We start from the raw sequence: 144,179 nt of genomic DNA on the forward strand, positions 1-144,179 counted from the left end.
GCGAGAGAAGGTCTTAGATCTGAGACTGGCTTTTTAAAAATATATATATAAACTACAAAATTCACTTATTCTGAGAATCATTGATATTGGAACAGCTGTGTTGTCACATAAAAATGGTATTTTGTTATTTGGATCACAGAGTTAGAACTGGAAAGCACCATTCCCTAAACTTAACCTTTTCACTTTATACATGACAAGAATGAAGCCAGAGGAGATGACTTATCAAAGTGCACACAGAAAGTAGATATCAGAACTGGATTTGAAACTAATTTTTGAAGGTAAGCACAGTCAATGTACTTTCTATTATAGCATGCTGTTTCTAATGGAGTTTTCCCCAAATGACAAATAGACCAATAAACTTTTTCAGAGATACTCAAGACTAAGTTTCTTTTTAGGACAAAATTTTCTTTTTTAAGTTTTTTTTTTTTTTCTTTTGTGGGAAGTGGCAAGGAGGAAAGAATGTAACAATTTATTTTCTCCTAAGAAAATCCCCACATAAACAGAAACAACCCATTCTTTTTACACAATTCCTTATGGTTAATTCTATTCTGAATAATTTTGTTGCTTTAAACATATTTTTGTCATCAACATGGTTTTCTGCTTTTCTTTATAATGTATCAAATTAATTCACAGTACTGCACACTAGTTATGGTCTAAACACCATTGATCCCTCCTCCAAAAAGCTTAAGACAAAGGGGGAAGTGACTTTGTTTGTCTCTGCTATATCCTGTACTGTACATCTTGTCTCCTCTCTACAAATTGGAAGGACCATCATGATGAGAATGTAGTCATTGTATTCGTACTTAGAATAAGGAAATTAGAATTGTTGGAGTTGGAAAGGATTGTAGAGAACTCAAAGCTTAACCACCTCTCCCCATTCCTGCATAAGTAATTGTTCCAATGGCATGCAGCAGTATAATAGGGAAGTTGAGATCTGAACTCAAAAATCTCCTAACATTACAAACACATGCCCCTTCTGTAATATACTTCTGCCTCATTATCAGCTATTGTTCAGGGGTGTGGTTTATTTTCCATGTTGTAGAACAGCATCATTTTTAGGGATTTTTGTTCCTTTCTCTTGGATCAATAAAGAGAGGACACAGGAAATTCTGAGCACCATACCCCAGTACTACAAAGAGCCATTTTACAAATCAGCCTTCCTGCACCTTTCCTTGACTTGCAATAGAATGCCATCCTTCCTAAATCTTCTTGGGACAAAACCACTTCTGGAAGGACTTCCCCATAATGTGCAACAGACAATCCTTCAGTGAAAAGGAGCTGTCCCCAAACCTGTTTAAGCCTGTGGTAACATCTAGTTGCATTTGTAGATGGTGACAATCCTCTCCATCACACAATGATGTATCATTGTATCCCTCTAGTTGCCATAAGGCAAGATGGCAAGGCATCATGTCACTCTATCACATCACAAGGATGAAATCTCATTTAGAGGATAAGCAGTTTAAAGATGACCACTTAACTTAGAAAATCAAAAGCTTTAAGATGGAAGGAGGCTCTCTAGTTCAACATTCCCCACTCCCAAATCCTTCTTCTATAGCTGAAAAAAGCAAAGCCTGGAGAATTGTGATTTGCTCCAGAACAGAGGGAGTTACAGAGGAGAATTAGAGAACAATTCCTATGTGCACAGTCTTTCCTCTGTAATGAGATGCTTTTAAAAGTCAGCTGTCTAATCCAACCCCTCAATTTAGAGTATTGATTAGTTCCTAGGCGTTCTCCCTATTTTCCTAAATAGGGACAGCTTTATATGACTTTAGACTACGCCAATGCCATAGCAGTATTTAATGATTTTTTTTTCCCTTGTGTCTGTACATTTCTCAGACTTGAAAAGCACAAGCAGCATGAGTTCATCCCCTTGACTAAAACAGAGTCCCAACCATTCTGCAATTTGGTTTTAGAGAGTTGCCTGGGGCACTGAGAGTCTGCAAATTTTGCTTAGGAACATTTTTTACTAGAGATAACACTTAAACCCCTTCCCTGATTTCAAGGCTAGTTTCCTGTCCCCTAAACTAGATTATCCCTAATGCTTAGTCAACATAGCTATAAAACTTTAATTAATCAGAACTGAACCAATAGGAACCTTCAAGGGAAGAATTTCTTATTCATTCTGTTTTTAGCAGAGAAAAGCAAGGGGAAGAGATCTCTGCACTAACTGAGGCCCAGAAGGATTGTAAACTCAAAGAAGGTAGGGAATAATGTCTTATTTAATCTTGAATTTCACTCAGTGATTTTGTATCCTTTGATTTCTCATTTTGCCTAATCCCAGAGTTAAATCCTACACATAAAAATGACTTAATAGAGGTTTGTTGAATTGAAATGTTAGCATACCCCCTAATTTTGAAGATAATCAAATTATTCTGTTATAACCGAAAGTGTATATTGCTTACCATAACAAAAAAATTAAGTTAAAATCTTTTAGACAGATTTAAAACAAGAGTTGAAACAAAAAAAGGACTTCCAGATTTACCTCATCTAACAAGAAAGTTTTCTTATCAAGAAAATGCCCTTGTTAGATTTTTCCAGTTAATCCAGGCTTTGCTGTTCTGTTGAAAGAGCATTGCACCATTACAGGGTAAGAGAATAAATTAAATGCTTCTTCTTTTCCAGTGTTCTTGGATAACATATACACTGATAACATAGAAACACAAGAAGGATGTTCTATTGGCAGACTTTCCTGACCAGCCCAGTTGATGATCCCAAGAATGAATGAATGAATGATTCATTAAACACTTTTTATGTGCAAAACACTGTACTAATTGCTGGAGATAGAAATAGAAAAGTTGAACAGTTCCAGCTTTCAAGGAGCTCACATTCTAATGGGAGAGACAATACATATGGAAGGTTTCAGCTGCAAGTCAGACAGGAAAGTCCCACGGTCCTTGAGATGTAGTGACAAAGCAGATAATAATGCTTCTTCTTTAAAATAATTTCCACTAGAAAAATTATATTAACTTATGATGTTGAGTCAGTTGATACTGCCAAACAAGAATTTTCTTTCCTGGGTCTTTAGTAGATGTGCCCATAACACCTACTTACCTACTTGGGTAGTTGCCAGACTGCATCTTGTTAAGGGTAACTTCCCACAGTGATAGCTGCCAGCACTAAACTGAAAATATTGATATTCCTAAGGTTTTTGAGTTCAGAGTTCAATGTCTAAGATGGTCTCCATCAGAGTATGAGAGGAGATAATAGTGGCCTGACACAAATTGCTTCCTCTCCCTCCCATGGGGTGCCCTGCTATTTCACTTAAGTTGATTTTTCTGCTTCAAGAGTAGCAGTTAGTTGGCAACTGATTGGGATGGCTGGCCCCTTCTCAACAGAAGTTGCCTCTCATTGATGACTATGAGGGGAAAAGAGCCAGTGATCTGGAGGATGCAACAGCCCTTGGGGTTCTCATGACTGTCTGTGGCACTTGGCCAAAAAATGATGCTGATGGTCTTAAGGAAGGTGAGCCTCCTCCCTGCAATGCTTCTTCTTTCAAAGCTGTTTGTGAGAAACAGGCTAGATGGTTTTGATGGTTAGGAGCCCAGTCTCTCCCACAGTGTTCTTTTCTGCTTCAGGCAGAGTGATTTGCCAGGTAAAAGAGGCTGCCCATCTTTCATTTCAGGAGAGTCATAGATTTTTAGAACTGAAGATCTTCTACACCAGAAGTTCTTGGTTTATTTTTATTTTTCATGAACTTATTTTTATAATATCTTGATAACTGCATTTCAACATAACTAATTTCTTCTGCAATCCTATATATTTTTTGCCATTAAATACATTATTATGAAAAAATATCCATATGCTTTGCTAGATTCTCAAAGGGGTCTATGATATAAAAAAAGACTAACTTCTGTTCTAGAATCTAGAGTCTCTAATAGAATTTCAAGGAACATCTAAATATTGCAGTGTCACAGCTTTTTAGTGCTTTGAAGATACTTAAATAGTGAATTCATTTTCAGCCTAAATGTTAAACACCATAACTATTTAATTCTTTAAAAATATTAAAAAAAATAAAAATATATTCTATTTTTAAATCACCCACATTTCCTATGTATCCTTCACCTATTCCTTTCCATAGTCATTTTTTATGAGAATTTTTTTTTCTTTTGGGTTTTTAAATTTTTTTTTAATTTGAAACTTAAAATATTAGAAAAAGAAAAAAAAAACAGAAAAAGGGGAAAAAAAAACATTCTGTGTGCATAGAAGAACATGAGTAAGGACTCAAAATATGTACCAATAAATTTCCATTTCAAGAAAGCATATATAATACTAGAAGATGCTATATTCAAAACTATCCATATTTTCTTTGCTTCCTTGTAAGTTTTTTTTTAATTCTGTGTTGTGTATTTTTTACTTTATCCTTTTTCCCTCTTTCTTCCTTCTCCCCTCCCATCTTGCTATTACCCAATGTCTCTCTTCCACTTCCTGGAATATCTCACCCCAGCCTTTTCCTTCATTTTTATCTCTTTTCCCTTAAGATATACCTTATTCTATTATCTCCCCTTTTAATTTCTGTATAGATTTTGGAGAGTGCTTCACTCTTTTACATGTGTGTGTATGTGTAAAATAGACATGTGTGTATGTGTATATGTGTGTATTGATATATGTGTGTATTTTATATCCATTCCCATGATGTAGGATTTTACATCTCCTCTCTCATCTAATTCCTGTGTCAGTGTTTACTCTCATAACTCATTTGTATGGCAGAATTACTGTTTTTACCTTTTCCTACATGGTTTTGCTTTTTTAGAATCACATCATACTCAATTCTACCCCAATCTTTCTTTTGGACTACCTAATTACTAATGACAATCTTAGACATAGTTTACAGTTTCATGTGTAAAACATCAGAATCAGTTAGTCCTTATTAAGTCCCTTGGAATTAAATCTTTGGTATTGGCTTTTATATGTACAATTTTCTATTGAGTTAAGGTTTGTTTGCAAAAAAAAAAAAAAATCCTAAAAATCATATAGGTCATTGAATATCCTTTTTTTCCCCCATCCAGTATTATACTTAATTTTGCTGACTAAATTTTTTTTTTTTTTTTGGCTACAATTTAGCAATTATGTTCCTATAAAATAAAGAAAATTGTTCTGAAGTGATAGAACAGGAAGGGAAAGTAGAATTTTTTTTTAAATTCACTAATTACTATCTGAAAGAGATACTACAAGGAAAACTTACAGGAACATAATTGCTAAATTAAAAAAAGCCTGGGATGCTGATGCTTCTGGCCAGCTTCAGGTTCCTTCAGTTTTCCCCGCTGGCCAGAAACCGCAAACCAAGAACTTCACCATCCTGTTAAGTATCCAGAGCCAGAAATTCATAGAATTCACCTGCATGTGCTAGTTCCTTTTTGCCCAAGGCCACATCTCTGGAGCACGGGTAGGTCTAGCATTCCTTATCAGTAGAGGTTTCCTCATTCTTCATTGGACTTAGACCTCTGATTCTCTGCACTGTCAGTGAAGTGAAAGTTCCTGTGGTTGGGGCTAAGCTACCCCAGAATCCAGCTAGTATGTAGGTGTTTAGACTTTACATGGGTGGAAACTCCACGCTAGGGTCTTTCTTCAGATCTTCTCTGGTTGTCCAAGAAGGACCACTGTTCTTCCTTAAGTCTTATTTGTTTTTCACAGGTTTATGTTTGCCCTAGGGAGCAATTTTGTTTTGCTTGTGAGGAAAATCTGGAGATCTTGGAATTTTCTGATCTATTTCATCATTTTTTCAGAATCCTTTCCTAAGAATTTTTTTAAAAGAGAAAAAATGTTCCACAAAATAAACACACACACACACACACACACACACACACACACACACTCACATGTTTGATACTATATGTAATCTCTCATGCCTATTCTCCCCTATCTCTGCAAAGGAGAGGCATTATCTTCTTATGTCTCTTCATTGGGACCAAACTTGATTATTATAACTCAAAACTATTTGCTTTTTCTGATTTGTCATTAGGTATATTTTTTTCCTGGTTCTGCTTACTTCATTTTGTACCCATTAATTGAAATCTTCCCATGTTTCTCTGTATTCAGCACATTCATTATTTCCTGTAGAATAGTAATATTATATTCCATTTATATACCACAATTTGTTCAGCCATTCCCCAATAAAGAGATACCTTTATTGTTTCCAGTTCTTTGCTACCACAAAAAGTGGCAGTATAAATATTTTGTTGTATATGGACTTTTTTTTTGTATGAGTCAGGGCTTCTTAATATTTTTGGTGTTATGGACCCCTCTAGCAGTCTGAAGTCTTTGGACTCTTTCTCAGAACAATATTTTTGAGTCCATTTAATAAAATATATAAGATTACAAAGGAAACCAATTATATATAAATACATGTCCAAATATTTTAAAACAAATTCATGGACTCCAAGTTAAAAGCTCCTAGTAAGAGGTTTCCCATTTTAAACTTTGGCAATTTTGCTGACTGAAAGAGATAAAGGTAGAGGTAAATGTAACCCTTACTTTCAATGCCTATCTTAAAGAAATTATTAAGTTTGTTAGTGTCTCTTTAAGATCCTAATATCTCAGAAATTGCTTCTGTGACATTAGGAGGTAGATAAAGTCACAGTTTGTGTTAGCAATTAGGGCTAATGGTTGAATATGATTTGATGAAAAGCATCTCTCCTTATGGAGGAAAGGAAGTGTATTTATCATTTACATCACCATCAATTACAAGGATGCAAGAAGAGTATTTCCTTTTTTAGACTTCTCATAAGGGCCTCACCACCTTTCTCTTTATTCAGGTACACAGTTGGAGTAATCCTTGACTCTTCTCTTTCATTCACTGCCTCTGTTTCATCTTCCTTAATGCCCAATCAGTTACTAAAATCAGTCTATGCAATCTCCTTAATGTCTCTTACTTTGGTCTATTCACTCCACGCAGGGAGGTGGCCCCCATTCTAGTTCAGGTCCTCATCTGTTCTGACCTAAACTATTGCAGTACCAATCCCCTAATTGCTGTTCTTCCCTTCGGTCTATTGTTGCCAATCTTTTCTTCACAAATTTTCTACCAAATTGACATTCTAAAATATAGTTCTGACCAAGCTCCTCTACTACTCAAGAAGCTCCAGTGGCTCCTAATTTCTCTATTTGGCATTTAAAGTCCCTTATAATTAGTACTAACCTAGCTTGCCAGTTTCATACACTATCCCTCTTCCTGCTATTTTTAGTTCAGTCTGAGTAGTCCCCTTTTTATTCTCTGAACAGGACATTCCATGACCTTCTCCAAAGGCTTTGGGAGAGACAGCCCAAGAATCTTCACCTCATACTCTTAAAAGGCCCAGCCTACTTCGAGATTCAATCTCAGTGTAACCCCTTACACATGCCCTATCCTGATGTCCCTAGCTACTAGTGCTTTTGCTCCAACCAATTGGAACTTGCCTTATATTTATTTTGTGCTTATTTTTCTGTGAACATATTGTCTCCCCCTATAGAATGCAAGCTCCTAGAGGACAGGGATTAATTTGCTTTTTTCTTTTTATTATCTCTATCTAACACAGAGTTTGACACCTGATACCTGTTGATAGAGGACACAGACCCACAGAGAAGTCTAAAGTTACATTTAATAAGCAGCAGAGCCATATTTGGATTGGAACTCCAAATCCAGTGCTCTTTGAACATATTTTGTCTCTCATTGTATTCACGGGTACTGAATTCTAACTTCAGAATCTTACTCCCATTCCAAAATGTGAATCCTATATCCCCTTGCAGACTGTGAACTCCCAGAAGGAAAGGACTATGATATTGATAAGATGGAATCAATAGGACTTTGCAACTGGAAAAAAGAAATGAGAGGGAAAGAAGAATTTCACATGACAATAGGAAGTCATCTATGTGTGAATGTTGGTGCTAGTGACAGAAATTGTGGAATAAGGAGAAGCAAACAGGTTTTGAGGGAGACCATTTGCAAATAACTTCAAACAAATAAAAAACACAAAAAAATATTTTAAGAATAGGTCAATCTTGAAAAGAATGTCCCCAAATCTTTTCACTGTTGATATATTGATCTTTCGTGACTTGTAAACTTCATTAGGAAAGCAGATGATTAAAACTAACTAGGAGTCTCTGTTGCTCTCCTGATATTGTTTACCTATGGGCTTCATTTTATTTCTATAGGGCAAATTTTGGGCAGAATTCCTTTTTAATGATGCTGTAAGAGTACAACGGGATTCCCTAACTTTTTTCCTTTTATTTTACCCTATGCAGAGGCAAATATTTTTGCTATTACTTCTTTAACAGAGAAAGAAAAAAATCTCATTCTACAAGACCTACAGAATTCTACTTGACTAGTAAAACGCAGATATTACTTTTGTAGGTACATGAAATCAGAAAGGGAAGATGAGTTGAAAGCATATTCCAGGCATGAGGGGTAGTTAAAGATAATGCTTCGAGTCAGGAGAAGGAGCAGCTTATTTGAGGATCAGCAAGGAAGTCAAATTGTGGAGAAGGAAAATGGGGTAAGGTGTAAGAAAACCGGGAAGGTAGTAGAGGATCAGGTTGTAAAGGTCTCTGAATGCAGCAGAGAGTTTTATATTAGTTCTTAGAGACAATAGGGAGCCCTGAAGTTGATTGAACAGATAGTGATGTGATGTGATCAGCTTGGTTCTTTAGTTGAGTGAAGAATGGATTTAGGAATAAAGAGAAACATGAGGCAGCAAGACCAAGCACCAGACTTGTGATATAGTGAGAGGTGATAAGGGTCTGCACTAGGCTGATGTCAGTGTCGGACAAGAAAAAAAGATGCAAAGGAGAGATGTTATGAAAGTAAAGTGGACAGGACTCGGCAACAGATTATTTGAGGAATGAGGAAACAAGGATGACACACCTAGGTTGCATGCCTGGATGACTGGAAGGATGGTGGTGCCCTCAAATAGTAATAGGGAAGCTCAGAAGTGCATTGGGGAGGGGGGGAGAAGATAGATGACTGAGTTTGATTTTGGACGTGTTGAATGTAGGCTAATTGGACAATATGCAATTGGAGATGTGAGACTGGATGTCAGCAAAGAAATTAGAGTAACTGGAGAGAACAGCTGCAGTTGAATGATGAGATTGGAAGTCAGATTGTAGAGAGTTAAGAAGAGAATGAAAGGAGAAGAAATATAGACATCTATTGCAGATAGCTTTCTCAACGAGTTTAGCCAAAAAGAGGAGAGATATGAGATGATAGCTAGTAGAGAGGATGGATCAAGCAAGAGTTTTTTGAGGATGGGGACAGAGATAGGAATGTTTATATGCAGTAGGGACACTGCCAGTAGAAAGGAAGACAATGAAGATAGGTGAGAGATTATTGAAGGGCGATTTCCTGGATAGAATGGAATGGCTTGTGCATATAGAAGGGTTAGTCCTGGTAATAAGGGTCCCCTCTTCATCTGAGCCACAGGTAAAGAAGGAGAAATTAGCAGAGCATGTGAGTAATATGAGATGAAGAAGAGAGAAGAAGAATTCTCAGTTGGCTCTGATTTTTCAGTGAAACATGAGGCAAGATTCTCACTTAAAAGGATATCAAGAGATCATAAGATCACAGCTTTGTAGATTGAATGCCCTTCAAGGGCCATTCATTTTATGAATGAGAAAACCGAGGAACAGATCAGTGATTTACCCAGGTCATACAGCCCGAGTGATTAAAGAAGAATTAGAACTCAGATCTGTTATTTTATAGCTTCTAGAGTCTGAAATCCTGAGAGAGAAAACTTACAACTTTTACTACAAAGATCAAGATAACCATACTGAATTCGTATGGGATTTCTGATTTTGTAAGAACTCCCTGGTACTCCTGGGGTTCAGGAAATCCATAGTATAAAACAAAGTATAGCAATACTTAATTGCCCTAGGAAAACATTTAATATGCATGTACATGTTTCTTTGATAATCCAAGTCTCACAAGTCTTCTAAGTAATGGTAGAGAGATCTGAAAGGATGTTGATAAATATATTCATCACAACATTAGCATGTCCAAAGTAGAACATCAGATATATTCATTTGCATTCACATAATGCTTTGTAAATGTTCTTAATTCCTTTTTATGACTGTAATGTTGTGTATTCCTATCTAGATTGTAAAATCCTTGAGGATTAGAAATAAATATCCCAGAGTGGTGGAACTTGAGAATTAGTTATAAGCTACACTTTCCCCCTAAACCTAGGCCCCACCCTGCTTTACAGTGGTCTGGACACAGCAGGCACTCAGTGGATTGGTAGTGAGGGACACCCTCTCTTCTTTAGAACTTGATTATTCTAATGAGAAACTTCTGCTATTGGGTGACTACCAGTAGGATGTTTCTTCTAAGAATTGTCAGTCTGAGAGTCAATAAACATTTATTAATCACCTACTAAGTGCCCAGGCAGGGTGGTAAAGACAGAGGTTACAAAACAGCCCCCGCCCTCCAGAAGCTCACAATTTAATGGGGGGGGGAAGACAACAATTATGTACAAACTAGCTGTATGATAATAAGAAAATAATTAACAGAGAGAAGGCACTAGAATTAAAAGAGCTTGAGAAAGGCTTCCTGTAAAGATAGGATTTTAGTTGAATTACTACAATGAGTTTCTGTCTAGCCCTAATGCTTTAATATTTAAACTCTGAACTAAGAATTGGAATGAATGGCATTCATCTGCCAAATCTCAAACTGCATCTAAATATTATTTTTTTTAACTGAACCAAAGTTTTTTGTTTATTTATTTTTAGTAAACATGATTTAGTGAACCAACCCTAACCAATCTAAATCATTATATTTTCTAAAACAAAACAGTATTTCAGAGGTTAACAGTTAAGTGCAAGTAACTGGTCCTTATATTGCTCTTGCAAACTGTGCAAATTATCATCCAAAACAAGACATTCTAAATGACCAGCAGTTAGTGAATATACGTGGATAAATGTGTTTACAGATGCATCTATATTTTCCAGAAAATTCTGAAAGATAAATATGTACCAATTTTATGGTTTACTTTATTCTACCCACATGTGTATTATATGTGTATGTACATATATATGTACATGTGGGTATGTGAATACTGAAGAAATATACGCACACATATAAATGCAAATATATACATGCATACATAATATATATATACTGTGGTTTAGAATTTGAATTTTAAGTGAATTTTTTGGTAATAACAGACTGAACATCTATGTATTTGCTTATCTATTTTTAAAAGTTCATACATATATAATTAAAATTTTATTTGCTATTTTTATCACTGTCATTATTTATGACTATAATCTCCAATCCCTATCCTGACTTAGCACCTGGCAAAATCTTTTTCACTTAGCGAACTGAATTGAATTGAAGGGAAGGGAAGCAGGATGTGTCCGAACTTGTAGACAAGAAAACTCTTTAGTTGAATGAGAACTTTAGCTGTCTGTAGATTCAGGCTTTCAGACAAAAGGAACACAATTGCCTTTTGGTGTGCCTATCAGCTTCAGGAAAATAGCTGAGTTTAAAGATGATTATAATGCAATCTACACATGAATACCCACAACTCTAATGCAAATGAACTACTTGAGCTGTGGTCCTCAGCTTGCTGGGAAAGTGCTCACCAAAGGTAATACCAAGGTTATTCTCTGGAAGAATTGCAAAGAAGTCAAGTTTTCTCTACAACTCTTGGCTCTTTGTGGAGTTTCTCCTAAGCCTCTTATATGTACCTCTACTATACTGGTTTTCATTTGAATGTCAATTAATGCCAAATTACATGTTAGGAGATAATTAAGATTTCCCCCATTAACAAGCTAAATTTATGATTGCCATCTGCCTAATTTGCTTTGTAAAAAGACTGGAAGGAGCATCATCCCAAACTTTCCCTTCCTTTTTTTGACTTTAATATGGTAATCTACTCTCTTTCCTTAAGGATTCCCTAGCTTTTGTAGGTTCTAGTCATAAGTGACTTCTAGGATACACTATGCATTTTAACTCTTTTGTGATCTGAAGAAGTTGGTCTTTTCTACCTTTATGCCTAGCAGAATGTAGGCTGCCTGAGGGAATTGTCTCCTCCCCATTACCTAGTACTGGTACCTGGTAGGCACTTAACACCCACTGGTTAACAACCCCTCTCCCTGACCAACCTTTTTTCCCCATATGCACTTTCCCCAACAAACTCAAATTTATTTAGTATTAGGAGTCACTGTAGCTTAATAAAGGAAGGGCAATAGCATTGGGAGGTGGAGGACCTGGATTTGAAGATTGAGTAAACATCTTTCATACTGTAAATCCTCTCCTCCACCCCCCCCCCATTTTTTTTTTTTAATGAGAAAGTTGGATGATTTCAGCTTCCAGTTACTTATCTTGTGACCCCTCTCAGAGGCTGAAAATGCCTGAGGCTAGGGGGCTGCTTTTTAAGGAACTACTCCTTGTGAAGTTTTTCAGGGAAGATTTCCTGAAAGATGTGAGTTTTGAACAGTGAGAAACAAGCAGAAAGTAGACTTGGGAAAAGTATGAGGGAAAATGGGTGGAGAAAGAAAAAGCGCATTTTAGGTTTGGGGAATGGTTTCAAGTAATCAATCAATAAATATTTATTATATTTACCAACTACAATGTGACAGACACTGAGGGTAGCATGTCTAGGGCTTTGTATGGTGCTCTGATACATAGATAATACTTAATAAATGCTTTTTTGATTTGATTAAACAAATCAAAAGGCTTTAAGTCCTAATTTAGGTATTGGTTAGCTATGGGACTCTGGACAACTCACTTTCCAGTTTTGTGATAACAATATTTGTTCCTCATTGAGTTATTAGCTTTACACATTAAGGTATAGCTGATGTCTGGAGCATCTCTAGACCCAATGAACATAGTGTTTCTCCACTTGAAGAAAATGAGGAAGCTGCTTTTTGGAGAACCAGGATGACATGATAAGGAAATGACTAGAGACAGACTGTATAACCCACATAGACATTTTGTAACTAGTTCTGTTATACTAACCACTTGTTAAAAGTGGGCTCTTTGCCTATAAGATATTCAAAAAGTCCATTCGGCTTTAATTATGATCTCTTGGCCCCAGTGTTTTGGGTGGAGCATATTGCAGTGAGTACTAAAGGATCCAGTGGATTTCCGGGCATCCAAGTTTCTCAGCCTGAGCATTATCTATGCCCTGAGGTACCAACAGAGACAAGCAGGAGTATCCTTCCAGAACCCAGCCCAAAGGTAGCTTAGGGGCAGGCACTAGTCATGACATATAAGATATAGATACAGAAGGGACAGTACAATGTTAGAATTGAATCTCCTTCTCCCCATCACTTTAGGTGTGTGTGAGAGTGAGAGGAGTGATTATGTTCTCAGGTATTGGAAGAAGTATTTTTGCTTGTTCTTTCTGTATCTTTGGACTTAGTATCTATATAAAAGTCAATCTTATTTTAAAAATTTGGGAGTTGTGTTGCTGGATCTCTAACAAAGGAAGGGGAATAGCAATGGCAGGGCTTGAATCAATGGTAATAGAGAAGAATCCAGAGAGAGTGAAGCTAGAATCAACCATATTACAAAAGAAAATTATTTTTATTGGCCTTGTTTCACCATTCAAATACTCTTTCATTTGGCAAACTTTTATTTTCATCCATTTTGGGGACAAGGTCTCTCTTTTAGTGCATGCATCTGGTGTAATTACTCATCAGGTAAAGAGTATTGTGTAGCAGACGGAATAAGAGTAGACTAATAGCATACGTGTTCAGCATGAATTCAGCTTAATGACTTTTTCTCTTAAAATAGAGTAAAGAAAGGATGCGAGTCTGGAATAAATTAGCGATTAAAAAAGTCTGATACAAAAAAAGACATCATCTAAGACATATCAGTAATTAGGCCTTTTAGAGTGTGTTTTGGACTAATACCTGAATATAAAAAATACTTGTTAAATTCTGAGAACACATACTCTATAGGTAATTTACATATTAAAGTACAAGATACCAACTCTCAGTTTAAAAAAAAAATACTTTCAGAATACATTTTTATTTAATTTTTAACAATTTCCTTAGCTAGATTTTGGGAAGTCTACATCATATTAGCAAAATAAGAGAAGAAAATGTGCTTTCATTATTCTAGGAATCTGCATGAATACTCTGAGTTAGATATACTGACAGCTTTGTACCCACTCTAACCAAGAGAACAAAGGCTAGGATTTAATTTTTGAAAGATCCATTTACACATTTTGCTTATCTAATACAGATTTCATGATCAGGGTTATCTACTGCACTGGTATGTCTCTGTTCTTAGTTGGCAGTGCTGGGTCTATGTCATCCAAACCCACTTAGTCACTTAGCTGTCATGACACTAAGGTCATAGTTACTGGCAGATATGCCATTGCAGATTTAATTCACTAGCATTAAAACCTCCCAGGGGTATGATTTTTGTCTTATTTTCCCCTGCTTTTTCTTCTCATTTCTTTTGCTGCTTAAGTTTATTTACAGAATGTGATTGTTCCTAGAAATTCAGGATGTTTCAGATTTGCTTCCTTGCTAAAACTGACAATTCCCTAAATGACTTTAGGATAGTCACATATACCAGATGCACATTCCACTACAAAGAGTCTGTGTTTTGCTCTTTGGCCCTCTCTGCACTTATAGTCAGCAATTTCTGAGTAAATCAGCATGCTGTAGTAGAGAAAGTGCTGGGTATGAAGACCAGAAAGAGGCCTGGGATTAAAAAAAAAATCCAGTTCACTGGCTAGCTAGAGGTGTGAATCTGGGAGTCACCTAATCTCTTGATGCCTCAGGCAATACTCTAAAACATATTCACTAAGGTTGGGATGGTGCTTGGAGGTGAGACTTCCCTATGAAATCAAATACTTTAGTTATTTCTTAGTAATCACACATATACATATATATAAAACAATACATATAGCTACCTATACATGTAACATACACTATTATTTAAATCTATGTTCACTAGGTAACCAGAGTAATACATATATATATATACACACACACATATATATATATATATATATATATACACACACACACACATATATATATATATATATATGATTATATACATTTACATATATGTGTATATGTGTAGGGGGGTATATATGTGTATACACACACACACACACACACACACACTGTGAAAGAGAGAGAGAAAGAGTGGGGGGGAGGGCACCAAGGGACTTGCCAAGGGAATCAAAAGGCCAGGATAGAACAAAGGTGATAAGGGATACCAATTTTCCTGACTCCCAGATCAAAATACATATTATACATATGAAACATATTTATATACACATGAAACATGTTATTACAGATAATTTATAACATACATCTAATATACATAGATATGTATGTTTTGGCCTAGGAGTCAAGAAAACTGGTACTCAGTACTACTTTGGTAATAGCCTGACTGCGTGACATTGAGCAAGTCCCTTAATCTTTCCCTCTCTCATACAATCTTCTAAAACTCTTAAGTTGTGAATAGGATGCTCTTCTACATTCATACAAAAGTTTCTCACTTCAATTTCCCCATACCAATAAAATTACAGAACAGCCCATACCTCCAATATATATTCACATGTATATATAGATAAATTCCATATTGTGGTTTTTAAAACCATCAGAATTGCTTCTCATATTGAGAAAAACTTGGCTAAAACCACTGAGGTGTCCAACATTCCATTTCATACTGGTTGATTTCTCCACAGGTTTACAGGCAATTGAGACACTGAGTATGTTCAGTTTCAGGAGATCTAGGGAAGAAAATATAGCAGTATTAACAGAGAAACCTAAACAAATTGTTTTATGGAACTACATTTCAGCAATGTCTGACTTCATTAGAGTTGAAAAAGAAAGAGCTGCTCCACTAGGCTGGGAGACATTTGACTAATAAGATTCACAGTACTGTTTCCTTCTAGAATTCTTGTGTCTATAAGCATTTTAAATAAGTGCTTTTAAAAAGTTTCCATATTAAATTTTATACATTTTATTTTTGTTGTTAGAAGAGGAACAATGTCATTGAGAGGAGATGTCTTGATTCATGTGTGGATTAGATTTAGGGGATGTAGGGATACATAGTTATCAGCATCACTTTCTCTTCCAGTGACAGGACACATGTCCAGTGACAGGACAACAATCAGAATGACTGGTGATGGATGGACTCAGCATCTTGACATTTTTTTAACCAGGGTATGATCACTGTGCATGCCATAGTTTCTTGGAGACAAAAGTGAGATTTGGAGGAAGACAGACCCCCAAAGGGGGATGAGCAGTTTTAAAAAGAGTTTGGTAAGCTCCAGACCTTCCTGGACATCCTATACACCTATGCAAACTTTTATTAAAAACCCATTAGATGCATCTAGGAGGCACAATAGATGGAGTACTGGGCTTGGAGTCAGGAAGATTTGAGTTCAAATCCAGACTCAAACTCTTAGCTATGTCTGGGCAAGTCATTTAATCTATCTGCCTCAGGTTCCTCAATTATAAAAAGGAGGTAGTAATAATATCAACTAATTATTGTCAAGATCAAATGAGATAATATTGTAAAGTTCTTAACACCGTGCCTGACATACAGAGACTGACAAAAAGCATCCAAGTTCTCCAAGAAGAAATATAGATACAAATAAACAGAATGGAAGTTCTAACCATAGACTTAGACTAGAAGGACTTTAAAGCTCTAGTTTAGATGGGATAGGTAGATAGTGCAGTCAATAAAGCAGTATAGACTTATATTCCTGAGTTCAAATCCAGTCCCACACTTACTAGCTTTGTGATCATGGGCAAGTCACTTAATCCTGTTTTCATTAGTTTCTCCATTTGTAAAATGAGCTAGAAAAGGAAATGGCAAACCACTTTAATATCTCTACCCCCCCCCCAAAAAAAAAAAAAAAACTAAAACCCAAAAAAGATTATAAAGTAGATTCATAAATGTTTGTTCATAAGATCAAATCTCTAAGGCCTGGAAGGGACTCAAGATGTTATCTGGTCCAAATCAATCATTTTAAAGATGGGGAAAATAAGGCCCAGAGAGGGGAAAAGACCTTGCCTAAGTTATATAGGGAAGAAATGGCAAGACTAAAACTCTGACCCTATGACTCCAAAATGTGTTTTTTCCCACTGGCTTAGGCTGTCCTTCCCATGACAAAGGTGTCCACTGAGATCACTCAGAACTCAGTGTCTCTTCACATGCAAAAAGGACAAAAAACACTGAAGACTCCATGAACAAAATGGATTTTGTTTTAATATCAGAATGTCAATTATGCATTTGCAATGTTCCTATTTTCTAAGAATATTCAACATTTAGTATTTGAAAATATTCAAACTTTGAAAATAAGCAGTTTGGCATTATGGAAAGTGTGATAGGCTTAGTCAGGAAGCTGTTGTTCAGTCATTTCAGTCTTATGCAAGATCATGTGACATCTGGGATGTTTTCTTGGCAAAGATACTGGAATAGTTTGACATTTCCTTCTCCAGCTTTTTACAGATGAGATGGCTGAGGCAAGCAAGATTAAGTGACTTGCCCAGGATCACACAGCTAGTAAGTGTCTGAGGTCAGATTTAACTCAGGAACATATCTTTCTGTCTTCAGGCCCAGGGCTGCATTCACTGCCCCACTTAGCCCTAGTCTAGGAAATCCCGGATTAAAATTCTGCTTTAGACACTTGTTCTGGGAGGAAGGACAAATCATTGAATCTCTCTTAAGATTTATCTATAAAATTTATGTAGAAAGAATGGGAACATAAAATATCAGCAGCAAGGGCTTCTGATTTTCTTGATCATTCTAGTGTACTTCCTGAATTATTGGATGTTCATCCCTACCATCATGTTCATTCTAAGCCAGGGCAAATGAATGACTGAATTCAAGAAATACTGTACCTTTAGCTTGGATGTGCTTGGCAAGAATGCAAATAAAGCTTTGGGTTTGAAGTACTCAGCAGCATTCTCCCAAGGAAATGGAAAAGTTTAAACAAGGAAGCCTTCTAACTGCTTTCACCATCGTAACTGTTGGCCTTCTAGCTCAAGTAAATAGCTAGAAAACAACCTTTCACACTTTTTTTTTCAATGACACTGTTAGAAGGCATCCTTTCATACTTGATTTGTAGTTAAATAATTTTTTTATGCGCGCTTATGCAGAATTTGGGACCAAACTTTTATATTTATACCTCCCCATTCTTTTGAATAATTATGCTGCACATGCTGTTTATGGGTTTCAGAAAAGCCATGATCCTACAAGGAAAAGAAAAAGAAAAAAATTCCGAGAATCATGAGCCAGCATGAGCTCCTCCTTGCTCCTGAAAAAAGCCAATACCAGAATCACAGAACAGCAGGGTTATCTAGGAGATGAGACTCCAAACCCTCCTCATTTCACCACTGTGAAAATAGAGGTCCAGAAAGCTAAGTGACTATTGCAAAATTATCAGCTAGCAAGAGAACTGACAGTGACTCTTAAGCGGACTTCTCTTTCCCCCTCCTTGTAGTTCTTCCCCATTATTCCACGTTTCCAAATGTGCATCATTTTTCACAAAGCTATTGCCCCGAAAAGTGACCTAGCATTGTCTCATTCAAAAGAACTCACAATACTGATTAGTTCTGCCCACTAGTATTTTTAAAAAGTATTCTATGCCAGTCCATTCTATTTTGGCAGGAAATGCAGGGTCTTTAATTCAAGTTTTAGGGAAGGCCAAAAAAGAACTTTGTCCCGCAAAATTGCAGGAAGAAGGTTTTAGAGCTACTTGAAAAAGGGGGCGGGGTGAGGGAAATGCATGTTTTAATTGGCTAATATTTAATGGGAAACAAGATACTGGTTTTACATTTAAATGTAGGCCTCTTCCATTTGGGCTGTGGAAACCGACACCAACCTGATGCCAACCACAAAAATCAAGTGGGCTTTTGTTCCTCCTTCCCTCCCTACCCCGCTCCGTTCTTCCAACCACATCCCCGGGTGGGACTGGGGAACCCGGAGAGGAGACAATTAGCGATAACGGGGTCAATCTGCCTTACAGAGTGACCTACATTTGCTTCGATACCACAAGAGGGAATGGTTTTAATCAACGTGAGCCCAGACACTCACACATCTTTCCTCGCTCCGCTTTCTGCCCTCGTGAGAGGGATGCTCCCTCACACAGGCGCTCAGTCTCGGGGTCAGTGAGTTGGCTGCCAGCCCCGGGGATTCACGGCCGGGGCCTTAGCCTCTCAGCGCTTTTCTCACTGCCCCGAGGCGGGAAGCTGGGGAGCCCGGGCTGTGCGCGGACTCCGCGGCTGGCTTGCTAGGGGCACAAGCGCGGGCGCCCTACGCGGGGCAGCTCCGGCGCGGCTGAGACAAGGCGTGGGCGGTGATGGGGGGGGGGGGTTAGGTGGAGCGGGGGAAGGGACGCCCCTCCGAGGGACGCGCGCGAGCCGGCCGCACACCGCCCCTCCAAGTGCCCCGGGCTGCGGCCGGGGATTCGGCGCGCTCGCGGGCATCAGTCCAGAGGGGCCGGAGCGGAGCTTGCTCGCCCGGGAGCCGCCGCAGGTTGGCCGGCTGCAGGAGGAAGCGGGGGGAGAGGGAAGCACGGCCCGAGGCCCGGCCGGCGCGGGGGGCTGGGCGCGGCGCAGGAAGGGGCCGGCGGGCCGGATCTCCGCCACCCCCCGCGGGGGCTCATTGGCCGGCGGGCAGTGGGCAGCGCGGTGAATGGCGGCGGCGGCGGCGCCGGAGGGAGGCGGGGAAGGGGCGGGAGCCCGGGCCCTGGTTGGGAGACGGCGCGGGGGAGGGGAGAGCCGGGGGGCCGGGCTGGGGGCGGGGCCGGCGCGGGGCTACGGGCAGCTCCGGTGGAGAGCAGGCGCCGGCGGCTGCTAGAGCGGAGTTGGAGGAAGCTGGGAGCGGGCAGCGGGAGAGCAGAGTGCCGGCGGCGGCGGGGGAAGGAGGACGCCGACGCCGAGAGGAAGGGCAGCGAGGCGGCGGGGCCGAGGCCCGCGCATCCGTCCCGAGGTGTCTGCGGGAACGCGGAGGCCGCGCCGCCCGCGAAGCGAAGCTGCGGGGAAGGTAAGGGGTGCGGGGGCTGGGCTCGGGGCGGGAGCGCGGTGCCCCGTTCTCTTCCTGTCACCAGCCACCGCTTCCACCCAAGCCTGGCCCCGGCTGTAGCCCCGGCTGTAGCCCCGGCTGTAGCCCCGGCTGTAGCCCCGCAGCCTGCCCGAGCTGCCTCCTGACCGGCGGGGCGCGCGTGCCGCCCCTTGCTCCCGGGGCTGCGCTCCGCTTCCGTGCGCGGCGTCGGGGCCCGAGGGGTCTGCCTCGCCCCTGCCGCGGATCCCTCCTCTCCCTGGGGCGCCTTTCTGGGGCGGGGGGCGATGCCGGCGGGGGCCCTGCTTCAGCGCCCGAGCCCCCCGGTATTCTCCCTCATTTTCCCCGCGGGCGCGGCCGCCGCTGCCCCCGGATCGCCGGACTCTGAGAGGAAGGCGCCCTCCCCGGGGAGCCGGCCCTTCTCCCCGGGGGAGAGGAGGCCGGCGAGGGGTGCGCTAACCCGCAAGCCCCGCTGCGGCGTCTGACGCCCTCCTCTTCCGGGGTGGGGGGGGCCGAGCGGTGCCCCCAGTCCCGCCGGGCGCGCATTGTTTGCCCCCGGCCGGGCAGATGTTGAATGCGCCTTGAGAGACCGGCGCCGGGGTCGTTCTCTCCGCCGCCTCGATGGACCCCCTCCCGTTAGGTCCTCGATGCGAAACTGGAAGGCCTGCCCAGCAACATGGAGACAGGGTGGGGAGGGAAAGTGAGGATGTGCAAAGCGAACCGTCTGTTGTAGCGTCTTTGGGAAGCGTCCGTCACTTTCACCCGGGGCAGAAAATACACCTTCACCCTTTCCACATTCTCACCCCCCCCAACCCCCCAAAACAACCCACTTTTTAGAAAATCATTAATGCACTTTTGCAAGCCACGTTCAGGCTCGGTACAAGAGAGTCAATGGCCGTCAGTGTCGAAAGCAGAACTGTGAACTACATTTAGGCAAAATACTTGCCTCTCTGCGGGCTGTTGCTGTCTTGGACAGATCTGTCCACCGTTAGAGCCTCCTGTGCGCTTTGCAGCAGCGTTGGGGCTACTGATTTGGATTTTTTTTTTCCCGGGGTTTTAAAAGCGTTAGGGATTTTTCTGCTAGAACTGCAAATGGATCAAGAGATTTTGAATGAAGTGAGGTGGTCATTTCAGCGTGGATTGTTGGGGCTTTTAGCTTTCAATGAGAACTATGCATGGATAAGGAAAAGTCTTGGATTTTGTATCAGGTGGGAGAATGTTAATTCTATGTGGATTGTGTAAGCTTTTTAGCTGTTATCCTGCAAACAACAAAGACTTGCACTTTTTTCTCTGGAATATCTTTTTAGTAATTAGGTGCATTATGTTTCAGAAAGCTTTTAAAAACAATAGAAAAGTGATTCTGTTTTCATCAAACACAAGAGCTCATTCTCTAAGATAGGATTAGTGACTTTTTTCCCCACTCACTTTTGAAAACTAGAATCTTATTTCCATCAATCAACAGACATTTATATGGCACTTACTGTATGTGGCAATAATTTATTGACAGATTATAGTGTTATTGGGGAAAGGGTATTTGGCATTAGTGGTTATAACATGCAGATAGTACTTCATTTTGATGTGGTATTCCTAGAAGTCCAAGTTGGCTAACTTCTAGAAACAAGTATTTTACTCAGGAAAGAGCAAATATTTTAAACACAATCTTTCTCCCTAGAGGACTGTGATGGTATAGTACAGTGACCTTTTAGTCTTGGATAATTGAATCTAAAGTTTAGGATCTTAACTCCAAAGACAGGCTGGAGCAGACTTGTCTTGGAGAATGTTGAATAATTCCACTGCTGACTCTTAGTAGGAAGCTTTTATTTGCCAGACACTGGTAGATTCCACAGGGACACATTGCTTTTTCCATAGGGATTTGTTAATTCTTTCTCTTGATTACATGGACAAGGAGACTTGTGCTCCAGGGGGTGGATTAATACTGGTTTTTAAATGGCTACAGGTTTTAATTTTATTATCTTGACTTTGGGCCTGCTCTTGAGTTGCAAAATTTGTGGTCTGTGCAGACAAACATCTGTTGTTTCCCATATTGATATTATTGTATCTTTTCACATCTGTAATAAGTGGCAAAAGATTTAGTTGCTTATTGTTGGAATGGCTTGATTTTTGAAAAATATTGTCAATTATTATGTTTTCGGTTCAAACTAGGTTGGTGTAAAATATTCTAGAAGCATAAATTGTTGGTTTTGGGAAGCAGAAGTAGTGTAGTAGTCAGATAATGCATCTCGTGATTGCTGCTGGCAGGTTTTAGAATGTGTCTTTATCAAGAGAACATTTCATTTAGGGTCTTTAAAGCAGGGCACAATGCCTTTTGGGTGAAGAACAATAAAAACTAAGTTTCTCAGGTTTGTTTGTGGTCTCAGACTTAACTTGTAAAGCTCACTTTAATTATCAAAAGTCACTATTTTAAATATTTTTCCACTAAGAAACACCTATATCCATTTTTCACATTGGAATAGTACATCTATTTTTCACATTGGAATGATACAAATTTTCATTTTTCATGGGGTTTAGGAAATTTTTTAAAAGAATCTATGACATTAAATTATACACAGAGTCAGTAAAACAAATCCATTTTATCTGAGTTTTAGACTTTTATTAATTTTTTTTTCAGACACATAAATAATTTAAAGTGAAGGAGGTACTGAACAAATTAAAGTAGTTTGGTTTGGTGGAAATTAAGATAGATAAGAAGTTCCCATATATTATTATTATTATTGTTATTGTTATTATTAAGGTCATTATTAATAATCTCCAGTGTTTGAGATGTAGGAGAAAATGCCTGTTGAGATGATTGGATGCTTACTTGTATTCCTCATTTTCTCATCTCCCCAACCGATGTTTTGAGAGTATACAGAATTTTTCACTAGACAAAGAGAATAGAGGTAATGATAATGCAATACTCATTTAGTGGGTTCCACCCCTCCCCTCCACTTTACTGAAGATATAACAAGGAATTCTACAACCCCTCCAGCAAAACTTAAATTGTAATTCAGGTTTCATATTTGGGTCACTTGTCAGGTGGTTGTTATTTTTTAAAAAATTCTTCTCCCTACCTGTCATAGATACAGTTTTATAATGGTTCCTACTTAAAAGGAAGGAAATTACAGGCTGTTATCCATATTAAACCAAACAATATGAAGATAGCATATTCCAAGAAATGTTTTAATTTGTTTGACATGTGTTTGATTTTAAAGAAATATTAAATCTGTGTAGTGTCTTTCTTCCAAAAAAAAAAAAAAAGAAAAAAGAAAAAAAAAACCCAATAACATAATTCAATTGCCAATACCAACTTCAGATTGCCTTTTGTCACTTATATTCTCTAAGCATTATTTTTGTGAGAATCCATACCCATAGCTTGGACATAGTGAAGATGAGTTCCAATTAATGATGAACTCAAAAGGAATGTCTGTTGTCTTTTTTTTTTTTTTTTGGTCTCACAGGTCATAGTTGAAAGTGAGTGAAAATTCAATGGGAGTTGTAAATTAATAAAACTCAGGTGGATTGCCCCACCTTTTTTCTTCTTGCTTTCTTTCTTGAATTGCAGTGATAGAAAAGTGAGGTGATTGGCAAGAATTAGGGCTCTGAATAGGCAGGTAGCTGACTTTGCTCCCAGATTGAATAGTGGTGCCATCTTTGAGTATCTTTGGGTCACCATTGTGACCTCATGAGAGAAGGACAGATCTTTAAGGGGTGTGGATCTAATCTTTTGACCCTGGATTTCTCTTAAATTGAACCATTGCTTTGAGATTCAGTAGGAGAAAGTGGTTGTCATACTTGAGTTGGTGAAGGTCACTGAATAGAAAATATGGAAGCAACTTGTGTTCTAACTAGATGATTAAATCTAAAGTACTTTTCTGTTTCTTATAACTGTGATTATCAAGGGAATGTTGCATGGAAGAACTACATCTTTTCTTGGTGCTTTGGATTTAGGTGCTATAGTCATAAATCCTCAAAATTTAGACCCTAGGATATCTATTAGGAGTTTCTACTATTTCCTACAATAATCTTTCTAACACGGAGGGTTCTTATCAACTAGCTATTGAGTTAATTAGCAGACATTTATTAAACTGAATACACAGATTATTAACATATAATTGCCTATTGTGTTGATATATCATTCCCTAATCATTTTACTTGTATTAATCTTATTTGGCCAGCTAGATTGTATATTTCCTGAAGTTGTAGTTTCTTGTATACTCAATTAGTATTGTTTCTTGGCAGATATAGTCGAGTACTTTACCATTTCCTTCTCCAGTTCATTTTACAGATGAGAAAACTGAGGCAAATGGGATTAAGGGACTTGCCGTGGATCTCACAGCTAGTAAATATTTTGAGTCCTCCTGAGTCCGGGACTGTCACTCTACTGTGCCATCTCATCTTAATATATCACTTATTTATCTCTCATACCATAATAATTCAAATTATGCCCAGTGTGATGCATTTGGACTCAGTTTTTCCAAGCTCATTTTTTCTAAATTTAAGCTAATTCAGTAGGTTTCTCAGAATTGTGAATTTGACCTCTTTTAGTTAGATATCTTGATGTGGTGAGACAGGCAAAGGGCTGTAGTTGAGAGAGGATGTCTTGGTGTCAGGAGACCTGGGTGCAACTCATGATTTCAACTTTTTCACTAATTGTGGGACCTAAAATGAAAGCTTAATAATAATACTTCCCAAGATTATTGTGAGAAAAGCATTTTGTAATTAGTAGATTTGTATCTTGCAGAAGCTCTACTCAAAGTGAGAAATGTGTGTCCAGGTATACCCAGGTAAAGTTGTCTTAAACGGTGCCATAGGGAAGTAACATCAACAATATGCCATAATCAAACTATTGTGTCTGAGCCCTGATTTGAACTCGGGTCTTCTTGATTCCAAGCTCAGCACTCTATCCACTGCTACACGAAGGGCTAGAATGTCAGCTGTGTCAAAGAGATAATGAGTAAGAAGCCTGAGAAGTGATAGTAGTCTGCTGCCAGATTGTGAAGGACTTTCAGTATTTAAAAAGAGGTATTTATAGTTTTTTTTAGAGGAAATCGGGTACCACTGGAGATAATTAAGCAGGAGAACAATATGATCAGACTTATTATATTTTTGAGAAGTATCATTTTAGCAGCTTTTTGGAGGATAGATTTGGGTGAGGAGATCAGGAGAGGGTAGAAAGACCAGTGAAAAATCTTTGGCTAATAATCTAAAAAAGAGGTGATGAAGACATGAACTGAGGTTGTTGTAAGTGTAGAGAATGGAAGTGATGTGAGAGAATTTGCAAACATAGAATCTGAAAGACCTGGCAGGTGTTTGGATAATTGAGATTTGTCAGTTGTCAGTGAAGTGACTGGAAGAAATGTGGTGCCTTACAACAAGATTATGGAAGTTAAAAAGAAGAAATGGTTTGGGGTTAAAGATGATTTCTTTGGGACATGTTGAATTTGAGATGCCATCCCAGTTTTTGATTGAATTTTTAAAATTTTAATTATTCTAAATAAGTTATTTTAGGATATTATTAGTTATTATTAGGATCTTTTGATCCTAATTCAGTCTGAAATTCCCTTATCTATTTTATTGTCTTTATTGTCTCCTTCTGTCTTGTAGCCCTTAAACTCTATTCTTCATCTAGCCTGTAACTTCCAATCACTTGACCCCTTGGTTCTTTTACAGGTTGTTACCCCTGCACTTGCTATATTCTCATCCCTTTTCCATTTTGACCCTTTGGTGAACCAGTTCAACTCTATACTCCTCCTCTTTTGAGTTCCATGCCTCCTCATCTTATCTCTGATCTTGCCTTGTCAAGCCTCAGCCTTGGATCACTTCCACTTTCCTCCTACACACATTGCTGAATGAAGTTGGAAAAAAAAATCATGAAACCATGCTGACTTCAATACAAGAGATTTATGGTACATAACTCCAACCGGAGTCTCAGTGCTGCAAGACAATCCTTTTGTATTTTTTAATTTGATTCTTTCTCCACAGTAGCCTCCAAACCTTTTCATTCTTCCTCCCATCTCTCATGACTACCTTCTTCCCACCCTCCAACTGAGAACGTTGCCTCTTATTTTACCGGAAAAATTGAGTCCATTCAATAGGAGCTCTTTTTCCCTTTCTTTAGTCATCTCATGACCTGTCTGCCATTAATTTTTCCTTCACTTGTCTTACATGAAAAGGTAGTCTTTATTTCCAAGGTTAACTCCTTTCCGTATGCTCAAATGATTCCATTCCATCTTGTCTTCTCCCCCCAACACATTGCTCCATGTCTTACTTGTTCCCTACTTCTCAGTGACTTTCAATCTCTTCTTGTCTGCTGACTTTCCTCCACAGCATACAAACATGCCCAGGGTCTGCCCCATCCTCAAAAACCTTCACTTGATCCATCTCCACAAGCTCTCATCCCGCTTCTCTTTTACCTTTCATGGCTGAACTCTTGGAGAAGGCTACAATTGATGCATCTTCTTCTTTTCCTTTCTCATTAACTTTCTACTGTCTGGCTTCTGACTTCATCATTCAACTGAAATTGCTTTCTCCAAAGGCACCATAGTAATTAATTACTAAGTCTAATGGTCTTTTCCCCCAACTTCATCCTTGACCTCTCTCTGCAGTCTTTAACATTGTTGATCTTTGATACTCTCTTCTCTTTAGATTTCTATAACACTTCTCTATGCTGGTTTTCTTTCCTGTATGATTTTTCTTTCATCTCCTTTGCTGGATCTTCATCCCACTAAGGAAGAGGTGTTCCTCAGGAGTCTGCCCTGACCTCTCTTCTATGCTGTCTCATTCCATAATCTTATTGTCAGCTCTCGTGCAATCAGTTATCATCTCTATGCTTGTGATTCTCAGATCAATTTAACCAGCTTTAACTAAACTCTTTGCTAATCTGCCAATTAAACATTATCTACCCCTCTTCATCCCCAAACTGTCTGCCCTTCTGAATTTATTTACTGTTGAGGACTTTAGTATCCTCCCTGCCATCCAGGTACTTCATTCTATATCATGCCCCATATTCAATATTTTTCCAACTCCTATTGATTTTACCATTGGAACATCTATGTACCTCCTTCTCTCTTCTTCACACTGATATAGCCCTTTATCACCTCATGCCTGGATTATTACAATAGATTTCTGGTTTGTTTCCCTATATCCTAAATCTCTTCCCTTCTATCCATCCTACATCCAGCTGTCAAATTAATCTTCCTAAAGTGTAGGTCTGACCACATCACTTTTGTATTCAGTAAGCTCCAGTGCCTCCCATCACCTCTAAAGTCAGATATAAAATTCTCTTTGCCATCCAGAGCTTTTCACAAGGTAACCCATTCCTGTCTTTCAAGACTCCTTATACAATCCCCCTCTCCTCCCAACTCTGATCTGGTGACACTGGCCTTGTTATTCCTCAAATCAGACACTTTTGTCTATCTACTCTGGGCGTTTTCACTATCTGTTGCCCAGGCTTGGAATGCTCTCTCTCTATCCCTGCCCCCTGGCTTTCTTTAGTTTCATCTGAAATCTCATCCTTTGCAAGAAATCCCCACCAATCCCCCACCAATCCCCCTTAATGCTCTTGGGTTTTCTCTGTTGATTGTCTTAAGTTTATTTTAAGTATATTTTCTTTGTTCACAGTTGCATGTATATTGTCTCTTCTATTTAGATTGTAAACTGAGAACAGAGGCTGTCTTTTGCTTTTCTTTGTATCTCGAGCACTTAGCATAGTGCCTACAAAGGAGGAATACAAGAAATGCTTTTTGACTTTGTGTGTATAAACTTTTGGAATTTGCTAAGCATTTTAGAGAGGTTAATTTATAATTTGTGTTACTAAATTATTAAATTAAATTAAAGTAATGCTATAATTTATTACTAAAAGTCACTTGGTTGCATTTTGAAAGGCAGATTTTGAAAATGCTGGAAATTGATCTTTTTTTGTATTGGTTCACTTTTCATGTTGCAGATTTTTATCTTCCTTTCAATTTCAAATTCTGGCCACATATATATATATATATATATATATATATATATACATACAATTTTTAGGTCATTTTAGGCAGATTTCTAGTTAGTTAATCAATATACAAAGTTTGTATTGTGAGACTCGGAGTCAATGTTTCATCTTATTTCTTCACCTTCCTATTTTATTGGACATTCTCAATGATCAGATTTAAAAAAAAATATTAAACTTGACTTAATTTAGAAAGGCAAAAACTTGCATTAGTACTAATGTTATTTTTTTGTGTGTATAATTGCAATATTTTTAATAATTTTTATTTGTATTTTTTTCTCAATAGTATCTTATTTTTTCAAATATGTATTAAGATAGTGTTTCGTTCATTTATTTGTTTATTTATTTTGCCTGAGGGACTTGGGGTTAAGTGACTTGCCTAGACTCAAATGGCTAAGTAGAAGAAGTGGGAAGTGTCTGAGATCAAATTTGAACTCAAGTCCACCTGACTAAAGGGTTGATGCTCTATCCACTGTGCCACCTAGTGGGCCTCCAATTGCAACATTCTTAACAAAGTTTAGAGCTGCTTTTTCTTAATATTTTCTGCTCTTTAAACCTGTGGGAAGGAAAGCCTGGTACAGTGGATTGACTTTTGGACCTATCTCTAATCTTTGGCTTATCTTTTCTGCGTCTTAGTTTTATTGTCTATAAACAATGAGAAATAATAAGTAGAGTGCCTACTTCTACCTATGTAAAGTGTTGTTCAAAATTTCTTGTTATCCAAATGTCAGCTATTATTATTCCAATCATTTTTAAAAATTAAAATATTTTAAATTTTTAACATTAAAACATTTTAAAAAAATGTTTAAATTTGCCTTTGCCAATTATCTGTGAATAGGGCTATGCCGAACAATTCTTACAGCACTCATATAATTCTGTTTCTTTTTGAACATAAAAAGTTTTATAATCTAAAATTTCCCATTATTTTAGTAGTGAGATGATATATATTCTCGAGCTAAATGTATGGTATGTGCATTTTAGTGCTACCAAAGTTTAGTCTAGTCTAAAAGACTAAGGCAAAAGTGTACTAATAGGGACCAGGACTATTGTACCTAATAAAATTAATCCAGAATAAGGTCATTTTAGTGTATTGTGCTAATCTCTAGTCTTTGTGAGGTAATTTTTTAGTTATTAGAAAAAAATAAAAGGGCTAAAAGCCTTTGTCTTAAATTTTTGTACTTGTAATTTGGAAAGGTTTTACTATTAGTTAAATGATATCAACAAAATAGATCATCTATTGCAGAGTAGTTCAAACTACAACATCCCTAAGCCAGATAAACATAATTAGAAAATATTTAACAAAATAAATAAGAAGGCAAGAAAATATAGATAATATTATACTTTAAAACAAAGTCAGTATGTGGCCTTAGGGCTCCTTGTGTACAAATTAGGAGTCCCTATTTGAATTTGAGACTAGATGTATGATTCTGGGCAAGTGACTTAATTGGTCACTTGGTTTCAAATTTCTCATCTATAAAATGGGAGGTTTGGATTACATGATCTCTTTTCAGCTCTAAATCTTAAACCTCTGAAAAAGAATTTTGAATATTAAATTTGAATAGAAAGCTATGATAGTAGAAATGTAAAGCTCCATAGGCCTTTTTTCCTCAACCTCATAATAGGTATAAGATGGGAGGTCAGCCATTTATGCTCTCATCTCCTTAGTTCTCTCATTTATAAACATTGTATAAAACTATTTGCCATTTATGCCAAATGTTTGTAGTGAAGATCCAATGAGGTCATGAATATAAAGTTATATTATTGATACATTGATACCTAGTTGGGGAGGATGTTATCTTGGTGTCTTGGGAGACTAGGAATATTCTGCCAATATGTATACATTAGGTCCTGAACTCTTTTTAAGAGTCTTTGTTGAGCACTTTTTACTTTTTAAGGCTTTTGAACCAGCTAGAATATCCCCAGGAGCAATATGAGGGGTAAGAGGAATCCAGTGGTTTAGACAATGATAATGTTTTTGACTCTGGATTCCCAGAGTATTAAGGAGTATTAACTCCTTGTTTTATATGAAATTGGAGGGAGAAGTCTTTCTCCCTAGCTCATGTGGAAAAGCCTAATGTAACAGTAGGAAAACTGATGGCAGCAGGAAATAATAATTAAAACTTATATCTTTGTTGTGCTTTAAAGGTTGCAAGACACTTTACATACAGTATCTCATTTGAGCTTCACAGTATCTAGTACGTTGTACAGGGATAATAATCCTGATTCCTGAAGGGATTAATCTAGTGAGAGTTTCAGAGAGCCACCAGATTTTCAGGTATAAAAAGCTTACAAGGTTTACTTATTCCCTCTGATTTAAAGTTTTTTTTTTTTTTTTTTTTTTTTTTTTTTTTTTTACGTGGCAATAATAGATTTTAGCATTTAGCGCCTTAGAACTTACCCAAGTACCATTCCCTTTGCTACTTTCCCAAAGTAGATACAGCGGCTGGGATCTGTTAACTGAGACACTACACCCTGGGAGTCTGCAGACTGAAGCTGTTGAATAGTGTAGCACCACTCCTGTAGAACTGGCTTGGGTAGCTAAACTAGTCAAGTGTAGACCCCCAGGGACTCCATGGGAATAGGAATAACAATCAAGAGAAAAGGGAAGACTTAAGGGCAGACTCTCCCATAGTCTCCTTGTTCACTTCTTAGAATCATAGAGTGGGGCTTCTTAACTTTGATGTATGTGATAGACCTCTTGGGCAGTCTGGGGAAGTCAGTGGGGGGGGATCCTCTTAAGAATCATGTTTATTAATGCTTAAAATACATAGGATCATAAAGGAAACCAGTTATACAGAAATAAAGAGTAATATTTTCCCCTTCTGAATTCACTGACCCTCTGAAATTAAAGCATGGAACCCTTGGGGTGGGGTGAGGTGCCAAAAAAAAAAATCTCCTTTGCAAACCCTATAAAGTGTTATATAAATATGAACTGTTATTAGTATCGTCATCAGTGATTTGCAGGCAAACAATGCCATCAACTGGATCTGTGACTGGAAAAGGAAATAGGATACAAGAAGAGCAAGTGATAACAGATAGACCGCCCACATTCATCATTTGTGCTACTTATAATGCTGAGAGACTTGAAGGAAGATCCCCAGCATGGAGGCTAGACTCTCTAGGAAGGGAGGACACAAACAATGAGGGTAAAGTGGAATATTGGGTTTAGAGCAAGGAAGACCTGGGTTCAAACTCTGCCTTTCTTTACCCAATTGTGTGGGTTTGAACAAGTCACTTAATCCTCCAGGTGCCTCCAGTATCTGCCTAGGACTTTTGGTGGAGGGAGTTCCTTGTGTTGATAATGTTCATACACTAGATGTAAAAGAATAAATGATTTATTTTTCTTGATTAAAATAACAATGAACACATACTGTAAGTATTGTGTTGGATGCTGGAGAGAAAATAGAGCAAAGTGGTTCTTGTCTTAAAAAAATTATAATCTACGCACGGAAGACAGCATGTATTGAGGGTTGGGTAGGGGGGAATATTTTGATTTAGGAAATCGGGGATAGTGAGTAGGGGCATAGGGCATTTGATTGATGTACTTTACAGAAATGATAGTATTGAGAGATAGCATCAGAGCAACATGGGGGGATGTAGGGGAAACTAGAGATGGAGAATTCTGGCCAGTCAAGAGTTCAGGATGACAGGGTAGGATCTAGAGTTCCCAGTCTGGAGCTGAGGCACATGCATTTTGTGAAAATTGGATTCTCCTTTGTACATTGCACTTCTAATTTTGTTTTGATGCCTGTGGAAGTCTACAGTTGGGCAGGGACTCCCTCCAGTGGCTTTTGGCTTCCTGGTGGAAAAATTAGTTCTCCACCTCTGCCTTCAAACACTTGGAGATATGGATATTTTTATGAGTTCTATGCCTTCATTATAGGAGTACCTTGGAAGTTTAGTACTAAAAAAAAGTGTCTTTTGTTAGCTTAGACATGCAATGGATGTTCAGTTTGATTCTTGATCTATCAAAAACAAAGCTACTCTCTGAATATAGATATTGGACAAAAGAGTTTTCTCACATTTATATAATTTTTTAATTTCCTTTTTTTAATTGATGGAATTGAGATACAAAATAATATGATTCCAGATGAATGTTCTTGTTACAAATGATTTTCATATCTTTATTTATTTCACACATAATTATCCTTAGACTTCTATTGCCTTTGGAATAGGCTGGGCTGAAAGATTTTAACTATGGAAAGATGAATACACTTGGAAGTGTCGGGATGTAACCATTTAATTTATAATTAGCTCTTTTTAAAAAAAGATCAGAATTTTAAGCTGTTGTGGTACTGAAGTTTTAAAATGTAACTTCAGTTTGGTACACTTAAAAAGTTTTTTATAGGTCTACAGACTTGAAATGCATTCTTTCCTCACTTCTGCTTCCTAGAATTCCTAGGTTTCTTCAGAGCTCAGCTTACCTGATAACTTTTTCCATGAAATCTTTTCTGATATTTTCAACTGTTAGTGCCCCTACCCCACTACCATTTATTTTTAAAAAATTTTCTTAAGTCTGTACAAACCATTTCTCTCAAGGGCCAGGAATGTTTGTTTTTGTTTTCATATGCCCAGTACATAAATAGTTGCTTAAAAAAAATTTGTTGTTTCAATAGAATAGGATATTGAAATGATATTCAACAAAATATATAAAATTCAATATATAAAGCTGTATATTGAATAAGTCTGTATAATATATTCATAGTATATAATGTGAAACTTTAAAAAAAATTTTTTTGTAACTTTTTTGAACTGAAACTCTTAAGCCTTTACACTTTACATAAAAAGATACGGTATTCAAATTTTAAATGCACAAACGCAATGTTTGAAGTTAATGAGTATTCTGTTTCTTCTTTACTAGGTAAAAGAATGTGTGCAAGGTACAGCTGTAAGATCTTAAGACAGACGGACAGTCAGTGGCAAGAGCATCACAACGGATGGCATTTGACTGTGAAATTCCACTAAATGTTTGGAGCCCAGAGGATTGAGATAAGGAGCTCATCTGAAGAGAGGAAGTGGCTTATGTTCTCCTGCCACACCATTGATGGAGGACACATGGGCAGCAGAATGGCAGATCACCTCTCTTTCTAAATCTTTGAAGAATTCAATTTTAACTTTTTCTGGAATCACTTTAGGTGTTTTAGTACATTCTCCCCAGGCTCTTCTCATATAAACGAAACGCAATTGTTAACACTGGCAAAAATGAGTGCTGAAGGATACCAATATAGAGCCTTGTATGAGTACAAAAAAGAACGGGAAGAAGATATTGACTTGCATGTGGGGGATGTATTAACTGTGAATAAAGGGTCCTTAGTAGCACTTGGATTCAGTGAAGGGGAAGAAGCAAAGCCTGATGAAATTGGTTGGCTAAGTGGTTATAATGAAACAACAGGGGAAAGAGGGGACTTTCCAGGAACTTATGTAGAATATATTGGAAGGAAAAGAATTTCACCTCCTACACCAAAACCTCGTCCACCCCGGCCCCTTCCTGTAGCTCCGGGCTCTTCAAAACTGGAAACAGATAATGAGCAACAAGGTCAGTATTGACATGTACTTGCTGACTAACTCTCTGTTAAAGAGAGCTATTAAATTTGCATTTGGTCATTAAAGCATCATTTCATTCCCATAGTTATCTTCAGCTAAAAGCCTTGTGTGAGAACTATGTTTCATTATTATTACAAATCTAGGAATGGAATATTTTATGTTATGTTAGTAGAAGTGCTGCTTAGTATGTGGGGGTGTTTCAAATATTTTATATTTAAAATACTTTCTATCCTGTCACAGTGGGTAGCAATTCTTGTTACTCTCCAGAGGAAACATTAAATGCATTTTCAGTTATCAAGCTTTTATTAACTGCTTATTATGTGCTAGGCACTGTGCTAAGTACTGCAGATACAAAGAACAGTGAAACAATATTTCTGCCCTCAAGGAACTCATTTTCTAGTGGGAAACAAGATGTAAAAAATGGACATAATATAAAATGTAAATTAAAATCTCAGAGGGAAGGCAATTCTTATTGTAAAACTTATGATATTTGGCTAAACAGGAATCTTAGAGGTGGCAGCCTTTTTAAAGTTAGCCATATTTATTATTAGAGTATTTGTTTGGGAAAATGTAGAGAGTAATAAAATAACCACAGAATCCAGCACAGAAGAAACCATTGTTTTTCTAACCCTGTATCTACCTTTTGGTTTCCTGTCCAGGAATGCTGTGGCTGAAACACAATCCTGTAGTTAATATAAATATAGAGGCTTTATTTTCCTTAAATGCAGTTTTTTTTATGGTATTAACATATATTCTAGTTGGGTGACATGTGGAAAAAACTTTGCTTTGAAAAAAATTATGACCAAAGTCACTTGGACTCAGATTGTTTATCAGAGATTGATTGCTATTGGCATTTTTACTAAACCAAAGTAGAGTTACAGCTTCTGCCTTGCCAGCTTTGTGGTTTAAGGCTTAGATTTTTTTATTGCTGCTTCACATAGGAAAGAACCTCCCACTTGGGCAAACATTGTAAAAATTAATTTGTGCCATGCTAGGATATCTCAAGATAATTTTTGTGTGTTGTACTTTTTTTTTTTCCATTCTTTGATTAAAAAAAGGAAGTATATTTGCCCAAGTTGCATAATGAGTTACACCGTGTGTGATGTCGCAATAACACTTCTGGAAGAAGTTCTAATGTTGCTAATGTTGGACTATACTTCTACTAATAATAATTTATTCTGTCACTGACCAAATCGAGTGGATGAAAGTAGAAGTAAAGGAGGATAAAAACTACTTTTGAACCCAATTATCTTGGTAATCTGGAGTAGTTGGATAGGAAAATTAAAAAAAAAAAATTTAAGAGCCAGAAATTTGCTGAATCTTTAATAAAATCTACTAGGTCATGCCAGAAGTTGTTTTTCTTCTTCAAAGAAGATGCTGCTTCCTTAAACAGGGCAAATTTATACAATTAAATTTGTCTAATTTCTGTTTGCATGTAAGTAAAAAGTAATGAGTTAGCAGTAAATATTGAGTTTAGACTGCTATTCAGAAATGATTTTGCATAATTTCACTGTCTATCTAAAGATATTTATCTATGTGAATCTACTGTGCAAGCTATTTATTTAAATTCAGATTTTAAAAAGTTAAGCAGAATATATTTTTTTAAATTTTATTTTATTTTATTTTTTATTTAATAGCCTTTTATTTACAGGTTATATGCATGGGTAACTTTATAGTATTAACAATTGCCAAACCTCTTGTTCCAGTTTTTCACCTCTTACCCCCCCACCCCCTCCCCCAGATGGCAGGATGACCAGTAGATGTTAAAAATATTAAAATATAAATTAGATACACAATAAGTATACATGATCAAACCGTTATTTAAGCAGAATAGTTTTTAATAGGAGTATTTGAAGGAGGAAAAGGAGCTAGTGTTCCATAACATACACAACCTTATTTTGAAAAGGAGGGGTGAAGTGGGTTGGAGGTAGCTATTTGTGAAAAATCATATTTACATAGAAAGATTTGTCAAGAGTAATTCCAGTAAAGTCAAAAAAAATTTTACTGTCAACGGTAATTTTAATTGACAGTTCTGACTCCAAGTATTAATATAGGGTTTTTTGTTGTTCAGTTATATCCAACTCTTCGTAAACCCATTTGGGATTTTCTTGGCAAAAATATTGGAGAGTAGTTTGTTATTTCCTTCTCCAACTCTTTTTCCAGATGAGGAAACTGAGGCAAACAGTGAAGTGACTTGCCCAGAGTCACACTAGTGTCTAAAGCCAGATTTGAAATCATAAAAAGGAGTCTTTCTCACTTCTTTCTCACAGTTCTGGTGCTCCATCTGCTATGCCATATAGCTAACCATAAATATAGTTAACTTGATCTTAATGGAATAGAAATGTCTTTCCTGATTGGTTAATGAATTTTATTTCTCATTTAAAAATTATCCTTTATTATTTCACTTCATGTTTATAGTACTAATTGAAATCTTTTAAAATTTGACTCTTCAAGACAAAGGGAATTGATTTTCTTTGTCTTAAAAGAAGTCGCCAAAGAAAGATACAGATTGATGAATGTTATAGCCTAAGAGAGAAAATAAATATTAAAAAGACATTAGGAAGAAACACAAATAAAAGTTTGGGAAGAAAGTGGGAAGAGGTGCAATGATAATTCAATAGAATTAGTGACAAATCAGATTATTATGGAAAATAGGCCAACAGGAATGAATTTTATGCATGTTAGCAATTGCTAATAAACAAGTTGGATACCTTTGGGTTAAACATGTATTCTGCTTGAAAAAATATCAAAGTGACAAACTGAAAGTTAGGGAGGGTAAATATCTTTTTTTCTTCATTGTAACATGGTAATTATTATTTAGCATTCATGCCTTTTCTCTTCCCTTCCCTCTTTCCCCAAGTACTCATTTGTGACATATGTATTCAGTTTAATTGGTTACTACATTGAGTCAGCCAATCAGCCACATTTTGCACACATTTGCTAGTCAGGGAATGTAAGGAAAAACAAAGATAGTGCCTGTTCTAAAGGGGCTTACATTCTAATGGATGAAGACACTTAAAAAGTTAGCTGAAAGGAAAAGAGAGAGGAAGGTACCCAGTATCTTGTGAATGATTAAGAAAAAACTGCTTTGAGCCAGCCACTCTCTTTGATTGAAGGTCCTGGAAGAAGCTGAGGTGGAAGGTACTTTGGATATGTAAAGACATTGAGGTCAAAGACCAGGCATAGAACTACTCATTATTGATCAGAGTATCTTGGAAAATTCTGTCACATAAATAGTAATGGATCATTATAGTAAAAAAGATGAATCTATGATTTGAGCTGCATGTTAATTTTGTACGTGTTATATTCTGCAGAACATTGTTACTATTTTTTTTAAGTGTTAACTTTTGGCTAGAATCCTTTTCAATATGAAAGACCAGACATTGTTAGAATATAAAAGTCTGTTTCTGAAAATGCATGTAGCTAAGGGAGTATTATGTCTCAAAGCTGGGATGGCCATTTTGAGTTCTGAGTTAGCTTTCATAATTGGGTACACATTTAGTATGTGATGTGTGAAACTATAAGACTACAAAAGCTCATTTTGTTTCCTCTAATCCTTTCTTTTTCATTCCTAATATCATTCCCTTTCAGTAGTTACCATTGTTTTCCTTTTTTGAAGATCTGCAGACCTGAAACCCAGGTCTGAGCTATTATATATAGCTCCTCCCTAATAATAAGTGCTCAGGATATTATTTAAAATATTTATGTTGGTGAGAAATGGGCTTCATCTGATATTACTCTCACTGTACCATTTAAACATAGTGAATGGAATGTATGTCATGGTAAAAATCTACTGACTGAATAAAGATGGTTTTAGGCCAGAAATGATTAGGGAAGGGGTAAGGAAAGCACATCATCTTTTCTCCTCTTTTCCTTCCTTTTTATAGATGGTTGAGAACTTCACTTTTAACTTAAATCTTCCATCCCTCACTTTTAACTTAAATCTTCTATCCCTTCTTTTCCCTTTTGAGATAAGAGAAACTTTAGTTGATTTAGCATTTCTTTCCTTCTTTTATATTGAATACATGAATAAAAATTAGATACAACCCCTAAGAAGCTGCCCTGTTACCAATGATGTTAGTTGTCTTCTTATCAGTGATTGGTTGTAAGACTTTAGAACTAAACAGAAAAGGTATATTGTTTTTGAACTAAAAAAGAAATACTGAAGTGTGACCATTTCTTCTCCCTCCCTCCTTTCCTTCCTTCTGTCCATCCCAACAACTAGTAAGTGTTAAGTGTGTAAGGCCTGATTTGAACTTGTCTTCCTTGACTACCCCCTAAAGTGAGCATTTACATGTACAAAGTAGAACAGAAAAAATAATGTGCAGTTATTTCTTCCTTTTAAGTATAACATTAACCAATATTTAACTTTCAGAGCAATGTGTTTCCTTCTGTCCTCTTGTGCTATTGGGGGGAAGTTTCAATGACCTTTTTCTTTTTTTTCCTCTTTTGGACAACCCTATTATTAGCTTCCCTTCCCCCCCCCCCAATTGCCCCATTATGGGGGAACTCCTTGTAAAATGTTAAATTCCCCACATTGTCCATGTCCAAAATGTCTCATTTTGTATCTTGAATCTATCATTTCTGTGTCATATCATGATGAGCAGCATACTTTATCATGTGTCTTCTGGGATTTATGATTGCTTATTGCTTTGATTAGAGCTCTCACTTCACTTCCTTCTTATTTTGTCTTTTCTTAACTGTAGAGGTAAAATGGACCTCATCTTTGACTAGATGAATGGTTATCTGTTCTGTTACAAGTTATCTAGAAACGGAGACCTCATAACCTCTCTCATTACTTCTCCCTTGAGTCAGAAGTAGATCCTATAGCATCTGACTACAATATCAGATAGGGAGAAGGGAACTTAAAAGACATCTATTTTAGCCCTGTCATTTTACAAAGAGAAGGTTGTATTTTTTTTCCCCCTGATAACAGTGGGAGCAGAAAAGCTTCATTCATATAAATCACTCTCCTTATCACTCTCATTGTTATTCTATATTTGTATCTATATTTCATAGTTCTTTTGAAAATGGTGTTGGGGATGGGGGTAGTATTTATTATTTTCCTATACATGCATCTATATTTCATAGTTCTTTTGATGTTGGGGATGGGGTAGTATTTATTGTTTTCCTATGTATGCATCTGTATTTCATAATTCTTTTGAAAATGAGGTTGGGGATAGATATTTGACTGGAAGCTGAACATGAATCCCCAGCGGGATGTGGCAGCCCATATAGACTGGCTACTTTAAGAAGAAAACTTGTGTCCAGAGTATGAGAGGTAAAAGTTCTCTTCTCTGCCCTGGTCAGGCCATGTATTCACTGTATTCACTGAATATTGCATTCAGTTCTGGGTCTTCTTATGAGAAAGGAAATAATCAAGTTAGAGAGCGTCCAGAAGAGAATCATCAGGGTAGTGACTGGAGCACAAGACGTTGAAAGGATTTGTCGAAGGAACTGGGGAATAGGACCTTGGAGACCAGAAGACTCGGCTGTCATGTGGAAGAGAGATTAGCTTTGTTCTGCTTGGCTCCAGAGGGTAGAACTAGAAATAATAGTAGTAGATAGAAGTTGCAAAGGAGTAAATTTAAACCCCAGGAAAGAAAAGTCTTTACCACAATTAGGTCTAACCCTAAAGTCCATTGGCCTCCTTGAAGGGAGCGGATTTCTCCTCTTTGGCCATTAAGCAGAGTGTGGCTGGCAACTTGGATCTTGTAGAAGAAATTATGGGTCAGATTATGGGCTGGGCTGTGTGACCTCTGAGCTCATACTGCCTCTCATATTCTGCATATCTTTATATTCAGCATTTCATTCTATTATTTTTTTAGTGCTTTGTGGACAGATTCCAACCAGACCTTTGGCCAACCAGAGTCCTGCCTGTTTTAATTTAAGGCCATTTTCTCATTTCAGGTCTCCCCAAAGAGGTAGAAAATAAATGAACATCCTTCTCATTATGGCTTTTTATTTACATGAATGCTGTTGTTAGATCATCTCTTGAGCTAATAAATCATTTTGTTGTGACACCTTATCTCCTTTTTGTTTCTATTAAGTTTCTTTTTAGGATTTATAAGAACCGTCAGTTATCACAGCATGATTTTTAGAGGTGGCAGGGAGTAGAAAGTAAATAAAACACTGGACTTGGAATCAGGAAGACTTGAATTTGAATTCCATCTCAAAAACTAGCTCTGTGACTCTGATCGGGGGAATACACATAAATATATATATGTGTGTATGTACACACACATGCACATACACACATGTATCTGTATGTATGCATATATGTCTGTGTATATATGTATATAGAATTCTGTCAATTTCTTCATTTGTAAAATGTCATTGGCCTTTGTCTGTAAGATCTTTTCTAGACTTACATCTCTGATACTGTTGATTCCACCTTTTAAAAAAACATTCTGGAAAAAAAAACCACATATAAATGTTGCTGCCGAGTTTGGATAAATGGTTTTTAAATAAAAGTAGATCACTTCTGCTCATTAATGTCTCTAGTGATTATAGTGCTAAAGAGAGAAAACTTTTGCTTATATTTATTTTCACTGCATTGGACTTTGATAGTTATTCAAACACATTATATTTTGTCAATTAAAATAACTTATGGGTTTCTATCTCTTTTGACTATTTTCCTTCACTTTTTTATAGAGTTCTTTTTCTTTAGGGAGTTTAGACATTGAAAGGTCTTGGTTCTAGAAATTTTGTTTTGTTACACAATGGCATTCCATTCCCTTAACATATACACAAATCCACATTCTATAGATAATGGGTCTACATTTCCTCTTCTACACAAGGAAATGAGTTGATGGGGGGAAGTTGGGGAGAGATGAAAGTTTATTTCCCTGCTTATACATTTGAACTTTCAGTATTACTTTAAGAGGATATTGTGTGACAGTATTTTTGGAAGTGCTTTGAGATCTTTGGTTAAATTCATTATGGTAGACTGGGATATGTCTGTGGATGTGTGTGTAGTTTGCATTAATGAGGCAATATTGTAGTTGTAGATGTTAAAGCACCCACTATCTGTCACTTGAGAGGTGCAAGTTAAAAGGCACAAAGCACATTTTCTACACAGGTTCACAAACTCTTTTTCCCCCTTTTTTTCTTTCTCTTACTTTTGAAATGATTTTGATTAAGATGAACCTCATAGTAGCCTGTGAGGTACAAAGGGCCAGGATTGTCAGTTCTGTTTTCAGTTGTAATATTCCTTCTTGGTTGGAGGTTTCTTTGGGACTTGTGATTTCTGTTGGGCTCATTGTAATGCTTTCTTGGGCTTGGTTTTTTGAAGTACCTTGTGATTGGTTGTCAGCTCCCTGGCTAGAAGGGTGGGCTGTGATAAAGCGTATCTAATGGTAGCTTTAGTCTCTAGAGGTCATTGGAAAGAGTGTGACCTGACACCAAAATTACACATCTTTTGGTGACCCCTGATGCTCATCTCATTATTGTTCCTGGGGTTGACAGGAATATATCTTTTGAAAGTGATTTTTTTACCTTAGTCAAAAATGTCTGACTTTTTGAATTCTCTTCTTTCCCATGCAAATACAGCTCGATTTCTATAGCATTTGGGAGAACTGCAAGAAAGGTGTTCATTCACTTTTTAGATCTCTGCATTGGAACTGAAGTTTGTATTTGAACAAGTATCTCCTCTTAGAATGCTGTGAACTTCTGTCATAGAATTTTGATTGCCTGTTCTGTCACTGTGATTCATTTACTCATTTTTGTGGGAAAGTCTGTCTTGTTACTATAGTTGGCATTTGAAGACAAAGACCTTTGAAGAATATCTGGATTCAGGCTGACCAGAAGAGTACTAGCATTCCACACTTTGCCTCCCTGGGGGTAAAATGGAAATTTTGTCCTTTGTAGTCTAGTGGGAAATAAAATAAATGTCTCTCAGATGTACTCAGTATAAAGTGAAGCCATTGACATTTTGGGAAACAAAACCAAAAGACACAGAAATCATGATGATGAATCAGTTTTGGTATGTCAGATGAGCATTGCAAGCGCCACTATTAGAATCAAATACATTAATAAATTATTACATCTATACAAACACATTTATCAAAAGTTGAACTTTTTTTTTATTTTTATTTTTTTTACCCATGAGAGTTCTCACATATTTTTCTGGCTGATTAAATTCATAATTTTAACAGGTTTATACCAAAAAGCTAATTTAGCTATTTTATCTTTTGTATAATTTTGATGTTGATTTGGAAATATTGTTGCTGTTGTCTTTCCTTTTCAAAGAGGACCCAGTGACTGACTTCTCAGGGTGATGTCTTAACTTGCTTGTGAGTTGATTTAAGAGGGTAGAGTTGCACAGAGTTGGCAATCTCACACTTTCAAAGTCATTGGCAATAGTCCAGTGGCAAGACAAAAGTCAAGATGACCAGACATGGCCAGGTTGTAGTGAATGACCATGGCATCTTCACTGTCTGACCAAGTTATAAACCGTCCAGAGCACTTGTTTAAGTGTCTTCATGACCACTGGAACAAATTGTTCTTATCTACCCATTCCATCTGGGGAAAAGTCTTTTATGTGTTTGGTGTAGACATTTCCCTCACTAATCCTAACAGGATTCCCGTCAGTTACCCTCAACCTAGTTTAGCCAGTCTGCTGAGACTATAATGACAAAATAAGTACCTTAAATTTTTATTGAGGAAAGATAACACACATAAAACTTGTCTGCACACTTTAAAAGAAAGCATGTCTGTTTTCAAAAAATTTATCCTTGTATCTTCTGGGCCTACAATAATATCTTGCTTATAAATAACTTAACGTTTGTTGATAATTATTTGTTGAATTGAATTTGAATGAGTGATAATGGGCATCATTAACCTGCATGTTTGCATTTTGTTTTTACTCAGTGGTGGGAGGTGTTTGATTCAGGAGTTAATAACAGTGAAATGTCCCCTTTATTTTTAATATTCAGACATGGAGCTATGAACTATCACTCTTCAAAGAGACCCCTTTTAAATTTTTTCCATAGGAATCTTTCATCATTTTAGATGTTTGTTTTTTTTCAATTTTGATGGTACATCTTTGTCTAAAACATGTGAGTAGGTAGATTACTAGACTCTTCTCCACATGTATAAGCTTTAAAAAATTAAATGCTTGAACTTCAGCTGCTTGTGTTGATTTATGGCTGCTAGGTAGCAGCTAGAAAGAATTTTGTACTGCTGTTAGATAACCATACTAGGTGAAATCCTTGCATGGGCCCATATCCATATTTTGCTTAACCAAAGAAAACAGACGTTAGCAGTATAACTGTATAGTAAGCCACATAATACCACATAATAAATTTTTCCCTTCCAAACTTTCATGAGGAAAAACCACAGAATTGTTCTGCATGCTGAAATAGATCAAATTGTATTGACTTTAATAGTTAAAAATGAGTAGGACATTTGCATAATAGATTATCTTCTGTTATTTTGAAGTCCTTTGCAGCTTTTACTTTTGAAGTTTCTAAGAATATTATTAAAATAATTCTTTGACTTTTTTTTTGTTGTTGTTAAAACTAGCTTGGATTGAAAACAAACAAAACTATAACCATTATTCATTATATTAATCTGGCAGTTTCCCCAACATTTTAAACAACTGAAACAAATATTGAGGTTAATTAAAAAAAAAATTGTCCCTTTTTATTAAAACCATGAAGAAAGAAGCCAGTAGTTAGAATCTAACTTTTAGTCAACCAACATATTTTGCTTCTATCAGGATCATTTCATTTGTTGTTACCCTGTTAAATTGAGCTGGCTAGTCTTATGGACTATAGTGGTCAAAAACCAGGCTGGCAAGAGTTGAGAAGCTCAGCCCCAGATTAGTCACAGAGTAATGAACTATTTGGCCCCAGCTAGCTTGTCAGGAGCATCTGCTACCACTGGAGAGGAATTGGGGCCTCTGTCACTAGAGGCATCCCCCAATCTGCTGAGTAATAATTCTTTGCACTATTTAAGTTAAATAGATCTTTCTGGAATATCATCTTTTTTCTTTAAAATAAAACAAAAAAACCCCAATAATGTATTTTTCTGTTTTAATTTTATATATAGATCCTTTTGTCTTTGCTTGAGATTTTATAGCACCAAAAGTATTGTTTTAATTTTTAAGAATGTAAAATATTTGCTCATTTGAATGCTTCATACTTGCAACTGTTTGCAATGAGTTTGTTTTATTGAATAGCCATCTCTTCTAAATTGTAGCATGTATGATGAACCGCCTGTACCTTTTTCTGAGCAATCTGAGCTTGATGTGCATTACAGTTCCACCTATGAATTTGTTATGAAATATTGTAGGAGTTACTATGATTTGATCAGGTTTTGATATCAAGAGAAACTATAAAAACCCCATTAGTATAATAAATTAAATAGAAACATTCTTGGTGTATGGTTGAATCAAACTTCTGCTCTGATTCATTTCTTTGGAGTCCTTTAATTTATGTATGCTTAAGATTCCTCCAGTTTTCCAGAAAGAGAAATGTAGGAATGCTAACTTATTAATTAATTTACTCTTGTATTTTTTGCTTGATCAGAGTTGACTTAGAATTATTCAGAGGAGTCAGTGCAAATATGAAGCTAATAGTTTTTTTCCTTTAGTTCTTCTCTAATAAATCAAATCTTAAGATTAGGTTGACTATAGTCTATTTTGGGTTGTGTTTGGGAATCACAAATTTCATCAGGACTACATTTCAGTTTGTTTAACTTTAAGAAATTGATTTCACGAATTAAAAAACAATGGTAGTCCTCATTGGTATCTTCACACTCAGTTTGCTGGGCTTATCCAAGCTTATTTGCCATAAGGAGTTGTTCTGCTAATGTGAAGATTTATGCTCTGTTTAAAGTAGACATTCAGATGTTGGTGCCTAAATCGATGAGGCTCATCCAAGTTAAAGTCTTTCATGCAATTGATTAAGGAGAAAATAATTATTAAATGCCTATTACACACAAGACTGTGTTATTGATGGTATTAGGTACTTGGCTAGAGCATCTTTGATGACTGCAAAGTTTATTAATGGAGATCTTCATATTAGGAGATTGAGGGAATGCAATATTATATATTTTAGAGTTGGTTTTTAACTAAAGCAAGGGTTACATTAAGCATTAGTTCAGAAGAGAGCAGAATCAGAGCAGAAGTTTGATTCAACCATACACCAAGAATGTTTCTATTTAATTTATTATACTAATGGGGTTTTTATACTTTCTCTTGATATCAAAACCTGATCAAATCATAGTAACTCCTAAAATATTTCATAACAAATTCATAGGTGGAACTGTAATGCACATCAAGCTCAGATTGCTCAGAAAAAGGTACAAGCGGTTCATCATACATGCTACAATTTAGAAGAGATGGCTATTCAATAAAACAAAACTTTAAAACTTTCAAAAATGATTTGCTGCTTAGGTCATAGAAGGTTCAATGAGTCTTTCTTACTACTTATGTAACTTTGGACAAGTTACATAACTTATAGCTTATCTGTGAGAGAATCAGTTTGGGCTAGATGACCTAGGGTCCCGTCTAGCACTTCTGCATCTTTGATCCTCTGGACTTTATATTTCTCTCAATGTGCATAATGTTTGCAGTCCATAAGTGCAGTCATCTCATAGGAAAGTTTTTTCGTGTGCTGATTGTTGTGATTCAAACACTTTATGCAAATTATATCCAAATTTAGAGAAATTTCAATGTAGTGATGAAGATAGGGATACAGATTGAACCTTGAGGTCATTAGCATACCTGGGTGCTCTCCCTACTCGTCCAGGATGATACTTTCTCTGAAACTTTTGGTCTTTTAAGACAGAGATTATAAGTGACTTTCTTAGGATCATTCAGTTTATATGTGTCTCATAAATGCCCTGGGGGTGTATATTTTTCTAATATTAAAAGATATGCGTTTATAAAAATATTTTAAAATCTTTAAGCCCCTTCCCCCATTTTCCAGTATGGTTGACCCTAATATCCGTGATCTCTATTTCTGTATATATTTTAATTTTTATCATTCTGCTAGTGTTTTTCAATTTCCAAGGTGTTTTTTTTTTTGTTGTTGTTGTTATATAAGCATAGTTGTGATACCTATTTGATAGATAGGATAAGCTCCCTTTAAAATACTGGTGTAGATAAGTATGCTTTTGTAATCAAGTTCTGCATTTAGCCTGGTTTGAGGAATAAAAGTTTTGTCATTGGTTTCAAAATACTATTTCTTATATTCCTTATAAGATATTACTATTATAAGGAATATATTATTCCTTATAAGATATTATCAGGTTATTTTTTAAAAATAGTTTTGAGGAAGTTTAAGAAGATTTATTTTCTAAGATTTACTATTGTTTTTCTTGAACTCTTTCAGTTCAACTTATAGCCAATAACTATTTTAAGATTTTGCTAACCTTTGGTCCCCACTATAAAAATATATGTGTGTGTGTGTGTGTGTGTGTACACTCCTAGTAATTAATTGTAATCTGTAATATGTAGAGTATATGATATTCATTATACAGAATATATTAAAAGCACAAATATTTCTACAGAGGATAATATTAAAACCCTGTCTATAAGTAAATATCTGAAAGTAAAGATGTCTTGTTCATTTAAAAAATCATTAAAAGGGAACTTGGGACTAGTTCTGAATTCTCTGTTCTGTTGTCTTTGTAATTAATTTTCATCAGTTGACAGATGTTTGTACCCTTCTTAACTGCTTTATGTGAACTGCATGGATTCCGTACCATTTCTTTGCATCCCTTTAATGTTTTACTTGTGTAACGTGTATTTCTAAATTATAGAAGCCAAATGTTTGTTCTAATTTTGTTTATTTTAGATTTACCAGAACATAATCCAGTTAAACAAATATTTGTTAAAATACCTACCTGCTGCATGGGAATCATGATGCTCTAGCTTCTGGGGAAGATACAAAGTTTAGAGAAGACACAGTCCTGCCCTCATGAAACTTGACATGTGTGCCAAGCTTCTACTCTGACATTCCTAGGACATTATAAAGAATGGGATGAAACTCAAAATTTCAAAAAGGGAATATTAAAAAAAATGTTATTACAGATAATTGGGGGAAGGAGGTTAAGTCTTTTGAACAGTTAACTTGACCCCTATAGGAACCTTTAGGCTGCCAAATACTATTATGAGTTAGGTTCATGACTCAGTTTTTTGTAATTTTGTAACACAGCAAATATATGTATTTCCATATTAAATGGTCTTATGCTTTTATTTTCTGGTCGAGAAGGGAAATGGAGAAAGACTTGACACTTAATTATTACTGAGAACTTTATTTCTAATGTGAAAGAAGCTTATTTTTATAGCAGTGGAAGACCATTGCAGATAAATCCAATAAATTTTGATTCTAGAATTCATCGAGGCAATTGGAGTTAAGTGACTTACCTAGGGCCACCCAACTAGTAACTTTTAAGTATGGGGCTGAATTTGAATTCAGTTCCTTCTAACTCCAGGATTGGTGCTTTAGCCACTATGACATCTATCTATACTTGGGTTCATTCTGAAGAAACTATATGTATTTAGGTTTTACAAGGTGATAAAATGGTAGATCCTACTTTATTCTGTCAGCCTTTTCTGTGAATTTGAAATATTTTAAAAACAACATTAATTTGTAACTTAATGAAAATATTAATCTTTGAAAGGTGCATATTAGTTATTTGATTATTGCATTAATTACTGGTTAGGAGAGGGTTTTTTTTTTTTTTGAGATATTTGGAATAGTTTTAAGTATGTATACCTTTCTACTCATGTGATAGTTATATGAAAAGCAATCGGTTCTGTAAAATTTTATTCTGATTGTTAGCATTACATCAATGGATGTAATGGATCAAGATCCAGTTTTTTTGACTAGTTCTGTATGTAAGAAACATTAATCTTTTTTTAATTATAGATTTTTATAAGGGTCAATGTTGAAAAATTACTCATGCATACAAAATATATGCATGGGTAATTTTTCAACATTGACCCTTGCAAAACCTTCTGTTCCAACTTTTCCCCTCCTCCCACCCCTTCCCAGATGGCAGGTAGTCTAATACATGAAACATGAATCTTTCTTTTATTTCTTATACTTGTTTTTCCCAGATTGGTTTTAAGTATAAAGTTGAATATTTTCTCCCCAAGAACAAGAAGGGTTACATGTTTTTAAGCTACATGATTCTTTATTAGCATAAAAATGAAAAGTGAAAAAAATATTGATCTCTACCAATAATAGTTTTTCTATATGTTATGTCCTGTAAGTGAAGATGGTAAGCACAGTGTTGCAAAGTGGGATGCACTTGGAGCCAGGAAGATCAGGGTGTGAATCCTTTCTCAGCCTAACTAATTACATGGCCCTGACAAGTCTTTGAATCTCTCATAGTCTGTAAAATAGGGAATTATAATAGCACTTACCTTACACAGTTATTAGGATCAAATGAGAGAACTCTAATAAAGCATATTGCAAATCTTATAGCAGCATTAAAATTCTAACTAGTGTTTTATAATAATATTAAATGTTATATAGTAAATACTAAATTAGTGGTTTGGGAATTAGTTTGCTTCTTAGTAAAATCCAAACATTTCTTTCATCCATGTATGAGTTTTCATGGATAAACCAAGAAACAAAGCATAATTTTAATATTTTTATTGGCTACTTAATATTTTGTTTAAATACAGTGAACTTGAACCAACAAATTAAGCCCAAGTCTCATTCTTTATCCTTTGCTATCCAGCTTTGTTGCTGGAAAGGGGTGGAGAGGGTAGAGGGAAGATCTAGACCTTGTGTTTCCATTGGTGGGGAGCTGGTGAAATTTCCTGTACTCAGGCAGGTAAGCAGTTCTGTATGTTAGTTGTAGAGAATTGCCTGCCTGCGGGTTGGGACTGGTAGACCTTGACTTGCTTAGGGTTACCCACTACCAATGTGGGTTTAAGGCAAGACTTGAAATCTAGATAATCCAGACTTGGAGGTTTGGCCTCTAATCTTTATGTTGTATTGTCTCTTGCTTTACCAATGTGTAAAAATTTTCAGTCTTGCTTTGTAATTGTGGGACAAACAGCCTGATGCACACAAAAATATCAAGCAGCATTTGTTGAGACGGGAAACCTCATTTCATTTTGTCAGTAATGTTGAAATGAAAACAGCAGTTTTTTTTTTTTTGTCAACTTAAAAGGTAGTTTTGTTGTGACATAGGCTTTATTACATAAGGATTTTTACATTTAGCTTTTTGATTAGTTAAAAGTTATGCTTTTCTTTCCTTGGAAAGATTACTGATGATTTAGAGAAAATAAATAGAAGAATCACAGGAACTGTTGTTAGGGAGTTGTGATTTGAAGTGTGCATATAGTGTAAAATTGAATTCTGTGCACTGATCAGGGCTCTACATGCAGAATCTGGTTCAGGGGTTCACCGTGTCAGTGACCTAATTATATAACCCAAAGACCAGGACAGGTTCCAAACCGTCATATGGCTGGTATGCTACATCCAGTGAACCACAAGTGGGAAGACAGGGTGGCCTGCAGAAGGGAGGGGATTGGTAGAGACATGTGCCATTGTGTTGGAGGCTTTGTTCCAGCTCTGACTCAGCTCAGTTCTCACTTCTGTGCCAGGGACATAGTTAGCCCCAGGCTAGATCAACTCAATGCCTGAATCAGTGTGGCTTGTCAAATGAAGCAGTGGGAAGAGTCCCATCAGTACAGCGTCTCAGAAATGTACCCAAGACTTGCCAAACACTTAACTGCCAGCTCAGACTTGGTCTGTCGGCTTTTTGTCTCACCAAGCTACATTGCTTTCCATTTTTTGAAGTAAGCATCGAAGGTCTCACCACGGAGACTCTCAGACTCTCAGGGAAGAAGTTGGTTTTTTTGTGGGGCTAAAATGTTCTGACCCTTCTTTCTAACTTTTAAGTGGCTAGGGATAGTGGAATAATTCATTTTAAATTAGTGCTACTACTGATTGGAGAGAACCTTTCCTCTTTGCATTGTCTTCCAAAGTCGATTGGAATAATTATTATTATCCAATTGTAGGAATTGTTTACAGAGGTCCACAAAGGAAAAAAGAAATTTTATTTCTAGTCTTATGCCTTTTCTTTAAGTGGAAGACACTTGCCTGCCAGCTTTTATCTGTAAAATAGGGCTAACAATCACTATTTTTATATTATTACATGATTGTGGCCAGGTTTAAATGAGATAACGTATATAAAGTGATTGGCAAAACAAAAAACAAATTCATGTCTTTATACACTGGTGTACATATACATATATGTGCATGTATATATGTATATATAGACATGTATGGCCTTATGTATATGTGTGTGTATATATCTTTCTGTACACTCATACATAATATGAAAATGTCAGTTCAGTAGAATGTATCCCTAAGGTGGGCAGGTACCATTTTTCATTTTTGGTCTGTTTCCCTGGTGCCTTGTACATAGTAGGCACTTAAGTGTTTGTTAAATTGAACCACTGCCTTTTGAAATGATTTTCTTCCTTAAAGATTCACCTCTTTCATGAAACCATGTAATTCCTCTCCACCCACTTACCCCCAAATAATTTTTCTCCATTCACTTTTTCTGAGAGTACTTTGTATGGTTCACCCCTTTGCCTCTGTCTTAGTCAATCTTGTATTATCATATATTTACTTACACATCCCTCTTCCTCCCTTCTCCCTTTTCATCTTAAGTTTTCCAGAGAGGAAACTTTGTCAGGTGAAACTTGTTATTATCTCCTTTGCCTGGTGCATATTTGAATAAATGATTTTCTGTTTTGAGGAGCTGAAGTAAATTAAACTAATGCAGATGAAATCAGCCTCTGAGTATGTGAGGACCTGCCTTCAAACCAGAAGACTCCCTAATCTGAAACAACATAAATGGGGCCTTTAGGGGCCCTGGGCAAATGAGTAACTTTAGTTCCCTCTATTCTGCTCTTGCTCACTTCCTCCTATTCTACTGTCAACGGTAGGTTTTCTGCCCTTTTAACTCGAGAAGATAAAGCTACATTTCTAATGTAAATTAGTGTTAATTTTGAATGTACTCTATCAGTTTACCTAACTTGTTTACCTAAAAAAAGATGTTGGCAGTTTGAAAAAAAAAAACAGAAACATATGAAAATTACTGCAAAATATCGTCATTCTGTGCTTTTGACTTTTTTTTTTTTTTTTAAAGGCATTGAAATTGAGGTTTTCTTTCATTGAATTTTTTCATTGTGTATTGAAATCGTCTGTGTGTAGGGCCATATAGGTAATACTGTTCTATGGAAAAGTCTGAATTGTAATTTGGTTAAAATTTTAGACAGCATTGATAATGAACTGTCCTACAACAACTTGGGTCAAAATGAAAGTAAGATTTTGAACTCCTTTACATAGAGAGTTCTTGATCCCTTGTAGTGGTCTTAATATAATATAGGTTCTCATCCTTCCTTCTTTGCTTAATAATAGCATAGTCCTCATTGTACCGAATTCTGTCAGCAGATGCTCCATGTGTTTAATAATTAGACACAATAATTTCATTGGATGTGTTTGACTATAATGATTGTAACCAGAAAAACAGAGGAACATTTAGAAATAATCCATTTTTGGGGAGGGGGATGAATGAGGTTCCCCCCCCCCCATTTTTAGATAATTAGCAAGATGTAGGTAGAATGAATTGCTTTGTTAGCAAATGCATGTTTTTGTAGGTTATTAATAGATAGTTGTACTAGAAATTCAAGTAGAGGACATTTGATGAGCCAATTTTTAATCTTCCGGGCATTTATCTAGTACTTTTAGGGTTACAAATCTTATCATTTGATCTTTCAAACAATTGTGGTAGATGAGTGCTATTATTCCCATTTTATGGATGAACTAACTGAAGCTGAGAGAGGTTAAGAGTTGTGTCTAAGCTCACATGGCTAGTGAGTGATGCAGAATTTGAACTTGAGTCTTCCCAGGTCCACTGCGCCATCTAGCTGCCTATGACTGCTCTAAGCAAAGAGAAATATAAATTTCATCATTGATTTGTCCGGTGACAAAAGGAAAGTGACAAATTTTCTCAGATGATGTTTTAAAAAAAAAATATTTCACATCATTAAACAAGGTTGCAGGTTATAGTAAGTAAACTTAGTAACTAACCATCAATAAAACGGCCATTCAAATATATTAACAAGAATCTTTTTTTAAAATTGTATATGAAACTTGTAAACTTCCTTTATTGAGTTTGTTTTTAAAAATTAAATGGATTTGAACTTTAACAAAGTTGTTAAGTAACAAAGTTCTCCAATGTGGTTCTGTGCCCCCTTTTCTGAACTTCCTTCTCCCCTTGGAATTGAGATTTTTTAACCTCAGGAGAGAGTGGGGAACAATTTAAATCTAAATTTATATGAAGTTGTCATAAGAATGGTAATTAAGTGTTCTTTGTTCCCTGAGGACAGCAGAAAATGTCATGGCTAGGAAACAAGAATGAATATGGCACTGCAAAGCTTGCCTGCTAGTAGGTCCTTTGTGAGGTAGACTTTGGTATTTTTCCTTTCAATTTTAATGTGACAGTAGTTGTGCAAAAAATTAGATGTTTCCAATGAAATATTATGGTAATATTAAAGCAAAAGTTGAAGTAAAATTTACACTTCTTTTGTGGCGATTCTTCCCTGGCATAAGATTTTTAAACTAACCACCCTACTAATTTCTCTCGCTTTTCTTTACCAACAATATTTAGGGCCACGTCAAATGTTTTGAAAGTGCAGACCTGTATTGTACTTAACCTGCATTTATTGCATAATAGTGATATTGTCAACTATGCCAAGAAAAACAATTTTCCCTTCTCTAAAGTCTAATCTGAATTGCTAATTATTATGGTTAAGTTTTACCTTAAAAATCCCAAGTTGTAATCACTTGTCCCTCAAAATATGTTCCTTTCATAATTACTAATCAATTATAACTAATTGCTGCTGATAACTTGTGGTTTAAAAAGTTTCTCTCTCAGTCACTCTCCCTCTTTGCCCCACTTTTCTCTCTCCCTTTTCATCCCTGGTTATTTCTGTCTCTTTGTGCCTTCTTCTGTCTCTCTATCCCTTTCCCTCCCTTTTTGTTTTGACTTTTTCTGACTCTATTCTTTTTTCCCCCAGATTCTTAGGACAGTGATTATAGTAAAAACTGATGCCACCTGTTGGTACACATAGGTAACTAGAAAATCCTTAATAGTTTATTTAGTATTCTGAACTTTTGAAAACCAGTTGGGTTTTTTTTTTTGTTTGTTTGTTTAATTTTTGTTTTTAGTCTTGATTTTGACTTAGTTCATCCTATTAAATAAGAATGATAGAAACAAAAAAAACCATTGTATTGATTTTATTTTTAAAAGTTCCCTTTGAAGGATCAGAATTTTTTAAAGTGTAAATTTCATAAAGCTTATGTATGCTATTTTATTACCAATTCTATAACTAGTAAACTAGTATAACTAGTAAAATTATTCCTTTTTCAGCTTCTCTTCATTTGCAATTTTGAAGAAAATGATGTCCTCATAAATCAAAGTTTCTTTGGACATAGAAGAAGAATTTCATGGGATTCTTGACAGGTTTAAGGGGCTTTAAAGATCATTTAATATAGTTTAAGTGACTCTTTCGGGGTCATAAAGACAGTAAATAGAACTCAATCTTAAGAGCTCTAAGTCTTTAGATTTTTTTTTTCTGCTACAGGTTTTTGTTGACACATGGCATATTTTCCAAAGATGTGAACATGTCAGAAAAACATCCTCTCAAGGGTTGTTTCCTCAAAGTTACTCAAGTTCTTTAATATTTAATTTTATAACCACAGCCAAAAGATTGTTTTCCATGAACAGTTCATAGAAAGGAGAGATCTCAGATGTCATCTCTTTCAACTCCTGATCTCTTTTATTTTACAGATGAGTAAATTGAGACCCAGAGAAGGGAAAGTGTTACAAAGGTTATAAAGTTATCAAGGTTGTAAAGATACTAAGTGGAAGAACTAGGTATTAACATCACACTGAGCATCTTTCTCATTATATCCTGCTTTCCCACATAGTCCTAAAGTGGAAGAAACTTCAGAAGAACTGTGAACTAATTTTCACCATATTTTAATCAGAATTTTACACTCAGCTTCCCAGCACTCCCTGGGGTAAATATTATTTAAATCAAGGATTCTTACTCTTTATTTGTTATGAACATCTTTGTTAGTCTTGTGAAGCCTATGTATCCCTTCTAAGAATGTTTTAAATGCGTAAAACACAGAGGAAACTGGTTATATTGCAATACATCAAATTATAAAAAAACTCAGACTCCAAGTTAAGGACTCCTATATAAACAAAGCAAACTGATACTATGTCACTTCCTCATTTACAGCACTTGCCCTCTATTATAGCATGCTTGTAAGAATGTAGGAAAATTGAATTTAGATTGCAGCTTCTCCAAAGATGTATTATACTTATTGATAACATTGAAAATACGTCAAATGCTGGCCATGAAGAAGAGCTGACAAACTTACCTCCCCCTAATGTGAAGAGGTTGAAATCTATGAATATGGAATGTTATTTTTTTTTTCTGATCTGCTTTTCAGTTTAAAAATTTTTATATTTGTTACAAGATACAGAGATAAACATGATATAAAAATGATTTCAATAAAAATATTTTTAAAATTAGGACATTTTGAAGGATTAGTATTTCTCTTATTGATCCCTACATCATTTTATTTTAGTGTTGAAAATACCTCATTTTGGCCATTTAAAAATCATAGAATACTACATTTTGTTACATTTTATGCGTGAGTGGATGTGTTTGTATAATACTGTCACAAGTTTATGAAGCTCCCCACAGTTGTAGCTGTTGCTTTGTCATGTAGTGTATTATTCATACTACTGATCTTTATTTAATGGAAGGGCCATCAAAATAATTTTTATGCTTTCTCAGTATTGTCATTAAGTTGAAAGAAATAATTTATATAATAAATCTAACCAAATTTATTAGGTATCCATTGTGTGTTAAGTCCAGGGCGGAAGGGGGGAAAACATAAGCCCCTGTTTTTGTATCTAAAACAATTATAGAATGCTATCACCTCTTAAAAGTGGGGAACAGTGAATGGAAAAGCTCCAAGGAAGGACTAAGAAAAATTTGTTTTTGTTAAATCAGAAAATCCTTTTTGGAGGGGTGGGAAATATCTTTTCCAGGGAGCTAAGTGTCTGTAGTAATAGACCTTTAGTGTCTAGTGATGGTGAATACAATTCAGAAGAATGGTGAAAAGTCTGAGTTTAGGTCATATTTGGATATTGTTTTTCAATCATTTTTTCACTTGCATCTGACTCTTCATGACCACATTCTGGCAAAGATACTGGAGTGATCTGTCATTTCTTTCTTCTGCTCATTTTATATAGGAGAATTTGAGATATGTAGGGATGAGTGACTTGCCATGAGCCACCCATGTAGTAAGTTAGGGTCTGGGGCAAGATTTGAATTTAGAAAGATGAGTCTTTTGACCCCAGTTCTATCTACTGTGCCCCATAGCTAGCTACCCAGAGGGCTTCAGTGGTGGTTGTCTTCATATATGTGAGATTAGTCTTGTTCTGCATAACTCCATAAGGCGTTTTTATTTCAAAAGTGGCAGGGACAAATTTTGACTGGGCAAGAGAAAACAAACCAAAAAAAAAATATGTCTCCAATTGAAGGTGGGTTTGACCACTTGTCTAGAATGTCATAGAAAACAATAGGACATTTACATCACTTCTGGGATGCCTTAGACCTCAGAAATTCTGTGAAATTCCACAAAGGTAGCCCAGCTTTGTGAACATGGGCTAGAAACTATAAAACATGGACATTTTCTTTAAAGAAAAATAAAATCTCATTGTTGCAATGAGATCTTCTAATTTCTTTTCTGAAAGACCTGTCTGCTTACTAGTAATGATACCTTCCTGATCTTCTATTTCTGTCCCTTCCTTTAGGAAGAAGAATAGATGCTCAGTCATTATTTAAAATCCAAAGTCATTTTCCTGTTTGGGTGGCTTTTTGTCCTTGCCAAGATGACTAGGAATACATACATGCTGAAAGCTTTTCTGACCTTTTTTACTTTCTTTTATATCTAGTTTTTAGGTCTGAATAATAACTGATATTTTGGTTCTAGTATTTTTATTGTCTAGTGTTGCTATAAAACTTAAAAGGAGAATATACTTCTAAAATGTTACCTGGATCAATTTTCTACTTCAGGACAGGAAAACCTTGGCTTTCTGTTATAATGCATTATAACTATTCTCAACCTTATTCAGTTTTACTTATTTAAAGTAAGTTTTTGTGTTTTATCTTGTTTTTATATTGTTATTAAAATCATACTAGGTAGTTGAATTTAATAGCTAATTGTATAGTTTTCCTTTCAATTATAAATCTTGGCTAAACATTCAAAGAGTGACATTTTAAAAATTAAGTTTAGAAACGATTAGCTCTTCCATTTCTGAAAGTTTGTTATGCTAGGAATTCTTGTCATAATGTGATTTCTATCAGTAGATAACTTTTGCAGTGGTTTAATTTATATACTATCACTGTCACTTTACACTCTGGAATCCAGTCAAACTCTGAAGGGGAATTTTTAGGGTGAGATAACAAATCATGATAACATACAGTATTATTGCCCTGAGAAATGACTGACTTAATTAGTTCATCAATACTTGAGGAGGAAAGAAGTCAATTATATAAACCATGCTTGTCTGAACAGGAGGGGTTTTCAGGTAGTTTTTTAAAAGCATGTTTAAAAATAGCAATTGTTAAATATTTTTGTTTGACAAATAATCTTTAGCTGCCCCCAAAAAAACAAAAGGAAGAGCTATTACTTCTTCATGTACTACCTTTTTTTTTTAATTGAGTACTTCAAATCTTATTGCTTTTGTTTGTCCTCCAAATACAGAAATGTTATTTGTTTAAATATCAGCCTTTCTTCTACCTCCTCTCCCAAGAATTTTTCCCCCATAGGTTTTTTTTTTTCTTTCATCATTTCATCTTACAATTTCAAAAAGACTGTGTGTTTTAATGATATGTTTGTGAAATTTAAATTCTCTGTTGTGTTTCTTCAGGCCTCAAATTTAGTACAATATACCTAGCAGCAAAAAAACAAATTGACACTTATATTAATTCAGTCCTCATGTTAAGACATGAATTTTCTTTCTCAAGTGAACTTCATTTATGTGACTGCCAAACAGGACATTATTGTCTTTTCCTGAATTTTTCTAAGACAGAGTTAATGCTCGGTGATCTGGAAGAGAACATTACTAGAATTTAAAATGAGAGATTTAACTTCTATTTTCACCTCTCGTTTGCTTGTGTTTGTGCATTGGGAAAGTAATTTGATTGCCTATAAAGTAGATATTATGATAAGGCAGTGCTTACAAAGCATTCTGAAATCTTGGATGGGGAAAAAACCCTCCCTCCTGACCTACAAACTCTTTCCTTGTGAATGTTGTACATGAATACGGGGTGGGGTCTCTCTAGAGAGGAGAAAGTCTTGCTTGAGACACAGTGTTCTTTTCTTCTTGCTGGCTGGATGGTTATTGGGGAATTTGTAATTAAAAAGCAAGGTCATGTATTCTGCTGCTGTGGGGTGCTCCTTTCTCCAGCAGCTGCCATGGCAAGGATATTAAGGGAAAAAATTACTACCATGTTCCTTTCTGTGTGGAGAATAGCCCATGGTCAGGAGTCAGGTGAGTTAAGTAAGAATTTCCTGAAGGAAGGTGGAGGGATTCCTTAATTGATCCCTAATCTTCATGTGACTATTACATTTCACCTTTCTTTACCCCCTTCTGCTCCTTTCCTTACCTATCCTTCCTCACCATCTCAGTGGCTAAGATAGCGAAGGTTGCTAATATGGCCATCTTCCTTAACACTATAGAGCACCCTCACCTATATAAAACAGATTCAAAATGCTATGCAGTCTGAAACATAATAAATTGGCCATAGTGTGGCTAATATACTGCAAACTTATAATCAGTATTTATATATCATCCACATTATATATTAAACAAATTTTGATGGATTGGCTTGTGGGGAGAAAACATTCTAAACTTTAAAAGAAAATTCAGCTTTAAAAGAAAATTCAGCTTACAGAGTGACTTTTTGAAACATGCCTTCCTAGTAAGTAGTAAATTCTCTATAGTTAACCTATCCCAGGAGTTGGTTCCCTTCATTCCCATTATATTGGTGCTGGCTTAAACCAAAACCAGCAATTCAGTCAGTTTGAATTAGGATTCTTTAGGCTAATGATAGGATATTAATTTTGGCTTTTTCTCTGATAGATCAAGATCACCTTACACAAAATACAAGTAGTTCTTTCCCCTTACCCCCATCCTTTCCCCCATCCTTTACTCTTAAAGCTTAGATGGGAATCAAGATTTTAGGGGATTCATCCAGGCTCATTCTGAACCTAGTGTGTATATAGGGGGAGGGTCTAAGGCCTCAGTGTCTAAGTATCCTTTTTATTATTTTTAGCCAGTAGAGTTTGGTGGATAATAAGAAATATATCTGTTAATTATAGACCTTAGACATGGAAGTAATAAGAATCTGGTCTTTGTTACCTTGTGCCTGACACATGTAATCTGTGACCTCCCATTTTTACAGATAGGACAATTGAGACTCAAAGAAACTAAATGACTTATAGCTAGAAAGGACTGTAGTGCACAAGGAATTTGAATCCATGTTTCCTTCCTCTCAGTACTTTTGCATGCTATATTAGATTAGTAACCTCTAAGTTTAATAAAGAGGACTAGAACTCAGTTACTGAATTGTCAGTTCATTATTTAGACCAAACCTGGTATTACAAACCACCTCTCAGCTATACTACAGTGAACCAAAAATTACCGGAATATCAATTAAATTTGAGGAGTTTGCCTATGACTGGCTAATGTGATGAGCAAGTTCATACATGTGTGTTTTATTATGCAGTTGCCTTAACAGACTCTGCTATTTAAGTTGGCAGATCTACTTATTGAAAATAAAGCTTGTCTACTGGTGAGATTACTGATTCAAGAAGAAGGGGGGTATTGTGAAAGCACTAAATTCCAAAAGAGAGGGAGGGGAATATTGAGTACTAAAAGTATGGGGAAGCTATGAAATTAAAAAGGAAAAAGTAGAATTAAATGTGGTTTCAATTTGTTGTACTGGGATCCGGATGATCCCAATTGAGTAGAATAGTGGAATGATTTTTTTTCTTGCCTTGTCCTCCCTTAAAATTCAAAATCTCTTTATATTGAAAACCATATCATCAGTGTCTAAATTGCCCTCTGCGGTTGTTAATTAAAGACATTATTTGTTAAGGCACCTTATGATGGCAGTTCATATTCATTACTTAGCCATACTTAGAAGGATTAATAAAATAAGGTATTAAATTTAAATTAAAAAATTAAAATAAATTTAAATTTTATAAATAAAATAATTTTATCATTTTCATCCCGAAGTGCTACCATTTTGTGGAAATATAAAGAAACAGATTTAGGATCAGATGTCTTAATTTTCCACATAAATGGTGCTATTGAAGGTAGGCTAGATGAGAGGTGTCAAAACTTGAGGGTGTAAAATAAAATGTTTAACAAAACATATAAAATGATAATACAACATAGTTAAGAGTAACATGAAACTGCTAGGTATAGATTTCTATTTGAACTTGATGACACTGGACCAGATGGTGATTGAGGTTCCTTGTCGGATTAGCTTTTGTGACTGTGACTATTCTGTGTTATTTGAGCCCTAACTCTTAATTCAAATTGTCTTGAAATGGAAATAAGGCTTGTTATTCTTATACTTTAAAGTTGATTTTAAAAAATACTATGATTATATTTTGTTTCCTTAAAAGTTTGAGATTAGGGTATAGTTGGGGAGAAGTTAAAAGAAGAGGGGAGAACTCGTTTGTTGACAGTGAAGTCATATACTCTTAAATGATCCTCTGCTATTTCCAAGAACTATTTAATACAAGAAAATTCCAGGACAACAAGAATTTGGACAGCACCATGAAGTTCACTGTAGTGGTATTTGACCTGTATTGCTGCTTCCATGTACTAAATAATCCCTAGTGTCCTGTGCAAGTTAATAAATGCTTCCTCCTTAAATGATTAGGAGAAATTTGGACATTTCAAAATATAATAAAATTTCACTAGCCAAAACTAATTTGGACAAAGAACTAGTCTGAAATACAGAATCTTTTTAAAGTGATGTAATTATATTTGTTTTGTACATATGGTAACTGGAACTATACTAACAATAAGTACAGTAGTTATCCTTGGGGGACAGCATTCACTGAGAACATTGTGTAATTGGTACACCGTTTATATACATGAGTTGTTTCTAATGAGCTTGATAATAGAAATTAAACATGCCCCCTCTTATCTTTATGAAAGCAGGTCCAGGCCTGCTTTTTATTTCAGATTTGTTCAGTTCATCTTGTAGTGCCTGACAATTTTTTATTTAAATCCCACTTTTGTTCCTTTTCACTTATTTTTTCCAGGTTGTTCTTAGACTGATTATTTACTTGTAGCAGGATTTCTGAGTGTATTGTCTTGGAGAATCATGCTTTCATTTTAAGGCAATATTGCCACCTAAAGGTTGTCTAAATCAACTGTAGGCCATACAGTAGCTATACACTTCATAGGTGGGAAGATCCTTTTTCATTATATGGGCTTTTGGGTCTTTTCGGGAATTCATAGTATTTTTATTTTGAGATGAGCAAAACTGCTTTTTTTTTTTCTCCATGAGTATAAAGATCAACATTTTAATTTGGTCTGTGTCTTGCTTATGAAAAGTTTAAAAAGTAGAAATCCCCAACTTTTCTCCAGGAAACTTAGTTTACAAATGAAACATTATTTCCCTAATCCCAACTCCTCCAGGTCCCATTAGTATAGTAGAAACGAGCGTTGACTAGAACATATTCTTGCTTTCTTTCAGCTGTTATTTATTGTTTAAAAGTAGTACATTCCAAATTATATTTATTTAAATTCCCTCTTTAACTACTCTTTCCAAATTAGGTTTCTAGAGTCTTTTTAAAAAGTATTTCTTTTGCCCACCCTTACCTATAAAATATATCTGGCATTATTTCTGTATTGTCAGTATTTTGAAAATGCCTTTGCTTAAATATTTGAGTCAGTCCTTGAGATACGAGAGATCACTTTCCCAGTATGCTCCATGATTTTGACTTTAGAAATGGATTAATTTCTCCCATGGGATTCTCCACTGGTTTAAGAGGCAAAGCCAACTAACAAATGGAATTATCCAGCCTTGTGGCAGTAACTAGACTCTGAGAAATAGAAAACAAATATTCTTGGGAAGAAATTCATAGTCTATTAGAACTTGGCTAAATTTTTTTTTTTTTTTTTTTTTTTTGTAAAGAAAAGAACATTTCCTCTACCCTCAGGAACACATGCAGTTTGAAATACTACACTTTTTAAAAGCCAGGCTTAAATTTATTACGGGGTTATTTATTTGAGGCAGTCTAGGTATTTTAGTTTCAGAGTTGAATTTGAAGCACAAAATTAAAAAAAATGAATGTTAACAATTGACTATATCTTAAAAATGTTAACAAATGTATAAAAATAAGTTACTGTGTGCCTCAAAAAGTTTCAGAACTCCATTATTAAATAATAGTTTAGAAAATTATTCAAGATGTATATCACCTCAGCTAGCAGCGACAAACAGCTGTTACTTACAGACATGTTTGCAAATTTCTGTAATGATCTTGAGGATTGGCACCATATAATAAAAAGTCAGGTCCAGCTGTATGCATTTGCTTTATTAGCTTTCTTTATGGTAAATGAAATGCATCCTTCATATACATACTTTGGTATATTTGTAATATTCCCCCAGCAATAGACTAAGGAGGTGGAAAGTTCATTTCAACAGAAGAATCACTGGAAATAGTTGATAAGAATTGCCTCCATCTTTCTTAAGAAAGCCCAATTAAGTAATTGTTCCATGGATCCATGTTTTATTTTGTGTTTTACAAGATCTTTGTCTTAGAGCTAGAGGAGACCTCAGAGGTGATTTAGAGACCAATTTACTCATTTACAGATGGGGAAACTGAGGCACAGAGAGACTGATCAGATTTACCATAATTTAAAAAAATAACTATCTTATCATAACTATGGAATATGAATATGGGTTTTATATACTTCAGTTTTATAAACTTATATAAGTGAATTCTCAGTTTATAACTCTTATCCCAACCTATGACATGTTTTTTGTTCCACCACCCTATGATAAGAGCAGCTAAATGTTCCACTGGATAGAATAGGAATTAAGAAACCTCATCTTCCTGAGTCCAAATCTGGTCACACATAGTCCTAGCTGTTTGATTCTGAGTAAGTCTCTTAATCCTGTTTGCCTTAGTTTCCTTATCTATAAAAGAGTTGGAGAAGAAATGGCCAATTACTCCAGTGAATCTGTCAAGAAAACCCCAGATGAGTCAGGAACAGGGGATACAACTGAAGTGATCTAACAAAACCTGGTTGTTAAGTTTAGAGTGTCTACTGTATGCTTTTGAGGGAAATTGGACAGAGGGAATGCTGGGAAGTGAGCTGGCTACTGAGATTTTCAATTTTCATATTCAGTGATTCTATGATAAAACTCTGGGTTGCTTAATTTTTATTGCTAACTTAAATTTTCTAAATTTGTATTTGTATTAAATGTATTAAATAACTAATAGTTAAATAACATATTTATTAGATAATTAAATCAAACTTAACATCATTTAATCATATTTAGTTTAGGTCCATTAACTTGTATATTCTTTAACCAGTATATTAAATGCCTATTATAGGCACTGCATGGTGGTGGGTGCTGGAGAAGATGCAAAGACTAGATCCAGTTCTGCCTTAAAGGAATATTTCAAAGGAGTAGATTACCTAAATATAATTGTTCTATTTTTTTCCCCAAAAGGTAAACTATAAACAGTGTCTTAAATTAAATCAATCTTTCCTGAGGATCCAAAATTTTATTCCTAAATTTTCCATTGGATTACATCCAAATTTTAGTCTTGCCTTTATCCCTAGTTGGCATTAGTTAGGCCCTAGTTTAAACCACTCCTGGAATGGAAACTGTTTTAAAACTGGACACATAGGGAACTCATAACATGTACTGACAAACTTGTAAAAGAGAATCCTTAGTTCTGGGATGATTTAGAAACCATTTAGATTAGAAATTTATGAAATTTCAGAGCATATTATGAAATAAAGCAATATTCAGTTTTTGTAGTTAATACAGAAAAATTACTTTAATTGTTGATTTGAAACAGGCTTAATGATTAACTTAGCTCTTTTGAAAGAATTTAGCAGATAAACCGTTCTATCACATATATGAGATAGCAGTTAACACTGAAAGAGGGGTAGTCAGTAATGTACATCTTCAGTTCAAGGTTTTTTTCATTCTTTACCAAATTTAGTAAAAAAAAAAAAAAAATCAAAAGTATTTTTCTTGGGTTTCAAGTTGACATGGTCATTTATTTCAATATGACAACCAAAGATCAACTTTTTCTCCATATATTAATCTGTACTTTGGTGTATATAGCCTTATAATTTACTATCATCCTTCTCTCAATCTTTGGCCTAGCTTCAAATATTAATGTTAGAGGAGATGGCTGAAAATAGTTTACTCAGGCAGTAATTAACTTCTTTCATCACCCCATTCCATTTCTCTACCGCCTAAGTATTTTCAGTTTATCCCAATTTGAACTGCGTGGCCTTATGTCTCAAGTACAAATCAGAGAATGAAGTATAAATAACAGTGCTGATAGCTAACATTTATCTAGCCTGCTGTGTGCCAGGCTACTGTGCTAAGTACTTCACCAACATCTCATTTGATTCTTATGACAACCTTGAGAGGTAGGTGCTGTTATTATCTCCATTTTACAGATGTGAAAATTTGAGACAGAGACTTAAAGCTCTTGCCCAGGATCACACAAGTAGTAGGTATCTGAGGTCAAATTTTAACTCAGGTCCTGCAGTCCTGGTGCTCTACCTATTGAGCTACTTAGCTGTCCCATAATCATAACTAATGTTTATTTGTTTATTTTTTATTTATTATAATCACTTTTTTATTGACAGAACCCATGCCAGGGTAATTTTTTACATCATTATCTCTTGCACTCACTTCTGTTCCGATTTTTTCCCCCTCTCTCCCTCCACCCCCTCCCTTAGATGGCAAGCAGTCCTATATATGTTAAATATGTCGCAGTATATCCTAGATACAATATATGTGTGCAGAACCAAACAGTTCTCTTGAATAACTAATGTTTACATAGTTGCACAATCCTTTCCATATATTTTCTTCTGATCCTTCCCAGCCTCCCTCTAAGGTAGGCATTATAGCTGTTATCCCACATTTTTATAGCTTTGTAAATGTAAATTTAAGAAATTTTTAAAAGAAGCTCCAAACTTGCACCTACTTGGGAATTTAAGCAAATAATCAATGGCAAGGAAATCTCAACACTGGATTGGACGTTTAGTCATATTTGACAGAGACAGCCTGGCAAAATGAATGAGGAAACTGAGAATGAGTGAGGTTAAATCATTTACATAGAAAAACCAACTAGGACTGAGGTATAATGCAAATATGGGTCTGGACTCAAAATTCTTTTCCCATTTACTATAATTTGGTCCTTTTAGTTGTGTTCAGCTCTTTATGGTCCTGTTTGAGATTTTCTTGATAAAGATTCTAGAGTGGTCTGCTACTTCCTAGTTTAGTTCATTTTACAGATAAGGAAACTGAGGCAAACAGGGTTAAGTGATTTGCCCAAGGTCACACAGCTAACAAGTGTCTCAGGCTGGATTTGAACCCAGGAAGATGAGTCTTTCTGATTGCAGATGCTCTGTGCATTGTGGTGCCACCTAGTGCCCTTTACTATACACACTGCCTTTCATATTAAGTTCTTTTTCAGTCTTGAACTTCTCTTGCCTTTGACCACTTGGGTTGCTAATGTTGGAGTCATCCAATTTCTTTTAGGAATTAAAAAAACAAAACAAAACAAAAAACGTTAATAGCTTTTGAAATTCCCAGCCAGTAGCAGTTGTTTGGGGCATTTGTATCAATAAGAATTTTCACACCAAAATATAGATAAGATCTTCAAAACCACCAAAATGTGGGTTTTGTAGGCTTTCTAGCTCAGTGCCTTTGTGTTGTGGTTTTTGTTCTCTCTCATGCTTGGGGCTCCATGCCCTTAGACCCTGGGTGTGTGTATAGGTAATACAGTAGGACCTTGAAAAATCAGTTGTGGTTTGTGTTAAATAGCTTTTTATACAATTCAAAGAACCTGCTGTTCCCTGCCAATTTTATTGTTTTTTAATGAAAATAGCAGGACAACTAGGTGGTAGAGTTCCTGGCCTGAAGTTAAGAAGATTCCTCTTTCTTAAGTTCAAATTTGGCTTCCCACACTTAATAGTTGCGTGACTCTTGGCAAGTCACTTCCCCCGTTGCCTCAGTTTCCTCATCTGTAAAAAATGAGCTAGAAAAGGAAATGGCAAACCAATCCCAGTATCTTTGGCAGGAAAACCCCAAATGGGATCACGAAGAGTCAAAATGAACTGAAATGACTCAACAAAATGAAAATAATCATTCAAACTTATTAACTTAGACTTTTCTATTGTCTCCTTTCATGTTAACGGAGCCCCTTTTCCTCTGTCATATAGATAGGTTTGTGTGTGTGTGGTGTGTGTATGTGTGTTTTCAAGATGGAGATTTGTAGAAGGAACAATAGCCATTGGTTGTTAGTCTCAGCTGGGATGTAGGGAATTTTATGGTTTGGCCAGGTACCAGAAGCAATCACATTCTGCTTCTAGGTATAAAAAATCCAACTGTCAAATTTAAATGTTGATAAATTAGCAGTTTAGTGATTTGGTTGTATACCTCTAGAAGAGAGTCATTTTTGTATGTTCCTAAGCAAAGCCAATGGTTAAATAAGGCCAAATGTGTTCTGTTAGTAGACCAGGGAAGGGAGAAAATACCTCTACCACCTGCTTTTATACTAGAAACCTTAATTTCTTTGGCTTTTGGTTTATTTCATTAAAGTTGTTAATATATTTATAATAAAAATGATTTCAAAAATAAAGGGAGAAGACTGTTGTTTATAACACAATCATAGAAATATTATTGGAATGGTAGAGTGATGGATTTTTAAGTCAGGGAGACTTGAGTTTGAATCTTGTCTCAGACACTTACTAGACATTTGAGTTTGGGCAAACCAGTTGCTCTCTCAACTTTAATTTCCTTACCTGCAAAATGGGGGAAATAATGCCTTCTCCATATGGTTGTTATGATGATTAAATGAGAAAATACACAGTCAGTACTTTACAAATCTTAAAGCATTATACAGAATGCTAGCCATTGTTATCATTACTTTTATTTCTTCTCCTCTGAGCTGTACTATCTGGAATTCCAACCCCTGGTAACTATGGCCACTTCCAGTGGGAACCGCTTTGACATCTGAGGGAGTTTATTGTGCACTTCAGTTGGTACTGAAAGGAAGCTAGCTGCAGAATAAGTCAGGGTGTTCTGCATGTGGCAAGCAAAATGAATGCCAGCTGTGGAGTCTTGGATCATATAGCAGTTATTCCATTAATCCCTGATTTCTGCCTTCTTTGAGAAGGTTGTTGCCCTATGCCCGATAGAACATAAACTCATTAGAAACAGATGATTAGACTGTTTTGTAAAATTATTATTATTACTAATAATAATTTATTCATAGAATTTGAGAGATGGAAGGGCCTTTAGCAGCCATCTACTCCAGATGCATACGTTAAAAAAAAATCCCATAGAATTTTGTCCTACAAGTGATTATCTGTCTTCTGCTTGCAATCTTCTCATGAAGAAGAACCCATTGCTTCTTAAGACAAGCCAGTCTACTTTTGGACAGCTTTAATTTTGATATCAAGGAATCAAACCTAAATTTGGAACATCCCCATATGACTTCTGTTTCTGTCCTCTGGGACTGAATGGAACAAGGCTCATCCTTTATATAACAGTCTTGAAGACCACCATCAAACCTCTTCCAAATCTTCTTTTCTTTCATAAACATTCAGGATGCTTTAAGATTTGCAAAAGTGGTTTCTTTCCAGCAGTCCAGTTCTCTATCTTCCATATTCCCTTTTACCCTCTGAAGAAAGAAGTAGAAATAATACCATCATATATACATAGAAGTAGATGTACCATTATGACACTGTCAGTAAATTCCACCAAAGGTTGATTCCAGGTCTTCCAACTTCATTTAGTATATTTTGGTTTTTTTCCCCCCTCTTCTATACCAGTCTATTCAGTTGTTCATGCTTTGGTGTGCCAGGTTTCTTACTATGATCAAGTTTTGTTTGGTGACATGGGGAATAGACCTTTTTGCTGCTTTGTCAAATTTTCTGATTTCTAATAGGGTTTTGGAGGACCAGAGGAGGAATGGATAAGTAAAATCAAGAAAGTTTGGGGAGAGAAACTTATTTCACTGTTTTTTGGAAGATACTTGATTTTTCCCTTTTTACCAGGGAGGTAACTGGAGTATAATTTGCTACAGGAAAGGGGGAAAATAAACGTAGTTATCCCTTCCACATCATGGCTTTTCCTATCACAGTTGGATACATTCTGAGTTGGCATAATAAATAAGAATTATTTAGGAGTTTTACAGAAGCTACAGGCTTCTGTAGAAGCTTTTGTAATGAAGCTCTGTAGTCATCCAGCAGATGACACAGGATAAGTTTTAGAATTCAGAAATGCATAAAATATATATATGGTATTATATAATATCAATATATTTTAATTTTTAGTGCCATAGTAATTCTGAGCTCTTCTCTGGCCAAAAATTTTATGAGGATTGTCTAGATCGCTGGGGGCAGAGTAGTTGCTGCTCTCCTAACTGTTTCATTATGGAAGGGATAACTATACTATATATTTTGCCTACCTCATATCCTAGCACAGGCTCTAACAAATTATAGTCAGCTTTTTTTTATTTGTTTACTCACCAAAATTTTCTTGTGTCTCTTAGGAGAAACTACTTTTAACATCTCTAGGCCCTACCATACAGTTTGTTGCCAAGGATACCCTCATAAAACCTAGTAGTGTCTTGCCCATGGTAGGTATATGATCTGTAGCTTTGCTTGGATTTTTTTTGTTTTGGGACTAGGCATGGTACGGTACACTCCTATAAACTTCTCAGCTAAGTCAAGCTGATGATATTGGTGAATTAATCAAGCTGGAGAATCCTAAGCTGGGAAAAGGAAGGGGATAGGAATATTCAATTTATGAGTGACCATGTACCAGACATTGTGACCGGCACTTCTGCAAATATTATCTCAAATTTGATTTTTCACCCCTGTGGAGTGGGTGCTATTATTGTCCCTGCTTAATAGTTAAAGAAACTAAGACAATCTTAGATTTGTAGGTACATAATAAATCTCTTCACCTGAATAGAGTCCCAATGCACAGCAGAGTACACTCAGAAGTATACGTATTCCCGAGTCAGAGGAACTGGGTTCAGATCCCAGGACTGATAATACCTTTGTGACCTCAGGCAAATGATTTTGCTTCTTAGGCCACAGTTTCCTTATCTGTAAAAAGAGGGAGTTGGACTAGATTCCAAGGCATTTTCTAATCCTGGACTTCTGAGCCTCTGTTTATAGTTTTATTTCTTTTTTCTTTCGTATGGCAGTGAAATTCGCAGTAAAAGCAGTAACTTTGGGCCCCAACTTGTGTGTTTTAGCTGGAACTTTAGAAAAAGCCTCAGTGAGGAACTAAATCTCACTTTCATTTTTAAATGCTGCCACCTAAAATGGTTTTCCTTTTGAGGAAACTGTAGACTGAACTTTTAAGAGGAAATTATATCTTAAGTTGAGAAGTCTCATTTTAGAGTTGACTTAAATCTTCTAAATGAATGTGTTAAAGAAGAAAGTAAAGGCCATTTATTTATTTATTTTTTTAAAGATAGAGCAGCTAAGAAGGGAAGCATTTTTTAGGCAGGAGGGTGTGACTTTAATTGCTCTCCAAACATCATCTCTCCTTTTTTTGGCATCGGTGTATGGCCCTTTGAACACTTGCAGTTATAGTATAGGAAACTGTGGAATAGTTCCTATTTGTATAAAGAAAAAATGATTAATTAAAAGACATAGTCTAAAAGCAAGTTACCTCATCTGGATTTGAGAGAATTTTGCAGAGTCTTATCTGAGTCATTTGACTCATTGTATAAAAAAAAAAAAAAAAAAAAAAAAGCAGACAGTTCTTTAGGTATATGTCCTGAGGCTGATAATAGGGTATACAAAGGTTACTTTCCCTCATCTATCCTACAACTAATGTCTGTGTTAATGGTAACTAATTTCATAAAGGAAATTATTGAATCATACACTGTCAAAATAAACTTAAACAGATGCTGGTGTTTCTGACTTGTTAACTTAATGTTGGGAGCCTTTCCCTTATAAATTCAAGGCTTTGTTCTCTGTGATCACCAGGCAGTGAGTTTAAGAGGTACAAAGATACATTTAAAATCTATTTAAAGAAGTCCATGGCAGATGGTCATTGTTATTGCATGTGAGAATATTGTATATGCCCTAATAGTATATTTGACTATAGCAAATGTATATAGAAATGGCTTCTGTTCTAAAATGTTGCTTAGCTTAATTCTATGATAATTTGCTCACCAATAGCAAGTTTGATATTAAATAGATTAACTTACTCTGCCCTTGTGCCATTTTGCTTTGGACTAAAATGCTTTGGCATCCTGGGCTAGGATATTTCCTTAATTGCTTATGACTTAGATACTGAGGAGTAAGGGAAGCATTAGTCTCTTAATTCTTCTTGCATATATAGAACACCTTTCTGTAGTGCTTGGAATCCAGAAGCTACCTTAACTTTTATTTGAAGACTTCTTTCCCTTTTTCCCCAGTAAGTAGTCTCTTCCATCTTTGAATTCTGATAGTACTGTTTGCACCATTTTTTGACAGTTGTCAGTTTGCTGCCTTGTAGAGTTGTTATTTTTTTTATGTGTCTGCTTTGTCTCCTCAAAAAGATGGCCAGATTATCCAGAGCAAGGACCCTGTTCCAACCCTAGAGCAGAACAGGATACCTCTTATATAACAGACTCACTATAAATACTTAAATGGAATTCTCTCCTTTCCACATAATTATTCCATTTTGTAAAAGGGAAAAGCTAAAATAATTTTGCTGTGGAAATAAAGAATATTTTTCTCCCCTAAGTAACATGGCAAAGAGGTAGTAGGTAAGAACAATTTTGGTACCGGGTTACAAAAATATATGGCTGGTGAAAAGGCTGAATGAATGTATGGTTATATTTAGGTTTCTTAGATTGTTATTGGGTTTCATTCATCCACATGAAGTGTGGGAGTGGGATATATTTAAGCCCCATGCTTAACAGATGTGATATTTGACCAGATAGGTCTGTCTTCATTCTGATTGCAGTGTATATGACCCTTGGCAGGGCATAATGCTGCCTGGGTTAGTGCCACATACACTCAGCTGCTCAATAAGAGCTCTCTGATTTTGAGGAAGCCTTATAGGTCTCCTGTGTCTCAATCTTTTCTTATCCCTAATTTCTTATTAGGCTAGGTCTCTTCCTCATCTTCCTTCCTTACTTCCTCATCTTCCTTCCTTACCAGTTTCACAAATTGCTTTTTTTTTTTTTTAAATGCCATTTGAAGCCTTTTTTATACACAAAACACCTGGATCACAGAGAAATTAAATTAGGGATGCAACTTGGAATTCTAATACTTAGAACAAATTCAGTGGGAGGATTGTCAGTCCATCCTGGTCATAGAGTTCATCAAATAGAAATGGTTGATAAACTCTAAAGGAGAGAGTCAGCAACCACTAGGCATTGGGGCATTATTCCCCTTCCCCTTCTCCACCGCTAATATCTGACTGCTCTCGTAGGTCAGATCCTACTTAAAGCTCTAGTTTGTGATTTGCTCAATAATAGAGTTAATGTTGGATAACAGATTTGAATCTTAATCCCCTGACTCCAGATCTCATGCCCTTTTCAGTATATTACATTGCTTATTACACCATATTACATAGTCTTTACCAAATCATATTCTGAGAATTTCTAGGAAACCCTATGAATTAGACATTCTGAGAAATTTCACTGTGAGATTTTTCTTTCTGAAATATTAAGTGATAATATGTATTATGTATTATATGTATTATACCCATGTGTAATTTTAAGATATTAGAGTGGGTTCTATTTTATGCCAAGATTTCCCCAGCCACCTTTATTCCAAATATATTTCTATGTCCTTAATATTCCAAGGCTAATGTTTTTTTGGGAAGTCAGTTTATTTAAACATTCGAAATATTGTCTGGCCTAATTCTTTTGGGAAATGATACCTTAAAGTAGGGGTCCTCAAACTATGACCCGCGGCCAGATGCAGCGACTGAGGACAATTATCCCCCTCACCCAGGGCTAGGAAGTTTCTTTATTTAAAGGCCCACAAAACAAAGTTTTTGTTTTTACTATAGTCCTGGCCCTTCGACAGTCTGAGGGACAGTGAATTGGCCCCCTATTTAAATAAAGTTTGAGGACCCCTGCAAAGGAATGTCATATGGAAAAGGAAGAACATTTGTTAAAAAAAAAATTGAGAAGTAAGTACATATAATATCTATATAGGCTAGCTGGTTCATTGGAACAGAGTGCCAATGGAATTGAGACTTAGAGTTTGATAGCCTAGTTCTAAAGCTGTACATTTAATCTTCTTGCAAACACATGCCACAGATTTGGTAGAGAGGATGAGAAAGAGGTGAGGAAGTATAGAGGGAGCAATAGAAACCATTACTAGTACAGGCTGATGGGATAGTAGATTTAGAGAGATCTTAAGTAATATAGTTTAGCCCTTTCACCTTGACTGATTTGCAAAAAGATGAAAAAGACTCACTTGAGATCACACATTTAATAAGTAATAAAGGAGAGGATGTGAACCCTGATAAACTTATTCAAAGTCAATTATATTTCCCTTATCTCAAAAATGGGAAACCAACCAAAAGACATCTCTACTAATAATGGAGGGTCAGGAGCATTCTTTTCAATTTGTAGGACATTTATAAACATCTATGCTTTGGAAGTTAATTTTAAGTTCACTAGATAGACAATACTTAAAGAGTCAAAATTGACCAGCTAGTTAAATAGCCAATTTAATCTCTTCTTGACCTTAGGAGTCTTAGGTCCCTGAAACTTTGGAACACAGAAATGTTCCCTGAACACTTGGCTTGGGATAGATACCAATCACCCTTTACCTACTTTAGATGCTGTGTCATTTGCTTTGGTCTCTGGGAAGTTCAAAAGATCATGAAGCTTCAGTAAAATGGCTTATCAGCAAAATGAGCTAGGCAAGAAAATCGGTGGAGGTGAATTCTTTTGCTTTACTCATGCTCGTTAACACTGCTCTGTTCTTAAACTCCTTGTTCACAAATAATAAAGGAGAGAAAAGTAACTTAGTTCCAAGGTATCCCCAAAACTCAGGAGAAAGGCAGCAGAGATAATGACTCTGTGAGACTGTTCATTTAGCATGACTTGAGTATTGAGTCATATAAGTATGACTCTTTTTTTTTTTTTTTTTGCCTCTGGAGATAGATTCCTTTATTACCAGTTTTTTGTTAAAACCAAATAGTTATCTAGTTTGTGATATTTGGGGCAATTAAAAATTATATTTGCCTTCTGATCTAGATAAAGACATCTTGGGTCATTTTTGGTTATTTGAAACTGTTCCCTGGGCAGCTAGATGACACGTGGATAGAGCACCAGCCTTGGAGTCAGGAGGACCTAAGTTCAAACATGACCTCAGACACTTACTACCTGCGTGACCCTGGACACGACTTCACTTAACCCCAATTGCCTCTCAAAGAAAGAAGGAAAATAAATTGTTCTCATTGTGGTGAAGAAGTTTGAAGAAATCTTCATAAATTTTCTTTTTACTTTGCCATTAGCAACGTTTCCTTAGAAATCAGAATTAGGTTTTAATATGTTTCCATTAATGTGAATCCCTTCTATTTAATTTTCTCCTTCCTTCTCCCTCCCCACTTGGAGTAGCATGTGCACAAACGCACGTTTCCAAATGTTGCTGTTTATATATTAATATTTATTTGAGTGTGTAGCTATATTTAAACTGATTTGATAATTTAACATCAGTTTTGTAAAGAGCTTTCTTTAGCGATTGTAACCTTTACATGGCAAAAACTTATTCTTAGAATCATAAGATATTAGTTATGGATAAGACTTTAATGATAAAGGGTTACATCTTTTTTAGGAAATTGAACTGCCACAGAATTTAAGTGACTTATAAACCAAGGTCATCTATCTGGTTGATGAAAGAGCTGGAGTTAGAAGCTAGTTCAATATCTCCCTTTCCCCCCGCCCCACTTTCTCTACCTGATATTTCTCTTTTAAAATAACCTTAATTCCTTTCAGTTTTAATAGAGGTGACAGATACAGTTAAATTTTTTCCATAGGCTTGCTAGATACAGTAGATTCTTAAATCACATACAAATAGATCTTCAAAAGTTTGCAGTAAAATTACCAATAGGGGGTAGTCTAGCTTAGGCTCTACAGTGACTCAACTTCAAGACACTTTTAAAAAATCATCCAAGCTCTGATTGGAGCCAACAAAAAAACATCTGTTGTTTTATTTATAGCTGCTATTTCTAAGAAGCATATTCTTTAGCAGATGAAAAGAAGTGGTTGACAGGCCATAATTCATAAAGTTACTGAGGCCTAATCTGATAGAACAAAATGTACAAAACTCCCTTCCTTCATTCAGACACTCTAGCTTCCCTTTTAACTGAACATAGGAATGAGGTAATGAAAAAGATTCTAAGTTGCCTTGCTTTTTAAGAAAATGAAAATTCTTTAAATAATCAGAAAATCATATTTGCCGTGATCAATTTTTGCTTTCATGAATCAGTTTTTTTCCTTTATATTGCTGGTGATTCTCAGCATAAAACTAAAATTTTTCTATCATTCCTATAACTATTTTTGACTATTTGTCTACTTCACACATGCTTCTCAGGGCTCCCAGCTTGATACCATTTTCCAATATAAGTGGTATGCTCTTTTGTAAAGAGGTATAATATGTCAGTTATAAATGAGTAGATATGGATGAGGGCCAAGTATTTAATACTCTTTCCTCCCCATCCTACCCACACACACCCTAGCACCAATTCTGCTTTCTAGTTCCAGTTGATATTTATATAATAATTTCCACCAGACAACAAATAATTCATCCTAATAATATCAATATATCTTCTGCCATATATTTACAAATTCATTGATGAGACTGTAACTTGGATTATGTTCATAAGCTTTTCTGAACCCAGTTTATATTGTTTCTGTTGCTTCCCTCCATATATAAGACTCATCATTGTATTGAAGACAGCATTTGCATCTGCTTGACATTGCTCTCCATAAACTTGTGTTATTTGATACTCAGATGCCAACTGCCCTTTTAATGATTTTAATGATTTGTTCTAAGCATATTAAGGGTAAATGAATGATTTGTAATTATTACTTTTTTAAAGGTCTTCTCATGAATGAATATTGAGTTCAGAAAGATTAATATTTCCTTGTAGATTTCGCTGCTGATCATCTTATACTGTGAAATGTGAATGTGAAGCTATTAAAATTTGGTTCCATTTTTATTTTTTTGACTAATTCCCATATCATTAAGCTTCAGTGTTGATGGTCATTTGTACCCATAACATTACATTTGTCTTAAAATCACTTCAGCAACATTATTTTTGTTCTTTATGTGGTTAGCATGCTAAAGAAATCACAGATAACTCCAATTTTCTTGTCCCTGAAGAAAATTATAATAAATATGAAAGTTTTTATTCAATCACCTGCCCCTTCTCTTTGAGAGTCAATGGTACTTTTTTTGGATTTCCAATTGTCTTTTCTTTTTCCTCCATTTCATATTATATAATTATTGAGTGGAGATATTGTAGGAAAAAAATCATGCTTTGAATATGGATTAGATAAGATAACCCTCAAAGTCTCTTTTATAAGTCTAATATTATAGCAAAGGATATTCCCAATTTCTGCATGTTATCATTATCTCAGATCCTTTCATTAACACTAAAGCCTGAGGATTTCTAGATTTTATTTAGAGGAATAGTTAAATGTCATATGATAGCTTTTTGAAAGCTATTTATTATTCCTTTCTAACATGATTAAACAGAATCGTCCTCTTGCACCACTGAAAGTGATAAGTTGGCCAGCTATATTTAGCTGAAAAAAAAAAAAAGAAAAGAAAAACAAAAAACTATGGCATCTTTGGGAAGAATGTGCTTACTAGTGTAGCCTTATGAGAAAATGTTTAATAAATGTTATTCTGAAAATATTTAGCCTGGCCCATGTTCAGGCTTAGCTTTAGTCTTGATTTAAAAAAAAAAAAAAAAAAAAAAAAAAAAAAAAGCTGCCATAGAATGGAACAGGAATTACCTTACATTTCATGGACAAGAGGATTTTTGCCTTTGGCAACATATAGGGTACAGTGGGATAAAAGACAAACAAACAAACAAAAAACTGGATTTCCTCTGTCCCTTACTAAGATGACCTTAGGCAAAAGGATTAACCTGAACCTCTTTTCTTAAATGAAATGGTTTGAATTATGTGCTGGCCTATAGATCTCATCATAGATTAAGAATACTTTTTCCTTAGAATTTTTAACTTCTTTAAATATGGCCCCTGCTGCCTTCTTTCCATGTCTTGGTACTCCCACAGATATTCTTGTTGCCTAGTGTGTGTATGTTATACATAAGGTAGTAAAAAATATATCTATATTTATAGATATAGATATTTAGATGTGAAATAGTAACATATATATTATTACTTTATATGTATTTTACTACTTTGCATATACTTAAATATGTGTTTACAATAATAGGCCACTTCATATATACTTTCTACTATATATTATACATTATTATATACAGCACATACACAACTTAAACTTTGTGACATGTCCAATGAAGATGCTTTGACATTTGCTATTGATAACTTTTGCTGCTGCCATGGAATAGATCAAGGCTTTCTCCTCCTTAAACATTGACTTAGCCTTTTGTCCTTTGCCATTTTTTCTCCATGGCACCCCTTCCCTATTATCTTTTACTTGTACATTGTGTGTATTCAACCAATGAAATAGGAATTCTTAACCTTGTTTTGTTTCCTGATACCTTTGGCAGTCTGGTGAGTCCCATGGACACCTCAGAATAATGTTTTTAAATGCAAAAAATAAAATAGGTTTTATAACAAAGGAAATCAATTATATTGAAATAAAGTTAGCAAAATATTGTAAAAGTTTGTAGACCCCAGGTTGAGATCTCAGCACTTAAAGTATAAACAGCTTTCAGGTTACACATAGTATGCCCACAGGTAATTTACAGATAAATGGAATCAACAAATGAGTTAACTTATTAACTCAGACTTTTATAATGGTCTCTTTTAACTACAAATTTAGATACACATTGTCCTTCCTTGCCTGGCATCAGGTGTAAACTGGAGGCTGATAGTTTTATCTTCTGCATTCCAGTAGTCCTCTCTTAATATGTAGCTCCCATTTCTAAGCTCTCATTGCCTTCCCACATGAATTCTCTTCTGTGTCTTTTAGTCTTTTTTTTTTTTTTAATACAAATTTGTGGTCTCTTGCAGATATTATTATTATTCAATCTTATTGTTTTCATTTTACTTACTACTCTGTCTTGCAGTCTATCTTCCTTTATCCTGAATCATTTTTTTTTTATTTCCATTTTCTTTTCATAGCTTCCTTTTCTTTCCATCTCTTAACCCTCCCCTAGTCAGCACCAATTCTCAGGGGTGTCTTTCAAAGAAGTCATGACATTAGCATTTCTGAAGTGATATGTGGTAACTTTTCTCAGTTAAAATGCAATGACTAGGGAAGAGTGACTTTCTTTACAAGATTGTCCTTGAAGAAAACCAGAATCTTCAGGTATTGTAAGAAACATCAATTCTTCTCTGATTTACAAATGTAACTATTTATGTTTCTCCTTTCTTAGAGTAAAAATAATTACTTAATATTATTGTAAAATGGGCTGGCAAGAGAAGAAAATCAAGACTTTTTGGGAAATGCCATAAACTTTTCTCAGACCAATAGGGTTTTTTTTTTTTTTTTTTTGATCATCAAATTTAGCAACAATGAGTTCTAACCAGAAAATATTACTACAACCTGTGAAAATTGGCTAGTTTTGTCTCATTTTGCTCAGTAGAAGTGGTTCCCAAATTCCTGTCAGTTTAGACCAGATTTCTTGTGTTTATAGGTTTAAATTAGGAAGCCTTGAAAGGAAAATAAATTTCCTTTTGACACCCACAGTTTTAGCTTTGTTGCTGTTCTAGTTCAGCAAAACAACAAAAAAAAATTAGTTCTACTCGTAACATTCCAGGTTCTGAAATTCTCTACAATATGCATTTTCTTTCTCTAAAAAAAATTGCACATTTTCACATATATATGTGGCATGATGTGTTTTGTCTGTGTGTGTGTGTGTGTGTGTGAGAGAGAGAGAGAGAGATTAAACATCACATTAGAATCTTTGCAGTGCATGGTGTAGTGAATTGCTAAATTCAGATTTTACTTTAAGTGATTAGATAATAATTAGTTATTTTGTGAGATTAAATGTATTATTTCAACTGGATTTTAACTATTTTACTGCCTTGGTTAGTGACAATTGAAGCAAAGTTGGAATGTCTCATTTCATAAAAGGAATCTTTCAGTCCTTATTTCCTATAATGGTGTGTCTCTGGAGTGTAAAGTTAAATTTGGAACAAATGCCAGATACATTTTTTAAAGCTATGTGACTAAGAGGCTGGTGTCAGACAGGCAGTTCAATTAAAGGTGTCAAAGTATTTGAGTATCCAGAAATATATGAAAGGTTCTAGTTTTCTAAATGGTTAATCTCTTTAGGTCAAAATTCCCATGGTGCTAATTAAATGGCATAATTCTCTCTGTAAATCTGACAATTTCCATTAGGCCTCTTTCTCACTTTGAGGAAGGAGAGAAAGGAATCCTTTATGTTTTGAATTTCTTTCTTATTTCATATCAGTTCTAAATACTTTTTTTACCCTACAGAGTAATGTGTATTCTCTTTTAAAATATGAAACTCACAACCACCCAAAGTTGCAAATATTTTAAAATAAAAATCAGCATACAAGGAGAGAAAATTAACTGATGGTTATTTCACTTATGGTTTCAATGAAATCATGTCATTTTTATTTTAGATGATTGTGCAAAAAAAGTTGCCAGTGTTCTGAACTTAAGCTGGTCCATTTTTAAGTTCCTTAAATATATAGACTGTTTCTTCCTGAATGGAACTTGTTCCTTGAAATTTTCTAGATCATTAAGTATAAAATCAGTGTTTAGATAAAGTTAAAAAAATTGCTCCTTGACATTTTAAAATCAAGTTCTTGTGTTCTTCATAATTTTATTCACTATACTCTAGGTATTTGTGCAGTTCCAGATATTTTGAGGGATATTTGATACTATAAGGTGTTATTATTAAAGGTGCATCAGAAGTCTACAGGATGTATTTTTGCTCACAATGTTTCTCTTAATTGTGAATTCTATTCACAATGAATTTCTTAGGTGAACCCTGAGAGTTTTGTATTCCTAAAAAGCATTTTAAGGGAGGTATAGCAAAGTATCCAATCATTTTTTGATGGCAATGGAATTCGGTCTTAGCTACAGTTATTACATAAAGTAACATCTGACAGATATTTGTTCCTGCTTTGTATGTGAACCTCTTTTTGTATTATATCCTTTTACAGTTTAAAAAGCTTGCGCTAGTCTCAGCCCACTTTCATACTGCTTCCATCCATAATGAAAGATTTGGCTCTAACATTTCTGGAGTTAGTCAGTATTCCAACTTTAATTTTCCACTTGCCTTTGCCAGGCACTCTAAAATATCTCTTTTTACTGAGAACTCCTCCAAAAGGTACAGCTGTGTGCTGGTTTCATCTTGCACTTTGTAGCTATGTTGGCAACATCTAGTATAAGGTATGCTCCCGTCTCCCACACATTGCTGCTGCCCAAGTACTGTTCAGGCCTGTCAGTCTTAACCAGCTTGAGAAGTGCCCCAAGATTGCAGGGAAGTCTGGTCTCTCCTTCATGTGATTGGTTGTTGTTGGGGTAAAGGAAGAAAAAATAGAACTCATGGAAAATGTGCCATTCGACGTACCAAATCTTCCTACAGCTGGGGAGACTGAGGAGGTCATCTTTGTCCTTGCAAATGATGAAGAGAGAACATGGTAGACTCTTTACCTCCTGCTTTTTTTAATACTGTGGAGACAGATTCGTATCTTCTAATTCTACTGCTCTTTCTTTTCTTCAAGTGTGCTGATGGTTTTTCTTTATAAAATGATTCAGTGGAATGAAAAACTGTTGCTGAGGTATAGTTAAAGGAATTCACAAATTTGCACAGATTTCAGGGAGTGAACTTGATCTCCACAGTTCAGTCCCTTGCCTCCAACAAATGCTTTAGAATTTCAAAATGGTCTTCAGTCAAAATCTCACCAAAGTTTGTTGAGGATAATTTCAAATGCTTACAAAAGTTAACATTTGTAAACTTTGGAAAGACCAAACTTTGTTCATTGCTACTACTTTTCCTAGAGATTTTACTGAATAAAAATGGTTTTTCTGTCTTGGTTGCAATTTAAGGTCACTAGATTTTATGATTGTAGTGCTGTATCTCAGAGAGTTACTGTTTAAAAGGTCACTTGTCAAATTTGGTAATTTTCCTAGTGATTATTGTTTCTGGTCTTCATTTCTTAAAAGGAAGGGCTTTGAGTAGCTGTTTGCCTTTTTTGGATAAAATTAAAGACATACTTGTTTTTATTTTATTATACTTCTTGAGGGACTTCTATGCCTAAGATAGATGTTGTCATGCAATTCTGAGACTTCTCAAGGAAAATAGATTTAGTAACTAAAGTTAGCTGTAATGGTAAGAAGGTCCTTGAAATCTTGTGTCTTGTGTTTTTGTTAAATGGTATCTTTTAGAACTTCCCATTGCATATTCTCAGTAGGTAGCCTTGATGATTCAGACATTTGAACAATTGTGAATTACAATATGTACAGTAATTTATAGAAAAAATTGCTGTGATCTTTTAAACTTACAGATTTTCTGCAAGGATAATTTATGTGGATTTTAAGAAATGTTTCAGTATCTTGGGAGATAGAATAGGCATAGGAATTAGCTCTGTAATTTCACAAATTCTCAGAACTCCCTGGGGAGGAAACCTCATTTACTAATGCTGGGAGATATTCTTTCTGCAATTTAGAATCTTGGAGAATTGTCTAGAGCAATGAACAATTAAATGACATGCTCAGAGTTACCTATAGTCAGTATGTCAGAGCTAGGATTTGAACCCAGGTGTCTTGGCTTCTATATCAACTCTATCCACTTATATTGTGGCTTCCTTCCTTCCTCCCTTCCTTCCTTCCTCCCTCCCTTCCTCCTTCCCTTCCCCTTCTTCCTCTTCCCCTCCCCCTTCCCCTTCTCTAAAAGACCAGAATGTTACACATCAACTTAATTTTGCTTTTGACATTTGTGCTGGCTTGAAATGATGAATAGTATACTGGGGTTTAATTGAAGAAGACCTGGTTTCAAATTCCTTTTAGATATTTATTAAGTTTGTGGGCAAGTCATTTCTACTGTTTCAGGTCTTCCCTTTATTCCTTCCATAAAATATCAGCATTTTTTATTATTATTGGTTTAATCTTTCCACTTTGTTTTTTTTACATGAAAATAGAAAATTTTGAGATTTTAAAGGCATAATTTATTCTCCATTAACATTGTTTTACATATCTTTACATAACTTTTTTTTTTTTTTTTTACTTCCATTGAACCATGATGAACTCAGGAATTGGTTGTGGTGAGTAGTGTCTGTGAGCTGGTAATGTCATAATCTAGAGGCAGAGAGAAGTGGATTGTGTTGTGTTGTCAGAGAACGGAGTTCTTGGATATTTTGGCTTCAGTTTGTAGTATTTTTAAATAGTCTGCTTTTAAGGTATGTGTATGTGGAAGTAGGTGGAAGTTAGTGTATCCTTTCATTGATGGTTTTTCTTTATAAAATGATTCAGTGGAATGAAAAACTGTTGCTGAGGTATAGTTAAAGGAATTCACAAATTTGCACAGATTTCAGGGAGTGAACTTGATCTCCACAGTTCAGTCCCTTGCCTCCAACAAATGCTTCAGAATTTCAAAATGGTCTTCAGTCAAAATCTCACCAAAGTTTGAATTTGCTTAGCTCAGCACTTCATTTCAAACTGCTATCCTCAGATATACTTTCTTCTGTCAGCTATTTTCCCTTGTGTAGTGAGGATGTCTATCTCTAAATATCCCTGCTTTCTCAATATGAAAAAGAAAACATTTATTTTGTGCCTACAAACATTTATTTAGTGTCTATTATATACTACACTAGCAATCTTGATTTTACAATTTTATAGTTTTAGAAGGAAAAAAATGTGGGTTTGACTTGTGGATTAGATGAGTCCCAAAAAAATTGTCTATGGAGTTAATTTCTATACCACAAATCTCTTGTCTTTTACAGTAGAGATTTTCTTTCAGGATGAAGGCACAGAGAAAATGGTCTTGTTAACTTGGAGTACAAAAGAAAGTAAAGTGGTTAGTAGGTTCTGTAGATTGTAGTTGAGCCTCTACCTGGACAACGTCCTTTGACTATTTCTTAGATGATTGTGCAAAAAAAGTTGCTGTACAAACTGTACAAACAGCTCTGGAACTGTTTTTCATTTTTTGTTGTTTTTTTTTTTGGTTATTCTTTGTTCTTTTGTTTGGTTTTGTCCAATAGAGCTAGTCACCAGCCAATGCATGATAACAGTCTTGCTGAAAATTTCTTAAGTTTCTGAATATATAGATTTTATAAAGTGATGTCATACTTTTCTGAAAATAATTCCAAAAAAGCACATATTTAATGATATAATTTTGCATGGTGAAATACCATGGTGATTGAGCAAGTTTTAATTGAAGAAATTATTGTGTGTCATGTTAGTATGTATTGCTTCTCATAAAAAATACTTGACTAAGATCCAGTGAGCGTTTAACATGAAAAAGAAAAAAAAATTAGATTGTATAAAATTATTTGTTTCCAAATAAAAGAATATAGGGAGTCACCAAAAAAAAAAAGTCCCTCAAAACTCAGCTAAAAGTCTAAATGGAAATAAGAGTGAATTTTAGCAAAATATTGGCTGCACATGTAGAGATTTTCATAGTGAGTCTGTTTTTACAATCTATGGTTTGACAACTTTGTGGAGAGAGTATTTAGCTCCCTCCTCTGGCACATTGTGAGAAAAATTACTTTCACTGCCAAAAGATTTTCTTTCTTTCTTTCTTTCTTTTTTTTTTTTTTTTTGTCTACAGAATACCAAATGTGATATGCAGTGTCAAAGAAAAAAATATTTATGTGAATACATAAAGTTTAAAGTGTTTTTGTAGCATTGTAGTGTTTTTTTTTTAAGAATATAAGTGAACCCAAAAAGAACTGTTACATAAATATTTCAGAAACTACTCAAGGTACATGCAGATAGAGTATTCAACAAAAATGTCATGGAACCTTCATCTGAATACAGAACTAATATTATGCATTTGTTAAGCTGAAAGTATTTTAAAAAATGTAGTTCTTGTTTAAAAAAATTATTTTTTTGTCTTATCACATATAAATTTAACATTTTAAACTTGTCCTTCATTTTTTCTTCTAGGTTTTACGCTTCTAGAGCTCACAGAGCAGTTTTCTTCTCCTGCGATTGCTCCACCAGTCCTTATTAAATTAGTGGAAGCTATTGAAAAGAAAGGTATGTGCTAGAATTGTATGTGATTCTGATTGATAGGTCCTTGGGTCATTGGTCTTTATGCATTTCTTAGCCTTGAAGGAAATATTAGAAACTCAAGTATCAGAAAATAGTTTTCATCTGATGTTTAAAAATCAGATGAAATTTGTTCTCCAGTGCCTCATCAGTTAATCAGTGAGCACATAATAAGTACTTAATAGTGCCTGTGACTGAACTTAGCCCTGGCGATACAAAGACAAAAGTGGTGGTAACCCTGGCCTTTCAAAGGTTGTGCAGTGCAGTTCATATTTTGGTGGGCCCTAACAAATTGGGAAAATTACAAGATATGAGTCTTCTGGCATCCCTTGAAAGAGGCTCAGCCTAGCTAAGTATGGATAAATTCATTAGCAGAAAGTTGGCTAACCTGGTGATCAGTTTTTTTTTTGTTTTTTTTTTTTTGGACCACTGTGATTTGTAGAATTTTAATCATAGTTTAATCATAGTTTGAGATATAAAATAGTGGAGGAAGCTCCAACACTGTAGAAGTCATAGGTGTTTTGAAGTATTAGAAAATTATTAAATGATAACTGCACACACATAATACATTTTACACACACACACATATCAATAAAATAACTTGTACCTACACACTTGTTCACAGATTACTGCTCTTTGAAAGTCTTGTTGCAGGATTTCACCTTTACCTATTTTTTAAGACCTATAGAATAAAATAACTTTTTTAGAATTTAAAAATAGATGTTCATGGGAAATGGAAATGCCTTTCTCACTCAGTCAGCAAAGTATTTATTAAGCATTTGTTATGTGCCAGACACTGAATGTAGATATAAATAGAAAAATGTTTCTGCCCTCAAGGAGCTTACATTCTAATAGGGAGACAGTACATAAAGGGAAATTTACAAGATGAGGATTGAGATGTGGGAGCCTGGTAGAAGGAGTCCAGAATATAATCTAGGAAAGAAAGAGATATAGATGACTAGGTGCTTCTCCTTAAATGAGGATTCTAGGAAGAGCCATCCTATCAAAGAAAGAAACCAAGAAGATGTAAGAGGGGCAGAGAGGGTACTTTCAAGATGATTTTTAGGACTGGAGTGAAACTTTATGATGAAGAATTTGGAGAATGGTAGCCAGTTTTCCCAAGAACATGATGTTGTGTTTTTTGTTTGTTGTTTTTTTAGTAACCCCAGATTGGTTTTTTTGTGGTTTAGGCCTGGAATGTCCAACTTTGTACAGAACCCAGAGCTCAAGCAGCATAGCTGAACTCCGGCAGCTTCTTGATTGTGGTAAGTATTTCAGATATAAGAATATATAAAACACTAAAGACATTTCTTTTTTAAAAATAATTTATTTTCCACCCAAATTTATGTACAAATAATTTTAACATTAATTTTCCAAACATTTTGAATTCCATATTTCCTAATCCCCCTACCTAAGATGGCAAACAATTTGATATAGAGTATACATGTGCAATCATGTAAAACATTCTATTTTTTTTTTTTTTTTGGTGGAAGAAAACTGGAATGAGAGAAAGAATGAAAGAAAGAGGAAAAATAATATGCTTTCTTCTGCATTTAGATTCCATCAGTCCTTTCTTTGGCAGCAGATAGTTTATTTCGCCATGAGTCCTTTAGAGATCTTTGGATCATTGCAGTCTTAAGAATAGCTAAGTCATTCATAGTTATTCTACTATACAGTAATACTATTACTCTGTACAGTGATATTACTAGATCAAAGGGCATACACAATTTGATTGCCCTTTGGGCATGGTTCCAAATTGTTCTCCATAATGTTTGGTGCAGTTCACAGATCCACTAACAGTACATTAATGCTCTAATTTTCCTACAAACCTTTCAACATTTATCATTTTCCTTTTCTGTCATATTAACCAATCTAATAAGTATGAAGTGGTACCTCAAAGTTATTTTAATATGCATTTTTCCAATCAATAATGATTTAGAGCATTAAAAAAAGGACTAGATAGCTTTTATTTCTTCATCTGAAAACTGCCTGTTCATATCCTTTGATCATTTATCAATTGAGGAATGACTTGTATTCTTATAAATTTGAATTTTCTATGTATTTGAGAAATGTAAAGTCTTTGTCCCAAAAAAAAAAAAAACCTTGGTATAGATATTTTTTCCAGTTTTCTGCTTTTCTTCTAATTTTGGTTACATTGGTTTTGAGAACCAAACCCTTTTTGTGCAAACCCTTTTAAATTTAATATAATCAAAATTATATTTTGCATCTCATAATGCTCTTTATTTCTTGTTTGGTCCTGCATTCTTCTCTTATCCTTTTATGTGATAGGTAAACTATGCTGTGCTTTGAATTTGCTTATGGTCTCACCTTTTATGTATGTAATATATGTAATAGGAGATGTTGATCTAGAACCTGGTTTCTGCCATAAATTTTGTGCAAGATACTTCTGGATCTATTTTAGGTCATGCATAGCACAAAATGGAAACTGAATTTGGGGTAGACTTTACTCTTGGAGTATCCTTATTCATTCTAGAGGAGAGCTTAAATGTCATCCAGTCCAGCTCCTAACATCAAATATTGTTTTCGTGGAAATGTAAAATCTCAAACACCTGTCTTTAGTTCAGTGATTCTCTGCCATGAGCCTGCATTACTGCTCAAGAAAGGGAGTTGGTACCAAAGGACTTTCCCTCCTTCCACTCCACCAGTTAATCATTTTCCTCTAAATCAGATGGATACTTTGGCAGAGTGGTTTCAGAGGGTTGGGCTTAAAAATGAAGAGGACCTGTGTTCACATCTGCAATTTTACCCTGTATACACAACATCGGTTGAGTTACTGATGTCTGTGATTCTCATATTTAGGTGACCACATTAGCTCATATAGGACACAATGCGTCCTCAAAATGCTATTATAGAACCGTTAAACTTGTGTGTGCTCTAGTTTTCTTGTGAGCCACTGTCTTATTCTGTATTCTATTAATTAATTACATTAATTAAAACAGTAATATTTATTTTTACTCATTTATCTGGAATTTGAATTTTAGGGTTTGTTTTCACTTTTTTCTGGAAGCAGAAATATTAGTAGCTAATATAATAAAACTAACTCTTAGACTTCCCATCACATCAACTCAAAAAACCCCTTATTTATTCATTCATTAATCAGATGTTTACCAAGTGGTTACCTGTTCTGGGCCTTGGTGGGAGGAAGGGGAAGATACAATTTAGTTTTAGCCATGATGGTTGCCCTCCCAAAACTTATCCTTGGAGAGAGGCTGAGATGGAGGTAAGATGAAAACTCAGAAAACTAATCACATTATATTACATGGAGAGTGGTAAAATGAAGTACGGTTTGTAGTCTCAAGTTTTTCTGTCTTGGTGGAAATCTTCATGGAGGGAGATGGGGGTTGAATTGAATTTTAAGAGATGATTAAGCACAAAGCAGGAAGGAGAATATCCAAGCAGCATGAGCAAAGCACAGGGCCTGAATGGAGATGGGAAGTTGTCGAGTTTTTGTAGAGTTCTCAGAGGCTGAATAGAGTGAGGTGCTTTTCAGATAGGGAAGGACCCGAGTGATAGGTAAGGGAGTTTGAGCTTTATTTGGAAACAGTAGGGAATCATTGAAGATTTCTGAGCAGAAGGTTTATTCAAGTAGATTTGCTCACGAGGAAGATGGCACAGCCAAATGAAAAATGACTTCTAAGGAGGAACTTCATAAAGCTGCAGAAAAGACCAGCTAAACTATATGTGGTAGTGCAGGAAGAAGGTAATGAGACCCTATGAGAGTGAGAATAGGGAGAAGGGGACAATAGAGGAAATGGAACCAAGATAATTTGGAAGATGATTGGATGTAAGAGGTGAGAAATTTGTCAGAGTAATTATTATAACGTCATAAAAATAGCTTTAGTAAGTAATTGCTTTTTTTTATGCCTTTCTCTTGTCATCCATCTTCCAAACTTGCCAACTCTGCATTTCAGAATTGCCAAGGTAAAGATAACATTATAAGCAACATAACCAGTATTACAGTAGGGAGCATTTTATTTTTCCTTTAAGATTTAGTAATAAATGCTGCTTAGTTGTGCAATGTAGAAACACACACATACATCTCTTTGTGTATATTATGCTTTTCTATATCTTTTTTACTTATTCAACAAGCCACATATGTGCCAAGTACTTATCATAATATAATCAAGGTAAAAATATTTTTCTGAGTTTTTAAAAAAATTTTATTCCAAAAATATTTTTTCAGGCTAAAATTTAATACTTCAAATGAAAATGTCTGACATAACTATGTAATATTGGTTAATTTGAAATGTCATAAATATTAAAGGCATTTTCTGATGAATTTAAAGTATCATTAATGTTAGATAACTTTTTTCCCTGAGGCATTTGGGATTAAGTGATTTGCCCAGGGTCACACAGCTAGGAAGTATTAAAATAGTGCCTGAGACCACATTTGAACTCAGGTCCTCTTGACATTAGGGCTGGTGCTCTAGCCACTGTACCTCTTAGCTGCCCAATTAATGTTTATCTTAAGTATATTCATATGATTGTAGATTCATGTTTTCAGTAGGAAATTTGTTAAATTTGTTAAGGTCAGAGGAAATAAAGACATCAGAGCTTCAAGAGTTTGTGAACCCCTGTGAAATAGTGGTTAGATTTTAAGGTAGACCAAGTATAGAATTGAACCAGGTTAGCAGTAAATATCTTCATGCCATATTATTGACATGAGAACCAGTTTGTACAACTAAGATAACTGTGAGATTAAATTAGTGCCCTTCTTGAGCATCCTGAGGCAGCAATGGAAAAGAAGCAATAGATGAGCAATTTGTCTCCACTTTCTGCCTCCTATGAAATGAGGAGAATGGTGCAGAATCTCCAATACTCTTTTTATCTTTGATATTCTGGGTATTTTTTGTTGGGATGTTGAACCACAGCGATATATTCGTTGTTGTCAGAGAGAAGCAAAAATATGAGAGGAACATGGCGTTGCATCTAGTTAAGTGAATTGCTAAGTGCTTATTTAAAGTTTTGTGCTATGGGATGTGTATCTGTTTTATCTACTTTCTGTCTATTTTAATTGAAGATATCTTTAAAAATATCTAGAGATCAAGGAGTATAATGGTTGATAGACATAATTAGTGAAGTGAACTATAATAAGATTGCTGAAGAATTGGTGAAAAATTTAAGAACAGAAGAAATGAAGGTTTTCAGGTCTAAGTTTTTAAAGTTTTTTGGAGTTTATGTCTGAAGTAATTGTAGGATAGGATACTTAATCTAGTACCACAAACAGAACAAATAAGTCTCAAGTGAAGAAGTACTTAAAAATCATACACAAACATGAAAGGACTAATAATGTTTTTAAAGAGTAATTAACATGCTAAGTAGGATGTGCTATAGAATGAACTTTGGCTTTTCAAGTGAGCTTATTTGTTATTGGAATATTCTTTTACCTGCCTGGTTCCCCAGTCATTATTCCCAGAGTCAGCTTTCTACATACAGAAAAGCTTCTATGTATTCCGATTGTATGCAGATATGGGAATACATTTGGAATGCTAAAATTCAATGTCTTCTAGAAAATTTTATGTGGTGAAAGCAAGGTTTTCCTACAAAGGGAAGCATCTAATTATGCAAGTAGTAAAATTAATAGTATTAATCTGTTCAGCAAATAAACAGATTTATTTAAGGTTTCAGGACATCAGAAATATTACAAGTTATCAGTAGGGACATTGGGTAGACGCATATATACTTATTTTAATAAGACTGATGGAATTTAAATATCTATCAAGTGTTATGATACCAAATCCTCAATATAAAAAAAGCAGGAAATAGTAAAAGAATCATTGAATAATTTTAACTGACTTAAGTGTCTAAATTTTAATTTTATATAAATGTAAATTCCTCCAAGTAGTTTTTTTTTTGTTTTTGTCTTTGCATTTCCCAGCACATAGTATATGTTTAAGAAATAACTGATTGCTTAGAATCAAAAAAGACAAAAATTAAAAAATAAAAGCAGTACTTTTAATGACACAAATTTTCTTCCTGAAGCAGATTCCTTTTTTTTTACCAATAATATTGTACTATATATTGTAAATCATGGAGTATCATAATTTGTAATAAATTAAAGCTAGGGGTCGATCAAAGGACAACAGAGACAACATGATAGCCATAAATAGGCTTAAGTGTATCACCAATTAAGAATCATATCCCAAAAGATCATCAAAGAGATGTATGACTGAAAGAGGAGGTAGGCTGGTCATGTAGCAGGTGTCAGAGATAATAATAGCTTATGTTTGTATGTTTACATGTTTTTTGAGTTTTGCAAAATGTTTTATAGATATTATCTCATGGAAACACAAATATATATCCATACAAAAATGTCTAAGTCTTTAACAACTCTGAGATTCAGTTTCCTGTTAAATATTTTATATACTGGCCCGTCTTATCTTATGGCTAGTATAGTTAGCTAGTCCCCATTAGTTTAAGTAATGAATCCTGTGAAGTGGTCATGTTATTTGAATTTATGCCATATATTGCCATTGAGCTGGAATCAATTGCTATATTTTTCATAATCAAAATTTCAGATAGTGCAGATTACAATGCAATGTCCTCATTATCGTCTTCTTTTTTCTTTTTCTTTTTTTTTCCTCTTTCTCCTCTTCCTCTTCCTTCTAATTCTTCTTCCTCCACCAAATAGAACCTATTAATATTAGAAGTGGGATTGGAATCTGAGTTTTCTTGACTCCATCGGGTACCAGTCCATCCATTATGTCAAACTATCTCCTTAACTAGGAAATGACAGATGAACTGGCTCTCTTCATTCCATTGTACCCATTTAACAAGAAAAAAAATCAAAGGAGAAATCTTTAGCACATTGATCAACTCTCCTATATAGGATTTATAGAAGGACCTTAAAAAGTTTCAAAAGACTAGAAGGTGTGAATAATGGCAGTCAGCAGTGTTGGAAGGAGTAACTCATCTTGGTGAGATCACAGATCCTTTGGAATACCAAGTATGCCTTATTCAAATCTATTTGAAGATTGTCACTGATGAGTAGCTGGTCTGGAATCTTGATCTCCCATCTCCCAAGGTTTAACATTTGAAATTCTAACGTCTTAACTGTAAAAGTCTACAGTAAGCCATGTGTCTACTTGCTTATAGGGGTAGAGAGTAGCTTATTCTAGGGATTCCAGTTGCTTACATTAAGTGATTAAGAGCCACACAAAACCTTATGGTGCCCTTTCCTCTCCAAGTGTTAGGATAACTATGTTGGTGAGCTTTAGGAACAGTCAGTTTTCAATTATTAAGTTTAGAGGAAACTTAGAGAAATTATTAGAGAATTAAGATAATTAATTAGATTAGAGAATTAATTATTAATTAAAATTAGAGAAATCTCCCTATTCTTTAATTCTCATCTCTCTCTCTCTCTCTCTCTCTCTCTCTCTCTCTCTCACACACACACACACATATATATATATATAAAAACACATATTTATGCGTGTGATTGTGTGTATATGTGTGTGTGTGTGTGTGTGTGTGTATAATTTTTTTTAAGACATGCATTGTGTTTCTTTATGGCCACCCAAGTTAAATGTGTGACCCACAGGTCTTTCCATACAGAGTACAGATGTAATCTGTGGTTAGTTATTCTTAGTAGGGCCTGAAGTGGTTTGAGGCACTACCAAACTGCAGGGGTTTTTTTTTGTTTGTTTATTTTACCTCCCGTTGCTTCATACCAGTTAGTTTTGGTGCATTTTGTTTGTGTCTGTCTCACGATATTTTGTATTATAAGTTTTATAACCTTATGAAGGTAAGAGAACATTTGCTGGACTTATGATAAGGGATGTTCAGAACACCATTTCTATTTTCTGTGTTATGTTGGAGTGATTTTGAACATTCTTGGGTATTCACTGCCCATTATTTCAACTATTCAGGCTTTAAGAAAGAATCTTTGATTCTTAACTTAGACACCTCCCATATCCACATACATGGTCTTCAGTTCCTTTGTGTAATATCTTACATTTGTCCCTTCTCCTTGCCATCACCCCCCACTCCAGATTCTCATCATCTTGCCACCATCTTGATTCCTACCATCTTATACATTGATTCTCTATACCAGCGGCAAATTAACCATTCTAAAAGACTACTTTACTCCCTTTCTTACAAAGCTACTGGGACTTCTCATTGTCTACAGGAAAAATGTTTGAAGCTCATAGTTATTAAGCCCCTATAAAATTTCTAGTTTTTTTTTTTTTAACTTGCCCTCACTCTTCAATCTCCCATTACTTTATTGACAAACTTTAATCACCAGTCAAACAAGACTACTTATTATCACTGTGCCATTCCATTCCTTACATTCCCTTCAAACACCACTTGCATTTCTTTTACTAACTTTACTTACATCGTTCTTCCTGCTTGAAATATCTTCTCTTACCACCTCCTTTTTCATAAGTCCTTCAAGGCCCAGATCAAGCTACCCTTCCTCAAAAAACCTTTTCATCTGATTCAGGCCTTAGTGGTTTGTCCCTAAGTTCTTTGTCTTTACTATTTTTGAGGAATCTGTAGCTGCCTTCTGATTGTCTACTTGCTTCAAATATCTTCTTTCCCCAATTCTCCTCCATACCAAAGTTATCTTCTTAAAGCACAGGTCTCACTATGCCATTCCCCTGTTCAATAAACTCTAATAACTCCCTATTATTTCTAAGATCAAGCAAATAAGAAAAAATTCTGTGTGACATTTAAAATAATCTCCTAACAGGCTACAACTTAACTTTCCAACTTTCTTATATATTACTCCTCTTCCATTTTTTTTTTTCAAAATTTAACCTAGATGCCTACTTTTCTGATTCTGCTGCCCCCATACTTAGCTCCTAATCCTCTTCCTCCAAATTAATTTACATTATACATTTATGTGTGTGTATGTATGCACGCACACACACACACACACACATACACACACACACACAAGTAGTCTTCCCCAAAAGATCAAGGATTGTAGAATTTTCCTCTTTGATTCTTAAACTTTGACACATATTTATTGTTTATTATGATTGTATTTACCTTTTTATGTATATATTGGGTTTCCATAACTGGATATAAACTTTATGAGGATGAGGTTTTATTTGTCTTTGTTGTCTTACATGGATATAATTCTGATACTTTATAAGTGTCTATTGGGAAATAATTTGCCATAGTATTGCTTAACCTTTCACTCAGTTGAATAGTTTCTTGAATAGTAGTTCTGAAAGTTGCTTTGGATGGTTGTCCAAATAGCCACATTGTTGTTATCTTGTGAATAGTAGATGTTTCATAAATCTTTATTGAATATCAGGAAAAATAGCTTTAATTTAACCTTATTATAAATTATTACACTTTCGTCCTGATGATTAGCAGTTGCTGAAATTTTCTATTAATATTAAATAAATTAATGTTGATTTGTAGGGTTCAATCAGTACATTTGTGACCATCACAGCAGGAATAATGTAGATGTGATAAATTAAAATTCTTGAATGCAGATATGAAGAATACATTTGGAATGTTAAATTCAGTGTTTTCTAGAAAATTTATGTGGTGAGAGCAAGGTTTTCCTTCAAAGGGAAGCATCTAATTATGCAAGTAGTAAAATTAATAGTATTAATCTGTTCAACAAATAAACAGATTTATTTAAGTATGCAGGAGACCAAAAACATGCCAACAAGTACCAGTAGGGACATTGGGTAGGCATATACATACTTATTAAAAATAAGACTGATAGGATTTAAAAATACCTAGCAAGATATCAAGCCTCTTTTATCCTTCTTCATTTTGCTGCTCTTATTTTCACTATATTTTAGTTTGCAGCTTAGGAGGCAGGTGTTTTTTTTTTTTTTTTAAATTACAGATATGTTAAAATTCTTGACACCTAAAAATATATTTCTTTTTGTTTTACAGATGCCTCTTTGGTGGATTTTGATGTGATCGATGTACAGGTCCTATCAGATGCTTTCAAGAGGTATCTCTTGGATCTGCCAAATCCTGTCATTCCAGGGACAGTTTATAGTGAAATGATTTCTGTAGCACAAGGTTGGTTTTCCCTTTTTAGACAACTTACATACATTTAGACATCTCAAAGAACTTAATTCAGTGTTGTTTATAGAGCCAGCTTACCTTTTCTGGCTGATTACATTTTATTTGCACTTTCATACTCTGCTCCTCCCCAGTGAAGCTACATCTCCCTCCTCCATCTTTGCACAAGCTATTCCCTTTGCTTGGAACACTTTCCTTATTTACCTTTGATTCTTGGAGCTTTTATCTCCCTCAAGTGCTTTCTTTCTTTCCTTCAGGAAGCCTTTCCTTATTTCCCATTTGTTCTTTCCCTACTTCCCCTCCTGAAATCACTTTGTCTGTCAATCTATTGTATCCCCCTTTTTGTTGAGTCATATCTGATTCTTTGTGGAGCTGTGGACCTTAACACACTGATGCTCTCCCTGAAGTTTTCTTGGCAAAGATATTGGACTGGTTTGCTATTTTTTTCTCCAGTAGATTAATGCAAACAGAGTTTAAGTGATTTGTCCAAGGATACACTGCTAGGAAGTGTCTGAGGCCAAATTGGAAGTCAGGTCTTCCTGACTCTGGGCATAATGCTCTATTTATTAAGTTATTTAACTTACTTCTGTATCCCCCCCCCCCCCCCCAGTGAAATGTAGCTTTTAAAGGTGCTTTACCCACTATAGATGCTTAATAAACTTTCTTTCTGAAAAAGAAAATGTTAATATTAAATGGCTCATCTCTTCCTTTGAAACTGTATTGCCTATTGTACCCTTAGTCACAAAGGCATCAAATAGAAGTTTACCCAGAGCTGTGTTCACATGTTGAAATGGCTAATTGTTAACCTTTTATCAGTATTGGCAAAGTTCACTATCAGCAGAGGACACAGTGTTCAGAGATTCAGTGGTAGTTTCAAGGAATTGGGACAGGAGACTGGTGAATGAGTGTGCTCATTTGAGGATTCCCCCCCCCCCCTTTTTGAAAGATTATTACAGTATTATGAACAGTACAGTTCACAAAAGATGGATGTCAGCTAGGAGCTAATGCTCTCATCACGTGATTTTTGGGGCAGGATATCGTGGTTAGTAACCTTAAAAGTTAGAACCTGTGTCACTTATCTCATACATCTCCAAATTAGCCAATCAACTACCAGTGTACATTCAGTTGTGGCTTGCGCCAAATTTCTCTTAGATTTCCATTTGGCTTAAGAAGATCATACTTTCTTGCAAAGCACTTTGTCTAATGAGAAGAACAAATGCTCTGCTCCTCATGAAAACTGGCATTAACTTTGCTCCAATTAGTAGTTTTTGTGGAGTGGTGGGAAATAGTGGAAATACCTGCTGATTTCTGAAACAGTTTCTGTTTCTCCTTGTAGAACTACAGAGCACTGAAGAGAATGTCCAGATGCTAAAGAAGCTTATGAGGACTCCTCACATACCTCATCAGCATGGGCTCATGCTTCAATATTTGCTAAAACATTTCTTCAAACTCTGCCAGGCCTCTAGCAAAAATCTTTTGAATGCAAGATCTCTCTCTGAAATTTTCAGCCCTATGCTTTTCAGATTTCCAATCACAGGGTAAGTATGTGTGGGGAAAAATATTGGTCATGCATTTGATAAAATAGTCCTATACTTTCAGTTTGGGGAGTTAAACATGCTTTAAAAAGGTCAACCCATTAATGACTACATGTTTGTATCTCCTGTTCATAGAGAAAGGTTTGTGTTTTCTATTTTTCATTTTAAAGCAAAAGATTTCTAATAAGAAACCTTACTTTTTTACAGCTCTGATAATGCCGAACACCTCATAAAAACGATAGAACTTTTGATCTCAAGTGAATGGAATGAGCGACAGCCTGCACCAGGTCAGCCCCCCTTCTTTTTTTGTTTTTATTATCGTTTTCTTAAAATTTAAGGAAGCTTTTTTTCTTCCTATTCTTTTATTTTTCTTCACAATTAATAAATCTCTTGGAGAATTCAGTTACACTTAAAAAGCATATTTAGTGATAAAAATTGAGCTGGGAGTCACTGCGTATGGTGTTTGTTTGCTGGTTTCATGCTATAGTATTTAAATGGGAGTACAGAAGTATTCTCCAAAACGATCGCTTTCTTATTTTTTGACATTCTTATTTTTCTTATAATTTATAATTACTCTGTAATTTGAAGTGTTTTGTAATGTGTGTTTTGGAAGCAAGTACATTGAGAGAGATGTCTGTCCAAAAAAAAAATTTTTTTTTGTTTTTAAAATTATTATAAAATTGTTTTAAAATAAAAATTAAATAAAAATTTAAATAAAAATTGTTTTTAAAAGAAATATTGTTTTTTTTTTTGACAGACAATACCCCCAAACCCAACTATTTTTCAGTAATGCAAGCCGTAGAAAGACAGAATCTTTGCTGTAGCAAGTTGTAGCAAGCCAGACGCTTTTTTGAAAACTGGCTGGTTGGTGTTCCATTAGTTATTGAACAGAGCAAGAATCAGACTCAACAAGTGGTAGCTTTCATTTGGAATCGTAGATCTTTCTTCCTATGAAAGAGCTTCTCTTTCATTCTTGATCAGTGTGGAAATGTGACTAGAGTTTTGAGAAGAAATAAATGGTGATCATTTATACTTATGGTGTATATGCTAAGGGAACTTGTGTTTCACTAATTGTAATTGATGTTTGGAATTGAAAATTTTGAATATTGCAGACTTGTCATGAAGTATAGAGTATACCATTAGAAGGTGTTTTGAGCTTTTACCTACCATGTAGCCTCTCTTGGTTTCAGTTTCCTCACTTATAAAATGAGAATAATAATAACTTTGCAAGATTGTTTTGAAGATAAAATGAAATAGTGCTTTAGCAGGTATGATAGTAAAAGCTGAATGAATTTGAAGTCGGGATGTTTTTGTTTAGTCATATCAGACATTTTATGACTGCATTTTCTTGGCAAAGATAATGGAGTGGTTCGGCATTTCTTTTTCCAGAAGAGGAAACCGAGGCTGTCAGGGTTAAGTGACTTGTCTAGGGTCACACAACTAATCTAACACCAGATTTAAACTCGGGAAGAAGAGTCTTATTGAGTTTAGGACTGGCACTCTGTGCACTATTAGTGCCATCTAGCTAGCTGTTCTGGAGTCAGGATGACTTAAATTCAAATTTCCCCTCATGATTCTTAATCTCTTTTAGCCTCCTTTCTCTCATTTATAAAATGTGGAGGTTGGACTACATGGCCCTTAAGGTCTTTTCCACCTCCTAAGTCTGTTCTGTCCTACAGTTTTGTGACTATCACTTTCATTATAAAAATGTCGTTCTCTTGTATGTGTACAGCTGTCAGCTGTGTAGTAGTAATGCTGTGCCTGCCTGTAACAGGTATCCTTATATACAAATGCAGGATTAACTGTGGGGGATTAATATTTGGATCTACGAATGTATCAGGTAGTATTTATGGGAGAGGTTTTGGCACATAGAAAGAGTTAGGCTGCTGTGTAAATTGAATTAAGTCACTTTAAATAATTTTAATCCCTAATTAAAAAAAAAGCACAGCAATTAAATTGTGCCTGTATTTATAATACATATTTAAAGCAGCTTTCTGACAAAAAGGTTCATACCTGTACTTAGCATTTGGTGAAGAAGTATCACAGTAGGATTAGCTCATTCATCTGTGTAGAGGAAGAATAAATAGACCTTTTGTGTTGGCTAGAATATCACAGGAAGGCTAGCACTTAAACATATATTGGAGCACGCTTTCTAAAATCCTTATAAATAAGAAATTCTCAAAGTTGAACTTCTATAAGGTTCCCCAACCCTTTTGAACAGTCTGGAAATGTGAGAGTAAATGCTGGTCTTTTATATTTATGGTGTATGTATTGTGGGTGTGGGGGGAAAAACCCCTCCAAATCTTAGATTCTGAGGCCTTGGAGGTGTATTCAGATACAGATATTTAACTCTGTGGTATTACTAAGTTCTCTTTGGGGAATGGCCTCACATGTGATACAGCAAAGGTATGGAAACGATTTCTGAGATTGGTTGGCTCTCCATACTGCCTATGCATGAGATGGATGTACTTCTCTTTTGAGCCTATTGACCACATCATAAAAGATTTGATTGACCAGCATTGGTCTATGCATTGGAAGAGGTTGTTCCCTGCTGTTTAGGAGTTTATGGTCTGTTAGAAAAGACTAGTCCAGAAAATGTGTGAAAGTAGTAAATGATATAAAATAGTCCATAATTATAGGATAAACTGTAGGAAACTAATATAAACTCTGTAGGAATTCAGAGAGGAGGAAGACAAGTAAGGATCGAATTGAGTTGGGCCTTGAAGCTTGGTTTAAGTTTTTCCTAAGGGAAGGGAAAGAATCCCTGAAAAGTGCAGGGATATTAAAGATTCAATGTGAAAGAATCAGTCAGCCTTGCAATATTTTTAATCAATCTGGCAACAGTACTCCAAATGCTATAACTAATAAAATATTCTGTTAGGCAGTAAAGTGAAACTTGTTCCTTATGTTAGATGGTTAAAAAATACAGAAACCTGTTATTTGCTTATTTGAAATGTATTGTGGTCATAGAATGATAGGATTGACAGAGACATTAGAGACTCTGTAATTCAGTCCCCATGTTTTTATAGTGACATATCCAAAGTCACACAAATGGAACTAGGATTAGATCTCATTCCTGATTCCTTGTCTAATGGAACTCCCCCCTGATGATTTGGATTCACTCTTCCTTTCCTTTTCTATGGCTGTCACGCTTAATCTGGACTTTGACATCATTATTCTATTAGTCAAATATACTGTTAGCATATCTATCAAATCCCATTCAAATATATCTTGCAAAATTCTGCCCACCAAGCCTTCTTTAAACAGTTTTCATTATTAAAATGTGTTGCTTTCCTTATTCTAGGGTCTTTGTGGGTCCCTCTTGACTATTGATTTAAATCCAAACTTCTTAGTCCGATTTTAAAGACATCCCACCTATCTATCTGCCTCTGATAATAACACTTTCTACTACACCAAGTTGCTTTTCCACCATTAGTATCTGACTGTCAAATTAGCTACTTTGCCCCACTCACTTCCAATTCCATGCCTTTCTTTGAACTTTAGGAGGCACATGGTGTGAAATACCTAGTTAGGAAGACCTTAGTTGAAATCTGGCCTCAGATACTAGCTTTGTGACTCTGGGCAAGTCACTTTACCCTGTTTATTTTAGTTTCCTCAACTGTAAAATGGGGATAATAGCTTTTATCTCTCAGGGTTGCGAGGATCACATGAGATATTTGTAATGTGTTTAGCATTGACCCAGCATTGAATAGATGATTAATACATGCTTATTCTCTTTCCCTTCTTCCTCTTTTAATCCAGTCCCCCTAATACCACCACTCCATGCAGCCTTGTGCTTGTTGGGATTGATAAATTCCTTTCCTTTGACATTGAAAAACCCATGATATTCTATTCTGATACTCCTAGATTGATGGTATATTTATTGGAAGCATTTTTTTTGGTAGTTTATCCTCTCTAACCACAGCTTCCTAAAGCTTAGTTTCTCCAAAGATTTCTGTGGCTTAGAATGGAACTTGTTATAAGAATATTGGCAAATTTTCCCAGGATAGTCAGCGATACTAAAATGCAGTAATTGAAGTATAAAATTGTGCCTTTAAGTCAGATGAGGAAAATTTAAAAATTGTCCTTGCCTCCCACCTTCTCTGCCCCTAGCCTTCCCTCTCCTCTGCAACTGTCAAGGTTAATTTTTAACCTCCAATATAATTCAATACATTCAGGTTGAACCTGATGCATAAATTTTATTAAATGCCCTAGGCCTGATTTTCAAGCAAGCTTATAAAAGCAAGTCCTAGAGCAGAGAGAATGGCCTTGCAAGACTTTTTTGCTGTTGTTGTTTTCTAAAGCTCTTTTGGATCTAACATATATTTAATATTGAAGTGGATATTTATATTTTATTAAAGCTTTTTATTTTCAAAACATATGCATGGATAATTTTTCAACATTGACCCTTGCAAAACCTTGTTTTCCAAATTTTCCCCTTTCCCCCCACACCCTCCCCTAAATAGTAGGTAATCCAATATATGTTAAACATATTAAATTTGATATAAATTTATAAATTTGATATAAATTTGAGGACTGGTTGTTTTCAAAGGGGAGAAATGGAACTTTAAAGAAAATCCATGTATTGCTTCATCAGGAGGGAAGAATAGAGAGCAAGACCCTGCCATGTTCTGTTGGAAAAAGAAAGAATATAGTTACGATTTGTCTAAAACAAGGGAAAATGATGTCTGTGAATTTCAGCAAAACTCTCTTCCTCTCTTCTTTCTTCTCCCTCTCTTTTCCTTCATCTTCTCTTTTTCTCAGATTTACAGATAAGTTTTACTTTTAGTTTGTCTGTGGAGGCTTTTCCTCTTCCTCTGAAAGTGACAGGAGGTTAGAGGAAAGTGACCTGGGAGGGAGGAGTCATCATCATACTATCAGGTGACAGACAGATTTTTTCCGGTGACCCAGTGAACAATAGTCTGTATGGAAAGGGAGGAACTTTTAAGTTGATAATCAGTTATTAAGTCTAGCTGTTATGCAAATAGATATTGGTTTGCATTTATGACTACAGTTTATAAATCCAGAACATGCTCTAGCTCTGTTCGAGGGAGGGACAATGTGGAGCAGTGGGGGAAAAAGTTCTGAACTCCAGTTTTTGCTTCCCTTGCTTCAAATTCTGACCCTGCTCTTTACTTCCAAAGTAATTCTTGTCAGTCACTGACTCATTTCTGTGGATCTCAGTGTCCTCATGTATAAGAGGAGAGGGTTAGAATGGGTCCCTTCCAGTTCATTGACACCCAAGACTTTTTTTACTTCTTGTGGGTATAAATAGGTAGAAGGAGCTAGGAATTTCTCCTTTGGCTTACTTGGAGGAAGAGAGGAGTGAGAGAGAGGTGGCAGATTTTGGCAGAGAGGCAGTATAGTAGATAAAAGCGCTGGTTTTGGGAAAATCCGAGTTCAAATTCAGCCCCAGACACATAATAATTGTGTGGCCCTGGTAAAAGGTCACTTAACCTCTGTTTCTTCATTTGTGAAAGGGGCGTAATAATAGCACCTACCTCCTTTGGTTATTTTGATGACAAAAGGAGATTATTTTTATGATGCTCTTTGAAATCCTGAAAGTGCGTTTTAAATTATTAGCAATTAGTTAAGCACTGCCCATAAAAAACAGTGAATGTATATTCTAAAAGCTTTCAATTTACAGCAATTATTTGAAGTACATATTGATGTATGTTGTCAGATTTAAAGAATTGAGAGAATTTTGGTATCATGGAAGCATTTTGTAATTTAAATATTTGCCTTTTTCATGGCTGGTTATAAAATATTTTTAAAAATTTATTTAAAATTGGGTATATTTTACAGCATTTAAAATATTTTGCAAGATACTTTTACTGCTTATTTGTTATGAACAAATTTTCAAACTGTGTTCTAAGGTTCATAGAAGCTGGATGATTTGATCTTTAGTATGACTACCAGGAATTGAATTGCTGATGACATTTTTGATTTGCTTCTTATACCAGGTCTTCTAAAATAGTAAAATTTGACATGCATTGTACTTAAAAAAAAAAAAAACCTGATACATAAGAGAGTGTTATGGATATGTTAAATTTTATCAAGGTGACATAATCTAGTTTTTTAAAAAATTACATACTTTCTCCTTAGGCAATATTATTGATGCTAGTATTTTGTTAGGTAATCAGCTTATAGAGTTTGTGTTCACTTTTTGGTAACAAGTGATTCTTATGTCGAGTTAAGTAAACTTAGTTGACTTAAAAATTAGACTTTATCAAAAGATGGCCTTGGAGATTGAGTTTGTAATTTTCTTTCAGGAAACATACGCTTTCTCTTTTTGCCAGTAGAGGGCTCCCTTTTTTAAGTTATTAGGGTTGCCATCCCTTTTTTTTTTTTTTTTTTTTTTACTGAGTTTTTCATCAAAGAGGATACATTGAGAAGTGATTTATCCCATTTTCCAGTAATATCATAGTATCTACGTAGATAATAGAGAGAATTTATGAAGAACTGTTTGAACAAACTATTTCCAAGTATGTATTGTAAGACCTTTCCTAATAAATAAGAAGAGGTCTTCTCTGGTGGATAATTTAATTTTAAAACATAATAAATATCTTGGTTGATTTGGAAGATAATTTAATCTTTAAAATTTTTCATTTGATTGAGAATTCTTTAGACATGATAACTCTTGTATGCTAAGAAAAGAGGTTCCTAAGATGATGGGCTTTATTTACAAAGACAAATGACAGTACAATAGTGCCTAAACTGACTACATGCTAACCCTGTAATTAGCTGGCATTTATTTAAATTTTAAATAATTTAATTTAATTTTGCCTTTTTATCAGAAATTTATTTTTATGGACTGGTCCACAGAGGGATAATTTCTAAGTCATTCTTGAATGTCAAAACATTTTAGCCATTTTATCAGAGTATTCCTTGCATTATGAGAATAATTCTAAAGTATGTTTTTGGTGTTTGTATCTGTTAATTATATGTCAAGACATGGCTATTTCTTTTCTTAGCCCTGTGATCACTCAGTTGAGTGCTGGATTGCTTTCCAAGTGTAAAATGGATATTGGGAAGACCCTTTAGCTTCAAAGGGAATGAAGAGGTGATAATAAGCACAGAATAGAAAGCAGAAAATCATGAAGAGGATGTAGATTTTAGCTTCTTTGCATGTGGCTAAAAATAATTAACGATCATTTCTTTTGTAGCTTGGTCTTGATTCTTTTTCTCCTTTCTGTGCAGAAAGGAAGCAGGATAGATTCTCTTACTGTGCTCATAACATCCATATCCAGTGATATTTTTGGTCAGTCAGGTGAATGAGCTTTATACTAACAGTATAGCCTATATTCTTCATGGCTCTCTTCTTCCCTATAACTCCCTCACATACAGGAAACAAAAACATCCTCTTCTAGTGTCTTCCCCTACTTGTTCTTTGCCCCATATAGCCATCAGATAAAACATGATGTGAACACACCTCTTAATTATTAGAAAATGGTGTGGCAATTTAACTGTCAGGCAAAATCAACCTCATAGGAATGACTGCAAAGAAGTTTCCACATGGTTTTGAAGTGTTCCATTCATGCCTCATAATAATAGCTTTCCTGAGAGACCCTCCCTTACGAATATTTTGGGATCTGTATTTTTAATCCCTTCCCTGCCAGTGCTATTAAGTGGACCAAGTCTGGATTGAAGCGGCTTCATAAGGGTCTTCAGATTGCACCTGTAGTAGCGGGTTCTGCACAAGTGTGGAGGAGGAGAAGGAAGAGGAGGTGGCCGGGAAGATTGTGAGCCAGTTATTCTGTATGTGCCTGGGTTGTTCTGAGAGGTTCAGAACTTTACAAGGAAAGCTTTGATTCTATTTTTTGCTGAACTAGCTCAACCACTTCCTGTGTTTAGCTGCTCATAGTGCCTTGCTTGACTGCCGGTTACTTTAGTCCTGCAGCCAGTTACAGAGCTTATTTTAGGTCTGCTTACAATGGCCTTCTCTCTCTCATGTGCTCGGCTAAAACGAGAAAGTTAGCCCCGCGTTGGCCACTTGTTAGCTGATGACAACTTTTACTTTGACTCTGGCTTTTCCCTCCCCCCACCTGAAATCCCTGGCTCAGCAAATATTTGAACCTGCCCAAGTTAATCATGAAGCTGAGATCTTTATCTGAGAGAGACGTGCCAGCGACTGAGCTTTTTTTTTTTTTTTTCCACAGTACAGTACTGAAATTGAGTTCGCTTTTTAATGATGAGCCAGATAGGAGTGGATCTCCTCGGACTGCACTCAGATTGCATCTGTTCAGAGCAGAGCAGAAGGAGGAGGGTTCAGCTTTACTGACTACATGTTTCAGCCGTTTCCTAGTGGATTTTATGGAACGTTAATTGAAAGCTGTAGAATTCCTCTTCAGGAAAACTTTTCTACCCCTCCCCTCAATTGGTTCAGACAGGATTGGAACCAATTTATGAGCCAGTTGGGGGAGTCCTGGGGGCTTTTTCTATTTTCTTGGTGGAAAAATAGTTTTGTAGATTTTTCATATTGTTGGATCCAGGAATATCAGAGGAAAACATTTGCAATGCATAACTTACAAAGTAAGTTGTTTCTGATTTGTCTCCCTCCTCCTCCCACTTGCATTTCACTCTCCTGAAAAGCATGAGATCCTCTCTTCTAGCTTGCTTATGGATTTTGTGATTTGAGGGGGGTTTTAAGCAGGAGAATGGAGATAGGTTAGAGTAGTTTTTGTGAGCGTGCAAGTGTAGGGACAGGAGGGAAAGATTGTGTTTGGATTGGAAGAGAAGGAAGGAGATAATTACATTGTGCTTGGTTAGAAGTTGTTCCCAAGCCAGGTCCTAGGGAGGCAGTGGAAAATCACCTGTCTCTCTGTCCTCCCTGTGCTGGCTTGCCATATGGTATCACAGCAAGCTAGACTAGTTTGGGTTAAGTGTTAACTTGATTGTACAAGTGTAGCTGTCTGGAGTTGGCTAACTGAAAAGTTATTTTAAAAAATGGCTTTTAAAAATAGTTTTAATTTTTCTTTGGAAGGCCCGGTATGGTATCTTAATTTTAACTTTAAAGGCTGGGGGGAGTCGGTCTGTAAGTCTTATATTAAGCAAAAGACTGTAATTTAGCATTGGCATTCCCAGCCCCTCACTCTTTTGTAAGTGTCTTGGTCTCTTAAATGTCTTGTTACCTTATACAGATAGAATTTGGATTGGGGGATAGTGAGAATGTACACATACAGTAAAAGTGCATGCACACAGTTCAGTGGCTTTGTCCATAGTGTCCATTTAGTATATGTCCAGATGGAATGGAGGATAGTGAGAATGTACACATATACAGTACAAGTACATGCATACAGTTCAATGGCTTTGTCCATAGTGTCCATTTAGTAGGTATCCAGATTGGATGAAGAATAAATTTCAGTGCCATCTGCACTCTTCATATTGTCTTAAAAAATGCATGATATACATTTAAAAAAATAATGCAGGCATTTTTTCAAAGACTCTGCTAACTTGCATAGCTGTTCAGATCAGCACCATTTGTCTAGAAAAGTTGTGTTTTCTTTCTTTAGAATACATTGAATTTAGTAGATCTGATTTATAGTGGGGACTTAGGCCTCAGTGGAACTAAAATTATCATACATATATAAGAAATTCATGTCTTGTTTCTAAATGCTGATAAGATGATATGTTGGTCTCCAAAAGGAGACACTGTAGGGATAGTATAATGAGTAAAAAAAATGTGATGAGATTTTCTGCTCTCTGAAAGAATTAATAGCAAAGTTAACTTATAATGATGGAAGTAGGGGTGAGGAATAATTTGTTGCTGTACTATACTCTGCATTGTGATGAATAAACCATTTGTGTTTGGAAAGGCATATTAAATCTCCCAGTTTTCTTCCATTTTATTACTTTAGTTCTCATTAAGGATTGACAATTATGTTCATCCTCTCTGTTAATATTCACTTTCATGCCTTTTTCAGGTTTTTTTTTGGGGGGGGAGGGGTTTCCATACAATTATGTTCAGCTTTAAAATATTTAGCAGAGGGGGAAAGGTTTTCTGTCCAAGTCTTACAAAAATATAGCTCTGATGTAGTGGTAAATTTTAAGGGCTCTGGGCTTAAAACACTCAAGTGAATTAAATCAGAATAACATTGGTTTATCTTTTAACAGTGAAGAGTTCTTGGTTTTGTTATTATTTTGCTACTTAAGGAATAAAAAATCTATATTAAATGTAGAATTTTGACATCTTTGTAAGATTTTGAAACTAAGAAATGACCTGGCTATCTTTAAACCCAGATGTACTAGGGAAAGGGGAAAAAAGGGGAGGAAAAAAAAAAGCTACGTGCTGCAGCATATCAGCTTTTGTCAACCTGCCAACAGTGGAACGTACCATGCTGCAAGGAGTCATAAAAATGAATTAGAAAACTCCGTGCTAGGAAAGAACCATCATATTAAACACCTTTTTGAGTAGATGAGCTTGCATACATTGCAGTCCTGTTAAATGTGCAGTCTCCCCGAGATTGAAATAGTGTTAAGATTAGTATAGAACAAAAATGATGAAGCAGGAGGGGTCTGGTGACATTATTCTGACTTGATTGGCTGGGGTGTATGATGTAATAGGTTACAGTGCAGCCCCTTATAGGTTTTAAAATGAATTCCAAGACACCATTACAAAGAGAGCCTGACTCTTTTCTTATAACTGAGCTTAACCAGGGAAACTCTTATACAAATGTACAATACTGTTTGGAATATGGAAGACCTGGATATAGACTGTTCTAAGACAGATAGACATTGTGGCACAGACTTGATGTTTTACATAGAAATGGATCCTCCAGGTAATGCTGCAGTGTATGATTGTGTGTGGAGGGCTACTTCATGTTAGTCTTTTGACAGCTGCTGTCAAATGTCCTCTTTAGATTTTTAGTCTGTCTTGATTTCTTTTTTTTTTCCCACGGATAAAAATGATTTGGAACATAATAGAAATTTAAGAAACTGTTGGTTTTCATGTGAGAAGCCAGGATATTATCGTAAATAATTATTATTACTTGGATGGAAGTGAATTGAATTCAGACTTTCTAGTTCTGCCTTTTGTTAGTTTTAATCCTTTGCTGTCTGGGTCATGTTGTTATTGTATGTTGTTTTGTGGTTAAAATGTTGCATCCTTTTTGCTTCTGCTCTTTTGGGGTGGGGGATAGGAGGAAGAATGAGAGAAAGCACTGGGACTTTGCAGTAATAACACATTACCATGTACTTTTAGTGAGAGCATTTAAATATAACAATGCTTACAACTTAATTCCTGGCCCGAAACTATTCTAAGTCAGATACTCAGCTTTATGTGCTCTTGTTCATTTTAAGATATTGTTAAAAACAGATAGGAGTTGGGCTTACATTTATTATTCTTTAATTTTTATGAAACCTTAATTTATTTGCACAAAGAGCTACAGAATTTTCTTAAATAAAATTATTAAAAGAAACTTTTAAACTTTAACCCCCTCCCCTAATTTCAGAATTATTTTGATTTTTTTTAAAACATCTTTTTCCTTCCCCACTGCCCCCCACTCCCCAGTTTTAAATCCTGATTCCAGCTTTGTCCTTCCCCCTCCCTCCTTTCCCCAGCTATTAATTCAGAAGTGCTGCAGTATCTTCCTTGGCACTTGCTAGTGTATGTATGCTGCTTTGACATTGAGAAAGGGGGATGTGGTTTTTAATTAGTCTTGGCATTTGGAACACAATTTATTCAGCAGAATATTACGCTTAACACTAAGGATATTTAGGTCACAGATGGGTTTCTTAAAGTGGTTTTTGGCAGATCAGTGCACAAAATACTAAGGATCAGAGAAACCTAATGCTTCTTCCTGAAACACACTGTTAGAGATGAGCTGTTTTTATTACCACAACAGCATTTGTGAAAGAGAGCAACCAAATTTCTCCTTGATAATTAAATAGGAAGAGGAAATTAAGCCAGACTTAATTCCTCATGGTCATATGTTGATGGAATGAAACAGACACCAATTTTATTATAAACAAACTGGAAAATATATTATTTACATTTTTGACACTTGTCTGTCTCAGACAAGTTTTCTTTACTATACTTTGAATTCTTTTGATTCATACTTTGAAATATATTAAATAAAACTGCCCAAGATATATTCAGGAGTTGCCATTTTCAGGAACTGTATTTCCCAGTTGTTTAATTGTTTTGCATACACTGTAATGTCATTTGTCCCAAGAACGATAAGTATAGTTTTTACTCTGGACTGAATGAAAATAAACTTTGTTTCCCTCTCTCCATCCTTTTCAGCACTGCCTCCCAAGCCATCCAAACCCACTACTGTAACAACTAACAACGGTATGAATAACAATATGTCCTTACAAGATGCTGAGTGGTACTGGGGAGACATCTCAAGGTAAGGCAGCAATACAAAGTGATTGTATATGTCCCATTTATGTTTCTCATTATTAAGAACAGGAAAACTACCAGCTTGCTGGGATCCATTTCAAGATAGCTTCCAACATAAACATGAAGCATAGTTGGCTCTTTTCCAAAGATGACCAAAAAAAGTCACTGGGACTTGAGAAGCAATGAGGGCCTGATGCCTTATGAAATTAAATACTTTCAGAGCTTTATGATTGTCTGACATGCCTAGGAAGAGCTTAAATTAAAAGGGCAGTGCTTAGAGACAGAGTGAAATGTTGGACCTTCTGCTAAGAGCAAAACTTGCAAGATTTAATCCTTTCACAGTTATACCAAAAACGAACAATGGTTTTGAAAGCCTATATCGTAATTGGGGAGGTCATTCCTAGCCATGTCAATTGTTCAGAGATGTTGGAATACTTTCCAAAGGACTTTTTGTAAGGATTATAGTAGTGGGGTTGTTGAACACTTTATCTTTGTGTTGAGGTACTTGCTTATACAGAGACATTTAAGTGAGAGAGAAAGAAAATTGCTTTGTCTCCAAATAAAACCAGAACAAAGAAATTTAATCTGGAAAGAAAAAAAAAATCAGTTGTGAAAGCCAGAACCGCTACCTCACAGAAGTGGGTATTTATTTTTGTTACTATTCTTTTTACTTCAGGGAAGAAGTAAATGAAAAGCTGCGTGATACAGCAGATGGTACCTTTTTGGTCCGAGATGCTTCCACTAAAATGCATGGGGACTATACTCTTACACTTAGGTAAGACTGCTTGTAATAGAGATCAGCACTTAAGACTGACTTTAAAACACTTTCCTAAATAGGAGAAGTTGCATGTTAGAGATTAAACTGTTTTCTGGTATTTTATTCATAGGAAAGGAGGAAATAATAAATTAATCAAAATATTTCATCGAGATGGGAAATATGGCTTCTCTGACCCACTGACTTTCAACTCTGTGGTTGAACTGATAAACCACTACCGGAATGAATCTCTAGCTCAGTATAATCCCAAACTGGATGTGAAATTACTTTATCCAGTATCCAAATACCAACAGGTAAATGAATCCAATTGTGACTAGACTTTTGACAAGATCTTGCTTGTAAATCACTAAAATAATTCTGAATAAAAAAAATTGTTGAAGTAGTACACTGATTATATTTGTACAAAATCATGTTTGAAAATTTTACAATCAAAAATGTCCTTTCCTTCTTTTAAATAGTTAAATGGAATTTTGTGTGTTCCTGAAATTTTTTTTTTAAACAAGGTCCAAATTAAATGTCTTTAATCTTAAATTTAGTGAGAAAATTTTTAATTCAATTAAAATTTTTAAAAAATTTAATCTCTTTTCCAGGATCAAGTAGTAAAAGAAGATAGTATTGAAGCTGTAGGAAAAAAATTACATGAATATAACACTCAATTCCAAGAAAAAAGCAGAGAATATGATAGATTATATGAAGATTATACTCGTACATCTCAGGTAAGTTATTTCTAGTCACATTTTAACTTCAGAATTTTTAGGTTATTGGATTTTAATCTGGTCACCATCTGGCTTTGGGAGTCAGAGGGTATATAAATTTGATTCTAAGCTCAGTCCCTTACTAGCTTTGGGATGTTGGCCAAATTAATCCACTTCTCTGGCCCTCAATTTTCTCATCTGTAAAATGAAGGGTCTGAACTTGGTGACTTCCAAGACTTTATGATGCTTCTATGATCCTACATACTTATCTTTTAAAAAAAAAAAAAAAAAGAAAAAAGAAAAAGAAAAATCTGAGGAGCAAATTTTGTGGAGTGTGTGTGTGTGTGTGTGTGTAGTAATTATAATATATAATCAGTATTTCTATGATATGGTGTTTATATTTGTCTTTTAAAAAACAGGATCAAGTATATATGTATGTATGTATATATATGCAAAAGAATCTTTTAAAAATATAAATATTACTAGAATCATACATATAAGTTTTATGTTGGGGGTTGTGTGTGTGTATGTGTGCGTGTGCATGTATGTGTATATCTATCTATATCTAAATCTATCTCTCAAAGGGTTCTCTGTGATTGGTCTCTTCCACTTGCCTCTTTGCAGATACTTATCTGAGGCAGATAAGGTGGGGAAAGATGAATGCCATAAGATACTGATTCACAATGGGATAGCAGTTCAAGGAAACAGTGTGTTTGGTGATCTTAGAAAGCTTTTGTTCAGTCATTGTAGTCGTGTCCAGTTTTTCATGACTCCATTTGGAGTTTTCTTGGCAAAGCTACTGGAATGGTTTGCCATTTTCTTCTCCAGCTCATTTTATAGATGAGGAAACTGAGGCAAACAGGGTTAAGTAACTTGCCCAGAATCCCACAGCTAGTGTGTGAGGCAAGATTTGAATTCAAGTCTTTCTGGTTCTAGACTCAGCAACATACCCCTTGAATGAATGAAACCAATTAATTGTTGTGATGGATAGATATTGTCTGTTTCATCTGAAGCTTTAAATCTTTAAAAAAAATTGCATTGTAGGAAATCCAAATGAAAAGAACAGCAATTGAAGCATTTAATGAAACAATAAAGATATTTGAAGAACAGTGCCAAACCCAGGAACGGTACAGCAAAGAATACATAGAAAAGTTTAAACGTGAAGGAAATGAAAAAGAAATACAAAGGTCAGTGGATATTTAAAGGGTTAATATTTTTATTTGGTCTAAAATTCCTGGGTCCCAGCCAGCTTTCTCTGTGGTGGGTAGTTTAGAAATGGTATTTTCTTTAGCTGAGAGAAAAACTTTGCATCTGGGACAAAAATTTTTTACTTTTTTTTTGCTGAGGCAATTGGAGTTAAGTGACTTGCCCAGAGTCACACAGCTAGGAAGAGTTAAGTGTCTGAGACCAGATTTGAACTCGGGTCCTCCTGATTTCAGGGCTGATACTTTATTCACTGCGCCACGTAGCTGCCCCAGGGATGAAAATTATTATTAATTATATGGAAACCTCATGTATGAGCCTATCATCAGACAAGTCTGTTTCTTTCCTCCAGGATTATGCATAATTATGAAAAGTTAAAGTCTCGAATCAGTGAAATAGTGGATAGTAGACGAAGGTTGGAGGAGGATTTGAAGAAGCAAGCAGCTGAGTATCGAGAGATTGACAAGCGGATGAACAGCATTAAGCCAGATCTCATTCAGCTGAGGAAGACAAGGGACCAATACTTGATGTAAGAGAATTGAATTGAAAGCTAACAAAGTGAACTATTTGTAGGTGATGTATTCTATATCATTATACCCTGACCTTGATTTTTATTTTGTTTTAATTATAGGTGGTTGACTCAGAAAGGTGTCCGACAAAAGAAGTTGAATGAATGGTTGGGCAATGAAAATACAGAAGAGTAAGTATCTATCCATAATGAGAATATTGTCAAGAAATTTCTTAACTCTGGGGGGAGGCCATAGGCATTAGGGTCTAATGCAATAACTTACGCATGTAAAATTGGGGAAATAAAGGGAGGGCAAATTATTTTTATTTTTCTATTGAACAGAAAACTAAAATCTTTAATTGGTTCTTGAGAATGAGATAAATGGCCTTTGGAGCACAGATTTAGGGATTCAGGATCATAGATTTAGTACCATAAAAGACTATAGGAATCACCTGGTTCCACCCACTCTTTTTACAAATGAAACTGAGGCCCCTATTTTTTTTTTTTTCTGCTAGTGACAAAAATTAAATGACTTGTCCTATATCACACACATTAAATGTCAGGATCAGGATTCATAACAAGTCTCTGCTTCCAAATTCAGTGCTTTCTAGACGCTGCAGTAGACAAGAACATTGGACCTGGAAGTCAAGAGAGTCTGAATTAAAATGTAGTCTTTGCTACTTCCTGGGCAAATCATTTTAAACTTTGTCTGCCTTGGTTTCTTGAAGTGTAAAATGAGGATAAAAGTAGCACCTACCACTCAGGTTGTTGTGAACATCAAATGAGATAGAATTTGTTTACAGCTTTTCATTTCTCAAAGTGCTTTTGATTTACTTTATTTGATGTCTCTTTCCTGGAGTAGCAGGAAATTCACTAAGTTTGGAACATCCTCCAGGATAAACTAGTAAACCCGCTTAGAACCTAACTAGACAGAAAATTTAAGTCACCAGTATTTTCCCCCTCTCCTCTGTAAAATGATCATGGATATTCATAATAGTGACCATGAAGGAGGTACAGAGATCCAGAAGTGTTCTCTGAAATTATCAGAGGAAAAATTATATTTTGTCAATATTTAGGGTTGTTTTCATTCTTTGGAGAATGTTAGAATAGTCCATCTCCCAGGATTTTTATTGAGTGAAATTGGGAACAAATAGTAGTTTATTGCATTCTGGTATTTTGCTATTGGGATTGTTCATGGAGTTCTTTGATAGCAAGCATTGATGGCTATCTGGGGCCGATTTGTTCAGAGGTCAACTAAGGTAGTAACTGATATCATTTCAGGATCTCTAGCAACTGACCATGTTAAAAAAATAAAGATAAGGATTTTCAGCCAAATCCTTCTCTTGCTTCACAATATGAAACTGGCCTGACATTTTTGTCTAGACAATAAGGGAGACATAGTCAGGGCTAACCCCAGACTAGAACTAAATCTGAAATGATGGTCACCACTCTAGTTCTGAATTTGGCACCAAAGCACCCAGGTTATGCTACCTGTGTGACACTGGGAAAATAATTTAACATCTTTGGGCCCCAGTTTCTCCATCTGTTAAAATGAGAGATTGGATTAGTCTTTTAAGGTTCCTTTCTACTTTACATTTCTGATTCTGTTTTGTGGATGTGGGAAGGCCTTATACAAATGGTAAAGAGGCATGCTCTTCACGAATTAGTGCAGTGGCCGACAATATGTACTAATGTGCATCTTAAATATAAATAACCTTTTTCATTTTTGTGCAGCCAATATTCAATGGTGGAAGATGACGAGGATCTGCCGCACCATGATGAGAGAACGTGGAATGTGGGAAGCAGCAACAGAAGCAAAGCAGAGAACCTCTTGCGCGGCAAACGGGATGGCACTTTCCTGGTCCGAGAGAGCAGCAAACAGGGATGCTTTGCTTGCTCTGTAGTGTATGTATTTTCAGTGAATTTTATTTTATTTCAGATATTTCTTAAAGTCAGGATTCATTCAGTCGATAAAAACTTCTGGAAGCTCTGTATGTGACAAACTGCGTTAGATATTACTAGGAATCAGAGGAATTCAGAAAACACAGTTCCTGTCTTGAGGGATTAAATCATAGAAACCAAGGATTACAGCATAGAGCAGTACTGCCATTTGATGCTCACCAAGGCCATATTGGGCACTGATCAACATGGCTTAGACAGATAAGAGTCATTGACATTCATTCTGACAAGTCAAATATACATTCCCTTCATTTTAGTGTATTTTGAAGGTGTCTTTTCAGTAGTTTGAAAAATAAACTTCAGTTTAATAGTAGTACTTCTGAGGTATGGGTTATCTTAGTAAATGGTAACAAAAAGACCATCTTCGACATAATTAAGAGCATTTTGTAGGAAACAGGGTTTGATAAGAACTTTGAGTAAGGACTATAGTTACAAAGACAGTTTTCAGAGTATTTTTCTATCTGTCATCTCATTTCAGCTTTGCTACAACCCAATGAGGTTTGGGTTATTAACAAGTATTAACCTTGTTTTTTAGCTGAGAAAACTATAGTAGTTTTAGGTAGAATTTGAATACAGATCTTCTTGACTCAAAGCTCAGAGCCCTGTCTACTATGTTACAGTGAAGAGTATTTCGTAATAGAAATAATAACTAATATTTATATAGTGCCTTCTATTTGTCAGGCACTGTGCTAAGTGATTTATAATTTTTATTTCACTTGCTTCTCCCAAGAACCTTAGAAGGTAGGTGATATTATCCCCATTTTACAGATCAGGAAATTGAGGCAAACAGAGGTTAAATGCTTCTTCATACTCACAGAGCTAAGTATGTATATCTGAGGCTGTATTTGAGCTTAGATTTTTCTGTGCATTTTACTATCTAACTGCCTTAGTATCAGACACTAGCGGTGTAAGAATAGTTACTAAGCTATTTACTAAGGGAGAAGTCCATAACTTCCAGCCAGTTTCTTACTTTTTAAAAAAAATCTCTCCTTTATTTCTTTCTGTAATTGCAAAGTTAAGTCTTCCATAAACTCAGATCTCAGAATAACTAACTTTTCTCTTTCCTTTTCTTTCTAGGGTGGATGGTGAAGTAAAGCACTGTGTGATAAATAAAACGCCAACTGGGTATGGATTTGCAGAGCCATATAATTTGTACAACTCTCTGAAAGAATTGGTGCTCCATTACCAACACACGTCCCTCGTCCAGCACAACGACTCTCTCAATGTCACCCTAGCCTACCCAGTCAATGCACAGCAGAGGCGATGAGGAGATCATACTGTATCTTTACCTAAAAGTTCCACAACACTGAGGCCTCTGGAAAGCAAAGGGCTCCCCTTCCTCCCCATCTCAGCCTAACCTGTGATTTTGAGCTGCAGAAACAAAGCTGTCTGTCTTCAGATAGGACTAGAGCTTTCTTCGGGAAAATAAAAGGACACGGGGGGAGAATGCAGCCTTGTGCTGTGACCGCACGTTTCTAATCCAGAGTGATGGGTTTTTGTTTTTTTTTTTTTGTTTTTTTTTTTTTGTTTTTTGTTTTTTGTTTTTTTTTTTTAATTTAAAAAAAAAAAACATGAAGAGGAAAAAAAATGCTAAATCTCTGCCTGCAGGGACATAGAGGCCTTTAACTAACATGGTGCTTGTTTACGCTTTCTGAAGCTTTACCAGCCTGACGTTTGGACTGTGTGGACCGAGGGGCAGGCAGGGCTCAGCAGCCCTGCTGTGAGAATTGATCAGTCCAGCCTGGATTGGATTTTGGCAAGCCACTGTGCTCGGTGGACCCAGACACACAGCACTGTGGATTATTTCATTTTTCTGATGAATGAATGAATGAATATGTAGCAGAAAGACACTTCCACTTAAAAGGACACTTTAAGAGGGACACTTTAAGAAAACTTTGGTTTTGTGTCTGTTCAGAGGAATTGCTATAGTAGCCAAGTGCCAGGAAGTGTTTTGTTTAGACTTTAAAACAAAACAAAACAAAACAAAACAAAAAACCGGAAAAAAAAATCACCACCAACAAACCACCCAGTTTGGAGAAATCAAGCTTGGAGAGAAATAAGACTTTAAGTGAAATACAGTATATATATGTAATATGTACATAATATCGGATGACTAACTATCGAATAGATGGCTCCTATCAAAACCAAACAAGCTTCTCTTTTCATTGTTTTGCTGAAGACTAAATCCTTAGTGCTATGCAATTCTTCCTTTTCATTAAGTTGTATTTCAATTTTAAATGTACCTTCAGAATAAGCTCCCCCTCTTCCAGGTTTTGTTGCTTGAAAATGTTGTTTCCCCTGATTTTTTTTATTAATATTCATTTTGTTATTTTTTTTTTAAAGAGAAATGCACAGGTTGCCAGTAAAAATTGGCTTCAGAATTAAAACTGAAATATTTTACAATTTTCCTTGTACAGAATACTTGGCTGTTAGCCCAAGGTTAAAAAGTTCATAACAGATTTTTGGACTAAATGTTTTGTTGGGCAGTGCCTGATAAGCTTCAAAGCTGCTTTATTCAATAAAAAAAATATATGAATATTACAAAATATCATTGAAGTCCAACAATATTGTTTTAAGACTCTCTTAAAAATACGGTACCTAACGATGTTTATTTAAAAAAAACATTGTAAACTTCTTGTATTTGATGGGATGGGGTGAAAAGGGGGAAGATGGGTGTGAAGGGAAAGATAATTTGCACCTTCTTCCTTTAATGATTGCAGAGAACAAATGATATAATTTGTTTTAGGTTTTTCCAAACCCTTTTGATTTATTACTCATAGCCAATAAATGATAGTCTAACCAACCACTGTAACCCTTAAGCTTCACCCAGCTGGTCAGATATTTCAGTTTTTAGGAAGCAAATTTCTTAAGTATGTTTTTTATTCATAGAAAAATACCTAAGTTTGTTTGGACACCTATTTATGGTCACTTAAAGGTGAGCCTTTAAGAGTGTTATTCTTTCAGAGTTTAAGATTCCCATTTTCTAAAATGATTAGAAGGGAAGGCGAGTTCTGAAAAAAACATTTTGACTGTGGCGGCACCAGGTATATTCCAGCTGACCATTTTTGGGGGTACAAGAACCAAAGACATGTCACAATCATCGTCCACATTGCATCAGTGGTATGACCATTCCAGAATTCTTGGCACTGCTTTTTTCCCCAATTATCCATATAATTGTGTCTTACTTTGCTGGAAGCAATAGGAATAATCTAGTAGAGTTGTCTTTCCAATTTTAGGGTAGGTAGAGGTCTATTTTCCTTAATTTACATATATAAAGTCTGTTTTGTTTAATAGGATTTGTATATGTACTAAGAGGAATAAATCCTAGTAGATTCTCTCTGGTCACTGTCCAAGCTAATTAACACAAAAGTCTGGAGACATCATTTTAACTTTGGAAGTGCTGTTAAACTTAATTTGCCTCTCCACTTCTGCTTCTGTGAAAGTTTTTAAGTTGCTTTTGGAAACCAGCAATTGACTTCATTTTTCTGCGGAATGTTACATCTTTCTCAAATGGAAATCTTTCACATATTTAAGATCAAAGTTCACTCTTATGTCCAAGACTGTCAGTTCTAAAATTTAATGAGTTTTTTTTTTCCTGAGTTATATAAAACTATTGATCATTCCCCTCTCCTCTTCAGATGAATTAGAATTCATCTGGACTAAATTCTTAAACAATGTTTCTTTATGATCACTTTGGGGGGGGGGTGTGATATAATTAGATAAGATCTCATGTGTCACAAAAGTATAACAGTATATGGTAGTTAAACTAGCTTTCATTGTAACCCAGATATAGCAAGCGAAGAAATAAAGATGGATCAGAGATGAATTACATTCCGTAGGCAAACACACAAGAACAAAATTGCTGTTTTTATTTCTAAGAATTTTTCTCGATATGATTTCAGTGGAAATGTTGATATTCCAACATTGGCTTTCCTTGTAGCTAACAAGCACATTTGCAGAAGTTATTATTATTATTAAATAATGAGGCAGAATTCATAGCAACATATCATAGCAAGTAATGCCATATATACGATATTACAGCTCTGCCAAATGCCTCTCTGATTGCTGAGTAGCATGCCCATCATAGTTGTACTTCCAGACATTTCACCAGCATTCTGCAGTGTCCTTTCAGTTAAATCCAAAAGTCAGTGCTAACAAAATCCAAATTGAAGCTTCCTGTAGACATTAGTTGACATATATTAGAGCTACTTCTGAGAACTGTTTTATTCACCTTATTTTTCCCATCCATGTGATATCCTTAGAAAGAAAAGCTAAAAACTAAGGTACAAAGATGCCATTACAGGGCTGTAGGAATGGGAGCATGGGTCCTCATTCTCATTACACAGGAAGGAAGGAAGGAGAGATCATAAGTACATGTAAAAATGAAAAAGCATGTTTTTGAATCATCTTACAACTTAGACTTGTGAGACCCATATATATATATATATAGTTATATATATATAGTTATATAAATATATATTCACATATGTGCATGGACTGTGTTTTCAGTGCACCTTTCAGCAAAAAAGATACACAATCATTTCGTTCATTCAAGCACATAACCATCCAAACTTCTAAGAACAATTGTGTATGTGTGTGTTTTAAAGGTTGTGTTAGTTTTGTTCTACAATGGTGAAAATTGTTTGCAAGTGAAATGAGAAGTACAGTAATTCTCTGGCTCTTTTTTTCCCTTTTGAAAAAAAAAAAATGCTAACTCCTTGCAGGCTGGTCTGGATGAATCTCAGCTGAGAAATCCTTGTCCAAGTGTGTAGGGTCAAAATGTGTCATTGTGAGCTGTTGCTGTGGGGAATCGGTGGCTTTGTTTTGTAGCTGGTTATGACTTATTGTGCTTGGGATGTCCTACTGATGTCCCTCCTTGGGAGGGACTCATTGCTGGTTGTAACAACTGTGCTTTTGTTATGCATGGTATCCAAGTCAGTTAGGAAGTAGACCCTGGTAGCTGTGTAGGTTCAGGGTCTTTTAAGAGAGGGGCAGTTCAAAGCACAATGCCTCCCATGGGACAAAGTTTCAAAATGCCAAATTTTTCTTAAGATTAGACCTCCAGCTGGTGGGGGTAGGGGTGGGGGTTGTTATTCTAGAAGAAGATGGGGTTAGGATCAATTGAAAAGAATATCCATGTTACTGTTACACGTGTCACCATGAGAGAGAGCATTAGCTGCCCAGGATGCTGCTATTTAATTTTTTTAAAAAAATTAAAGTTCATTTTTCTTGTTACTTTGTTTAAAAAAGCTTTGTTCAATGTTTTTACAAAAAAAATTATATTGTTAAAATAAAGTTGGTCTTTGACGAGAGGGAGGATATATGGTGGTCAGTTGTAATTTTGCCTTTACAAGGCAATGGGGTGGGGGTGCTGGGGAAGTGTACCTCCTTGAAATTTTGTTCAAGCTTTAGATTTGATGGCTCTGTGTCTTGTTTTAAGTTGCTTTTGATGCATTGTATTAGGTCTTCAAAAAGAATAAAGGTTGTTTTGAAAAAAAATTTTGTATTGAGACTTAAGTGATCACTTTATAAGGAATTCCCAGAATAGCTTTTTATATTTTGGGGTAACCTACATGTGGCTGAATTTAAACAATGTAATGACATGGGTTGTGGAGATCTTCATAGTCATAGTCATACCATAGCTACAGAGTTATTTGTAAGCACAGGGCTGTGGAAACTAATTTTGCAGTCAGAGAACCTGAGGTCAAATCTGCTTTTCTTAATAGCTCGAGCAAATCGATAGATTTTCTTGGGTCTTATTTTCCATCTGTATAATGATGGAGATTAATCTAGAGATCCATGATCAGATAAATCCATGACTACAGAGGATCTGAGATTACTTTTTAAACTTTTGTTCTTTGATCTTCTAAATTCATTATTTAATTTTCTTCAGTATTTCAAAGATCTGTGGTTAAGATACAATCTCTGCTATTGCAGATTACAACCTTTTCAATGACAATAAAACTATCTGGCTCCCTTAAGTTTTTATAGCCAAAAGCAAAAAAGAAACAGAAGCTTAGTAATGACCCTTCAGTAATGACCTCTGAACTTCACCAAATAGGTCTTAGATGAAGCAGAACAAATTTGTGAACAAATTTCATGAAGGATACTAGAATTAGATTTTAGTAAATGTCCCATATAGCTGTATTGTCTTTTTTTTTTTAAATTTAAGAGACTAGAACTTACAGAGAATCCCCTTTTAATGTCTTTAAAAGTGCTGTCACGTGAAGATGAATCCCAAATTCATTTGTGAAATCTTTGTCTATTTAGTGATCAGTAAGTAACAGAATCTGAGTCAGATGGGACTTAAGCTATTGAGTCTAATGGGTATTTGAATAAAGAATCCCTTAACCCCCTGACAGCTCATCATCTAATCTTTATTTGAAGACCTCAAATGATAGGAAAACAACCATCTCCATTCCACTTTTTTGATTGCTCAAAATCTAAGAAGTTTTTCTTGAGGTTAGGCCTAAATGTACCTTTTCAATCTTATTACTCCTAGTTCTCTGGGATAAAATGGAGGAAGGTCAATACCTATTCCCCACTATTTTGCCCTTCATTAATCACTGGTCACCTATCCCATCTCCTTTCCCCATCCTCACTGAAGGCTTCTCTGTACTATCTACAATAGGATTGAAGGACCTTTTAAAAGAGAAAGTACTTGGAGGTAATGAGCATTGATTCTAATAATCAACTTGCATCCCATTATCCACCCTGTTTCATACTATGAAATTTAATAAATAATGAGCACCCAGACTCATCGAACGTGGTGTTTAGGCTTTGATTCTTGCTCAATCTCAGGTACCAGCCAATGTGCAATGTACCTGGGGAACATACAGAAGATTTGCAAAATACTATCTCCTCTTAAGGGGTTTACTCTTGTTGCATTTTAAAAAATACATACATAGTCTGGTCAATAGATTAAAATATTTATTGTTGTGAAGATTAGAATATTTTCACACTTATATTTAGCTTCTAGTTATATACACAAAAGTTACAAAGATGTGACCAAATGAAAATATAATTAGATAAATTTGGAACCAGTTGTATGGCCAGACTCATAGTAATCATTAATGCTTCAATATGATCTGGGAAGGAGGGATTTGTGTTTGACCCAGTGTTATTTAATGGTTTGGTTATTTACTTGGATAGAAGTATATAGATGGCATGGCCATCAAATTTGCAGGTGATATAACCTTGAAAACTAGTTAAAATAATATGACAGGATTCAAAAAGGTCACAATGGGATGTAAAGTCGTTGAATGTAATAAGATAAATGCCAAATCATATTTGGGTTAAAAATTTTACTTCACAAATAGAAGAAAGAGGGAACTTTTTAGCTTTTCTGAAAAAGATCTTGTCATCCTGGGTTTGCTTAAGAAAGATGTGTTTAGCTCTTTTTCTCCTACCTGGAATATTCTATCTTCTCTACCCTTCCAAGATCAATCTCAAAACATATATGTATATACATCTAGGTCCAAGGACGTAGAAATAAAGAAATCATAAATCACAATCCCTTTGTGTCCTGCCTGGGTCAGACCATATTAGTAGCACTGTGTTAAGTAGTTCCAGGTGATTATATATATATATATATATGTATATATATTTATATATATATATAAATATACATACATATATATATATATATATGTATATATATATATATATAAATAATATGGAAGACATTGAAAAACCAAAGATGATTTTATATATATATATATTATGGAAGACATTGAAAAACCAAAGGTGATTATATATATAATATGGAAGACATTGAAAAACCAAACCACAGTATCCAAAAGTGGGCCACAGCATGGTAAAGGGCTTTGAGTTTGTGCCCTGTGAAGTTCAGTGGAAGGACCTAACAATAAACCAGAAAAGAGAAGACTTAGGGATTAGTTTCTTCAAGTATGTGAAGAGCTGTTGTGGAAGAAGAGTTTGACTTCCTTTGGCTTCAGAAAGCAGACCTAGGAGCAATAAATTGATGATACAAAAGAAAATTTAGATTAACTATAAGGAAAAAAAATCGCAACAGAGCTATCCAATTCAAAATGTAGTGAGTTCACTTTTGTTGGATTTTTTTTCCTTACAGGGGCTATATCACCATTTATTGGGTCCGAGAAATGAGCATTTATTAAGTGCTTGTTATGTGTCAGGTATTATGCAAAGCACTTTGCAGATATTTCATTTGATCTTCTTGTAAAGTAAGTACTTTTATATCCTTTTTACAGCTGAAGCAGACAGAGGCTGACTTGCCCAGAGTCATACAGCTAAGAAATGCCTGAAGCTAACTTTGAACTCAGGTCTTCCTGACTCCAGACCAGCTCTCTATCCATTGTATCTTATCTACCTATGATTTAGAGAGGATCATTTTTTAGAATTGTTTTGGATTCTTTGTCTGTTGATTCTAAATACATAGAGCCTTGATTTTTAGATACAAGTTAGCCAAAATTTTCCTATAAACACCATTTTAAATGTTTTGATTATTTTAATCTTTCTTGTTTTCTGGAGTCATTAGCTTTTATTCTGATCAGTTTTAATTTTAGTGATGTTTTTTCTTAATAAAGTACTTCTTTCAAGCTGTTAATTCTCTTTACAAATATTTCTTCCATAGCTTATTTCTCAATTGCTTTCATTTGATTTTTAAAATAATGTTTAGTTTGTTTTAAAAGTCTTGCTTCTTCTCTTTCAGGAATTCTAGTTGACCTTATGTACAAGCTTTTTTTTCCTTTGAGACTTGCTTTACTTGTAGATGTTTTGTAATGATTCTCTTCTGACTTTCTGTTTGGAACATCTCTTTTGCCATAGTAGCTCATTATGTAGGACTGTTTTTGGTTCTTCATTCTTCTTGTCTATTTCCTGGCTTCAGACTTTGTTAGAGTGGTGTTTTATGAATTTTAGGAATAATATCTGAGTTGAATTTTAATCTTCTTAAATCCTTTTGCTGCCTTTTTGTGGGTATTGAGTGTTACATTATTCCAAGATCTCAAATATAACTCAGTCCAAAGGCATGTAAGCTTTATTGCTTCCAGAGTGGTCAGATCCAGGACAAAATCTGATGACTGCCCTCATGATCTGAACTCTTCAAGTTCTTGACCTAGATTTGGATCTCAGCAACATTCCTATTAGCTTACCCTTTGTTATAAGTCCTTGTAGTTTGCTGTTGGATTCAATCTTTACTACTGAATTAGAAAAAATTGCTAAAATGATAGAATTCTTTTTTGGTTTGGAATTTCTGCCCTTGTTTACTGCTGCAGGCTTCAGATTGGGCTAAAGGCAGATAGAGAATTCCTGTTCAGTTCTTGGGGTCACATCCACACAACTCTTGTTGGCTTCTGAAATTGTTCTTAGCTCAGTAAGACTCAGAACTGTTCTCCCTTCTGGAATGCCCCCTTTAGGCCCAGGTTTCCTCTTGGCTGGGAAAATGATTCTGTGTGATTTATTTATTTATTTTTTTTAAAGATTTCCCAGTCCAGACCTGATCTAGGATGTTTCTTTGATATCTGTGGAAGAGTTGTTGAAGGAGCCCAGTTGCACTTCTTGCTCTTACACATTTTAGCTGTGCCCAGTATGATTTGTTTAAATAAAATCTTACCCAAATATAAAAGCTCTTATTTTCAAAGCAACTATGATTTTTTAAAATTTAAGTTGATTTATTAATCAATTTAAGTTGGATTCTGAACTCCAAAAGTCAAAGATCTGGCCCAGAAAGTTGTCAAATCTGCCAAAATGCAGTCACCAGGACCTTGCCTTTTTACAGATGCCAACTATATGGCTGTAAGTCAATATGCCATCTGCCTGTTCTCTGGAATTGGTTGAAATGGTGGGAAAGAGAATGTATATGTTAGTTTTGGTCTGGGAAATTTTTTAAGGAATTTTCTTTGGAGTAGAAACACTGCTCTAAGTGAGTATTTCCACTAAAATCTGAAAGGACTGTTTCAGTGAGAAGTAGAAATGCTGCAGTTGGTTCTTTTGAACACCCACTATGTTCTAGACATTGGACCAGATGGTGAGAGAAGTACAAAGACACATGTCCCTATCTGCAAGAAATTTACATTCTGCTGGGGGAATATGACATCAGCTAAATATGTTATATGTACAATATGCATGTCTATTTTTATATATGTAAATGAATATATTTATATACACTTACATTTATAGGTATCCCATACACACATTATTATGTGCACACACAAACATGCACATAGCATGTTAAGTGGATAGACATACATGTTATGTACCTATATGCATGATTCAAATGTATATATGTGCACACATGCATATTATGTATGTAATTTATACATCTATAACAAAAATTAGAATGTAAGTACATAAGAGAGGTAAACAAATCTATAATATATCTGAAGACAAAAGATCATAGAGTTCTGGACCTAGGGCTGGAAGAAATCTTTGAGATAATCTAATTCAACCTTTTCAATTTACAGATTTGGAAACTGAGAGCTAGAGAGATTGATAACTTGTTCTCAGATTTGCATCAGTGTTCTTTGACTTCAAATTCAGCACCAAACCCCTCTTTCATGTTTTATTTATATCTTGGGGATTTGGGGAAGTTCTTGGAGGAAGTGGAACCCAACCTTGACTTTAAAGATTGGAAATGATTCCAACACAATACATGTGACAAGGAACTAATTCTGGGCGTAAGAGTTAGCATATGTGAAAACACACTCTAATCCTTGTAACCACCCTTATTAAAAGGAGGGGGTATGACAGTGGAAAAGAGAATTGGATTGTTCTGGGCCCGGAGCCTAGTTCTGCCTAAACCTTTTTACTACAAAAGAGCAAAATTACTTCTCTCCAATCTTCTTTAGTAGACGACAACTAAGGTCCCTTTCAACTCTAACATTTGTATTTGCTTAAATTGTTAATAGAAAGTTGAGTTCCTGCTCTGAAATTCCATGAGCCAGTGGTCCAAGGCACCTGCGTACAAAAGCAACCCGAGTCATTTGCTAAGATTTTGGCCCAAACTGCAAGACCAGGGAGTGAATGCCCACAGAAGATAGTCACTCCAGTACTTCAGTACTAGCTGTTGATACTGATAGCAAAGAAGGTCAAGGGAAAGGTTCAACATCACTGAAGTCTAATTTTCCCACTTATCCACGCCGCTTGATTTTAGCAGCATCCCAAATGATACTATAGTCTAATGTTGAAAGGATGCATTTGGGAATAGTGTCCACACCTGGTGGGGGGTGGGGATGAATGAGAAGGAGTTGAAGAGTTTCTGAAGGCTGAGTTAAAAGAAGTGTCTGCTGTGCCTAGCCTTGAGGGGGAAGGGCAACATGTGCTGGTGAGACTAGATAAGAACTTGACCCATTTAAAGGGAAAAAAAAGTTTAGAACTTGTCCCTTTAAATATGTGACAGCCTAAAAATAGGAATCCTGTTGAGATATCTTATGTGTAAATAGATGTAATTGATTGCTCACTGGCCAAACTTCAGATAATCTTTTCAAAGAATAGTACTTTGTAATCTCTAGCTTGGTATTGATGTCATAAATCAGCTTAACAGAAAGGTGCTGAAATGCTTTTGGAAGAAAAAAAAGATAAATGTTTAACTACCAACGTGCTTGTCCACATCTTTTTTTTTTTTCTCCTTCAGAAAGATAGATATTTAGAAATCCCCTTTCTGGTGTACCACTCTAATGCTCATGCTGTGGAGGGTGGCCTTGGGATTTAACCTATCAGAGCACTGCCCTAAACACAGTGTTTTCCCTAAGATAGGATGGTGGAGCAGTCACCCAGGAGGGTCTTCAGTGTCTCCATTAATCATTTTAAACATGAAAATGCGGGACAGGAGTGCTGATCCTAGAGTCTGCTTGTTGAAATTTCAATGTGTTGGCTGGAAAATAGACTGTGTGCCTTTACTACACTTTTTCATACTGAAACAACTCAAGATTCAGATAAAACTAAGTGATATCAAATGCCCTCACCAGCAAGAGAGTACAAGGAATATAATCACAGTGGGGGAAAAGTCCTATGGTTTAGAGTCTGCTTTAATTCATTCTTGCCCTGTCCTGTCATTGATAGAAAGCCTGGGAGCTATGGATGCCTTTTACATTTGGAAATAACAGTTTCCCTGGGAAAGCTAGAAGACCTTGGTAGGTATGAACTAGAATTTGGAACTAGAATGCAAGTAGTCTTGGACCAAAGATCAGCCCCTCCTATTCTAGTTTTCTATTCATTGCCTCTTTTCTTATTGAAGATCTTTGTATTTCCATTGGGGCTACACCAATGAGTTGTCTCACCCTTGAAGATTACCTACCAAGCTGATCAGAGAGTTGACTTTTTATTCTCACTAATTAATTGCTTCCCTACTCTAATGGTGACAGCTAGGTAGTACAGTGGATGGAGTCAGGAAAACCTGAATTCAAATCTGGATATAGCTACTAGCTGTGTGACTCTGGGCCAGTCAATGAAGTTTGCCTCAGTTTTCTTCTCTATAAAATGAGTCGGAGAAGGAAAATGGCAAACTACTCCAATGTCTTTGTCAAGAAAATCCCAAATGGGGTCATGACTGAAATAACTGAATAATTATGGAAAAGCACAAGATTTGAACATCTGGAGTCTTGAGCTGCAAAGCAGGACTAGAACTCAGGATGGTGTGTTCTATAATCATATTATTTTATTCCTATGAGTCTCAGTTTCCTAAGGTCATTTATAGGTTTAAAATTCTATTCTTAAGTCAAATCAACAAATCAGCTAATATAAAAGCACCCTGTTCTAGGTAGAGGAACAGACTGAATTTAGATAAGACCTTGTCCCTTGGCTTCTCTACCCTGGTTGGCCCAATCTTTTCACTGTCCCTTACAACATTAACATACTGATTTCCTAACTCTGTGCCTTTGCCTGTTTTCCCCAACCTGCTTTTCTCTCTACCTCACACCTACCAGGGCTTCAAATCTTAGCTCACTACTAGAATATAATCCCCTTAAGGCCAGGAAATGTTTCATATTTGTCTTTGTGTCCTATAGTTCCTGGCACAGGAAAGGTATTTGATAACTGCTTGTCAATCAATTGATTCCTCTTCCATGTATCTTCTCTGAGGTGATTGATAGCTGCAACATAAAAAAGAAACATTTGCCTGAGGTTTTATTGACAGGCTGAAGTACTCTAATTCACTTACTTTCTTCCCTCCTTGGATATTCTTATTCTTTTCCCCTCAAACAAACAAACCAATCCAAAATGATACAACCAGATATTTGAACAAAACAATGAAGAAAAAATTCCTTCCCATATAATTCCTACCTTTTGACTGTTTTCACCACTGAACAAAATTAGAAGCAATAGGTGAAAGTTTCAGAGAAGCAGATTTTACAAAGAAAAAAAAATACCTAATGAAGAATGTCAGAAAATGAAATGGTTTGCCTCAGGAAGTAGTAACTTCCCCACTCTTGAAAACCTTTAAACAGAAGCTAGAAGAAAAGCTTGGTTAGAATATTACAGAAGGGGTTTTTGTTCAGGTACAGGTTGGAATTGTTGTCCAAGAGGAGTGAAATGAGGTAATGAGAAAAGAACTGGATATGATTAGAGAACATTGATTTAAATTCTCTTGCTAATGAGTACAAGTCACATCCTCTCTCTGAGTTTAATTTTTCTCTTTTGTAAAAGAGAAGGAAATGGCTCAGATACTCCAAGACCCCTTCTATTGAGGTAGCTAAGTGGCATTTTGGGCTTTGAATCAAAACCATTTGAGTTCAAATCCAGCCTCAGAACTTCCCCAGGATTGTTACAACAATCAAATGAGCTAATATTTATAAAACACTCAACATCATGCTTGGCACAGAGTAGGCACTTAATGAATGGCTACCCTCTTCCTTTAAGCTTTAAGTCTTGTCTTCTCATGACCTCCAAATCCCTTTCAATGCTGAGATTCTATAATTCTAAGCCTTCCCAGAATGCTGCAGGCTACATCGATTGCTCCTTTCTTGGAAATCCTAACACATTTACAGTTTCTAAGGCAATTTAACATTCAATCATGTACCTTTTCATTTGTTTTCAGTTTCATGACTAGCTCTCTGAGACCAAGGATTTGTCTCCAACTTTAGAGTGCTGTGAATTAGCAAATGTCTATAAGTGCTATTTCTTCTTGATTTAATGAATTGACAGCTATTCTTGAGTCTGAAGGCCATTTTGAGTTTTGGTAATATGTCCATTCCCTCATCTCCCTTTATGGAGTTCCATTATTTCTGCCTGGCAGAGAAAGCTGGAACAGTCTCCCTGCTGTCATCTAGTCTTAGCAAAAATGCAGTCCTGGGTTTCCAAGCTAAGATACTGGACTGGCTGCACTCCAGCAGCTCATTAGTGATTCTGTCTTTCTGTTTAATGTTAATTTTGGCTCATAGATAATGCTGATGAAACTGTTCAATTAGCCCTTTGTGACATCTGTGGCAGATCAAAGTTTCAAAGTCACCTTGTTGGTCATGTGCACCCCAAGTTGTCTGTGCTTTGGCTACCTTCAATGCCTTCCCAGCACCTTCTTCTGTCAGCAAGGCTCCCAGAAAATGGGTTTGAGTTCTTAGTAATTCTAAGGTTTTTTTTTCATTCATTGTCAAAGCCCTTGTGACTTTTCAGAGATCTGAGAGACTGGAAGGCACTTCCTTATCATCTCCACAGTTTCCAATCCCCAGACTCCTCTCAAAGCAGAGCTTGGGTGCCATCACCTACTGAAGCCTTTCCAGACCCCTCTCCCTCAGTTGTTAGGGCTTTCTCCTTTTTGAATTTATTTTGCATTATTTTCTCTGCATTTTTTTTACTCATCTATGCCATAAGAATGAAGAGCAAAGGACTGTTTGGTTTTTGTATTTGTAAACCCTTTGCAAATAGTAATTGTTTAATCAAGTTTTCTCGAATCAAAAGGAATTGAAAGTGTTATTTGCTGGATATCAATTGTGACTTTCAGCTCCCTTTCTTGGAGGCCTCTAGGTTGGGTTAAATTAGAGCTGCTATGTTCCCATACTTTTCTGGGTATTGTGGTAACCATTATTGTTCCAGGTCAATCAATTGCTCAATAATGATTTACCAAGGAAAGACCCACTCTATTCCAGGCCTATGCTAGACACTGGAGTACAAAGACAAAAAAAGGAGTCCCTCTGTCCCAATCAGCTTACATCATATTGGACCGGCAGTATTTTCATAGATAAGTAAATAGAATATGCACAAAATAAACACCCAGTGATTGGGGCAAGGGCAATTAATAAACGGGGAAGGTTCAGGAAAAAGATTTTGAAGGCATGACATTTGAAGTGGTCCTTGAAGAATACCTGAGCTTCTAAGAGATGGAAATGGAGAAAAAAAGGGCATTTCATATACATGCAGAGGAGTCAGAAGATGAAATGCCTTGCCTGGGGACCCTCAAACAATCTAATTTGGCTAATGTGTAGAATGTATGAAAGGGGACAATAGATAATCAGTCTACAAAGTTAGACAGAAAGCTGAAGGGCTTTATATGCCAATCAGAGGACTTTATATTTTAACCTGATGGCCACAAGGAATCACTGGTATTTCTTGAGCAGACAATTGACATTGCCAATCTTGTGTTCTAAGAATATCAATTTGGCAGTTGTATAGAGGATGGGTTCAGAAAGAGGAGAGACTAAAGGGAGGATATCAAGGAGAAGCAACATCACCAATGAGAAGTGATGAGGGTGTGAGCTATGGTCATTTGTGGTATGTAGAGAGAGAAGAGTTGAAATATGGGAGGGATGTTAGAATTGATGAAATCTGGTACCCATTGGATGTGGTGAGTGAGAGAGGATGAAGAGCTATGGTTGACTCTTAGTTTGCAAAATCTGTGTGACTAGAGGGAAAGTAGTTTTCCTGACAGAAATAGGGAAGTGAGGAGGGGATCTAGGAGGAAAGAAATTCTGCTTGGGACATTGACTTTGTGGTGATTGTGAGAAATCCATGTGGAGATGTCTAGCACCCAGTTAGAGATGAGGGACTGGAGCTTATGAGAAAGATGAGAGCTAGATATATAAATTTGGGAGTGATCTGGATAGAGATGATAGATGCACCCATAGAAGCTGAGATCACTTAGACAATGTAGATGGTCAAGGATAGAATCTTGGCCAATATACACTCACAGGAAAGTGGGCATAGGTAATGATTCTGAAAAACAACCCAAGTAGAATCTGTCAGACAGACAGGAAGGGAAATATTATGGTGCAGTATCTTAAAAGCTTAGAGTGAATGAAATGTCCTGAAGTAGAGGATACTCCATCTTGTCAAATATGGCAGAGAAAGCAAAAAAGAAGTGAAAGAAGGTCATTGGATATAAGAATAAAGAGAGAATTAATAATGTAGAAAAAAGTCTCAGGCAAGTTCTGAGGACACAAGATAGATTATAAGAGATTGAGAAGTGAGTGCAAGGTGATCAAGTAAAGGTGATTGGAGGCAACTTTTTGTATGCATGCATTTATTTATTTTTGGAGAATGGTTATTAAAATTAGGAGAGATATAGGATGATGATGATGTGAAAGGAAAATAGAGGGTCCATAAAAGATCTTTTTCAGGATGAGGAAGATCTGAGTGTGTTTGGAGATAGCAGATCAGTAGCCAGTAACTAGGAAGAGATTGAAAATGAAAGAAAAAAGAGAGAATAATTGAAAGGGCAAGCTTTTAGGAAAGACAGGAAGGTATAGGATCAATGGAACAAATAGAAGATCATCATTATCAAAGAGAACAGCCTAATACCTGAGAATGAAACAAAGGAGAGAATAAAGAAGGAAACAGATAATTTAAAAAGTGAACCTGGATGATGGAATTTGCATTGTTGCATGGCCTCAGTTGTTGCTATTATTTTTCAATGATGTGAGAATTCATATGAGGAAGAGTAAAAGTAGTAGTAGAGGGATTTTAATAAATGAAACCTCTGGATCATGCATTAGTGAATTGATAGGGTAAAAGGATTGCAATTCTTCCTGTACAACAAGAGAACTGTTTGGTTCTGCACACATATATTGTATCTAGGATACACAGTGACATATTTAACATGTGTAGGGCTGCTTGCCATCTAGGGAAGGGGGTGGAGGGAGGGAGGGGAAAAATCAGAACAGAAGTGAGTGCAAGGGATAATGTTGTAAAAAAAATTACCCAGGCATGGGTTCTGTCAATAAAAAGTTGTAATTATCAAAAATAAATTAAAAAACCCCAAAAACAAAACAAAAAAAAGAGTAAAAGGATTGGTATGCAAATATGAGGACCCAATTGAGAGTGGATAACATAAATTTGCTTTCTACATCCGTGTTCAGTATCAGGTAAGCAGGAATATAGTATACTGATGGTTAAAGTAATCCAGGGCTGGGATCTGAAAAGACACGAGCCAAGATAGGACAATGAAGAAAGAGAGTTAAGAGCCTAGGCTAAAGGAGGCTGAATTTATAAAAATAAAATTTGGAATTTTGAAAGACAGGAAGTGAGACCAGAGGTAGGGGTGGTGACTTGGGGAAACAGAGAGGTACAGTAGAGTCTGCAGTAAAGAGAACAAGTGTAGGAGGGATGAAATAGAAGGAAATTTGATAGATAGATTATGTGGTCGGACTAAGAGATATTAAAGTTAAAGTGGAACACTTGTGGGTGATGAAGAGATCACAATTATGGCTATTTCTGTGTGTGGCTGAAAGGAACAAAAGAACTAGTTTCAGGAGCTAGGAAAACCAATGAACTTGGAAGCAATGATATTAATGGGGAGATCAGTGTGTAAATTGAAGTCCCCAATTATAAGGGTGGGAATTGAGATATAGAGGAAGACTGTGTAAAAATGTTTCTAAACTCCTTGAGAAAAGAGGGTGAGTAACTTGGGCCTGGTGGATAATTGAATATATATAGGATGACATATCTCAGTGGCTGTTGTTGAATTGTTTCAGTTTGTCCAACTCTTTTTGACTTTGCTTGGTGTTTTCTTGGCAAAGACACAGGAATAGTTTTCCATTTCCTTCTCCAGCTCATTTTACAGATGAGGAAAAGAAGACAGAGTTAAGTGACTTGCCCAGGATCACACAGCTGGTACATATATGAAGCCATATTTGAACTTATAAAGATGAGTCTTTGTAACTCCAAGCATAGAGTCTCCTGTACAAACTAGTTGCCCTATATCAAAATAAACTGAACCTCAAAAGAGAAGTCTCTGAGTGAAGATAGTACAGTAGGGGCTGGAAGTAGCTAGGAGGAGAAGCATGTTTGCATCTCTTCCTGACCTGCTATATCTTTGAGGGTAAAAAAGAAGCTTCATCTAGTACTGGGAAGAGTGGCCAAGGATACACAAAACATCTTTGAGAGATAGCCAGGATTCTATAATTATAAGAAGATGAAAAAGAATGTGAGAAGAGTTCTTATAGGGAAGGCACCTTGGTAAAAATAGAATCAGAATTCATAAAGGCACATTACATTGATTTACTTTTTATGTTCTGTTACATTTTTATTTTGTTAAATATTTCTGATTTACATTTTAATCTGGTTTTGGTGCATTCCAGAGAGTAAGACTATGTTCGCACTTGCTTTAAGATATTTGGATTAGAAATCTTTCTTATTTTTCCCCTCAATAGAATTTTATTTTTTCAAATACATCTAAAGATAGTTGGCTATCTATTTCAACATTCATTTTTATAAAATTTTTTGTTCCGATTTTTTTCTGCCTTCCTTCTCTTCTCTTTCCTCTCCCTCTCCTCAAGACAGCAAGCAATCTGATATAGATTATACAATTACAACACTTTTGAACATATTTTCATATTTGGCATGTTGAAATTCATTAGACTGTGAGCTTCTCGAGGGCAGGAACTGTCTTTATCTCTGTTCATATCCCCAGGACTTACCCCACTGTCTGGCTCATAGTAGGTGCATAATAAAGGAAGGTTGTATGTAGGCAGAATCATAGGGGTTTTTAATGAATTTGCTGTTGTGTTCCACATTTGGCTATGAGTTCCTCAAGAAATGGGACTGTCTTTTACCTTTCCTTGTACCCCAGAACACAGTAGGCAATTAATAAATATTCACTGATTGATTCTTCTCAAATCATCCGTTCAACACTCCATCCCCGCTCTGTCCTCTCCTCTTTAAAATCACAGGGATTCTCAATGGAACCAAAGGACAGTAGATTGCAAAGTCCTTTCCAGTTATAAGGGTAATGCTAAATTATTATTTGTTGAGGAGGAAACAGAGAGCAAGTGAAGGGGAACATATCAATGACAGCAGGACAGAGATGTTTGTCTTGGTGGAACAGTTGAATAGACATCATTAGAGTATGGTTGCAGTGTCCTTCCACTTATTCTCCAGTCAATTGCTAGGCAGTTTACCAGTTGTGGTTGAAGTAAACTCTGGAAATATAGTTGTGATATAATGGTATTTGGAATTAGAATTTCAATCCCAGCTCCATCATTTGTTAACTGGATAATTTTGGGTGCCTCCTGTTACCTCTATGTCCCTCAGTTTCTTTTTGGAGAAAAGAAGATGATAATATTCACACTACCTATTTAATAGGATATTTATAAGAAAAGCACTTTGTAAAATATGAAGCACTTGTAAATTCCAGCTACTAATACTATTGTTATTATCTATTTTATTTATTCAATAAAGGGATGTTGTGGGTTTGAGGGGGAGAGATATCCTTGATTTAGATCTGGAAAGGACATTAGCAATCATTTAGTTCAATCTTTCATCTTATAGATCAGATACTAGAAGCTTGGAGAAATTAAGTCACAAAAATAGGTAAGGGCAAAACCAGGATTCAAACTCAAGCCCTTTGGCTCTAAGGGCAGTTTCATTGAACATACTGAAGGGACAATTACCAGCATGCTAGTGAAGCTCTAGACTTGTTCTCCCAATCCACACAAGTACTAACAGACAGATTCTAAACCATGACTTAGCCATATCTCCCCTTCAAGATTTGAGGGATATCTGCTTCTATTGTTATCACTGCAAGACCCCATTCACTGTGTTCTCTCTAATATTATTGTCCATGATTATTATTTTATTCATGTAAGCACTCAGATATCATAAAATTCCTCTAAGTACTGCTTTGGCCATATCCCATAAGCTTTGGATGCTATCTCATTATTGTAGTTCACTTGGATGAAGTTATTGATTGTTTCTATGATTTGTTATTTGAACCACTCATTCTTTAGGATCAGATTGTTTAGTTTCCAATTAATTTTTAATCTATCTTTTTATGGCCCTTGATGGCGTGTAATTTTTATTGTATCATGATCTGAATATCATTTAACCATAATCAATGTCATTTAAACATTGACATAATCTTGATATGAAGATAACCAAGTGGCATAAATTTTTTTTATAAATTGGATATTTACTAAAGAACAGAAAAAACACACTTTCTCTTGAGCTGGTAACACATGTTTCTCTCTATTTCTTCAGTCCTTGAGGAGAGTGGACTCAAACTAAACATGGTTGCTCTTAGTAGGTACTGACACCTAGGTGGTTGAAACATTGACCACTTCAGTGAGGTTTCTGTATATTGTAGAAAGAGAATGGAGTGCTGGGCTTGTAGTCAGGAAGACTTTCTAGACACTAGTTGAATGACTTTGGGTGAGTCACTTAAACTCTGCCTTTATTTCTTCAAGGGTAAAATAGAAATAATAATAGAACCTTTCTCCCAGGGTTGTTGTGAGGATCAGAAATGCTATTTGAAAATCACTTATCATAATGTTTGGCACATAGGAGGTATTTAAGAAATGCTTGTTCCCTTACTCCTTTCCTAATAGTTTTAATATTATTCCTTTTTTTACTTCTTTGTCTTGTATCTGCTGAAAACCACACAGCTTTATCCTTGGTCTTCTTATACAAAAAGTTTTTTCCAAGATTCTTAAGAACGCTTATTTTTAATTTAATTAATTTTAATTTTTAACATTTTAAATTAATTTTTTAAATTAATAACGTTTTAATTAATAACATGTAATTTTTATTACATGACTCTCATTTTACTCTTGAATTTTTACTTAGTTTTGCCTACCTTCCTAAAGGGAATCACTACTCCTACCCTCAAACAAAATCAAAACTATTTTAGTGTTGACTCAACTCAAAGAAGAGTGATAGCCTTGTAATAGGAAGCCAGAGCCACAAGAAGAGGGTCTGCATCTTTTGACATCTCAGAAAGGGCACTAACGTTGTGGACATAGACAGGAATATCTTATGTAAGATGTATGCTCTCTGTGTGAATTAGATATACCTATATGGATTCTTTAAATACATAGACACAAAACTCAAAGGGAGATATTGCTTATTATTTTATCTGCCCATTTCCAAAGGAGACTGTGATTCTGGGCCTTGAATGGAACCAGGTAAGAAGTCATGAGACTGGCTACTCTGTTCTCTGAAAAGAGAAATCTTAGAATAATAAAATATCAATTTGCTTCCCAAAAATATTGCTAATACATGGAAATATATTTCTTTTTTTATATTCTTTTTTTAATTATAGCTTTTTATTTACAAGTTATATGCATGGGTAATTTTACAGCATTGACAATTGCAAAACCTTTGTTCCAATTTTTCCCCTCCTTCCCCCCACCCCCTCCCCTAGATGGCAGGATGACCAATATATGTTAAATATGTTAAAGGATAAATTAGATGCAAAATAAATATACATGTCCAAACAGTTATTTTGCTGTACAAAAAGAATCAGACTTTGAAATAGTGTACAATTAGCCTGTGAAAGAAATCAAAAATGCAGGCAGACAAAAATATAGGGATTGGGAATTCGATGATAATGGTTCTTAGTCATTTCCCAGAGTTCTTTCCCTGGGTGTAGCTGGTTCAATTCATTACTGCTCCATTAGAACTGATTTGTTTCATCTCATTGCTGAAGATGGCCACGTCCATCAGAATTGATCCTCATATAGTATTGTTGTTGAAGTATATAAAGATCTCCTGGTCCTGCTCATTTCACTCAGCATCAGTTCATGTAAGTCTCTCCAGGCCTTTCTGAAATCATCCTGTTGGTTATTTCTTACCGAATAATAATATTGATACAAATATATTTTAATTCAAATAAAAACACTGCTAGCTTGGTATTACTTAAAGGAGAAAATGTTGTTCAGTCATAGGTGACTCATTGTGATCCCATGGACCACAGCACATCAGACCTTTCCATACTCTCTCAAATTCTCTCTAAATTTATATTCACTGTTTCCTTGATACTATCTATCCATCTCATCCTCTGCCACCCCTTTTCCTTTTGCCTTTAATTTTTTCCAGCATCAGGGTCTTTTCCAATGAGTCCATCTTTTTATTGTGTGGCAAAGTATTTAAGCTTAAGCTTCAGTATTTGACCTTCTGGTGAATAGCCTCAATCAATTTCTTTAAGTATTGACTGATTTGATGCCTTTGCTGTCCAAGAGCTTATACTTTCTGACCTGACTTCTGGTCAAACAAGGATTACACAAAAGACCATGACAAATAGTAAAAAGTGAATAAATCTATTTACTAAAGCAGATAGCAAATAGAATTTTTAAAAAAAGTTATAAAAATTAGAATAAACCAGAAAATACTTAGAATAAATGAGTTCTCTTTAGAAGTGAAATATTTTATCCTAACTAAAAGAGAGATCCCAATCTCATCCGAGGGGAAATTCCCCAAAGTGTTTTGAAAGGCAAATTGGAAATCAGAGACATGTTGAGAAGCTGGCTTTTCCTTTATGTCCATAAGAGAGTTTTTCTTTTTCCTCTTCCTTGGAGTCATCTCCAAAAAGAATCTAGATACATATGTCTCTCTTGAAGAAGAATGGAGATTTCAAAACTCATATATCAACTCTGCCCATCACAAAGTCATCCAGAGTCAAGTCACTATTCTTTCTACTATTTGGGAGAGTCTCATGCAATATACTCCAGACTTGGCTCTAAACTTGGAGCATATTTATACCTGTGATGATTTCTAGGATGGCACGATGGGTATAGGGTTGGACTTAGAGTCAGTAAGAACTGGATTTGCATCTTTTCTTGGATGTTTGTAAACCAAGTGACCCTAACCTGATCACTCAATCCTAGTTTACTAATCTATAAAATGAGAATAATAATAATATCCCCTACATCACAGATTTCTTTTGGGAATCTAATAAACACAACATATATAAAGCACTTGTAAAGTTTAAAGTACTACTGAGATGCTAGCTATTAATATGTTTTTTTTCTGCATTTTACAAATAATGCTATGGTATTACTTAGAAAGAATACTGTAGATAAAATCAGGTGATTGGAACCCTGGCTGTGCGACTCATTACTTGTATGAACTTGGGTAAGTTACGTATTTCTCCAGCCCTCAGTTTCCTCATTTATAAAATGAGAGGGTTGTCCTAAGATCCTTTCAAACTCAAACATATAATACTGTAAACAAGTTCATGAGTAAACAAAACAATAAATATTATCCTTATTTCATGGATGAGAAAATCAGTGGATTCTTAGAACTGGACCTGGAGTCAGGAAAACCTGAATTCAGATCCAGTCTCAGGTACATATTAACTGTGTGACCCTGGGCAAGTCACTTAACCTCTGTTTACCTCAGTTTCCTCATCTGTGAAATAGGGATAATAGCATCTACCTTCCATGGTTATTATGAGGATCAAATGAGATAATAATTGTAAAGCTCACTGTGCCTGGCACACAAAAGGTGCTTAATAAAAGTTTGTTTCTTTTCTTCCTTTCTTCCTTCTTAACATAAGATCTCTCCTTTCTTTTTCTTTCCTCTCCTCTCCTCTCCTTTCTTTCCTTTTCCTTTACTCTCCTCTCCTCTCTTCTTTCTCTCTGAAGATGATCCCCTCTGTCCCTCTGATCCCTAAATTCCATAGCAGGAAAACTAGGGATGGGACAAAGATCTGTTTCTCATATTCTCAGTAGCACATTAGCAGGAACTGCCTATGGTTCCCATGTTAAGGAAGACTGGCTAGATTGGGAGAATTGGAAAAAGCACCAGGTTCAAATCTTAACTATGGTTTGAGTTAGTTATTTTCCTTATTTGGGCTCCAGTTGTTTCACTTGGGAAATAAGGTGGTTGGATTAGTTGCTCCCTACATCTTTTCCATTGCTTATGCTATTAAATCATGGTTAGGTGTCCCGTTGATTAAAAAATTATGGACTAAAAGCAAAAAGGGCTTTATGAGACAAGAATATTTAGAACTAGACCAGGGAGAACAACAGAGAACAGGATTTGCAGGAAAGAGAGGACAAGTGGGAAAAGCAATCAGTAATGGAGGATCTCAACCTACCTTATATTAAGAGAATAAAAGGATAAAAGTGAGAGGAAAGAAAAAAGTCCAAAGAAGCATTACAAATAATAATAATGATAATTAATTAATTACATAGAAGAGAAAAATTAAAAATAATGTGGAGAAAATAAAGAAAACATGGGACATATGTGACCAGTGAAATTTTTGGAGCTCTCTGACCCAACCACTATCAGTCCTTACTAAAAAGCAGGCACACACCAGAGCCCCCACCCATGTGCCTATCTCGGACTGGTGAGTACACCATAGCCTCTTGGGCCACGCCTTCACCCCTGCTACTGCCACCAGCACCTGCTAGGGAATGGGACAATTCATAAATATGGGGTCCATGATTCATGTCCTTGTCTCACTCATGGTCCCCCTTTGGAGTTTCCTTTTTACCTTTGTCTAGACCCTTATTAGGGTCTAGACCCTTTGTCTAATTCCCTTTTTTTCTTCCAGCTGTGACCATCTTTTTTGGCAACTACCATTCTGTCCTATAATAAATGTCACTTTTTTTAAAAACTCAAATCCTGTGATTAAAGTTAAATCATGCTCCATGGTCAGATACGCTGCTGGAGTTAATTTTTTTCCCCTTACTCTCACTGTCTCTATTACTTTTTCATAGCCTGATAGGACCTTATATTTACTTAGCTCCTATCTCTGAGCTCAAAGGCATTCTCCTAGCTTTATCTTATCCATTTTCATTCTTCCTTCTGCTAAGAGGTTTTATTGCCCTTATTTCATAAATTAGGAAACTGAGGTATTGACTTAGTGAAGGTCACTGAGCCAGTAAGTTAGTGGCTGATTCATTAGAAAACGCCAGTTCTCAGAACTCACCTATCTATCTATTTATTTTATGATTAGGTGTCTTTATAGAATACAAAGGACCTAATGAACATTAAAATTGGCATCACCCAGACTTCTCTTTTGTTCTTGCTAATGTACAAACACACTTTTTTTTTTATAAGAGCCAACATTAGTAGTTACTACTACAAGCTCTGCCTTTTCTCTTTTACTAGTATTTTAAATGAAATTTTGTTTTCAATGAACAATTTTTATTTTCTAATTCTTCTAGCTCCTCCTACTAAAGCAAAACCCTTATAACAAATATACATAGTTATGCAAAACAAATTTCCACATTTAATAGTTACAAATTCCAGCATTTAATTATTTTTATTTAAGCTTTTTCCAAATGTGAGGAATAATCTATGGAATCTTTTTTTTTTTGGAGGTAGTGTTGCACATAGATATACATATAGGTACACATGCATGAATAAACACATATACATATTTATTTATGATATACATATACACACATATATAATATACCTGTATATGTAAATACTGTATACAGGTATAATATACCAGTATATGTAAATATTTACATATACATAGTATATAATCTATAATATAACACACGCACACATACATGTGCGTTTACATATATACATACAAAAATGTATATACATATTTTCTTAAGAGATATAATATTTCACAATATTGGTAGATCATCTAAACTTATATATTTAATCACAAAGAATTCCACTTTATAAGGGGTTAAAATGCTCATGGCCAATGCCATTACTGGGGGAACAGTGAACAATCTTTGGGGATGATTCTCAAGGAAAGGTCTTCCCTATATAATGAGTCAAGAGAGATTATTTGTCAATAAGACCCCCCAATCACCTTTTAACTGCATCATTTCTTGTGTTTCATTTTCAATCGATTGTACCTAGAACAAAAAAAAATACTAAAACTGAAAAAGATACAAATTAGTTACTGATCTAATATCTACCCAGAAGGTGCCCATCTCTACTCCCCTCTCTCTTTTTAAGATGAGTAAAGCTGCATGTATCCTACCAGATTCATTCCTCCAACTTCTGCTGCCCATCTCTTCCCAAAAGACAAGCCATAAATTCTTTGGGTTTCAGTTTCCTCATTATAAAACTAGAGAAAGGTACTAATTGATCTCAAAAGTCCCTTCCAGCTCTGGTTCTATAATTCTATGATTTTTTATTGTACCTGAATTATAGAACCAAGTCAATAACAATATGATTGATTTAGGAGAGTTTTAATTTGTAGAGATTCTTAACTTGGGTTCTCTGAGCTTAAAAACAAAAATCCTTGATACCTGTGTTTCAATATAAAATTTGCTGTCTTTATAATCCCATCTATTTAATTTCTTATGTTTAAAAGCATTCTGAGAAAGTATTCATAAACCTTACCAGATTGATAAAGGGATCTGTAACACAAAAAAGTTAAAAAGCTCTGTTCTAAGTGTTTTTGTCCCCTGGAAATGCTCCAGAAGTAAATGTCTCAAGGGATTGGAAAAAAGCTCTAATTGGAACTAGACATATATACCTAGTCTCCACAGTGCCAGCAGTCAACTCTTCACATGCTTTATATATGTTCATCCTTTGTCCTCTGTTTTTTTTTTTTAATATAAGATTTGTGCAAGTTTGCATGGAAGGGTGGAAGACAAGACGAATTAGTAGACACTGACAGGAGTAGGGAGGTCATTTCTTCTTCAGTATATGAACTCCTGCATTCCAGCGATATCTGAGTGTAGGACAGGTTTTTTTTTTTTTTTTTAAAACCATTCTCTCTGCAGTACTGTGCTTTCTTCCAACAGTCTCATGTCTACCCTGCATCCCAGCCATGCTGAGAAGTGCCACTAACCCTTCTAGAATCACAAAAGAGTTGACAAAGTAAGTAAAACACAAAATATTAGCCATGGAAAGTCATAAAACTTTTGCAGATATGGATAGAGGAGGAAATAAAAAGAAATGATTTTGTTATTTAATCATAGATACAAATTGGATGCAAGGATGAAATTAATAGGCCGATGATTGCAAAACTAGTGTGACTTTTAAAAAAATCTGTGACCCAACATTATGACCCAAATCTTTTTTTTAAAAAATGAATATTAAAGAGATTATGGATACGGATGATTAAAGTCATATCTTCCCAATTTGATCTTTACTCCATCTTGTTGCAAAACTTTATTGCAGAAATAGAATTTGTCTCATTTATAATAAACCAGTGGCCTAAAGTAAGGTTTCTGTTCTGTCTGGATCTAAAGATAAAAGAATTGAAGTAAATTATTTTTACACTCCCCTCTATGATTTTGTGAAATAAATAATTAAATCTCCTTTCCCCCCTTTTTTCTTTCTTTCTTTCTTTCTTTCTTTCTTTCTTTCTTTCTTTCTTTCTTTCTTTCTTTCTTTCTTTTTCTTTCTTTCTTTCCTTCCTTCCTTCCTCCTCCTCCTCCTTCTCCTTTCCTTCCTTCCTTCCTTTCTTTTTCTTTCTTTCTTTCTTTCTTTCTTTCTTTCTTTCTTTCTTTCTTTCTTTCTTTCTTTCTTTCTTTCTTTCTTTCTTTCTTTCTTTCTCTTCTTCCATCTCACAGAGAACTCTCCCTCAGATCATTTCTCTCCATCCCACAATGATCTCAATTTCTAGTGACATTTCTTCTTCTTACAGTGACATCTCCCTCCAGTGATGTATTTTTCATCTTTCAGTGACCTCTTCTTTCCCCACAGTGACTTTCCTTCATCCACAGTGACTTTTGCCTTTAGTAAAAATTTTCTGTCCCACAATGATATTTACCTATGTCCCACAGTGACCTCTTTCTATCCTCTCATAGTGACCCTTCCCTTAGATGATCTCTCACCATTCCATAGTCATCCCTCCCCCACATGGCCTTTTCTCCATCTCCCAGTGACTTCTTTCATTACACAATTACTCCTCCCTCTTTCCCATAGTGATATTTCCTTCCTCTCATAGTGAATGATTCTCCCTCTACAGCGAACTCTTTTCACATTTCATGGTGAGCTTTCTTTTCCATGAGATCTGTTTCATTCCAAGGAGCTGGCTTCATCAGGGATATCTCTCTCTCTGGAAAATTCACTGTTGTTTGGCATTTGTTCATTATTTTTCATCTTTGTGTCTAACTGTCTCCTGACTAATCTGTAAGTTTCCTGAGAACAGAGATTGTGCTTTATACTTTTCCTATCCTCACAAGGATATCTTTGCACCTGTTAGAAACTTAGTAAATATTGCTTCTTTGATTAGGAAGTATTATGACTTGGAGGATAATTTGGCTTATTTAGTATAGAAAAGAAATTCTTTGACACTTAAATAGTGGACCTAGGGCAATTCCTAATTGCCAAATTCTTCTCTTCAGAATTAAAAATTTTAAAAAGTATTAATAACTTATTCTGTGTAAACTACTATCCTAGGTTTTGGACATATAAAGACATTACAAGATATAGACTCAGCCAATAGTTTACACTCTGATTTTGAGAATAAGATTTTAGAATTTTTTTTGACAATTTATTATCTTGAACATGATAATTTTATAATTTATTATCGTCAATGCAATAAGGAAAGAGAAGTGTTGCCTTTCTACACCCCACTATCATGAGTTTTCTCCTAGCTCTCATTCCTTTTTCCCCTATACCATTGGAGTTGTCTCTTCATATGCTTTCCAGTTTCTTTTCCTACAAATGCATCCTTCCAAATGAACCAACCGTTCTGGATCTATTTGGAACTATGCCCAAAGGACTTTAAAAACTGTACATACCTTTTGATCTGGCTATCTTACAACTGGGTCTGTATCCCAAAGAAATCATTAAAAAGGGGAAAGGACCCACATGTGCAAAAATGTTTGCAGCAGTACTTTTTGTAGTGGGGGAATGGCTGAATAAGTTATGTATATGAAGGTAATGGAATATCATTATTTTATAAGAAATGGGATGAGTATTCTGATTTTAGAAAAAACCTGCAAAGTATGTGAACTTATGCTGAGTGAAGTGAGCAGAAACTAGTAGAATATTGGACACAGTAAAAAGATTATGTGATGATCAACTTTAATGGACTTGGTTTTTCTCAGCAATATGGTAACTCAAGGCAATTTCAATAGACTTGGGATGGAAAATGCCAATCACCCCCAGAGAGAGAATTATGGAGACTAAATGTAGATCAAAACATACCATTTTCACCTTTTTGTTTATTTTTTCTTTCTCATGTTTTTTTTTCCATTTTTGGTCTGATTTTTCTTACATAACATGACAAATATTTAAATATGTTTAAAAGGATACCACATATTTAATCTATATCAGATTGCTTGCTGTCTTGGGGAGAGGGGAAGTAGGGGAGAGAGGGAGAAAATTTTGGAATACAAAGTTTTACAAAGTTGAATGTTGAAAACTTCCTTTATATGTATTTGGAAAAGTAAAATACTATTGAGAAAGCAAGCAAGCAAACAAACAACCAAATAGATATAAGATTAACCTTGCTAAAACATTGTTCCCATCATTTCCTGAAACTTTCCATGGAGCCCATTGTCTATAGGAACAAGTCTAAACTCCTGGGTCTAATATTTAACTCTTCACTTCTCTTTATAAATATCTCCCATCTGCTCCTTATAAGAACTCTCCACTCTAGCCTTTTTGCACTACTCACTGACCCTCAAATATCCCTTAACATAACTTAATTCATACCTTTCTACTTGTGACTCTATAGGCTTCAGTCTGAAATCTATCTCACCTTTTCCTCCCCCATTCCTTTAGACCTACTGGAATCCTAGTGCTCTATTAAGGCCTAGTTCAAGTGCTCTGTTTTGAAAGCTTCCCTGTACCATTCTATCCTTCAATGAGCTTTCTTTCCTCTGTACTCAGTCTATAGCACTGGGCACTTGGGAAAATAAAATGCTGCCATGTTTTGATGGCTAATAATTTCATGTGAACTTCTTATCTACTCAGTCAAACTATGTTTTGAGAAGACAAAAGTCATGTCTTGTGCTTGGTTGTAACCTCTCGGTGGTCAAAACAAATCACTCACTAAATGTATTTTTACTAGCTTATGATAAATGACACCTATTTCCCCAGCCTTTCAAGAGTCTACCTTTTCCCAAGAAGTCGATGATATAGTAGAAAGCACTGCATTTAGAATGTAAAAAGTTTAGATACTGAATTTATTACTCCCCATCTATGTAACCGTGGTCAAGATATTTTCCATTCTCTAAAACTTTGCTTCCTCATCTGTAATATGAAAAAGTTGGACAAGATGGTCTCCATGGATGCCAACTCTGAATCCTGATCTCACCTATCAACTTTTCTCCCGGAGAAAAAAATAAGGATGGATGTAAGAATGTTGACGTTGCATTGAGAAAAGAGTTTTTCTAAAAGTAGTTTTATTCTGTTATTTTTTATGACATGTTTCAACACCATGGACTGGGACTTTACTCTCTAATTCTTTGTTGCCAGAACCCTTAGATGTGCTGCTGTGTCTCAGAATTGTTATTTTTGATAATAGCAGGTTGGAAATGTTTCTATTTGAAACATGATCTATTTACATTCCATATCCCAAGATAGTCTGAAGTGTCAGTATTCTGTCTGCATGTTTCTAATAGAATTGTATGGTGTTATATCAATAGTCACAAGTTCCCGTGAGGTATTGTTGCCTGCTTCAGCCTTCAGGAAAGCATATTATGATAATGACCAAGGTCGCATTCATGAAACAAGGCCAATAAATCTATGCATACATTCAATCCCTCACATGTTGGGGAGAGCTCAGTTACAATTTCATATGGAATTCAGGGGCTAATGGAGATTAAGTCCATTTCTGGAATATGCTGCCTCCTCACCTCTGCCTCTTAAAATTCTTGACTTCAAAGCCCAGGTATCATTTACTACACAAAACCCCTTGTTGTTAGTTCTTCTTCCTTTTAGAAATTACTTCTGTAACCCGCCTTCCCTGGGCCTGCCTAGCTGAAAAGACAGTGGAAAAAAGAAATTGCTTATCTTAAAGATGGAGGCAACCAATCAAAGAAGGGTACCCGCGTCGATGTGTTAGGTGGGGGTTCCATATTAGGCAAACTTGGAAGGCTCAAAAGGCTCCTCAAAGATGTCTCCAATGTATAAGAACTACTCCTCCCCAAAGAAGCCCAAGCTCTGTATATTGTATTATTTTGTGTTAATGTGTATAATGTATAGGCAGACAGGGAGAACAGTGGGTAGAACACTGAGTTTGGAGAAGACTCAACTTTCGGAGTTTAAAGTGGCCTCAGACACTAGCTGTGTGATCCTGGGACAAGTCACTTAACCCAGCTTGCCTCAGTTTCCTCATCTGTAAAATGAATGGGATAAAGAAATGGCCAAAAATGGAATAAACAAATGCCAAGAAAATGCCAGATGAGGTCATGAAGAGTTGAACATGACTAAAACCAAACAGTCATAGTGTGTGTGTACCCACATGGGATGTCCAAACATAGAGACAGGGTTCAAAGGCATCATGGATAAATAGGATCTGAGGTCTGGCCCTCCTCTCAGAGAGGAGATCCAATGAGCTCATCTGCACCATTAATTTATGTTAAGGGATATTTGACGGTCAGTGGGTAGAGCAGAAAGTTTAGAGTGGAGGGTTCTTGTAAGGAGCACACAGGGAAGAGATTTATAAAGAGATACACCAGCAAAGGAGAAGCTTATGCTCCAGGAATGTCACCAAGGCTGGGAACCTTTCCTCAGTCTCTGAAAGGAGTATAGGCCAGAATTATAATATGTATCCCTCTCAAATATTGGTAGTAAGGAGAAATGATCAGTTCAGAGCAATCACTGCTTCTCTCTTTTAAGGAGCTTTACTCACTACTTTGACCTCTTCCCCCTATATGTCAGGCAAAAAAAAAGAAAGACCATTGCAAATAATGAATAGTGTTTTACTTATCAAAATCCACTCATCCAAGCAAAATAGTAATCAGAAGTTAGGGAAATTATGCAGATTAGAATAGAATAAAAAAAAGTACACAAGTAGAACTTTATTCTAAAGATGAGAGCAAGATATGATTTCAGCTAAGAAGAAGTAGCTGGTTTTCACTCAAAGAGAGTCTTTTCTCCTCAGTCTCTAGTGAGGCAAGTTGGAAATCAAAGATATTGGAAATTAAGCTGCCCTGTGTTTGTAGATTTTCTTATTCCAAAATTGTGGTATATGAATGTTATGGAATATTATTGTTCTGTGAGAAATACCAGCAGGATGATTTCAGAGATGTCTGGAGAGACTTAAATGAACTGAAGCTGAGTGAAATGAGCAGAACCAGGAGATCATTATACACGGCAACAACCAAATTATACTATGATCAGTTCTGATGGATATGGCTCTCTTCAACAATGAGGTGATTAAAATCAGTTCCAATTATTCAGTGATGAAGAGAGCCATCCATACCCAGAGAGAGGACAGTGGGAACTAAGTTTGGTTTACAACATAGCATTCTCACTCTTTTTGTTGTTGTTTGCTTGCATTTTATTTTGCTTCTCTTTTTTTTTTACTGGTCTGATTTGATTTTTCTTGTGCAGCAAGATAATTGTATAAATATGTATGTATATATTGGATTTAATATATATTTCTACCATGTTTAACATATATTGGACTACTTGCCATCTAGAGAGGGTATGGGAGAAGGGCTGGGGGGAATCGGAACACAAGGTTTTGCAAGGGCTGATGTTGAAGAATTGTCCATGCATATGTTTTGAAAAACAAAAAGCTTTCATAAAAAAAGGTCTCATTCCATACTTATGCTTCAAGACTATCTCTGGAACCAATTCAGTAAGTGTCTTGCACGAATATGCATTGTTGAAAGTAAAAGAAGGCATTGAGAACATTAGCTGAACTTCCAATG

The 144,179-nt window shown here is 35.6% G+C and overlaps 1 protein-coding gene across 3 annotated transcripts; it reads left to right on the forward strand.

Moving 5' to 3' along the window:
• The first annotated feature begins 19,851 nt into the window (after positions 1 to 19,851).
• Positions 19,852 to 116,600, forward strand: PIK3R1 (phosphoinositide-3-kinase regulatory subunit 1). 3 transcript variants are annotated; one of them, XM_031965863.1, is made up of 16 exons: positions 19,852 to 19,939; positions 32,809 to 33,483; positions 82,146 to 82,238; positions 83,441 to 83,515; positions 92,136 to 92,267; positions 93,607 to 93,808; positions 94,013 to 94,092; positions 106,050 to 106,155; positions 106,825 to 106,923; positions 107,036 to 107,216; positions 107,514 to 107,639; positions 108,663 to 108,805; positions 109,174 to 109,350; positions 109,453 to 109,521; positions 111,064 to 111,234; positions 112,366 to 116,600. In XM_031965863.1, the coding sequence occupies exons 2-16, from the start codon at positions 33,150 to 33,152 to the stop codon at positions 112,553 to 112,555; spliced, it is 2,178 nt and encodes a 725-aa protein (XP_031821723.1). In that variant the 5' UTR covers positions 19,852 to 19,939; positions 32,809 to 33,149; the 3' UTR covers positions 112,556 to 116,600. The 3 variants fall into 3 exon arrangements, with proteins under 3 accessions (XP_031821723.1, XP_012396527.1, XP_012396528.1); XM_012541073.3 differs by lacking the exons at positions 19,852 to 19,939; positions 32,809 to 33,483; positions 82,146 to 82,238; ... (2 more) ...; positions 93,607 to 93,808; positions 94,013 to 94,092 and adding an exon at positions 101,962 to 102,337; XM_012541074.3 differs by lacking the exons at positions 19,852 to 19,939; positions 32,809 to 33,483; positions 82,146 to 82,238; ... (2 more) ...; positions 93,607 to 93,808; positions 94,013 to 94,092 and adding an exon at positions 104,186 to 104,583.
• Positions 116,601 to 144,179: the final 27,579 nt, after the last annotated feature.

This window comes from Sarcophilus harrisii, chromosome 1, assembly GCF_902635505.1.
Source record: "Sarcophilus harrisii chromosome 1, mSarHar1.11, whole genome shotgun sequence".
NCBI lineage: Eukaryota > Metazoa > Chordata > Mammalia > Dasyuromorphia > Dasyuridae > Sarcophilus > Sarcophilus harrisii.

Coding starts and splice junctions, on each gene's coding strand:
- PIK3R1 (XM_031965863.1), top strand. CDS start 33,150: ATGAGTGCTGAAGGATACCAATATAGAGCCTTGTATGAGTACAAAAAA. Junction 93,809..94,012: donor TTCAGATTTCCAATCACAGG/GTAAGTATGTGT, acceptor ACTTTTTTACAG/CTCTGATAATGCCGAACACC. Junction 109,522..111,063: donor GGCAATGAAAATACAGAAGA/GTAAGTATCTAT, acceptor ATTTTTGTGCAG/CCAATATTCAATGGTGGAAG.